This window comes from Thunnus thynnus, chromosome 3, assembly GCF_963924715.1.
Source record: "Thunnus thynnus chromosome 3, fThuThy2.1, whole genome shotgun sequence".
Lineage (NCBI taxonomy): Eukaryota > Metazoa > Chordata > Actinopteri > Scombriformes > Scombridae > Thunnus > Thunnus thynnus.
Window position 1 is genome coordinate 35,438,987 of NC_089519.1, and position 117,055 is coordinate 35,556,041.

The 117,055-nt window shown below is 38.6% G+C and overlaps 1 protein-coding gene and 5 long non-coding RNA genes across 8 annotated transcripts; 1 reads left to right on the plus strand and 5 right to left on the minus strand.

Moving 5' to 3' along the window:
- Positions 1 to 16,054: 16,054 nt before the first annotated feature.
- On the minus strand, positions 16,055 to 53,176 carry LOC137180277 (uncharacterized). Its single transcript, XM_067585583.1, has 3 exons — positions 53,112 to 53,176; positions 19,282 to 19,397; positions 16,055 to 18,064 (listed from the first exon to the last, which is right to left on the minus strand). Exons 2-3 carry the CDS (start codon positions 19,395 to 19,397, stop codon positions 17,314 to 17,316), a joined length of 867 nt encoding a protein of 288 aa, XP_067441684.1. The 5' UTR covers positions 53,112 to 53,176; the 3' UTR covers positions 16,055 to 17,313.
- On the minus strand, positions 31,718 to 36,820 carry LOC137180281 (uncharacterized). 2 transcript variants are annotated; one of them, XR_010927944.1, is made up of 4 exons: positions 36,663 to 36,820; positions 34,654 to 34,735; positions 32,597 to 32,712; positions 31,718 to 31,750 (listed from the first exon to the last, which is right to left on the minus strand). It is a non-coding gene; the product is annotated as an uncharacterized lncRNA (long non-coding RNA). The 2 variants fall into 2 exon arrangements; XR_010927943.1 differs by lacking the exon at positions 36,663 to 36,820 and having other exon boundaries at positions 34,654 to 34,871.
- A 16,000-nt stretch (positions 53,177 to 69,176) lies between the features above and the next one.
- LOC137180280 (uncharacterized) lies at positions 69,177 to 73,459 on the plus strand. The gene is made up of 2 exons (XR_010927942.1): positions 69,177 to 69,677; positions 73,311 to 73,459. It is a non-coding gene; the product is annotated as an uncharacterized lncRNA (long non-coding RNA).
- Positions 73,460 to 75,066: 1,607 nt separating this feature from the next.
- On the minus strand, positions 75,067 to 101,182 carry LOC137180279 (uncharacterized). Of its 2 annotated transcripts, XR_010927941.1 has the most exons (4): positions 101,166 to 101,182; positions 98,900 to 98,981; positions 78,615 to 78,730; positions 75,067 to 76,580 (listed from the first exon to the last, which is right to left on the minus strand). It is a non-coding gene; the product is annotated as an uncharacterized lncRNA (long non-coding RNA). The 2 variants fall into 2 exon arrangements; XR_010927940.1 differs by lacking the exon at positions 101,166 to 101,182 and having other exon boundaries at positions 98,900 to 99,005.
- LOC137180613 (uncharacterized) lies at positions 93,726 to 97,051 on the minus strand. Its single transcript, XR_010928025.1, has 3 exons — positions 96,825 to 97,051; positions 95,986 to 96,012; positions 93,726 to 95,623 (listed from the first exon to the last, which is right to left on the minus strand). It is a non-coding gene; the product is annotated as an uncharacterized lncRNA (long non-coding RNA).
- Positions 101,183 to 112,782: 11,600 nt separating the features above from the next.
- On the minus strand, positions 112,783 to 116,198 carry LOC137180614 (uncharacterized). The gene is made up of 5 exons (XR_010928026.1): positions 115,757 to 116,198; positions 114,702 to 114,740; positions 114,065 to 114,171; positions 113,152 to 113,254; positions 112,783 to 112,932 (listed from the first exon to the last, which is right to left on the minus strand). It is a non-coding gene; the product is annotated as an uncharacterized lncRNA (long non-coding RNA).
- Between the last annotated feature and the right edge of the window lie 857 nt (positions 116,199 to 117,055).

Genomic DNA, 117,055 nt, shown 5'->3' on the forward strand with positions numbered 1-117,055 from the left:
ATGATGAAACATTTCTATCCTGATGGGAGTGGTCTCTTCCAGGATGACAATGCCCCAATTCACAGGTCACAAAGGGTCACTGAATGGTTTGATGAGTATGAAAATGATGTGAATCATATGCTATGGCCTTCACAGTCACCAGTTCTCAACCCAGTTGAACACCTATGGGACATTTTGGACTGACATGTTAGACAGCACTCTCCACCAACATCATCAAAACACCACATGAGGGAATATCTTTTTGAAGAACTGTGTTCATCAGTCTTGGCATTGATTCTACAGTCTCTGGAACTCTTCTGGAGGGATGAACACCATATATGTACATAAACATATGTGAAATAACAATTATTTAGCTTTTTGTTTTTAATAACTGGATGATTTGTTTTACCTTGTGACAATTCATTTTCCATACCACAGTACAATCAAATCACAACACAGAAAATAAAGCACTGGAGGCAACATTGTGAGCTTTGGAAGAAAGTCAAAGAGGGGGCAGACCTTTCCCTGACTGCAATAGTAAACTCATCCAGCAGTTCCTAAGAGGGCTTAATGACGAGGAGGTATATGCAAAGATTGCACCAATGAAGTCCAGGCTTTTAAGCTTCCGAGAGCTGCAAGCGGAGCTCAGAAATCTAGCAAAAGAAACTAAGGAGTTCCAGTCACAACACAAGCCAAAGAAAACATATGCCAGGGTGCATGTCACATCAGAGTGTGATACAAATGTGAAGACAGAAAGGACAAAACATACCTCAGAGTGGTCAAAGTTGACAGAGATGGTCAAGAAATTGGCTCTTAGCTAAGAGGAAATCATGGCCAAGTTGTCTCACCTGAATCGAAAATTGCTGCTCCACCCCCTGTTCCCCCACCAAGAGTCCTGCCATCTCCTGGAACTACAAACCAGAGCTCAAGTGTTACATGCTACCAGTGTGGGAAGTAAGGACGTATAGCCCAGGTCTGCAGAGCAATGTTCCCAGATCCCAATCTGGCCTGGGCTCACCAACCCCAGACCCCACACATCACTCAGCTCAGCCTTTAAACGTCTAGAGCTCATGGTAACTGGGGCAACCATAGGCAAGGAGCAAGACCCACTGCAGGTGAACAAAACTGGTGACGGAAGAGGGGACACCCCTTTAGTGGGTCCTAGGAATGAGAGGGAGGTGGAAGTCAACGGAATAAAGTGCAGAGCTCTCATTGACTCTGGCTCTCAGATAACCAGTATTACTCACTGATACTGGCACAACTACCATGTCCTTCAGAAACAAAAGCTACAGTCCTCTAAAATACCCATAGAGGCAGGTCAGAGTGTGCCCTACTATGGTATCCTGGACATTAACTTGAAAGTGCTGGGGAAAGAGTACTGACTGACTGATGTAACATCTGCCTCTAGCATGTTACATTAAATACATCATTTGAGCTTTAAATGGTCACTATGTCTAATAGCAAAATCTTGTAATATAGAATATAATTTTGTCAGTAATTTTACCCTTATTTAATAGTTGTAAGGTGTACATATTGTGTTATTTTCATATTTTTATGCTGTTATCTTATATCTTCTTATCTTATCTTATATTTCATATTTAATATTAGGCTACACAGTATCCAAGGTAACGAGGCAGCTATAAAGCATCACCGGGGGAACAAGTCAGACCGGGCTTATATCCCTCAGGTGAGTGTGTGACTGTTAAATTGAAACCTGTAAATATTAATGTGTAGCTGATCTGAGAGAGACTTTATTACTAATTATAACTATATTGACAATCAGAGTGATTATCTATGTGTACTGGAATCATCTCTATCAATAGTGTCTTTTATATAATTTGTGATACAGTAAGTCTTTGATCCTGGTCAAGGTTCGACCGTTGGCCTTGTAATTTGTTATTTAACGGTTATTAAGCTTCACTACAGAAATCATTCATTAGTATAGTAAGTTTCCTTTGATTATGATTTTATTTATATGAAATAGTTTTACTGAGACCGGGCTTGTATCCCCCAGATCCCGAAGTGCTTGTAAAGCAATAAACAGTCATCATTGAATCGACATCGGAGCGTCTGTGTGTCTTCGTTGGAGTCAACTAACGTTACTGTCAGCCGTTAGTCCATCACCATCATCGTCATCACAACACAACGCAGAGACTGAAGGCTGTCACTATTATCAGCATTATAAAGGAGATTAAACGAGGGCGTTATAAACTGTGAAGTTAATATAATCCCCATATAATCCACACTGACTCATTCATTCATTCATCACATGTTTATTTTAACTGTTCTAATTATCTGTGTTTAATGGGTGGTCTTTGTTTTATTTTGTTTGGTCTGATGGCTGGGACGCTGAATTAAAGAAGGGGTAGATTTAAGGCAGTAGCCTGAATAAGCCACAGGACACCGTAGTTCTAAAATTCATTCTGTGCAGGCAACTACTCTCAGCTAAGAAACAGTCCAGTGTGTAAGAGCCATTTTTGTTGATGTTTTGTTTGGTAAACCTCCCGCCACTTGTGAGAGAAGGGCCGCTGTCAATTAGGCAGAATATAATAAGACAGTAGCCTAAATAAGCCACTGGGTGTCACTGTTGCCCTGTCTATTCCCCTGAGAATTTAGCAATTATCACTGTTTGTCCCTTACAGGACACTGTAGTTCTAAAATTTATTCTGTGTGGGATGCCATGTTTTTTTAGTGTTTACTTTCACTACTTCGTAAGGTAAGCAGTGTTAGTGGCGGCCTACATCATCCTAAAATATCTGAACTAAAAACACTCATCCAGTCAATCTGTTCAACTAATGTGTTAATTAAGATGTTAACTCACATTTTGGTGTGAGATTGAGAAGTGAGCGCTTGTGTCTTGTATGTAAATATTGGCTGTAATGTTGGCTAGCTTGCTGTGTATGAGTAGAGGACCCGTTCAGTGGAAATAGTGCAGGGTGAAAAATTAGCTCTTCAGTTATTGTCTGCTGTCCGTCTTGTTACCCATCCTACCTTGTTTGTCTCAGATTTCTTGACCCACCCTCCCTTTCCCTTCCCTTCATCCCTTCACCCTCCTAACTCATCCCTCCCTCTGCTCATCCCTACCCTCATCCCTTCCTCCCCTTATCCCTTCATCCTCCTACCTCATCCCTCCCTCTGCTCATCCCTACCCTCATCCCTTCATCCTTCTACCTCATCCCTTCCTTCTACCTCATCCCTCCCTCTGATCATCCCTACCCTCATCCCTTCATCCCCTAATCCCTTCATCCTCCTACCTAATCCCTCCCTCTGTTCATCCCTACCCTCATCCCTTCATCCCCTAATCCCTTCATCCTCCTACCTCATCCCTCCATCTGCTCATCCCTACCCTCATCCCTTCATCCTCCTACCTCATCCCTCCCTCTGCTCATCCCTACCCTCATCCCTTCATCCCCTAATCCCTTCATCCTCCTACCTCATCCCTCCCTCTGCTCATCCCTACCCTCATCCCTTCATCCCCTAATCCCTTCATCCTCCTACCTAATCCCTCCCTCTGCTCATCCCTACCCTCATCTCTTCATCCCCTAATCCCTTCATCCTTCTACCTCATCCCTCCCTCTGCTCATCCCTACCCTCATCCCTTCATCCTTCTACCTCATCCCTTCCTTCTACCTCATCCCTCCCTCTGATCATCCCTACCCTCATCCCTTCATCCCCTAATCCCTTCATCCTCCTACCTCATCCCTCCCTCTGCTCATCCCTACCCTCATCCCTTCATCCTCCTACCTCATCCCTCCCTCTGCTCATCCCTACCCTCATCCCTTCATCCCCTAATCCCTTCATCCTCCTACCTCATCCCTCCCTCTGCTCATCCCTACCCTCATCCCTTCATCCCCTAATCCCTTCATCCTCCTACCTAATCCCTCCCTCTGCTCATCCCTACCCTCATCCCTTCATCCCCTAATCCCTTCATCCTCCTACCTAATCCCTCCCTCTGCTCATCCCTACCCTCATCCCTTCATCCCCTAATCCCTTCATCCTCCTACCTAATCCCTCCCTCTGCTCATCCCTACCCTCATCCCTTCATCCCCTAATCCCTTCATCCTTCTACCTCATCCCTCCCTCTGCTCATCCCTACCCTCATCCCTTCATCCTTCTACCTCATCCCTTCCTTCTACCTCATCCCTCCCTCTGATCATCCCTACCCTCATCCCTTCATCCCCTAATCCCTTCATCCTCCTACCTAATCCCTCCCTCTGTTCATCCCTACCCTCATCCCTTCATCCCCTCATCCCTTCATCCTCCTACCTCATCCCTCCCTCTGCTCATCCCTACCCTCATCCCTTCATCCTCCTACCTCATCCCTCCCTCTGATCATCCCTACCCTCATCCCTTCATCCCCTCATCCCTTCATCCCCTCATCCCTCCCCCTGCTCATCCCTAACTCTAACCCTTTTTTTTAATATATGTGTAAATTAATGAGTTAAGCCGGTTGTCCATTAATTATAAGGGTGTTATCAATCTGCTCATCTAACTTTTCTGGCCAAAAGCAAATAAGTCTAAGTCCCAAAATGTCAAATTATTCCCTAAGTAGAAAAGTCTTATGCTCTATTTTTTACCCCAATGCCACGGCTTGGCATAATAAACAAATTTCTTCCATCCTTTGCGCTTTTTGGTCTTTTTCTCATCCCCAGAACCTTCACCCTGGAGGCTGTCACCGTTCTCTTCCCTTAACTCAGATGTGGCTGTGAGCTCTGGGTGAGCCGCTTTCTCATAGCAGGAGATTTTTTCCTTCAACTCCTCCAGTTTCAGGGAAAACACGTTCTCCCTCTCAGAGGCCTTCAGCTTTTCCTGGGTGCGTAAATCCTGCTGTTGTCTAACCTTAATATTAAATGCCTGAATTCTTTTGCAGTGTTCATCCTTAATGGCCTCTTTATGGTCTTTTTCTGCCTTTAACTTCTCAAGCATTTCATCGAATCTCAAGGTTTTTCCTTTGTAACATAATTTTAAGTCTGCTATCTCTTGAGTGTAAGCCTTTCTCTCCTTCTCCCAGGCTTGGAGTTTACTGTCGTCCTCATGCTCCTTTTGGAGCGTCTCTTGCAGGTTATCTATTTCTTGGCAGAGGACTTTCTCCCTCTCAGAGGCTCTCTGCTGCTGTTTACAAAAATCCATTTCACTTTGGAGCTTGATGTTAAGCTCCTGAATATTAATTTGGAGGGCCTCTTTTTCAGTCTTCTCTGCCATGTACTTTTCAGTCATATGTTCAAAACTCATTTTATGCTGCTCTACCTCATTGCTCAAGACCTTGTTATGACTCTCCAAAGCCTTGAGTTTTGACTCAAGCGTACCCACATACTCTGAACCCTCAGACTGGAGCTTATCTTCCAAGTCACATGTATCTTTGTTGGGAACGTTGTCCCCCTCAGAGAGCTCCTCCTGGCTGCAGACATAATGTTCTTTTTCTACCAATGAATCAGGCTCCTGAGCGCCATCCTCATGCTGCGTCACAACAACTTTCTCTTTCTCCTTTTCAGACAAATCTTTTAAAGTCAAATTCATATCTTTGCAGCTCATTTTAAGATGTTCTACCTGACTTATCAAGGCTGCGTTCTCCCTCTCTAAGGCTTTGAGTTTTGGCACAAATGAATCTGCACACCCATTGTGCTCTGTGCGGATCTGCTCTTTGAGTTCACTGATTTGTTTGCGGAGGGCCTTTTCCCTCTCAGAGTCCCTCTGCTGCCTCTCAACATGCAGATCCTTTTCCTCATGAAGCTGCAATTTAAGGTATTCAATTTGTTTTTGCAGATCATCCATTTGCTCTCTGATGGACTCTTTTTCTGCCTTCTCAGCATTGTACTTATCCTTGATATCAATGAAGGCCGAATCTCTCCTTTTAAGGTGCTCTACCTCTGTAAGCAAAATGTCCCTTTCCCTCTCCAGGGCCTTGTACTTAATGGTCTCCTGGTTGGTTATTGTCTCTCTCATCTTCTCCATCTCTGCACGAAGCACCTTCTCCCTCTCAGTGGCCCTCAGCTGCTCCATGGCTCGCAAGTCTTTTTCAGTTTGGAGCAGTTTGGAGAGCTCGCTAATTGTTTCATGCATGTTGCACTCGGTTGCCATCTCTATCCTGAACTTTGGTTCTCTAACTTGCTGTACGTGTCTCACAGAGTAGTGATCTTCTCTCGTCCCTCTTAGCGTTTGGTTAGTTTAATTCTGTGTGTGTGTGGTCGATCCTGACACAAATGTGTTTCTGAGAAGCTGACACGAAGTAACAAGTGAATGTTCCATATGAATGTTTGTGTGATGTCATGTTCTAAGATCCTTTTATCTGACAGTGATGATGTCACATCCTGTCCTTTGTGACATCATCAATAGAATGTTGTATGATTGGTGTTTTTTTTCTTTTTTTCCTTTTTTTTAATAAATCTTTATTAGTGTTATACAACTGTTCATAATAAAATACATACAATACAACAATATAATTAATTAATTAAATAATAAACATTATAATTAATCTGCAGGGGGTATCTGGCACAGTCTATATAAATGGACTGTTCTTTTATAATGCCTTTTTAGTCTTCTGACAACTCAAAGTGCTTTTACAGCACTAGTCATTCACACACATTCATATAATTTGGGGTTCAGTATCTTGCCCAAGGACACTTTGACACACAGACTGGAGGAGCCGTGAATCGAACCACCGATCTTCTGATTAGTGGACGACCCGCTCTACCTCCTGAGCCACAGCCACTGTGGAAGATGTTCACAGCTCTGGGAATAGAGGGAAGGGAGAGGAAGACAGCTGCTTTCAGGTTGGGAAAAGGAACAGGCAGGAAGAGTTGAGCTGGAAGCCAGGAGAAGATGGGCAGTGACTGCCGACTCATCAAGTGGAGGATGTTGTGGTTCAGAGTGGAAACACCTGAGGAAAGTTGGATGCCACCTGACAACATCTCCTGACTGAAAGCTACAGTCATAAGGAAGTGACTGAAGGTGTTAGCAGCTAGATGTATTTAACAGTGTCACCGTTACTAGTGGAGTCAGATCCGAACCTAAACAGAACAAATCCAGTTGGCTTGTTGAGTCCCGTTTTCTGACACAAGGTGCCACACAAACAGGCTTTTGTTTTACATAATTTTATACATATAATAACAATATTTTAATGTCCAACTGGAAATAAATTGAACGTTTGATTTGACAAAAAAAAAAAGTTTTAAAGCTGATGAGTAAAGCTCAGTAATCAGTGCAGTCGTCTGGGAGACTCCAGCTCAAGACCCGATGTGGGGACCTCCTTTGTAAGGTAGTTTATTCATGAACACTTATTGTAACACTTTAATTTTCTAAAATTAAAAGTGTCTCAAAAACAAAAACAGGATTTTTAAGCCTCTTTCCACTTGAAGCACGATAAACCTCTGGAGCTGTTCTGTAAGACTGACCAGACATGTGTCTGCATACTCTGCTCTGTTTTAAACCACAAGACACATGAGTTTGTTCCTCTGAAAGAAGAATATGAAGGAAAGAGGGCAGAGCTGGGGAGGACAGAAGCTGAAATTCAGATACAAATAATTTTGCTGCCTCAACAAATACAGATACAAATACTGGGATCTCTGCACATCCCTAATAACTAATCCTGTAGGATTACTTCAGTATTACTTCTTGCTTATGTCTGATTGTACTGTGAAAAACTACAACCAGTATTGTTGTTTTTTTTAATAAATATTGTAAGGTCCAAAATGATGTGAAAATATAGTTTTCAGTCAAATAACATCAAATGTTCTTGAGGAGGACCCCCAAACCCTCCAACTGTGTTGAGGCATTTCATTCTTTGACATTTATTACAACTACAGCTATCTGGGCCTCCAGAGTCCTTCAGGTGTCAAAAGCTTCTGTAAATGAACATGAACATGACTCGATGAACATGAATAAACCTATCTGGAACAATTCTAAGGTAATTTTAAGTTATTTCACTGCCAGTGTGTGAAAATACAGGTCCCAGCATCGTGGGCTCTGTGCACACACAACATCACTGCTGCTGAAATAAATCCTAGGAGATTTGTTTGATAGGGGGAAACGCTGCGCTATATGTATAAAAACTGTGAACTGTTGACTTTTTAGAGAAAGTGGAACCCTGACCAAACCCTGTTTAATCTTCTGAGCTCCTCATCCTCATCGGTCCACTCCCTGCAGGCCACGTTCAGACCAACATTAGCTCTGCGTGAAAAAACGCAGCCTGCTTATTCATTCTGGTGAGAAGGTCGTTCAGCAAAAGAGTTGAATCATTCTCAACTACCCTGACTGGTAGATTACTTTATTATATTACTTTATTATAAGTATTTCTGCTATTAATCTCACATCTGTTGCCATGAAACATAAAATTGTTCCCGCTGTTATAACTTTCCACAGTTGTAAAATTCTGTCTCTGAGTATTATAAACCCCTGATAAGCCTTCAAGTTCATAGATCTTATACTCAAACTGCACGTCCTGGATTTTATTTCATACCTAAAGCAACATGCTATGGAGGATATTTTTGGTCAAAGACCGAAAATTAAAAGATATAAAAATCAAAAGATGATATTTTACTACACTACTAGGAATAATCAGGCCATAATTAAACTTAAGAAGAAAAAGCTGATTCAAAATGTAAAATTATAATTTGAAAACGTAAAGAAATTTAACATGCAAAAGCTCAAATTTAAATGCTCAAACTGAAAGCTTAAATGGTAAAGATGAAATTGAAAATATTCTGTGTTCTGATGTATAAACAGCTGCAGATCTGTGTGTCAGGTGGTGAAGAGGTCGGGTGGTTAGTGATGTTGGACCCTTATGTGGGAGACTTCAAGATCTGATATGATAAACTTCTGTTGCTACAAACGTTTATTCAGGAAAAACCTATTTTAACATCTTTTTATTCAAATACAAATACAAGTAATTTTGCTGCCTCAGAGAATTAAATGATTCTTCCAAAGACAGAAGAATAAATGACTAACTCTACATAATCATAACTGAATTAATGTGATAATAATTAATAAAAACCTGTGGCTGTAAGTCAGCAGCCTAATGAGCCGTCATATCTTTGTAATTTCAGCAGCAGATCTGCCAAAGAAGAAGCAAATAACATAAAGCACAACAAATGTGTAGCTACTGTTACTGTACAGTCATGTAAAGTCTGTTCATCTTCCAGTATCTGTCTCAGCAGTGAGGCTAGCTCTGGCTTTGCCACTGCTAGCAGCCAATGTGGATGTTAGAGCACAGTGTGATTCCTCTTCTAGTTCTCACTGTGCTCTGCAGCAGTCAGCTCCACCTGCTGTCCATAAAGTGCTTCTGCACCCCGGCCGTTTCAAACCCTGCCCTCCAGCGTTTGGGCCACTCCTCCTCATTGACAGACAGCTTGAAAAGCCAAATGTTGAATGCCAAATGGAAAAGATGAAATTTAAAATGCCAAATGGTAAAGTGAAAATAGGCACCACTGTCACATTTCACTGTAGACAGATGCTGTTAATGAAGGGCAGGCTGTTAAATAATGAAATATAAAACAGAGTGAACTGTTGGCTCACAGATTCAACACTTTTTAACAGATAACAGTACTGTTGTTCAGGAGTTCCCGTATGATATAAATAAAGACAGACCAGAATGATGCTGAGCCAAGCTTTAATCAGAAATGCTTTACAGAATGATGGAGTACAATAACATGAGTACATGAAACCTCCTTTTTCCTTATTTCACTTTACTTAAGTAAATACAGAATGTTACTATAAACTGGTAACTACATGAAAATGATCAATAACCTTCAGTGATAGTTTCCTATCAGCTCAAAGTGACATGAGGGGTTCAATTCAATGACTCTCTCAATGGTAAGAGAAGGCACAAACACTGCCGGGGTCAGAGGTCACATCCTCTGTGAGTGGTTGGGTGAACTGTAATTTAGGATTCAAGACAAACATACCAAGATACAAATCTGTAGATTAAACAACCACATATCAAACCAGCCAAACATTTATTTATTCTTTTCAGTCTGTGGCTTTTTAATTAGAGTTGAGTCAACACATCTACTCACCCAGCACCAAATCTCTAATTTTTTTTTTTTTTTTAATTTAACAGAATATATTATAATTATAAAAATACATTTGTGATCTGTGTAACACTTATAAATAGAAAATTGGAAAACTGAGTTCAATGTTATTTTTCATCCATCAGATCAATGTATAATTAAGATTTAGGAGCTGTTTTTGAATTTATTTTTTAAATTGATGGATTGTTGGATAGAAAAATGTAAATATGAAAATCTGATAATTTCTGAACAATTCAAACCAATGACAGGAATTTACCTCAAAGCTGAGTCAGGTTTACCAGTAAAAGTGAAAGTAATGAAAATGCTGAAGAGCAGCTTTGCATAGTGCAGATAATCTTGAGGGTGAGGGTGTTCAGGTTCTAACGAATCCATTTGATCTGAATCACTTTGGTCCCCAGAACTTTTCTACCCTCTGACACCTCTACCTCAACCCCCGCTGTGGCTGGGACAAGTTTATGCATCGTAATCAACGCATTGCTTTATAACGTCTGGAACCTTTCCACCGCTGGAGCAGCTAACACACTGAAAAGCAGCATTTCGGGGTTTGTAACAGCGAAATACGTTCTCAAGACCCCCAAAAGAACCCCCAATTTTCTTGAGGGCGTATGTTAATTTACTTTCATCAATCTTTGTCCCACCAGGCTTGAATACTTTTTCAAACACAAATGCATAATAATTCCATTTGTTCTTTTCCTTGATGTTTTCAATCTTGTCAAGGATATTATAGTGCTTATCTTTGTTTACACATTGTTCATCACATGGAGAGGCATGAGAGAAGATGACCAACAAATCACCACCATCAAATTGATTTTCGTTAAGTTTTTTTTTAAGTTCTTCCAAAACACGCTGCTCTGCATGTTGTCCACCATTTAGTATTGCAGCAACTAGTCTGTTATTACTGTACACTTGACCACCATTAATGTTGTTTATGTTGTCTGGGCTGGGCAGAAACGTTTCCTCTATTTTATATTCAGCATTTTTCTCCGTAGTAGTGTGGATGCTCACAGCCACACTGTACATTCCATGTATCTGGTTCCTGTCAAAAAAAACAACACAACAGAAAATGTTAAGTAAGATTAAAAATAAGAAAATAAATAAATAATAAAAATACATTTGTGATCTGTGTAATCAATAGAAATTGAAGAATTGAATTCAGTTTTCTAAAATGTTATTTTTCATCCATCAGATCAATGTATAATTAGGATTTAGGAGCTGTTTTTGAATTTATTTTTTAAATTGATGGATTGTTGGATAGAAAAATGTAAATATGAAAATCTGATCATTTCTGAATAATTCAAACCAATTACAGGAAATTATCTCTAAACTGAGTCAGGTTTACCAGTAAAAATGAAAGTAATGAAAATGCTGAAGAGCAGCTTTGCATAGTGCAGATAATCTTGAGGGTGAGGGTGTTCAGGTTCTAATGAATCCATTTGATCTGAATCACTTTGGTCCCCAGAATTTTTCTACCCTCTGACACCTCTACCTCAACCCCTGCTGTGGCTGGGACAAGTTTATGCATCATATTTAACACAATCTTCTATAACCTCTCCACCGCTGGAGCAGCTAAAACACTTAAAACCAGTGTTTGCTTTTGGGTCATAACAGTGAAATATGTTTGCAAGATCACCAATAGAATCCCCAATATTCTTGAGGGCTTTTTCTGTTTTTGTGGGAATTGTTTTATCATATTGTCCACCAGGCAGGAATACTTTTTCAAACACAAATGGATAATTTGTCCATTTGTTCGTTTTAATGATGTTGCCAATCTTGTCAAGGATACTATGATCACCCCCTAGCTTTGCACAATTTCACATGGAGAGGCATAAGAGAAGATGACCAACAAATGACCACCCTCGAGTTGATTTTTTTCAAGTTCCTCCAAAAGAAGCCACTTTTGTTTTACATTTTGTTCATGTTTTATGGCGACCACTAGTCTCTTATTATTGTACATTTTACCATTATTAATATCATTTATTTGGGAAATTTGGGGTTGATACTCCTCTTTTATTTTATATGTGTCCTTGGGCGTGCTTACAGCCACAAAATGTTGAGTAGAGGGGCATCCTGATGGCCTAACAGTTAAAACCTATTCCTCATAACTGCAACATCCCTGGTTCGATTCCAGCCAGGGACCTTTGTTGTTTTAATAGTTGTGTGCAGAGCTAAATATGTTCTGATGCCCAAATAATAGAACAGCATCAAGAAACTTACATTTGCCGTTCATATCATGTTAACAAAGGTTTTAAGTCCAGATCACAGACACTTCAAATAGACACAATATCTATGGTGGAAAGTAAATAAGTACATTTATTCAAGTACTGTCCTTAAGTACAATTTTGAGGTACTTGTACTTTTCTTGAGTATTTCCATTTGATGCTATTTTATACTTTTATTCCACTACATGAAAATGAAGATATTGTACTTTTTACTGCATTACATTTATCTTTACTTTTGAAATTATAATTATACATTAAAAACACATGCTAAACTCTTAAAATACAACACATTGTTAAAGATGAAACCAGTGGTTTCCAACCTTTTTGTCTTTTGACGTCTTACAAAAAGCAGTGTGTAGTCGGGGTCACATTTCACATGTCTATGAGTTGTTAACAGCTCCACCAAATAGTGATTTTTCCCTCTAAACTTCTCACATGCTTTCATTTCAATAAATGTTCAAATGATCCAATATTTCAGCAAAAATCAAAGATTAGAGAAAAAGTCCAAAAACTGAAAACAGATTTGTGTATCAGAACTTTGTTTTTTCTTCTTTCCTCTCCCATTAATCATCTCACCACCCCTCAGATTTATCTGCTGACCCTTTGGAGGGGCCGACCCCTAGGTTGGGAACCACTGGACTAAATTAGCTAACTGTATATAAAGTAGTGTAAACTAGCTCCACCTCCAGCAGCTACAACAGTAACATGCTGCTCTAACACTGATGCTTCACTATTAATAATCTAATGATGTCATATATAATAATATATCAGTCAGAGGGACCAAACCACTACTTTTACTGCAATACTTTAACTACATTTTGTTGCTTATGTAGGATTTCTACGCAGTAAATATATATATATATATATATATATATATATATATATATATTACAGTGCTGCTTACACATTGATGCAACAGTATAATGTTTTCATAATATTTAGTATATATATGTCATGGGGCAGATTTTCTGCTAAATAGTTACTTTTACTTTTAATACTTTAAGTAAACTTAACTGATAATACTTCTGTACTTTTACTAAGTTGTATTTTTTAACGTTGTGTATTAGTACTTGTATTCAAGTAATGGATCTGAGTTCTTCTTCCATGACTGCACAACATAATAATATCAGAAACATTTTTATGAAGCTTAAAAGGATGTTGACTCACCCGAGTGCCCTTATCTGTTGTATAAGAGGAGCCAGCTTGTTCTGGTCCACCTCAGCCAAACATCCAGCAGACAGAAAGAAGGTCAGTGTCACAGTGATCCACCACAGGTTGGCCATCTGCAAACAAACATTAATAATAGAGCACATTATCATTACTAAGATCCCATTTAGCCACTTTATGCATCTCGGGCTCACATGATAACAGCATCTAAAGTCACATTGAAATTCCCTGCAAATTAGCCCTTGTTCTCTGTGTCTCAAGCAACAGCAACATACATAGTGTCATACAGAGTGTGCACCAAGATGTAGTATTTATCTGATGCCTGATTAATTTATGTGCTTGTTAGGTTGTGGATAGTTTTTAGTTTAGCTAGCTGTTATTAGAAACTGCATGGATGCATTAAGAAAGTTAATAGTAAGTTAGATAAGTTAACTGCTGTAAGTAAACTGCTAAAGTGTTCAAGTTAATCTTCTTGTAGCATTTTTGGCATTTCCCAAACAGCTTCAGTTGCATTATCAGGGAGGGCTGACCCTGATTTGCATGTATCCTGAGAAGACGGCTGCTATCAGAGACTGTTATTTTTGGCTCCCTCAAACCCCCCCTCCTTTACACCTAAAGCTTGGTGCACTTATCTTCCGTCATATTTTGTTACTTTATTTGATCAAGGCACACCCATATAAACTCTCTGAAATCACAAAAACCCTTTTATTTATAGTTTGCTCATCTTTCTACTGTCCACCAACAGGTTTTTTTCTATGCACTTAATGCACACAAGACTGAATGAAGATTAATGAGTGATTCTTACCAGCACATGTCATCCACAACAGCTATTATTCTATACTGACAGCCCTTATTTTACTCTGGTGACTCTGTTTAAAGCCATTTGAAGGTGGCATCTATCTGTTCCACCTGCAGTGTTTATGATGATGAATGTTGTCCATTGTTAAGGCACAATTATGCACGCCAGATCCACTGGTAGATTTGTGTGCAACTAGACTGTTGCCAGATATCTACAGAAACCTCCATGTTTATGTGCACATCAAACTTATTGATTATGACTAATCATTCTGTACAGTTTCTGATGCAAATCAACAGCTATTTACAACACAGGCAGATGTGTTGGCTGTGATGAGCAACATGTAATAGAGATTGTTCAGGTTAAGTTTTAGGTTATTATTTTAAAACCTCAATTCATTTGTGGATTATTACCAAGATTACAAGTTTGCTGCAATATGAAGATTAAACATTAATTAAAAAGTATTAAACAACTATTTTGATCACAAAATGTCAGAAATTCTATTATTTTTGTATGTGAAAACAGTCAAATCTAGCACATTTAAACTTATAAACTTAACTTATAAAAAATATAACATGTAACATATTAGACTATATTTATAATTCTATTTTCAATTCAGATATGGCACTGCATGAATTTAACTGCAAGTGATTACTGTATGAATAATTGGGATACTGAGTTAATTCAGGAACTATTATTCACAGAAACGTGATGATTACTGGTTCATCAGTGAGCCCAGAGAAGTTATGCCTGATTAATATCAAGAGGGCCTTTTGACCCCTCGTGAAGTTTTAACAACTCCTGTTGGGAACCAGTGGGTTAAACACCTGTTGTTGCCCTGTGTCACATCCTGCCCTTAAACCAGAACACAAACATTTACATTTTCACCTTGCTTGTTAATGTTTCATGCTATAATACACACACAGTATTTAACAAACTCTCACTGTCATTTTTATACCAAGCGTTTCCAGCGTTTGTCTTTTACCTTTGGAGAACGATGTCTGATGGATGCTCTGAAGTCGTCCACTTCTTCTGTTTTCTTCTCAGTGTTTGAAGGTAAAGTGTTGCTGCAGTGAACACAGACAGAAAGAACAGACACTTTTAAAGAGAAGAGGGGGACTATGGTCAAACCCTTTAGAGTGGTGCTATGACCTTATTTGAACATTCAAATTCTCGCCTTTTAATTTATTCAAAACTGAGAAAAAACGAGAAGATAAGATGCTTTTAGTGAAGGGAGTTTGGAGGTTAGACTGGCACGATTACCCATAACCCCCTCTCTTTGTAGGTTCGTGTGTATCTTCAGTGCTTGAGGTCCTTAGAGGCTGTTTTGAATGAACTGCATGAGATCATACATCACCTTCTGTGCAGAACGACAGCCTCCAATAAAACTTCAATTTTCACCACATCGTCTTATTATCTGCGATGGAGCTCCGTCACAAACACTTCCTGCAGCTCCTGGGGCAGGGGTTCAAAAGTAATTGAACACTTGGCCACTAAATGCTTCAGGTTTTATTTACCTGTGGACCACAATATATCCATGAAGTTTTGACTCTACTGCTTTTCTGATTTCCTTTGGTTTCACACACCAGTGCAGTTTGATATCTTTTGTGGTTTCTAGTATGTATGGTGTACTCTGTGTTATATCATAGTGTTGTATAGTTCACTGTGATGTTATATAGTCTAGCAGAATATTTTCGTGTTGTATGATATGTATACAGAGTGTGTAAAGAGGCGGCTAAGCTCAGTGGGACTACACCTGGTGAAGAAAAGGCTCAGTTTGTTCTGTTTGACCTACAGAATCCAAACTATGTAAAAGATTATAGTATTATTATTCAGGAATTACCAAATGATTGACACACACACTAGAATGGATGCTGAGCTAAGCTTTAATCAGAAAAAAAAACAGAGTATTGATAGATTTGCTAATGCGTTACAGAAATACAGAGAGCAATGATATAAGTACTGTAAATGCTGAGGATAATGAAACCTGTTTTGTTTTTTATTTCAGGTTAAATCAAACACAATATATGAATATATCAAAGGCAGTGGAGGACACACAGTTGGAACAAATCTTGATTTTGTTACAAATTTGTCTCCACCTTCTGAAGCATAATACCATGAATGTTGCTTCTCAATTTTTTCTACTCTCTTTACTAATCTAGATTATCATTAGGTGTTCATTCCTTTATCATCCTTAACATTAAAATATAACATGGGCGTGAGCATGGTTTGTCACATGAACAGAAGCTCTGGGAGTGGTCAGCAGTCCACTACCAGATCAACTCAGAGGGTTCCTAAGTTAAAAAAGTAATAGGGTTAAGGTAATATTATTAAAAAATACTGTTGGATTTGATGAGTTTAGAATATATCAAGTCTTAGTAGAAAGAACTTGTTTAGCCACAGCAAAATAAAGAATATATTTTTATATGTATGTATAGACTTGGTAGCATCATCAACACTGGTGTTAATATTTTGTGAACAATATGTCTTTAGATGGGAGTCATTATATCACTATGAAAAAGTTTGTTTTTAGATTATTATATATTATATTATATATTATTATATATTTTTATCCATGCTAGCAGTGTGGCTTTATTCGTTCGGTCCACCATTTTGGTCCAGCCAGAAATATCTCAACAGCTACTGAATGAATTACCAACAGTCTTTGATTATCTCCTGACTTTTCCTCAACCACAACACTGACAATTGTGTTTTTTGTGTGTGTGTGTGTTTGTTTGTTTTGGGGGTTTTGTTGTTTTTGAAATGTCTCAACAACCACTGGATGAATTGCTATTCATTTTGGTACAGACATTCATGTCCCCCTGAGGATGGATTGAAATATCTTTACTTTTCTTCCAGCGCCATCATCAGGTCAAAATATTAATTTGTCCAACACTTTAGTTTATGACCATGTTCCTGCAAAACTAAATGCTAAGACGCTAAAGTAAGATGGTGAACATGGTAAACATTATAGCTTTGTCATTGTGAGCATGTTAGCATACTGACATTAGCATTAAGCTCAAAGCACCGCTGTGCTTAAAAACACACAGCTGCAAACATGGCAGCAGATTCTTATCTGTCTTATTATTAGGCACAATGAGTCTGTCTCAGGTTCTAACAAATCTTTCTACCCTTTGCCACCCCAGGCCACTACTGTGCCCGTGGCCCCTGCTCCACCCGAGGCCCTTCCTCCTGTGTCACTGCTACTCTGACCAAAATTATCATTTCTATTGCTTTGTTGAGGCTGTGTGTCATCTAAATAACAATAGGGTGTAACATTGTCCAATGACAGTGAATTGTAGCAGCTGGTGCACTGCATAGAGCCGTTTTGTCTGTCACATCGGAATATGTTTTTCAGACCGATTGGACCTTGGTCACCCTTGAAAGTCCCGAGATTCTGAAGAGCTTGTTTTCGCTCATCTGGATCAGTGGTGGGTTTCATAGTAGTGGTGCTAGAATTGGAGCGTGGGCTGAATATTTTAGAAAACACGACAGCGTAACTATGCCATTGCCGAATTTTAAATAATCTTCTGAGGATGCTCATGCCACCATCCTTAGAGTTCGTGCTTGAACATGTTTTACAAGGGGAGGCATAAACATAGAAAAGCAACATATCGTTAACAAAATAATTGTTGTTGAATAAGTTGTGTAAGTTGTCCAAAACACGTGACTCTGCATGAGAATTTCCTCTAGTGTCCCGTTCCAGAACTTTAGCTGCAACCACCCTGCTGCCGATGTACACCTTATGATTGTTGATCGTATTCTTCACGTTGTTACCAGGGTCACTTGTGAAGACTTGCTGAAGGATTTGGCCCGTGGTCTGGTTCTGGTTCTCTGGGATGCTTACAGCCAGACTGAACATCTTATCTATTCCGTACCTGCCAAAGGAAAAAACATACACAACATGACACTATGTATCTTAGATATTTTGGTGCAGAACACAATATGAGTTGTTTGATTTGTAAGGCAGTAACCTAAGTTGACCACTAACTCTGTGGAGAATGCAGCATTTGTCTGTTTGTCCTCTGCAGGACACAGTAGATCTGAAGCTTCTTCCATTTAAAATTCAAATTTTAAAATTTGTAGAAAAACAAAGGATGGCATGGATCATTTGCGCAACATTAATCTCCTTTGGCAATGTATCTGAATTGACTGAACAAGATTCTTAACATATATATATACACACACACACACACACACATATATATACATATATATATATATTATACTATAGAACAGTCATCATAAAGTATGAAGTAAAAGGTCTTTTTCAAGTAGTTAATGATTAACAATACAGATGTTTTAATATCATATCTATTTGTTTTATTATATTACCATTAATATAGAAAGCACAATCAATTTTACAACAAAATCAGAGACAGTGTCCTGCCCTAGTGTGGCGGTATGAATACATCTTTAGGTGGCAAAATTCCGTAATGCTTTATCTTACAGGTCTTTTAATTTTAAACTAACTTCCTGGAAATTTTCAGAGTAATTTGCAGGTATTTAATGATTAATTTTTAGGATATTTTACAGAGGATGGTGCAGTTTGGTACAAATTATTTTAAAAACCTCAGAAGTGTTAAGTTGGTTTAGTTGGTAAGTATTCATTCATTATTTTTGGGTTCATATATGTTCATATATAGTTGTTAATTTGCAAAAATTCTTGATAAATTAGACTCTTAACTCTTTCATTGACAGAAAACACCTTTCAGTGTGTAGTTTGGTGTGTCAAACTACATAGTAGGTTGTTTCTTAAAAACTCTATAATGAGGACATTTCCTGTATAATACCAAGTTACATCCCCTTTCAAAAAATGCCCTAACAATGAACACAGCAGCTACTTTTAGGAAATTATTGAAAAAACCTAATGTGCTAATGTGAAGTTTGACACAAAGAACTGCACACTGAAAACTAAAGACTTGTCAAAAGTCGAATTTATCAAGACATTTTGCAAATTAACAACAAACTCAAATATAAAGTGAAATAAATCATTAAATACCTACAAATTACTCTGAAGATTATCTGAAGGATCTGTAAAATAAAATACCCCAAATTAAAACATTTTCAGCCAATGAATCAAAAGTTAACTCACTCTTCCCGGATGCCATCTACAAATTCTGCAAGCCTGTTCTGGTCCACAGCAGCCAAACTGTTTTCAGCAGACAGGAAGAAGACCAGCATCACCGTCACCCAGCACAGGCCAGCCATCTGCACACAGACCAAGTTAATGAGCACAATGATGATACTTTTAACAAAAAGTATCCTCATAAACATGAGTAAAACAGGGCTAATCATAATAACAAGGAAGTATAGTAGTAAGTATAGTCTTCTCTGTTATTAAACACAGGATACGTCACTAACCTACAGTATATAGTTTCCACATTTATTAAATTGTGTTTTTTCATATTTAAATGTAATATATTAAGATGTGCAAAATAAGACACCTTCAAGTTATAGTTCATTCATTGATGTTCAGTGACGGTACTGCAAATCTGGAAATATCTGCTGAGAAATTAGACAATAGTCATTACAGCCAACATTTAATATTCTACAATCTAACTTTTAAATAAGTAGAAAATATTTTCTATTAATTTTAGTGAATATCAATAAAGCCATGAAACCGTCTTGTTGTAGTCCAGACCTCTGAACAGACACTAGATGTAAATGGATAATTATGCACTCTGAGATGAAAGGGAGGCTTGAATTTTCCACCTATTACTTTTGCAGATTGTGCAGGTTATGCAGCAATGAAAAGAAATTAAATACATTTACTCAAGAGCTAAAAGTACTTAGGTACAACTTTGAGATACTTGTACTTCACTTATGTATTTCCATTTCATCCCACTTTTTACTCCAGCACATTAATTTGACAGTTGTAGTTACTTTTCAGTTTAACATTTAACACGACAAAAACATATGATGAGCTCATAAAACACAACACATTGTCAAAGATTACATCAGTGGTTCACAACCTTTTTGGCTTTCATACAAACAGTTTCTAGTTGTTGCCCCTTTTCACATTTCAGATGTCTATGAGAGGTTAGCAGTTCCACCAAAAAAGATAAACTTGGGTTTAGAGGATAATAATGTCATTTATTTTATTTAAATATCTGTTCATGGCTCAAATAGTTAAAATGATATTTCACAAGCAAAGTAAAGATGACAGAAAAGTCCCCACAAAAAATATATATTTATGTAGCAGTTTTTTCTTCTAACTCCACCTCGACCATCTTCAGCAGTAAAAGACTACACATCAGTATTATCTAATAATGTCATATATAATATCATCAGTCACAGAGGTACTTTAATACTGATACTTTTAAGTAAATTTAGCTGGAAGTACTTATGTACTTTTACTTAAATGGGAGTTGAAAGCAGGACTTGTCTTGTGATGCAGTATTTTGTAATTGTTACACTGGTAGGTTTGTTCTCTACACCCCTGCATGTGTGCACATCTCACTACAATGTCACTTGGAAACCTGACTTTCTCTGAATCTGAACACTAGTGGGGCAAAAATGTAAAGTTTGGCCTGATGGTGGTGCCAGAGGAAAGGCCTTAATCAGCTAATCTAATCGACTGCACTTAAAGGACGGGTTCACAATTTTTGAAGTCTGTCTTAAAACAACAGTCAGGTGTCCATGTGAACAGTGAAAGAGGTTTTCCTTGCTGTAATCATTCCTCCTGTTCATACTGGATATTAAAAGATTCTTCAAATGTGCTTTCAATGGAAGTGATGGAGGCCAAAATCCACAGTGTGTCCACACAGTCATTTAAAAGTCTCTGTGAAGCTTATATTCAGCTTCAGCAGTCTGAGTTAGTCATATCAAGTGGATATCTGACACATTTACAGTCTTTTTAGCATCAAATTCCCTCTTTCTGTTTCCCTGTTGCGGTGGAAGTATAGTAACAAAAAGAGGAACTTTGGCACTAAAAAGACTGTAACGTTGAAAGATATCTACTTGATTTGACTTATTTGGACGCTGAAGCTTCATATTAGCTTCAGATAAACTTTTAAATACATTTTTGCACAGAAGGAGGACTGTGGATTTTGGATAATGGAAAAAGACTGACACCCTCACACTTACTCCAAAGCCACAGTTATTATTAAAAATTAAAAATGTTAACATGATAACGTGCTAAAGTAGATTTATCTGTCTTTGGAGTTTGTAGCTTGCTCCTTTGTGAAGGATGGCAGCTGTTGTCAGTTTGGATCACAACAATTACAATGACTTCAAACCCAGAGTCCAAAAACGTCAGAATGTGCCAATATATCCAAACCATATAAACTTCTCAAACCATTCCCACAGCATAACCCATTTCTCTGCCATTAAATATAGTATGTTACACACACTCATACTCTCATACACTGCTTCCTTGTCATGCTGTCACCTCCTCATAGAGCCCTGTTGGGTACCCACAGTGTTTATGGATAACATCAAGATCTCTAGATGACAGGATTTTTAAAAATAATAGCAACCATGGCCAGTCTGGACTTCCATACCGTTTAATGTGACTTGATAAATTTTTCTTAAAAAATCATTTGAAATTTTTGCAAGGTGTCAGGAGACGTTAGACTCAATTAAAGTTGCATAATTTGAGTTCTAATTTGCACTTGAGCTTGTTGCTACCTTCCTTGTTAGAGTTAAGATAAATACAGTCAAGTGAAAATCTTTTACCTCCTTTGCTGGAGAAAGATGCTTGATGGAAGCTGTTCGCTCTGTTTTCTTCTCAGTGTTAGGAGGGACGATGCTGCAGTGAATACAATAAAGAGGAAGGGGCTTTTTTATAGACGAGAGGTTGACCGTGGCCAAACACTCAGAGTGGCACCATGCCCTTATTTGAACATATTTTTCAAATATTAGAAAGAAGGAAGAAGACAAGAGAGACATTCTGCAGTTTGATTTAGGAAGTTAAATAACAGAAAAACCTCAATACTCACAAACAGTTAACAGCTACCACCATGTCTTTTCCTCACAAAGTTGTAATGGCTAACGTTCTACATGCAAACAGTTACCTACTTACACAACCAGCAGAAATGCAGCAACATTAGCATTCATTTGGAGTCCAATATTCACTCTCATTTTAGCTTTAATTTAGTCTCCATGAAGGCGCGTTGCATTCACCAAAGAAAGAAAAAATTGGAGGCCTCATCTTGTAATTATGAAAAGATCTGATAGTTACGAGAAAATATCCGGATCTTGTAATTATGAGACAAGGTTAAGGTGGTTATCAGTCATTGCTGTTTGAGAAGTCAGAGGCATTACAATAATTAACTCATGACACCAAGACTGACACAATTAACTCAATCCTAAACCCTGCTGCTACTGGCCCTGTGCCTTTTTTCATCAGTAAAATTAATAACCTCCGATCTGTTATTTCACTTCCATCATTTTCTGTCAAAACTGGACACCTCTCCTCCTCGTCTGCTCCCATCACCTGCGGAGTACCTCAAGGCTCCATTTTAGGGCCCATTTTATTCACCTTATACATGCTCCCTTTAGGCTTTATCTTCAATCTAACATTGCTACGCAGATGACACTCAGCTATACCTCCCATTAGAACCTGGACATAACAATAATAACATAGTTAGGTCCCTCCTTGACTGCATCCAGGATGTAAAAAATTAGATGGCACAAAACTGTCTTCAGTTAAATGATAGTAAGACAGAAGTGGTTTTATTTGGTCCCTCCAACTCTACTGGGGGTATAGCCAATCACTTAGGGCCCCTGGTCCCTAACCTTCATACCCATGCCAGAAATCTTGGTGTCATTTTCAATCCAGCTGTAAAATTTGACAAACAAATCAACTCTGTTGTCAAAGGTTGTTTTTTCCGGCTAAGAAACATCGCCAAACTTAAACCGTTCCTCTCATTTCATGACTTGAAGACTGTTACAAATGCTTTGATTTCCTCTTGACTGGATAGCTCCAATGCTCTTTATTTGGGTATTAGCCAGTCATCCTTGTCTCGCTTACAGCTGGTGCAGAGTGCTGCTGCAAGGCTACTAACTGGTACCGGGAAGAGAGACAGCATCACACCTGTACTGGCGTCTCTGCATTGGCTACCAGTCAAGTATAGGACTGAGTTTAAGGTCCTTTTATTTGTTTTTGAAGCTTTACATGGCCTGTTGCCCCAGTACTTCTCTGAGCTCCTCTGCCCCCTCTCCAACCCCAGATCTCTCAGATCCTCAGACCAGCTGCTCCTGGCTGTCCCTCGATCGAGACTAAGGTGTAAGAGCGACCAGTTTACCTTTTGAAATTAAGTGTTCCCCTTCTGTAGATATTTTTAAGGCTAAACTTAAGACCCACATGTTCTCTCGGGCCTTTGAGTGTCCTTAAAGCTTTATGTTTTACTGTTATTTGTTTATTTTTGTATGCATATGGGATAGTAATTTTATGTCATCTCTACTCCTTTTTTGCTGCTACCTTGTTATGTTGTTTTCATTTACTTTTGTTATTTTATTGTACAGCACTTTGGTCAACTCTGCTTGTTTTTAAATGTGCTTTATAAATAAACTTCATTTGATGATTTGATTTGATGACACTATACTTGATTTAATTTACTTTTATTTTCCTCCTTGTTTTGAAACAATGTGAGATATTAATGTCACTGAATAACTGGATGTTAGAATTAGTATATCAACATTGCACATGGCATCTGAAGTCCTTGGGATCATTCAGGTTGTGCAATGTGCTTCTGTAGTTCTCCACCAACTCCTAAGACTTTGTCTGACTGCAGTTTTGATGCTGCAGGCAGGTAGTGAACAGTTGGTTTGTCAGAGCTTGTTTGCTGAAAACAGCTGCTTGCTGCTGCTTGAAAAGGTTTGAACCACACAGTAAATGTGGCTTAAAACTAAGACTATGAGCTATAAGAGGCTAAAAAACTCTGCAGAGTTGGTGAAAATTCTGCAGGTTTACATAAATGCACAAAATAAGGTAATAGGTGGTAATAATGTGAACACATTTTATTGTACTTAAATGTTTGTTTTTTGCCTACTTGTATATATATGGTCAAAGTAACTGTATTTTTGACGCTTCATGTTCTTTACTGCAGCTGACTTCTCAGAAAAGTCTTTCAGAGAACTTGTGCTGTTTGTTGAGGAAATGTTTTGTATCTCAGTAAAACCAAACTGCCTGTTCATCCTGACTTGCATATTGAACTTGATGATATAGAAATACAGAAGGAAGTGCAGGTCAGTTTACTCCCTTCTACACTTCTGCTGTGAAATGGAGGGTAAATGGGGTAGAAAGAGCAGAGAGATGTAGTTCAAAGCACAAACATTTTATAGTTTTACAGAATTTATGTCATTAATGGTGCAGGGAGATTGGATCTTATGAAAGTCAAATCAATCAGAGAATACAATACACTTTGTTTAATGTACAGACAGGTGACAAATTACAGGAAAACGGGTCCAGGTCTGAATACTTGACCCCTACAGTGAGGGGATCTGGTGACTCTGTTATACTGTGGGGGGCATTTTGCTGGCATGGTTTTGGTCCACTTGTCCCCTTAGAGAGAAGGGCCACTGCAGATCAATGCAAAGTTGTTGTGAGTGATCAGCTTTATCCTATGATGAAACATTTCTATCCTGATGGGAGTGGTCTCTTCCAGGATGACAATGCCCCAATTCACAGAACACGAGGGGTCACTGAATGGTTTGATGAGTATGAAAATGATGTGAATCATATGTTATGGCCTTCACAGTCACCAGATCTCAACCCAGTTGAACACCTATGGGAGATTTTGGACTGACGTGTTAGACAGTGCTCTCCACCACCATCATCAAAGCACTGAATGAGGGAATATCTTTTTGAAGAACTGTGTTCCTCAGCCTTGGCATTGATTCTACAGTCTCTGGAACTCTTCTGGAGGGATGAACACCATATATGTACATAAACATATGTGAAATAATAATTATTTAGCTTTTTGTTTTTAATAACCGAATGATTTGTTTTACCTTATGACAATTCATTTTCCATACCACAGTACAATCAAATCACATCACAGAAAATAAAATGAAAAAGCATTTTTTATTTCAGTGCTGTCCAGCGTAAATGTTTCAACATGAAAGGCTGTCCACCATGGCTGCCATCAGCTTGTGTCAGAGATGTTAAGCTCCACACATGTTTCTGCGCCCCAGGTTTTGATTGGACAGTTGATTGTTTTCATTTTGGCTTGTACAAAGGGCCTGTTTCAGATAGCAGGTTCAACAAACTCTGAGTCAAACTCTGAATTCTGAGTTGATGAACCCCGAGATGGGAAACTCAGAGTTTTTGGGCTCACAACAGCTGATCAGAGTCAGTTCAATCAACTCTGAGTATGTTCACTCTGAGTTACGCTCGTGCGTGATGAATAAAACAAGCCATCATCAATGGAGCTCCGATACTATGAGTCACCATGGCAACAGGTAAATAAAAGGCAAAGCCTCCATTTTAATCCAGTGGACGTAGAGATATTAATGCATGTGTATGTGGACACTGCACATGTCTTTAAAAAAAAAAGAGCTTGAGTCAGAGCAGGAAAAGTTAACACAATTAAGTTTTATTGAGTGTTGTCCATAAATCCATCATTTACCAGACTTACATTTCCTTAATGATGATAAAGTGGAATCTGACTGTGTATCAGGCTGCAGCTAAATACAGAATATTTTAAACTGTTAGACGTCTATTTGTATTTCAGCTCAACAGCATTCAGTGACTTTATTTCAGCTACTTCAACAAATGTAGTACATTTAAAAATTTTCACTGAAATGCTGTTAAAACACATTAAGATTATGCTCCCTATTTAAAAATCTCACTTTCAAACTACGTTATGCAGCTGCACCACAATCCCGCTCACTCAGCATATTAAGATATAATCTCCAATATTATAGGAGTGATGGTCCACATCATGAGTGATAGAAATAATTATTCATTGATCCTATGTGTTTAAAGCTTCATACTGATTGTTTAAATTTAAACTGAGATTACACATTATGTGCATTAAATCTTTCAGTGCAGGAGCTGCTCTAACAAACTCAGTCACAGTGTTATAACAGAAGGACATGCAGAGGTTTTATTCTGAGCTGAGGCCGAATTCACGCTGTGTAATATGTGAATGTGAGAGCAAAAACCGCTGTTCAAATGACTGATGTGCACTGAAAACCCAGATTTTCCCTCATTTCAGGGTGAAACAAACTCAGAGTTTTTACCCTCCAGTGGTTCGCCTCCTACCTAGCAGATAGATAATTTTCTGTCAAAACTGGGAACCTCTCCTCCTCCTCTGCTCCCATCACCTGTGGAGTACTTCAAGGCTCCATTTTAGGGCCCATTTTATTCACCTTATACATGCTCCTTTTAGGCTTTATCTTCCAAATATACAATATTTTCTAACATTGCTACGCAGATGACACTCAGCTATACCTCCCATTAGAACCTGGAGATAACAATAATAACACAGTTAGGTCCCTCCTTGACTGCATCCAGGATGTAAAAAATCGGATGGCACAAAACTGTCTTCAGTTAAATGATAGTAAGACAGAAGTGGTTTCACTTTGTCCCTCCAACTCTACTGGGGGTATAGCCAATCACTTAAGGCCCCTGTCATGTCATCTCTACTCCTTTTTTTGCTGCTACCTTGTTATATTGTTTTAATTAACTTTTGTTATTTTATTGTACAGCACTTTGGTTAACTCTGGTTGTCTTTAAATGTGCTTTATAAATATACTTGATGTGATTATTTGATTTGATGACACTATACTTGATTTAATTTATTTTTATTTTCCTCCTTGTTTTGAAACAATGTTAGATATTAATGTCACTGAATAACGTGGATGGTAGAATTAGTATGTCAACATTGCACAGGCATCTGAAGTCCTTGGGATCATTCAGGTTGTGCAATGTGCTTCCGTAGTTCTCCACCAACTCCTGAGACTTTGTCTGTGTGCTGTTTTGATGCTGCAGGCAGGTAGTGAACAGTTGGTTTGTCAGAGCTTGTTTGCTGAAAACAGCTGCCTGCTGCTGCTTGAAAAGGTTTGAACCACACAGTAAATGTGGCTTAAAACTAAGACTATGAGGCTAAAAAAACTCTGCAGAGTTTGCGATAATTCTGCAGGTTTACATAAATGCACAAAATAAGACAGTAGGTGGTAATAATGTGAACACATTTTATTTTACTTAAATGTTTATTTGCCTACTTGCATATATATGGTCAAAGTAACTTTATTTTTTGACGCTTTATGTTGTTTACTGCAGCTGACTTCTCAGAACTGATCTCAGAAAAGTCTTTCAAAGAACTTGTGCTGTTTGTTGAGGAAATGTTTTGTACTTCAGTAAAACCAAACTGCCTGTTCATCCTGACTTGCATATTGAACTTGGTGATATAGAAATACAGAAGGAAGAGCAGGTCAGTTTACTCCCTTCTACACTTCTGCTGTGAAATGGAGGGTAAATGAGGTAGAAAGAGCAGAGAGATGTAGTTCAAAACACAAACATTTTGTAGTTGTACAGAATTTATGTCATTAATGGTGCAGGGGCATTGGATCATATAAAAGTCAAATCAACCAAAGAATACAATACACTTTGAATGTACAGACACATGACAAATTAAAGGAAAACTGGTACAGGTCTGAATACTTGACCCCTACAGTGAGGGGATCTGGTGGCTCTGTTATGCTGTGGGGGGCATTTTGCCGGCATGATTTGGGTCCACTTGTCCCCTTAGAGGGAAGGGTCACTGCAAATCAATGCAAAGTTGTTGGGAATGATCAGCTTTATCCTATGATGAAACATTTCTATCCTGATGGGAGTGATCTCTTCCAGGATGACAATGCCCCAATTCACAGGACACGAGGGGTCACTGAATGGTTTGATGAGTATGAAAATGATGTGAATTATATGCTATGGCCTTCACAGTAATGACTATGAGTTATTATGAATTATTGAGTCTTGCCCAAACTCTACCTGCCTGTGATCATGTATTTTTTTCTCCAGTTTCTTTGTCACCTTAAAAATTACTTGGTCACATATGTGTCCTTGCTTGCTTGTGCTTTGCAATTGTGATTTCACCCAGTTTCGAAAAATTGGGCCCTCTGCACACTTGTCTATTTTCACAGCAGAATTTATGGGAATCTGCCCTGCAGACATCACCATCCTGTAAGCTGCACTGACTGAGAAAAAAATCTTTTAAAACACAAAATTTACATCTGCAGCCCATAACTTGTTTTTTGCTTTTAAAACTGATTTTGTATTTATTTATTTTGACTATTTACTTTTACTGTAAGAACATGATTTTCTTTCAACCTTGAAAAAAACTTTTAGCAATTTCTTGCTGCCTCTGTGAGAAAATGTTTTGTGTTTTAGGCAGAAAAAACAAGTCTGTCTGTTCATCATGACTTGCAGATTAAAGAGATTTTTGGCCCAAATGCAGAAGAAATAGCAGCCTGCTGTCTGTAAGAAGAGGAAGACATTTTTAGAGTGTGGGAACAGAAGTAAATACACAAACTTCATGAAAAAATATTATTGTATTTATTTATTTATGTATTTATTGTAGGAAAGGGTAAAAAGTAAAAATGGTGTTTTGGGAAACACTTTATTTTACAGGTCCCTTAATTTTAAACCAATTTCCCAGAAATTTTCTAGGTAATTTGCAGGCATTTATCTGGAAATTTTACAGGGACGATGGTGCAATTTCATACAAATTATCAGAAATGAAAATGAAAAAGTCTTAAGTTGGTTTAATTAGTAAGTACCCACTCACTGTTTTTGTGTTCATACATTGATATTATTTTGCAAAAAATCTCAAAAAATTAGACTCTTAACAATTCACATATATATATGCATAATATATTAACATATTAGCGTAGATGGAACGCCATAACCAAGTGGCTGGCATAGTGCACAGGAACATCTGCACTGAGTATGGGCTGGAAGTCCCAAGTTCAGAGTGGAAGACACCTCCTAAGGTGGTTGAGAATGACCAAGCTAAGATGCTAAGGGCTGAAAGAGGAGCTAGAAAAGATGTGGGGAGTAAAGGCAACAGTGGTGCCAGTGGTAATGGGAGCACTGGGGGCTGTGGCTCCAGCAGATTCCAGATACAACATCTGAGGTCTGTCCAGAAGAGCACAGTCCTAGGAACAGCTAAGATACTGCACAGAACCCTCAAACTCCCAGCAGGCCTCTGGTAGAGGACCCGAGCTTGAGGAAGACACACCACCACCACCAATATATAGATAGATAGATATTATTCTTTTACTTAAAACTGAACTATCCACAGTTACCGATGTTTTTGTAAAGCATAATATACAGTGTTGTAGGATGTTACATTATCTTGGCCACACAGACACTGTTAATGACACTTCACCTGCTGAAGAAAAATAAAGACTCTGAGTTTAAACTTTGGCTCCCTGCAGTGGTTGCATTCAATAAGATCCTCTGGCAGACAGACAGCAGTGTGAAATGATGATTATCATACTGAGATTTGAAAATGATTGACACACATAAACACCAAAATGGATGCTGAGCCAAGCTTTACTGAGAACAAGACAGAACATAAAAAGCTTTAGTCATAATTGTACAGTAATTGTTGCACTCGTTGTCTCCTCTAACTCCACTATTAGTAATTAGCAGAAACACCCTCATGTACAGTAAATACAAAAAGACATTTATGCACAGTTACAGACTTTTGGCACATTTTCTTAAATAAAAAAAACAGTGTACTGTTGTATTTTTGCTGGTATTGACCATTTTCAAACAATTCAATAAATCAGTAGAAACTGTAGAGATTAGATAATAATCACATGAAATGAATATTTTGAGGGGGGAAATATTAGTATAATATTATTATGTCATAATGATTGAAATACCCAGTAAACTATTCTTTCTGTTTCTGCTTCTGTCACTTGTTTTCAGACTGGATTGTCCCCAGTCTGGTTTACAAAAAAGACCATTTTCTACCTGCTCTATATCAATTTAACATACGGTAACTAATTTCATATCAGAGATATTGGAAATTCCCTTTTGGAAACCAAGTAGATCAAAATAAATTTATGGCTGGACAAGTTTTTCACACTTGAAACATGTTTTTCTTGCTGTAATCATTCCTCCTGTTCATACTGACCATTAGAAGATCCCTTCATAATGCACTTACAATGGAAGTGATGGAGGAAAAAATCCACAGTCCTCCTTCTGTGCAAAAATGTATTTAAAAGTTTATCTGAAGCTAATATGAAGCTTCAGCGTCCAAATGAGTCAAATCAAGTAGATATCTTTCAACATTACAGTCTTTTTAGTGCCAAAGTCCCTCTTTTTGTTACTATACTTCCACCACAGCTCAACAGGGAAACACCCCCTCGCCCCCTCCGCTGCCACTGCCCACATCTGGCCCACTGCCACCTGATCACCAATATTGTTGCTTTGTTTGCCTCAGTCACCCTGACCACTTCCGTCTTGTTAAGGCTGTATGAATGAAGTGGATGGCATGTTGTGGCTGGGGCCAAGTTATGGATCATTTGAAAAACAAAACCGTGCAACTTCATTATTGCTGGAGCAGCTCCTGCACTGTTGTCTGTTACAACGGAATATATTATTCAGACCAACTGACCCTAAGTGACCCCTGTATCTCCCAAGTCGCTCAAGGGATCCACGTAGATCATCCTCAGGTATGAGTCCATCACGGGGTTTGAATACATCAGAAAACACAACAGCATAATTAGTCCAATTCAGAATCTGATTTATGCTTTCGAGGATGTTAAAACGACTTGATTCACTTGTACATCTTTTATCACATGGGGAAGCAAGAACATAGAAAAGCAGCAAATCCTGCTTGTTATCTTTGCGGTTGACCAAGGTGTTAAAGTGCTGTAGAGTACGATACTCTGCATGATCAGCTCTTTTGTCCTTAACTGCCCCAGAGCACCAACTCTCAACATCAGCCCAGGTCTTAACTGTTCTCGGACACTTATTCAGAACATCAGGCCATTGCACACGTCCTCCAGGACACTGCCACAAAACATTGGGCCATCTCAGAACTGTGGCTGCAACCATCCTCTCACTGGTATACACCTCACAATCTACAATTGTCTTCCTCACTTGGTCACCATCGTCAGTGACTTTATTGATATCATACATTTTGGTGTCACTGTTGTATGGGATGCTTACAGCCAGACTAAACATGGGGAAGTTTCTGTGAAAGGAAACAGACACACAAAATGTTAACCAGGTGTCCATTTAAAACTGCACATCAATAAAGTATAGAAAGTTAGATGGATGGACGTATCGGTTTATCAATCAAACCAAACTCAAGCACCATTATGTAATTTTGAACATCAAACAGAAGAAACTGAAATTTTGAAACATTGAATATCACAGTTAATCTTGTAGCTGGCATATGGAGAATCATAGTGGGCATACACTCTGTAATGTCAGTCTCTGTGCTTGTACATGTTATTATCTTCATCTTATCTGTTAGTTTCTTCTTCTGTCTCTTTGCTATAAGGCATGTTGTAACTCATTGTAACTTGTTTTGAAAAGTGACACTTTATTATTTACTGACCTTGACCCTCCATTCTCGTAGCTTGGTCTAAACCTGCCAAAGGAAACAGATAGAAAATGTTACTGAGTATGTTTGATCATTTGATACAGAAAAAAAGTTCAGAAAGTTTGATAGATGGAAGGATGCACTGATCATTGAATTTGTCAGAAACAGGTTGAATATTAGAAAGAGACGATCAACACTTTACAGCCCAGTGCAATATATTAAAATGTGTAATATAAATGTAGAAAAAATCAGTCCAGCTGCATCTACACACAGTTCAACCTCTCTCTCTATATATATATTAGGAGTATAATAATATAATTCTGTCATTTTGAATCAGGAAACCAATTGAATTGATTAGACAAAAACAATTTGTTCTCTGCTGCAGAGATTTTTCTACTTTATATTATTTACTGTTGTTGTTAATAAATATTTAAATGGACAAAAATTTTCTCTTGCTCGTTTTTTTAAATTTAAATTTTTCTTTTCATGTAATCTTCTACACCCCTGCACCATTTTTAATTATATGCAATAAGAAGCTGCTCTTTTTATGTCTTAATCGGTTGCATGTTTTCATACAAAAGGAGCTTTACACAAAACTTAATCAGAGCTGAATATCTGATGACTTTAGTCTCATACATTTTATGTAGTCTTGATTTGGGTGTTTACAGTGGTCATTTACATTTGAAGGGTTGTAAATCTAGTTCTTCAAATAAATTGTAGCACACCACCGTCAACTTTAGTTAAATAAAACATAATTTCCCAACAACAAGCTTTTGGCTGGTGAAAATGCTGAGTGGCTAATAACTTTGTGAAGGGTCATCATATACTCAGGGTCATCTTATGTTCAAGCCTGCAAGGTTGTCCCTCTATATATTCTACAGAAAGTCAACTCACCTGTTCAGGATCTCATCTACAATTCTTCGAAGTTGTTTCTGGCGCACAGCAGCCAAACTGTTTCCAGCAGACAGCAACACGGCCAGTGTTACAGCCATCCAGTGCAGGCCAGCCATCTGAGTGTATTTAACAAACAGCATCAGCACAGAAGATTAAAATCAGAGATAATAATATGATTCACCACCATATGTCACCTGCCAACTTTATAGTTCTTAAGTAGACCTAAAGATATTTGTGACATTTGCGGTCTTAGTTTTCTTTAAGTCTTAATCCTTAGCCTGGAAAACCTGCACTGAATATATTATTATATATGAGCGTTTTGGTTGTTACCTCAGTCCCTCCAGGATTTCAGCCAAAATTGCTTGATTTTGCAGTGGCTTCTCTAAAAAATTGTGAAATAATTTGTAATGATTTATGTGCTTTTTTCAGCAAAATTTGGGGAATTGTTTTTTTAAACGACTACCAATGAAGAGTCATATGTAATCACTTCCTTCGATAAAAAGCATAGTACATATCATACAAACAACTATATGTCAGTGCTTATTTTTCAATTTATTCTCTGAGCACAAGAACCATGGGCTCAAAGTTATTTAAAAATACTACTAAATAAAATACTGTACTTGAGTTGCGTTTATCGTTTATTCTTTGCGCTTTTGCTTCTTTCGACCTTGAAAGAAAAACTTTTAGTGATTTCTTGCTGCCCCTGTGAGAAAATGTTTTGTTTTTTAGGCAATAAAACCAGGTCTGTCTGTTCATCGTGACTTGCAGATTAAAGATGTAGATTTTGGCCAAAATGCAGAAGAAAGACCAGCCTGCTGTCTGTGAGAAGAGGAAGACATTTTTAGAGTGTGGGAACAGATGTAAATACACAAACACCTTTAAAAAAAAACAACAACAACTATTTTTCATATTGCGGGAAAAGGTGAAAAAGAAAAAAATGGCATTTTGAGTAACACTTTATTCTGCAGGTCCCTTAATTTTACATTAATTTCCCTGAAATTTTCTGGGTAATTTGCGGGTATTTAATGGTTATTTTTTGGACATTTTACAAAGGGTGGTACAATTTGGTGTTAAGTTGATTTAGTCATTATCTTTGGGTTCATACATGGATGTTTGATTCTGAACAATTTTTTAACTGACAGACGTTTTGTGTGTTAAACGATATATTAGCATATTAGGCTTTTTTAAATTCTTTTCTGCAATTTTTCTAAAAGCAGCTGCTATTAATTCTTAGGATCATTTCTTTGAAAGGGTTAATCTTCGTTAATCTCTGCTAATCTTAGTTATTTACAAATTAGTTAGTTACAAATTAACTTCTATATATGAACCCAAATATAATTAATGTGCAATCATCAAGTAAAGCACCTCAACACTTTTTTCAATATTATAATTTCTACCAAACTGCACCACCCTCTCTGTAAAATGTACTAAAAATTAACCGTTAAATACCTTAAAATTCCTCAGAAAATGTCCAGGAAATTAGTATAAAATCAAAGGATCTGTATAATAAAGTTTACAGGTTATTAAATGTTTTTAAGATTTTTTTTAAACTTAAAATTGAACCATTCATAGTTTCTGATGTTGGTGTAGATCCAAATATACAGCGTTGTAGGATGTTACATTATCTTGGCCACACAGACACTATTAACAACACTTCACCTGCTGAAGAAAAGGAAAGACTCTGAGTTTAAACTTTTGGCTCCCTCAAGTGGTTGCATTCAAAAAGATCCTCTGGCAGACAGACAGCAGTGTGGTCTGCAATTCACCCAACATCAGGCAAAGTTATGCCTGATTAAAATCAAGAGGGTCTTGCAACCACCTGTGAAGTTTTAACAACCCCTGTTGGGGGGTCAGGACCCCCAAGCTGGGGACCAGTGGGTTAGACACCTGTTGTTGCCCTGTGTCACATCCTGCTCTTAAAACAGAACACAAACATTTACATGTTCACCTTGCTTGCTACTGTTTCATTCTATAATACACATACAGTATTTTACAAACTCTCACTGTCATTTTTATACCAAAATCCAATCTGTTATCCTCCAGCGTTTGTCTTTTACCTTTGGAGAACGATGTCTGATGGATGCTCTGAAGTCGTCCACTTCTTCTGTTTTCTTCTCAGTGTTTGAAGGTAAAGTGTTGCTGCAATGAACACAGTCAGAAAGAACAGACACTTTTAAAGAGAAGAGGAGGACTATGGTCAAACCCTTTAGAGAGGTGCTATACCCTTATTTGAACATTCAAATTCTTGACTTTCAATTTAGAGCAAAGATCAGAGAAAATTCCACATGAAAAATACATATTTCTGTAGCAGTTTTTTCTTCTTCTAACTCCACCTCGACCATCTTCAACAGTAAAAGAGTACACATCAGTATTATCTAATAATGGCATATATAATATCATCAGTCACAGAGGTACTTTTATTGCTGATACTTTTAAGTAAATTAAGCTGTAAGTACTTATGTACTTTTACTTAAATGGGATTTGAAAGCAGGACTTTTACTTATAATTCAGAATTTTGTTTTATTTTATTTAGTTGTTGCACTGATACTTTTACTTAAGTAAAGGATCTAAATACTTCTTCCACCATTGAGGTCCTAGCAGAAAACGTTTTCTCATGTTGATCCATCCATCAGCCACACCCCATCAGTTCTTCTGGTTTGTTCTCTACACCCCTGCATGTGTGCGCATTTCACTACAACGTCACTTGGAAACCTGACTTTCTCTGATTCTGAGCACTAGTGGGGCAAAAATGTAAAGTTTGGCCTGATGGTGGTGCCAGAGGAAAGGCCATAATCAGCTAATCTGATCAACTGCACTTAAAGGACGAGTTCACAATTTTTCAAGTGTGTCTTAAAACAACAGTCAGGTGTCCATGTGAACAGTGAAAGAGGTTTTCCTCGCTGTATTCATTCCTCCTGTTCATACTGGATATTAAAAGATCCTTCAAATGTTCTTTCAATGGAAGTGATGGAGGCCAAAATCCACAGTGTGTCCACACAGTCATTTAAAAGTTGATGTGAAGCTTATATGAGGCTTCAGCAGTCTGAGTTAGTCATATCAAGTGGATATCTGACACATTTACAGTCTTTTTAGCATCAAATTCCCTCTTTGTGTTTCCTCGGACAGTGTTTCCCTGTTGAGCTGCGGTGGAAGTATAGTAACAAAAAGAGGGACTTTGGCACTAAAAAGACCTTAACGTTGAAAGATATCTACTTGATTTGACTCATTTGGACGCTGAAGCTTCATATTAGCTTCAGATAAACTTTTAAATACATTTTTTGCACAGATATATGCTATTGTAACATTTACACACACTTGAAGGGAAATTACAGTTTTTTTTGTTTGTTTTTTACTTATTTTTTTGGCCCCCATCACTTACATTGTAAGTGCATTATGAAGGGATCTTCTAATGGTCAGTATGAACAGGAGGAATGATTACAGCAAGAAAAACAAAATAATAACAATAACAAAAATAAATTAAAAATGCTAAGATGATAAATGCTAAAGTAGGTTTATCTGTATTTGGAGTATCAAATATTCACTGTCTCTTGGCATGAAAAGCACTGAAAAGTTTGTAGCTGTTGTCAGTTTGGATCACAACAGTTACAATGACTTCCAATGTCAACCCAGAGTCCAAAAATGTCAGAATGTGCCAATATATCCAAACCATATAAACTTCTCAAACCATTCCCACAGCATAACCCATTTCTCTGCTATTAAATATAGTATGTTACACACACTCATACTCTCATACACTGCTTCCTTGTCATGCTGTCGCCTCCTCATAGAGCCCTGTTGGGTACCCACGGTGTGTGTGGATAACATCAAGATCTCTAGATGACAGGATTTTTAAAAATAATAGCAACCATGGCCAGTCTGGACTTCCATACAGTTTAATGTGACTTAATGAATTTTTCTTAAAAAACATTTGAAATTTTTGCAAGGTGTCAGGAGACTCCATTAAAGGCCTAAAAGTTGCATAATTTGAGTTCTAATTTGCACTTGAGCTTGTTGCTACCATCCTCTTTAGAGTTAAGATAAATACAGTAAAGTGAAAATCTTTTACCTCCTTTGCTGGAGAAAGATGCCTGATGGAAGCTGTTCACTCTGTTTTCTTCTCAGTGTTAGGAGGGACGGTGCTGCAGTGAACACAATAAAGAGGAAGGGGCTTTTTTATAGAAGAGAGGTTGACCGTGGCCAAACGCTCAGAGAGACACCATGCCCTTATTTGAACATATTTTTCAAATATTAGAAAGAAGGAAGAAGACAAGAGAGACATTCTGCAGTTTGATTTAGGAAGTTAAATGACAGAAAAACCTCAATACTCACTAACAGTAAATAGCTACCACCATGTCTTTTCCTTACAGTTGTAATGGCTAACGTTCTACATGCAAACAGTTACCTACTTACACAACCAGCAGAAATGCAGCAACATTAGCATTCATTTGGAGTCCAATATTCACTCTCATTTTAGCTCTAATTTAGTCTCCATGAAGACGCATTGCATTCACCAAAGAAAGAAAAAACTGGAGGCCTCATCTTGTAATTATGAAAAGATCTGATAGTTATGAGAAAATATCCGGAGCTTGTAATTATGAGACAAAGTTAAGGTGGTTATGAATCATTGCTGTTTGAGAAGTCAGAGGCATTACAATAATTAACTCATGACACCAAGACTGACACAATTAACTCAATCCTAAACCCTGCTGCTACTGGCCCTGTGCCCTTTTTCATCAGTAAAATTAATAACATCTGATCTGTTATTTCACCTCCATCATTTTCTGTCAAAACTGGAAACCTCTCCTCCTCCTCTGCTCCCATCACCTGTGGAGAACCTCAAGGCTCCATTTTAGGGCCCATTTTATTCACCTTATACATGCTCCCTTTAGGCTTTATCTTCAAAATATACAATATTTTCTAACATTTCTACGCAGATGACACTCAGCTATGGCGATAACAATAATAACACAGTTAGGTCCCTCCTTGACTGCGTCCAGGATGTAAAAAATTGTATGGCACAAAACTGTCTTCAGTTAAATGATAGTAAGACAGAAGTGGTTTTATTTTGTCCCTCCAACTCTACTGGGGGTATAGCCAATCACTTAGGGCCCCTGTCATGTCATCTCTACTCCTTTTTTTGCTGCTACCTTGTTATGTTGTTTTAATTTACTTTTGTTATTTTATTGTACAGCACTTTGGTTAACTTTGGTTGTTTTTAAATGTGCTTTATAAATAAACTTGATTTGATGATTTGATTTGATGACACTATACTTGATTTTATTTACTTTTATTTTCCTCCTTGGTTGGAAAGAATGTGAGATATTAATGTTGCTGAATAATGTGGATGGTAGAATTAGTATGTCAACATTGCACAGGCATCTGAAGTCCTTGGGATCATTCAGGTTGTGCAATGTGCTTCAGTAGTTCTCCACCAACTCCTGAGACTTTGTCTGTCTGCTGTTTAGATGCTGCAGGCAGGTAGTGAACAGTTGGTTTGTTTGAGCTTGTTTGCTGAAAACAGCTGCCTGCTGCTGCTTGAAAAGGTTTGAACCACACAGTAAATGTGGCTTAAAACTAAGACTATGAGCTATAAGGGGCTAAAAAACTCTGCAGAGTTGGTGATAATTCTGAAGATTTACATAAATACACAAAATAAGACAATAGGTGGTAATAATGTGAACACATTTTATTGTACTTAAATGTTTTTTTGCCTACTTGAATATATATGGTCAAAGTAACTTTATTTTTTTGACACTGTATGTTGTTTACTGCAGCTGACTTCTCAGAACTGATCTCAGAAAAGTCTTTCAAAGAACTTGTGCTGTTTGTTGAGGAAATGTTTTGTATTTCAGTAAAACCAAACTGCCTGTTCATCCTGACTTGCATATTGAACTTGTTGATATAGAAATACAGAAGGAAGTGCAGGTCAGTTTACTCCCCTCTACACTTCTGCTGTGAAATGGAGGGTCAATGGGGTAGAAAGAGCAGAGAGATGTAGTTCGAAGCAAAAACATTTTGTAGTTGTACAGAATTTCATTAATGGTGCAGGGGCATTGCATACACTTTGTTAAATGTGCAGACAGGTGACAAATTAAAGGAAAACTGGTACAGGTCTGAATACTTGACCCCTACAGTGAGGGGATCTGGTGACTCTGTTATGCTGTGGGGGGCATTTTGCTGGCATCGTTTGGGTCCACTTGTCCCCTTAGAGAGAAGGGTCACTGCAAATCAATACAAAGTTGTTGTGAGTGATCAGCTTTATCCTATGATGAAACATTTCTATCCTGATGGGAGTGGTCTCTACCAGGATGACAATGCCCTCATCCATAGGGCACGAAGGGTCACTGAATGGTTTGATGAGTATGAAAATGATGTGAATCATATGCTACGGCCTTCACAGTCACCAGATCTCAACCCAGTTGAACACCTATGGGACATTTTGGACTGACATGTTAGACAGCGCTCTCCACCAACATCATCAAAACACCAGATGAGGGAATATCTTTTTGAAGAATGGTGTTCATCAACCTTGGCATTGATTCTACAGTCTCTGGAACTCTTCTGGAGGGATGAACACCATATATGTACATAAACATATGTGAAATAACAATTATTTAGCTTTTTGTTTTTAACAACTGGATGATTTGTTTTACCTTGTGACAATTCATTTTCCATACCACAGTACAATCAAATCACAACACAGAAAATAAAGCACTGGAGGCAACATTGTGAGCTTTGGAAGAAATTCAAAGAGGGGGCAGACCTTCCCTGACTGCAATAGTAAACTCATCCAGCAGTTCTTAGGAGGGCTTAATGACGAGGAGGTGTATACAAAGATTTCACCAATGAAGTCCAGGCTTTTAAGCTTCCGAGAGCTGCAAGCGGAGCTCAGAAATCTAGCAAAAGAAACTAAGAAGTTCCAGTCACAACACAAGCCAAAGAAAGTATATGCCAGGGTGCATGTCACATCAGAGTGAGGTACAAATGTGAAGACAGAAAGGACAAAACATACTGCAGAGTGGTCAAAGTTGACAGAGATGGTCAAGAAATTGGCTATTAGCTAAGAGGAAATCACGGACAAGTTGTCTCACCTGAATCAAAAATTGTTGCTCCATCCCCTGTTCCCCCACCAAGAGTCCTGCCATCTCCTGGAACTACAAACCAGAGCTCAAGTGTTAAATGCTACCAGTGTGGGAAGTAAGGACGTATAGCCCAGGTCTGCAGAGCAATGTTCCCAGATCCCAATCTGGCCTGGGCTCACCAACCCCAGACCCCACACATCACTCAGCTCAGCCTTTAAACGTCTAGAGCTCATGGTAACTGGGGCAACCATAGGCAAGCAGCAAGACCCACTGCAGGTGAACACAACTGGTGACAGAGGAGGGGACACCCCTTTAGTGGGACCCAGGAATGAGGGGGAGGTGGAAGTCAACGGAATAAAGTGCAGAGCTCTCATTGACTCTGGCTCTCAGGTATTACTCACAGATACTGGCACAACCACCATGTCCTTCAGAAACAAAAGCTACAGTCCTCTAAAATACCCATAGAGGCAGGTCAGAGTGTGCCCTACTGTGGTATCCTGGACATTAACTTGAAAGTGCTGGGGAAAGAGTACTGACTGACTGATGTAACATCTGCCTCTAGCATGTTACATTAAATACATCATTTGAGCTTTAAATGGTCACTATGTCTAATAGCAAAATCTTGTAATATAGAATATAATTTTGTCAGTAATTTTACCCTTATTTAATAGTTGTAAGGTGTACATATTGTGTTATTTTCATATTTTTATGCTGTTATCTTATATCTTCTTATCTTATCTTATATTTCATATTTAATATTAGGCTACACAGTATCCAAGGTAACGATGCAGCTATAAAGCATCACCGGGGGAACAAGTCAGACCGGGCTTGTATCCCTCAGGTTAGTGTGTGACTGTTTAATTGAAACCTGTAAATATTAATGTATAGCTGATCTGAGAGAGACTTTATTACTAATTATAACTATATTGACAATCAGAGTGATTATCTGTTTGAACTGAATCATCTCTATCAATAGTGTCTTTTATATAATTTGTGATACAGTAAGTCTTTGATCCTGGTCAAGGTTAGACCGTTGGCCTTGTAATTTGTTATTTAACGGTTATTAAGCTTCACCACAGAAATCATTCATTAGTATAGTAAGTTTCCTTTGATTATGATTTTATTTATATGAAATAGTTTTACTGAGACCGGGCTTGTATCCCCCAGATCCCGAAGTGTTTGTAAAGCAATAAACAGTCATCATTGAATTGACATCGGAGCATCTGTGTGTCTTCGTTGGAGTCAACTAACATTACTGTCAGCCGTTAGTCCAACACCATCATCATCATCATCACAACACAACGCAGAGACTGAAGGCTGTCACTATTATCAGCAATATAAAGGAGATTAAACAAGGGCGTTATAAACTGTGAAGTTAATATAATCCCCATATAATCCACACTGACTCATTCATTCATTCATCACATGTTTATTTTAACTGTTCTAATTATCTGTGTTTAATGGGTGGTCTTTGTTTTATTTTGTTTGGTCTGATGGCTGGGATGCCGAATTAAAGAAGGGGTAGATGTAAGGCAGTAGCCTGAATAAGCCACAGGACACCGTAGTTCTGAAATTCATTCTGTGCAGGCAACTACTCTCAGCTAAGAAACAGTCCAGTGTGTAAGAGCCATTTTTGTTAATATTTTGTTTGGTAAACCTCCCGCCACTTGTGAGAGAAGGGCTGCTGTCAATTAGGCAGAATATAATAAGGCAGTAGCCTAAATGAGCCACTGGGTGTCACTGTTGCCCTGTCTATTCCCCTGAGAATTTAGCAATTATCACTGTTTGTCCCTTACAGGACACTGTAGTTCTAAAATTTATTCTGTGTGGGATGCCATGTTTTTTTAGTGTTTACTTTCACTACTTCATAAGGTAAGCAGTGTTAGTGGCGGCCTACATCATCCTAAAATATCTGAACTAAAAACACTCATCCAGTCAATCTGTTCAACTAATGTGTTAATTAAGATGTTAACTCACATTTTGGTGTGAGATTGAGAAGTGAGCGCTTGTGTCTTGTATGTAAATATTGGCTGTAATGTTGGCTAGCTTGCTGTGTATGAGTAGAGGACCCGTTCAGTGGAAATAGTGCAGGGTGAAAAATTAGCTCTTCAGTTATTGTCTGCTGTCCGTCTTGTTACCCATCCTACCTTGTTTGTCTCAGATTTCTCGACCCACCCTCCCTTTCCCTTCCCTTCATCCCTTCATCCTCCTACCTCATCCCTCCCTCCGTTCATCCCTACCCTCATCCCTTCATCCTCCTACCTAATCCCTCCCTCTGTTCATCCCTACCTTCATCCCCTCATCCCCCTACCTAATCCCTCCCTCTGCTCATCCCTACCCTCATCCCTTCATCTCCTAATCCCTTCATCCTCCTACCTAATCCCTCCCTCTGCTCATCCCTACCCTCATCCCTTCATCCCCTAATCCCTTCATCCTCCTACCTAATCCCTCCCTCAACTCATCCCTACCCTCATCCCTTCATCCCCTAATCCCTTCATCCTCCTACCTAATCCCTCCCTCTGATCATCCCTACCCTCATCGCTTCATCCTCCTACCTAATCCCTCCCTCTGCTCATCCCTACCCTCATCCCTTCATCCCCTAATCCCTTCATCCTCCTACCTAATCCCTCCCTCAACTCATCCCTACCCTCATCGCTTCATCCCCCTACCTAATCCCTCCCTCTGCTCATCCCTTCATCCCCTCATCCCTTCATCCCCCTACCTAATCCCTCCCTCTGTTCATCCCTACCCTCATCCCTTCATCCCCTAATCCCTTCATCCTCCTACCTAATTCCTCCCTCTGCTCATCCCTACCCTCATCCCTTCATCCCCTAATCCCTTCATCCTCCTACCTAATCCCTCCCTCTACTCATCCCTACCCTCATCCCTCCATCCCCTAATCCCTTCATCCTCCTACCTAATCCCTCCCTCTGCTCATCCCTACCCTCATCGCTTCATCCCCCTACCTAATCCCTCCCTCTGCTCATCCCTACCCTCATCCCTTCATCCCCTCATCCCTTCATCCCCCTACCTAATCCCTCCCTCTGCTCATCCCTACCCTCATCCCTTCATCCCCTAATCCCTTCATCCTCCTACCTAATCCCTCCCTCTGCTCATCCCTACCCTCATCCCTTCATCCCCTAATCCCTTCATCCTCCTACCTAATCCCTCCCTCTACTCATCCCTACCCTCATCCCTTCATCCCCTAATCCCTTCATCCTCCTACCTAATCCCTCCCTCTACTCATCCCTACCCTCATCCCTTCATCCCCTCATCCCTTCATCCTCCTACCTAATCCCTCCCTCTGCTCATCCCTACCCTCATCCCTTCATCCTCCTACCTCATCCCTCCCTCTGCTCATCCCTAACCCTAACCCTTTTTTTTGATAGGCAAAGTGGTCACTACACGGCACATACAGTTCAGATTAAGCAAATAATGTATGTGTAAATTAATGAGTTAAGCCAGTTGTCCATTAATTATAAGGGTGTTATCAATCTGCTCATCTAACTTTTTCTGGCCGAAAGCAAATAAGTCTAAGTCCCAAAATGTCAAATTATTCCCTAAGTAGAAAAGTCTTATGCTCTATTTTTTACCCCAATGCCACGGCTTGGCATAATAAACAAATTTCTTCCATCCTTTACGCTTTTTGGTCTTTTTCTCGTCCCCAGAACCTTCACCCTGGAGGCTGTCACCGTTCTCTTCCCTTAACTCGGATGTGGCTGTGAGCTCTGGGTGAGTCGCTTTCTCATAGCAGGAGATTTTTTCCTTCAACTCCTCCAGTTTCAGGGAAAACACGTTCTCCCTCTCAGAGGCCTTCAGTTTCTCCTGGGTACATAAATCCTGCTGCTTAATGGCCTCTTTATGGTCTTTTTCTGCCTTTAACTTCTCAAGCATTTCATTGAATCTCAAGGTTTTTCCTTCGTAACATAATTTTAAGTCTGCTATCTCTTGAGTGTAAGCCTTTCTCTCCTTCTCCCAGGCTTGGAGTTTACTGTCGTCCTCATGCTCTTTTTGGAGCGTCTCTCGCAGGTTATCTATTTCTTGGCAGAGGACTTTCTCCCTCTCAGAGGCTCTCTGCTGCTGTTTACAAAAATCCATTTCACTTTGGAGCTTGATGTTAAGCTCCTGAATATTAATTTGGAGGGCCTCTTTTTCAGTCTTCTCTGCCATGTACTTTTCAGTCATATGTTCAAAACTCATTTTATGCTGCTCTACCTCATTGCTCAAGACCTTGTTATGACTCTCCAAAGCCTTGAGTTTTGACTCAAGCGTACCCACACACTCTGAACCCTCAGACTGGAGCTTATCTTCCAAGTCACATGTATCTTTGTTGGGAACGTTGTCCCCCTCAGAGAGCTCCTCCTGGCTGCAGACATAATGTTCTTTTTCTACCAATGAATCAGGCTCCTGAGTGCCGTCCTCATGCTGCGTCACAACAACTTTCTCTTTCTCCTTTTCAGACAAATCTTTTAAAGTCAAATTCATATCTTTGCAGCTCATTTTAAGATGTTCTACCTGACTTATCAAGGCTGCATTCTCCCTCTCTAAGGCTTTGAGTTTTGGCACAAATGAATCTGCACACCCATTGTGCTCTGTGCGGATCTGCTCTTTGAGTTCACAGATTTGTTTGCGGAGGGCCTTTTCCCTCTCAGAGTCCCTCAGCTGCCTCTCAACATGCAGATCCTTTTCCTCATGAAGCTGCAATTTAAGGTGTTCAATTTGTTTTTGCAGATCATCCATTTGCTCTCTGATGGACTCTTTTTCTGCCTTCTCAGCATTGTACTTATCCTTGATATCATTGAAGGCCGAATCTCTCCTTTTAAGGTGCTCTACCTCTGTAAGCAAAATGTCCCTTTCCCTCTCCAGGGCCTTGTACTTAATGGTCTCCTGGTTGGTTATTGTCTCTCTCATCTTCTCCATCTCTGCACGAAGCACCTTCTCCCTCTCAGTGGCCTTCAGCTGCTCCATGGCTCGCAAGTCTTTTTCAGTTTGGAGCAGTTTGGAGAGCTCGCTAATTGTTTCATGCATGTTGCACTCGGTTGCCATCTCTATCCTGAACTTTGGTTCTCTAACTTGCTGTACGTGTCTCACAGAGTAGTGATCTTCTCTCGTCCCTCTTAGCGTTTGGTTAGTTTAATTCTGTGTGTGTGTGGTCGATCCTGACACAAATGTGTTTCTGAGAAGCTGACATGAAGCAACAAGTTAATGTTCCATATGAATGTTTGTGTGATGTCATGTTCTATGATCCTTTTATCTGACAGTGATGATGTCACATCCTGTCCTTTGTTACATCATCAATAGAATGTTGTATGATTGATGTTTTTTTTTCTTTTTTTCCTTTTTTTAAATAAATCTTTATTAGTGTTATACAACTGTTCATAATAAAATACATACAATACAATATAATTAATTAATTAAATAATAAACATTATACTTAATCTGCAGGGGGTATCTGGCACAGTCTATATAAATGGACTGTTCTTTTATAATGCCTTTTTAGTCTTCTGACAACTCAAAGTGCTTTTACAGTACTAGTCATTCACACACATTCATATAATTTGGGGTTCAGTATCTTGCCCAAGGACACTTTGACACACCGACTGGATGAGCCGTGAATCGAACCACCGATCTTCTGATTAGTGGACGACCCGCTCTACCTCCTGAGCCACAGCCACTGTGGAAGATGTTCACAGCTCTGGGAATAGAGGGAAGGGAGAGGAAGACAGCTGCTTTCAGGTTGGGAAAAGAGCCTTTTGTTGGCTCTGGAACAGGCAGGAAGAGTTGAGCTGGAAGCCAGGAGAAGATGGGCAGTGACTGCCGACTCATCAACTGGAGGATGTTGTGGTTCAGAGTCGAAACATCTGAGGAAAGTTGGATGCCACCTGACAACATCTCCTGACTGAAAGCTACAGTCATAAGGAAGTGACTGAAGGTGTTAGCAGCTAGATGTATTTAACAGTGTCACCGTTACTAGTGGAGTCAGATCCGAATCTAAACAGAACAAATCCAGTTGGCTTGTTGAGTCCCGTTTTCAGACACAAGGTGCCACACAAGCAGGCTTTTGTTTCACATAATTTTATACATATAATAACAATATTTTAATGTCCAACTGGAAATAAATTGAACGGTTGATTTGACAAAAAAAAAAGTTTCAAAGCTGAGGAGTAAAGCTCAGTAATCAGTGCAGTCGTCTATGATCTGGGAGACTCCAGCTCAAGACCCGATGTGGGGACCTCCTTTGTAAGGTAGTTTATTCATAAACACTTATTGTAACACTTTAATTTTCTAAAATTAAAAGTGTCTCAAAAACAAAAACAGGATTTTTAAGCCTCTTTCCACTTTATTCGAATACAAATACAGATACAAATAATTTTGCTGCCTCAACAAATACAGATACAAATACTGGGATCTCTGCACATCCCTAATAACTAATCCTGTAGGATTACTTCAGTATTACTTCCTGCTAATGTCTGATTGTACTGTGAAAAACTACAACCAGTATTGTTGTTTTTTTAATAAATATTGTAAGGTCCAAAATGATGTGAAAATATAGTTTTCAGTCAAATAACATCAAATGTTCTTGAGGAGGACCCCCAAACCCCCCGACTGTGTTGCAGCATTTCATTCTTTGACGTTTATTACAACTAGAGCTATCTGGGCCTCCAGAGTCCTTCAGGTGTCAAAAGCTTCTGTAAATGAACATGAACATGACTCGATGAATATGAATAAACCTATCTGGAACAATTCTAAGGTAATTTTAAGTTATTTCACTGCCAGTGTGTGAAAATACGGGTCCCAGCATCGTGGGCTCTTTGCACACACAACATCACTGCTGCTGAAATAAATCCTAGGAGATTTGTTTGATAGGGGAAACGCTGCGCTATATGTATAAAAACTGTGAACTGTTGACTTTTTAGAGAAAGTGGAACCCTGACCAAACCCTGTTTAATCTTCTGAGCTCCTCATCCCCATCGGTCCACTCCCTGCAGGCCACGTTCAGACCAACATTAGCTCTGCGTGAAAAAACGCAGCCTGCTTATTCATTCTGGTGAGACCGTCGTTCAGCAAAAGAGTTGAATCATTCTCAACTACCCTGACTGGTAGACTACTTTATTATATTACTTTATTATAAGTATTTCTGCTATTAATCTCAAATCTGTTGCCATGAAACATAAAATTGTTCCCGCTGTTAACTTTCCACAGTTGTAAAATCCTGTCTCTGAGTATTATAAACCCCTGATAAGCCTTCAGGTTCATAGATCTTATACTCAAACTGCATGTCCTGGATTTTATTTCATACCTGAAGTAACATGCTATGGAGGATATTTTTGGTCATAATTAAAATTAAAAGTCCAAATAGAAAATTAAAAGACATAAAAATCAAAAGATGATATTTTACTACACTACTAGGAATAATCAGACCATAATTAAACTTAAGAAGAAAAAGCTAATTCAAAATGTAAAATTATAATTTGAAAACGTAAAGAAATTTAACATGCAAAAGCTCAAATTTAAATGCTCAGACTGAAAGTTTAAATGGTAAAGATGAAATTGAAAATATTCTGTGTTCTGATGTATAAACAGCTGCAGATCTGTGTGTCAGGTGGTGAAGAGGTCGGGTGGTTAGTGATGTTGGACCCTTATGTGGGAGACTTCAAGATCTGATATGATAAACTTCTGTTGCTACAAACGTTTATTCAGGAAAAACCTATTTTAACATCTTTTTATTCAAATACAAATAAAAGTTATTTTGCTGCCTCAGAGAATTAAATGATTCTTCCAAAGACAGCAGAACAAATGACTAACTCTACATAATCATAACTGAATTAATGTGATAATAATTAATAAAAACCTGTGGCTGTAAGTCAGCAGCCTAATGAGCCGTCATATCTTTGTAATTTCAGCAGCAGATCTGCCAAAGAAGAAGCAAATAACATAAAGCACAACAAACGTGTAGCTACTGTTACTGTACAGTCATGTAAAGTCTGTTCATCTTCCAGCATCTGTCTCAGCAGTGAGGCTAGCTCTGGCTTTGCCACTGCTAGCAGCCAATGTGGATGTTAGAGCACAGTGTGCTTCCTCTTCTAGTTCTCACTGTGCTCTGCAGCAGTCAGCTCCACCTGCTGTCCATAAAGTGCTTCTGCACCCCGGCCGTTTCAAACCCTGCCCTCCAGCCTTTGGGCCACTCCTCCTCATTGACAGACAGCTTGAAAAGCCAAATGTTGAATGCCAAATGGAAAAGATGAAATTTAAAATGCCAAATGGTAAAGTGAAAATAGGCACCACTGTCACATTTCACTGCAGACAGATGCTGTTAATGAAGGGCAGGCTGTTAAATAATGAAATATAAAACAGAGTGAACTGTTGGCTCACAGATTCAACACTTTTTAACAGATAACAGTACTGTTGTTCAGGAGTTCCCGTATGATATAAAAAAAGACAGACCAGAATGATGCTGAGCCAAGCTTTAATCAGAAATGCTTTACAGAATGATGGAGTACAATAACATGAGTACATGAAACCTCCTTTATCCTTATTTAACTTTACTAAAGTAAATACAGAATGTTACTATAAACTGGTAACTGCATGAAAATGATCAATAACCTTCAGTGATAGTTTCCTATCAGCTCAAAGTGACATGAGGGGTTCAATTCAATGACTCTCTCAATGGTAAGAGAAGGTACAAACACTGCCGGGGTCAGAGGTCACATCCTCTGTGAGTGGTTGGGTGAACTGTAATTTAGGATTCAAGACAAACATACCAAGATACAAATCTGTAGATTAAACAACCACATATCAAACCAGCCAAACATTTATTTATTCTTTTCACACTGTGGCTTTTTAATTAGAGTTGAGTCAACACATCTACTCACCCAGCACCAAATCTCTAATTTAATTTTTTTTTTTAATTTAACAGAATAAATTATAATTATAAAAATACATTTGTGATCTGTGTAACACCTATAAATAGAAAATTGGAAAACTGAGTTCAAATTTCCAAATGTTATTTTTCATCCATCAGATCAATGTATAATTAAGATTTAGGAACTGTTTTTGAATTTATTTTTTAAATCGATGGATTGTTGGATAGAAAAATGTAAATATGAAAATCTGATAATTTCTGAACAATTCAAACCAATGACAGGAAATTACCTCAAAACTGAGTCAGGTTTACCAGTAAAAATGAAAGTAATGAAAATGCTGAAGAGCAGCTTTGCATAGTGCAGATAATCTTGAGGGTGAGGGTGTTCAGGTTCTAATGAATCCATTTGATCTGAATCACTTTGGTCCCCAGAACTTTTCTACCCTCTGACACCTCTACCTCAACCCCTGCTGTGGCTGGGACAAGTTTATGCATCGTAATCAACGCATTGCTCTGTAACCTCTCCACCACTGGAGCAGCTAACACACTGAAAACCAGCATTTTGGGGTTTATAACAGCGAAATACGTTCGCAAGACCCCCAATATAGTTCCCGATATTCCTGAGGGCTTCTTTTAATTTACCTTCAGCAATGTTCTTCCCTCCTTTATTGGGCTTGAATACTTTTTCAAACACAAATACATGGTTCCCCCATTTCCCTCCTTTAATCACAGCTTCAGTCCTGTTAAGGATATTATAAGGGCCATTTGGATTTGCACAATGATCATTACACGGGGAGTCACTGGCAAAGATGACCAACATATCACCCTCTTCGTTTACCAGACTTAAGTTTGTTAGAAGACGCGACTCTGCATGAATTCGACTATGATTAAGTTTTAGGGCGAAAACTAGTCTGTCAGTTTTGTACAATCCAGCTTCACGAATCTGCTTTATGTTGTCCTCTGTTAGTTGCGGCACTTTCTGTGGGTTATATGGGTCATCCTTGGGCATGCTTACAGCCACACTGTACACTCCAGTTATCTGGTTCCTGTCAAAAAACAGAACAGAAGTAACCAAGTACATTTATTCAAGTACTGTACTTAAGTACAATTTTGAGGTACTTGTACTTTTCTTGAGTATTTCCATTATTGTTATTGTACTTTTTGCTGGACCACATTTATCTTTACTTTTGAAATTATAATTATACATTAAAAAACACACATGTTAAACTTTTAAAATACAACACATTGTTAAAGATGAAACCAGTGGTTTCCAACCTTTCTAGCTTTTGACGTCTTACAAAAAGCAGTGTGTAGTCGGGGTCACATTTCACATGTCTATGAGTTGTTAACAGCTCCACCAAATAGTGATTTTTCCCTCTAAACTTCTCACATGCTTTCATTTCAATAAATGTTCAAATGATCCAATATTTCAGCAAAAATTAAAGATTAGAGAAAAAGTCCAAAAAACTGAAAACAGATTTGTGTATCAGAACTTTGTTTTTTCTTCTTTCCTCTCCCATTAATCATCTCACCACCCCTCAGATTTATCTGCTGACCCTTTGGAGGGGCCCGACCCCTAGGTTGGGAACCACTGGACTAAACTAGCTAACTGTATATAAAGTAGTGTAAACTAGCTCCACCTCCAGCAGCTACAACAGTAACATGCTGCTCTAACACTGATGCTTCACTATTAATAATCTAATGATGTCATATATAATAATATATCAGTCAGAGGGACCAAACCACTACTTTTACTGCAATACTTTAACTACATCAAGCTCATAATACTTATGTACTTTTACTGCAATACTTTAACTACATCAAGCTCATAATACTTATGTACTTTTACTGTAATACATTTTGTTGCTAATACTTATGTAGGATTTCTACGCAGTAAATATATATATATTACAGTGCTGCTTACACATTGATGCAACAGTATAATGTTTTCATAATATTTAGTATATATATGTCATAGGGCAGATTTTCTGCTAAATAATTACTTTTACTTTTTAATACTTTAAGTAAACTTAACTGATAATACTTCTGCACTTTTACTAAGTTGTATTTTTTAACGTTGTGTATTAGTACTTGTACTCAAGTAATGGATCTGAGTTCTTCTTCCACGACTGCACAACATAATAATATCAAACACATTTTTCTGAAACTTAAAAGGATGTTGACTCACCCTGTGATATTCCTTATCTTTTGTATAAGAGTAGCCAGCTTGTTCTGGTCCACCTCAGCCAAACATCCAGCAGACAGAAAGAAGGTCAGTGTCACAGTGATCCACCACAGGTTGGCCATCTGCAAACAAACATTAATAATAGAGCACATTATCATTACTAAGATCCCATTTAGCCACTTTATGCAGGCTCACATGATAACAGCATCTAAAGTCACATTGAAATTCCACTAAAATTAGCCCTTGTTCTCTCTTCTCTCTTTCAACAGGGAGAAAAACAGCTGCAAGTCGGGAACCAGTGGGGTGGGAAACCTGTTGTTGCCCTGTGTCACATCCTGCCCTTAAAACCAGAACACAAACATTTACATTCTCACCTTGCTTGCTACTGTTTCATGCTATAATACACACAAATTGTCATTTTTTTACTAAAATCCAATCTGTTATCCTCCAGCGTTTGTCTTTTACCTTTGAGATTGATGTCTGATGGATGCTCTGAAGTCGTCCACTTCTTCTGTGTTTGAAGGTAAAGTGTTGCTGCAGTGAACACAGACAGAGAGAACAGACACTTTTAAAGAGAAGAGAAGGACTATGGTCAAACCCTTTAGAGTGGTGCTGTGCCCTTATTTGAACATTCAAATTCTTGCTCTTGAATTTATTCAGAACTGAAGATTAAGAACAAGAGACGATAGGATGCTATCAGTGAAGGGAGCTTTGAAGTTAGACTGACATGATAACCCACAACACCCCTCACTTTGTAGGTTCCTGGAGATGTAATGTGTATCCTCGGAGCCTGAGATCCTTAGAGGCTGTTTTTAATGCGCTGCATGGGAACATACATAACCTTCTGTGCAGGATGACAAGTTTGGCCTGAGGGTGTTGACAGAGGAAAGGCCATAATCAGCTAATCTAATTGACTGCACTTAAAGGACATCTTCATAATTTTTCAAGTCTGTTTTAAAACAACAGTCAGGTGTCCATATGAACAGTGAAAGAGGTTTTCCTCGCTGTAATCATTCCTCCTGTTCATACTGGATATTAAAAGATCCTTCAAATGTGCTTTCAATGTAAGTGATGGAGGCCAAAATCCACAGTGTGTCCACACAGTCATTTAAAAGTTGATGTGAAGCTTATATAAGGCTTCAGCAGTCTGAGTTAGTCATATCAAGTGGATATCTGACACATTTACAGTCTTTTTAACATCAAATTCCCTCTTTGTGTTTCCTCGGACAGTGTTTCCCTGTTGAGCTGCAGGTGGAAGAATAGTAACAAAAAGAGGGACTTTGGCACTAAAAAGACTGTAACGTTGAAAGATATCTACTTGATTTGACTCATTTGGACGCTGAAGCTTCATATTAGCTTCAGATAAATTTTTAAATACATTTTTGCACAGAAGGAGGACTGTGGATTTTGTCCTCCATCACTTACATTGTAAGTGTATTATGAAGGGATCTTCTAATGGTCAGTATGAACACGAGGAATGATTACAGCAAGAAAAACATGTTTCACTGTTCATTTGGGCTCCTGACTGTTGTTTTAAGACACACTTGAAAAACTGTGAACCCGTCCTTTAAAGATCAGCTGCATTTAATGCTCAGCTGAGGTTGTCACGTTATGGTATCAGCACATTAAAACGCTTACAGTTAACCTTTCAGCATGCTGCTTTCAGTGTATAATGTTTGACATGCTAACACGATAGAAGGGCTGTAATTATGCGTACTTCACGTAGTTGTAGGGCTGTTAAAGGTCAACACCAATAGAAAGAGAGTGACGCCCGCACACTTACTCCAAAGCCAGTTATTATTAAAAATTTGAAAAATAAATTAAAAATGTTAACATGATAACGTGCTAAAGTAGATTTATCTGTCTTTGGAGTTTGTAGTTTGCTCCTTTGTGAAGGATGGCAGCTGTTGTCAGTTTGGATCACAACAATTACAATGACTTCAAACCCAGAGTCCAAAAATGTCAGAATGTGCCAATATATCCAAACCATATAAACATCTCAAACCATTCCCACAGCATAACCCATTTCTCCGCCATTGAATATAGTATGTTACCCACACTCATACTCTCATTGACTGCTTCCTTGTCATGCTGTCACCTCCTCATAGAGCCCTGTTGGGTACCCACAGTGTTTATGGATAACATCAAGATCTCTAGATGACAGGATTTTTAAAAATAATAGCAACCACGGCCAGTCTGGACTTCCATACCGTTTAATGTGACTTGATAAATTTTTCTTAAAAAATCATTTGAAATTTTTGCAAGGTGTCAGGAGACGTTAGACTCAATTAAAGTTGCATAATTTGAGTTCTAATTTGCACTTGAGCTTGTTGCTACCATCCTCTTTGGAGTTAAGATAAATACAGTAAAGTGAAAAATTTTTACCTCCTTTGCTGGAGAAAGATGTCTGGTGGAAGCTGTTCGCTCTGTTTTCTTCTCAGTGTTAGGAGGGACGGTGCTGCAGTGAACACAATAAAGAGGAAGGGGCTTTTTTATAGAGGAGAGGTTGACCGTGGCCAAACACTCAGAGTGGCACCATGCCCTTATTTGAACATATTTTTCAAATATTAGAAAGAAGGAAGAAGACAGAGAGACACCATGCCCTTATTTGAACATATTTTTCAAATATTAGAAAGAAGGAAGAAGACAGAGAGACATTCTGCAGTTTGATTTAGGAAGTTAAATGACAGAAAAACCTCAATACTCACTAACAGTTAACAGCTACCACCATGTCCTCTCCTCACAAAGTTATAATGGCTAACGTTCTACATGCAAACAGTTACCTACTTATGCAACCAGCAGAAATGCAGCAACATTAGCATTCATTTGGAGTCCAATATTCACTCTCATTTTAGCTCTAATTTAGTCTCCATGAAGGCGCGTTGCATTCACCAAAGAAAGAAAAAACTGGAGGCCTCATCTTGTAATTATGAAAAGATCTGATAGTTATGAGAAAATGTCCGTATCTTGTAATTATGAGACAAGGTTAAGGTGGTTATCAATCATTGCTGTTTGAGAAGGCAGAGGCATGACAATAACTAACTCATGACACCAAGAGTGACACAATTAACTCAATCTTAAACCCTGCTGCTACTGGCCCTGTGCCCTTTTTCATCAGTAAAATTAATAACATCCGATCTGTTATTTCACCTCCATCATTTTCTGTCAAAACTGGAAACCTCTCCTCCTCGTCTGCTCCCATCACCTGTGGACAACCTCAAGGCTCCATTTTAGGGCCCATTTTATTCACCTTATACATGCTCCCTTTAGGCTTTATCTTCAATCTAACATTGCTACGCAGATGACACTCAGCTATACCTCCCATTAGAACCTGGAGATAACAATAATAACACAGTAAGGTCCCTCCTTGACTGCATCCAGGATGTAAAAAATTGGATGGCACAAAACTGTTGTTAAATGATAGTAAGACAGAAGTGGTTTTATTTGGTCCCTCCAACTCTACTGGGGGTATAGCCAATCACTTAGGGCCACTGGCCCCTAACCTTCATACCCATGCCAGAAATCTTGGTGTCATTTTCAATCCAGCTGTAAAATTTGACAAACAAATGAACTCTGTTGTCGAAGGTTGTTTTTTCCAGCTAAGATACATCGCCAAACTTAAACCGTTCCTCTCATTTCATGACTTGAAGACTGTCACAAATGCTTTGATTTCCTCTTGACTGGATTGCTGCAATGCTCTTTATTTGGGTATTAGCCAGTCATCCTTGTCTCGCTTACAGCTGGTGCAGAATGCTGCTGCAAGGCTACTAACTGGTACCGGGAAGAGAGACAGCATCACACCTGTACTGGCGTCCCTGCATTGGCTACCAGTCAAGTATAGGACTGAGTTTAAGGTCCTTTTATTTGTTTTTGAAGCTTTACATGGCCTGGTGCCCCAGATCTCTCAGATCCTCAGACAAGCTGCTCCTGGCTGTCCCTCAATCGAGACTAAGGGGTAATGGCGACCAGTTTACCTTTTGAAATTAAGTGTTCCCCTTCTGTAGACACTTTTAAGGCTAAACTCAAAACCCACATATTCTCTCGGGCCTTTGAGTGTCCTTAAAGCTTTATGTTTTACTATTATTTGTTTATTTTTGTATGTATATGGGATAGTAATTTTATGTCATCTCTACTCCTTTTTTGCTTCTACCTTGTTATGTTGTTTTCATTTACTTTTGTTATTTTATTGTACAGCACTTTGGTCAACTCTGCTTGTTTTTAAATGTGCTTTATAAATAAACTTCATTTGATGATTTGATTTGATGACACTATACTTGATTTTATTTACTTTTATTTTTCTCCTTGGTTGGAAACAATGTGAGATATAAATGTCACTGAATAACGTGGATGGTAGAATTAGTATGTCAACATTGCACATGGCATCTGAAGTCCTTGGGATCATTCAGGTTGTGCAATGTGCTTCTGTAGTTCTCCACCAACTCCTAAGACTTTGTCTGTCTGCTGTTTAGATGCTGCAGGCAGGTAGTGAACAGTTGGATTGTTTGAGCTTGTTTGCTGAAAACAGCTGCCTGCTGCTGCTTGAAAAGGTTTGAACCACACAGTAAATGTGGCTTAAAACTGAAAATTTTTAAGCCACAAAAAAAATTCTGCAGGTTTACATAAATACACAAAATAAGACAGTAGGTGGTAATAATGTGAACACATTTTATTTTACTTAAATGTTTATTTGCCTACTTGCATATATATGGTCAAAGTAACTTTATTTTTTGACACTTTATGTTGTTTACTGCAGCTGACTTCTCAGAACTGATCTCAGAAAAGTCTTTCGGAGAACTTGTGCTGTTTGTTGAGGAAATGTTTTGTACTTCAGTAAAACCAAACTGCCTGTTCATCCTGACTTGCAGATTGAACTTGGTGATATAGAAATACAGAAGGAAGTGCAGGTCAGTTTACTCCCTTCTACACTTCTGCTGTGAAATGGAGGGTAAATGAGGTAGAAAGAGCAGAGAGATGTAGTTCAAAGCACAAACATTTTGTAGTTTTACAGAATTTATGTCATTAGTGGTGCAGGGGAATTGGATCATATTAAAGTCAAATCAACCAAAGAATACAATACACTTTGAATGTACAGACACGTGACAAATTAAAGGAAAACTGGTACAGGTCTGAATACTTGACCCCTACAGTGAGGGGATCTGGTGGCTCTGTTATACTGTGGGGGGCATTTTGCCGGCATGATTTGGGTCCACTTGTCCTCTTAGAGGGAAGGGTCACTGCAAATCAATGCAAAGTTGTTCTGAGTGATCAGCTTTATCCTATGATGAAACATTTCTATCCTGATGGGAGTGGTCTCTTCCAGGATGACAATGCCCCAATTCACAGGACACGAGGGGTCACTGAATGGTTTGATGGGTATGAAAATGATGTGAATCATATGCTATGGCCTTCACAGTAATGACTATGAGTTATTATGAATTATTGAGTCTTGCCCAAACTCTACCTGCCTGTAATCATGTATTTTTTTCTCCAGTTTCTTTGTCACCTTAAAAATTACTTGGTCACATATGTGTCCTTGCTTGTTTGTGCTTTGCAATTGTGATTTCACCCAGTTTTGAAAAATTGGGCCCTCTGCACACTTGTCTATTTTCACAGCAGAATTTATGGGAATCTGCCCTGCAGACATCACCATCCTGTAAGCTGCACTGACTGAGAAAAAAATCTTTTTAAACACAAAATTTACATCTGCAGCCCATAACTTATTTTTTTCTTTTAAAACTGATTTTGTATTTATTTATTTTGACTATTTACTTTGACTGTAAGTACATGATTTTCTTTCAACCTTGAAAAAAACTTTTAGCAATTTCTTGCTGCCTCTGTGAGAAAATGTTTTGTGTTTTAGGCAGAAAAAACAAGTCTGTCTGTTCATCATGACTTGCAGATTAAAGAGATTTTTGGCCCAAATGCAGAAGAAATAGCAGCATGCTGTCTGTGAGAAGAGGAAAACATTTTTAGAGTGTGGGAACAGAAGTAAATACACAAACAACTCCATGAAAAAAAAACATCTATTGTAGGAAAGGGTAAAAAGTAAAAATGGTGTTTTGGGAAACACTTTATTTTACAGGTCCCTTAATTTTAAACCAATTTCCCAGAAATTTTCTAGGTAATTTGCAGGCATTTATCTGGACATTTTACAGGGATGATGGTGCAATTTCATACAAATTATCAGAAATGAAAATGAAAAAGTCTTAAGTTGGTTTAATTAGTAAGTACCCACTCACTGTTTTTGTGTTCATACATTGATATTATTTTGCAAAAAATCACAAAAAATTAGACTCTTAACAATTCACATATATATATGCATAATATATTAACATATTAGCGTACATGGAACGCCATAACCAAGTGGCTGGCATAGTGCACAGGAACATCTGCACTGAATATGGGCTGGAAGTCCCAAGTTCAGAGTGGAAGACACCTCCTAAGGTGGTTGAGAATGACCAAGCTAAGATGCTAAGGGCTGAAAGAGGAGCTAGAAAAGATGTGGGGAGTAAAGGCAACAGTGGTGCCGGTGGTAATGGGAGCACTGGGGGCTGTGACCCACAAACTGGGAGAGTGGCTCCAGCAGATTCCAGATACAACATCTGAGGTCTGTCCAGAAGAGCACAGTCCTAGGAACAGCTAAGATACTGCACAGAACCCTCAAACTCCCAGCAGGCCTCTGGTAGAGGACCCGAGCTTGAGGAAGACATACCACCACCACCACCATATATATAGATAGATAGATATTAATCTTTTACTTAAAACTGAACTATCCACAGTTACCGATGTTGTTGTAAAGCATAATATACAGTGTTGTAGGATGTTACATTATCTTGGCCACACAGACACTGTTAATGACACTTCACCTGCTGAAGAAAAATAAAGACTCTGAGTTTAAACTTTGGCTCCCTGCAGTGGTTGCATTCAATAAGATCCTCTGGCAGACAGACAGCAGTGTGAAATGATGATTATCATACTGAGATTTGAACATGATTGACATACATACTCACCAAAATGGATGCTGAGCCAAGCTTTACTGAGAACAAGACAGAACATAAAAAGCTTTAGACATAATTGTACAGTAATTGTTGCACTCGTTGTCTCTTCTAACTCCACTATTAGTAATTAGCAGAAACACCTTCATGTACAGTAAATACAAAAAGACATTTATGCACAGTTACAGACTTTTGGCACATTTTCTTAAATAAAAAAAACAGTGTACTGTTGTATTCTTGCTGGTATTGCTTGCTGGTTTTCAAACAATTCAATAAATCAGTAGAAACTGTAGAGATTAGATAATAATCATATGAAAAGAGTATTTTGAGGGGGGAAATATTAGTATAATATTATTATGTCATAATGATTGAAATACCCAGTAAACTATTCTTTCTGTTTCTGCTTCTGTCACTTGTTTTCAGACTGGATTGTCCCCAGTCTGGTTTACAAAAAAGACCATTTTCTACCTGTTCAATATCAGTTTAACATACAGAAGCTAACTTCATATTAGAGAGACTGGAAACTCCCTTTTGGAAACCAAACAGTTCAAAATAATTTTTCACACTTAAAGGACAGGTCCACAATTTTTCAAGTGTGTCTTAAAACAACAGTCAGGAGCCCAAATGAACAGTGAAACATGTTTTTCTTGCTGTAATCATTCTTCCTGTTCATACTGATCATTAGAAGATCCCTTCATAATGCACTTACAATGGAAGTGATGAGGGACAAAATCCACAGTCCTCCTTCTGTGCAAAAATGTATTTAAAAGTTTATCTGAAGCTAATATGAAGCTTCAGCGTCCAAATGAGTCAAATCAAGTAGATATCTTTCAACGTTACAGTCTTTTTCGTGCCAAAGTCCCTCTTTTTGTTACTATACTTCCACCGTAGCTCAACGGGGAAACACTGTCCGAGGAAACACAAAGAGGGAATTTGATGCTAAAAAGACTGTAAATGTGTCAGATATCCACTTGATATGACTAACTCAGACTGCTGAAGCTGAATATAAGCTTCACAGAGACTTTTAAACACATTTTTTAACTAAATGACTGTGTGGACACACAATTATGAACCTATCCTTTACCGCCACTACCAACAAAGTTTTTCCCAACCTAATCAGTCTACAGATGTACTTTTGTTGTAAATGTACCAGTTGTCAAGCGAGTAGGCTAACCTAAATGGCAGGCTAGTATTAACTGACTCTCTGATGGCCATGATCTTTGGAGAATACCTCAATGTTAGTATATTAGGGCACTGCAAGGATGAATTGTGCAACATTTTAAAACCAGAGTCAGACTCATGACAGCTGAGTTATGGCCATTTAAATGTATCATGTTGCACAAGGCCGCTCTGTGAGGAGGAAACACCTGCATCTTTACTATTATTTTCCCTTTTTTAGCCTCTGCCATGCCCTCATCTGCCCTCGCCCCCTCGGCTGCCACTGTTTGCTTCAGTCACCCTGACCACTTCCGCCTTGTTGAGGCTGTATGAATGAAGTGGATGGCAAGTTGTGGCTGGGGCCAAGTTATGGATGATTTGAAAAACAAACCGTGCAACTTCATTATTGCTGGAGCAGCTCCTGCACTGTTGTCTGTTACAACGGAATATATTATTCAGACCGACTGACCCTAAGTGACCCCTGTATCTCCCAAGTCGCTCAAGGGATCCACGTAGATCATCCTCAGGTATGAGTCCATCACGGGGTTTGAATACATCAGAAAACACAACAGCATAATTATTCCAATTCAGAATCTGATTTATGCTTTCAAGGATGTTAAAACGACTTGATTCACTTGTACATCTTTTATCACATGGGGAAGCAAGAACATAGAAAAGCAGCAAATCCTGCTTGTTATCTTTGCGGTTGACCAAGGTGTTAAAGCGCTGTAGAGTACGATACTCTGCATGATCAGCTCTTTTGTCCTTAACTGCCCCAGAGCACCAACTCTCAACATCAGCCCAGGTCTTAACTGTTCTCGGACACTTATCCAGAACATCAGGCCATTGCACACGTCCTCCAGGACACTGCCTCAAAACATTGGGCCATCTAAGAACTGTGGCTGCAACCATCCTCTCGCTGGTATACACCTCACAATCTACAATTGTCTTCCTCACTCCTCCACCATCGTCAGTGACTTTATTGATATCATACATTTTGGTGTCACTGTTGTATGGGATGCTTACAGCCAGGCTAAACATGGGGAAGTTTCTGTGAAAGGAAACAGACACACAAAATATTAACCAGGTGTCCATTTAAAACTGCACATCAATAAAGTATAGAAAGTTAGATGGATGGAGGTATCGGTTGATGAATCAAACCAAACTCAAGTGTCATTATGTCATTTTGAACATCAAATGTAAGAAACTGAAATTTTGAAACATTGAATATCACAGTTAATCTTGTAGCTGGCATATGGAGAATCATAGTGGGCATATACTCTGTAATGTCAGTCTCTGTGCTTGTACATGTTATTATCTTCTTAGTCTTAGTCTTATCTGTTAGTTTCTTCTTCTGTCTCTTTGCTATAAGGCATGTTGTAACTCTTGTTTTCAGAAAGTGCTATTTCATTATTTACTGACCTTCCATTCCCGTAGCTTGGTGTAAACCTGCCAAAGGAAACAGATAGAAAATGTTACTGAGTATGTTTGATCATTTGATACAGAGCAAAAGTTCAGAAACTTTGATAGATGGAAGGATGCACTGATCATTAAATTTGTCAGAAACAGATTGAATATTAGAAAGAGACGATCAACACTTTACAGCCCAGTGCAATATAAAAATGTATACTACTAGCCCAATTCAGTTTTCTCAGCATAAAACATGTTATATCTGCCAATTCGTTTTATTCAAAGTTTCTTATTTTTAAAAATTCTTTATCCAAAGGTGTTGCAAAAAAGTACGGTCATCATATTCTCAGGATCATCCTGTGTTCAAGCCTACAAGGTTTTCCCTCTATATATTCTACAGAAAGTCGATTCACCTGTTCAGGATCTCATTTACAATTCTTCGAAGTTGGTTCTGGTCCACAGCAGCCAAACTGTTTCCAGCAGACAGCAAGACAGCCAGTGTTACAGTCATCCAGTGCAGGCCAGCCATCTGAGTGTATTTAACAAACAGCATCAGCACAGAAGATTAAAATAATAATAATGACAAGACTAAGTACATTACAATCTCAAAATGTGTTTAATGTTCATCAGGTTGTCTGTACTGATCTTTTATGTCATTAAACACAGGATTCACCACCATATGTCGCCTGCCAACTGTAGTTCTTAAGTAGGCCTAAAGATATTTGTGACATTTGCGGTCTTAGTTTTCTTTAAGTCTTAATCCTGCCATCAAGCCTGGAAAAGCTGCACTGAATATATTATATCAAACATGGAACATTTTCACTGTTACCTCAGTCCCCCAGTTTTTTTGTGATTACTGTGGCCAAATTTGCTTGATTTTGCAGCAGCTTATTGAAAAATTGCAATACAATTTGTAATGATTTTTCTGCTTTTTTAGCGGTAAAATGGTGAAAATTGGAAAAAATTGCAAGCAAATGACAATAAATTTTTACTATTACTACCAATGAAGAGTCATATGTAATCACTGACTTCCATAAAGGCATGGTGTATATCACAGAAACAACTATATTTCAGTGCTTATTATTAAATTTATTCTCCGAACATGAGAACCATGGGCTCAGAGTTATATAAAAGAAAATACTGTATTTGAGTTGCCTTCATTGTGCATTCATCACACTGTGATGACATAAGTTACCACGACACAATTGGTCTAAATCAAGCAGTCTGTTGATTTGGCCATTTCATGTGGAAAAGTTGCAATAATTTAGCAAAATGGCAAGCTTTCTTGACTTTGCATTAATTGTTGCGAACACAAAATCACAATTTCCTGGAGGGACTGATTACCACTCAGACATAACTTGATTCAGATGTTTTTCATTGTTGCCCAGTCGTCTGACTCTGTGACCATAATGTCTTAGACAGTTGGATGAAGAGAAAGTCCCGTTGGGGACATAAACAATTGTTTGAAAAAGGAAAATTAAGTCTTCAAAGCATTTCCACGTACTCAGATCCTTTACTTAAGTAAAAGTACCGATACAGCGATGTAAAAATATTCCATTACAATTAAAATTACTGCATGAAAAATCCTACTTAAGTAAAGTGCATAAGTATTATGAGCTTGATGTAGTTAAAGTATTGCAGTAAAAGTACATAAGTATCATGAGCTTGATGTCGTTAAAGTATTGCAGTAAAAGTAGTGGTTTGGTCCCTCTGACTGATATATTATTATATATGACATCATTAGATTATTAATAGTGAAGCATCAGTGTTAGAGCAGCATGTTACTGTTGTAGCTGCTGGAGGTGGAGCTAGTTTCAACTACTTTATATAAGTTACCACTTTAGTCCAGTGGTTCCCAACCTAGGGGTCGGGGCCCCTCCAAAGGGTCAGCAGATAAATCTGAGGGGTGGTGAGATGATTAATGGGAGAGGAAAGAAGAAATCTTTGATTTTTGCTGAAATATTGGATCATTTGAACATTTATTGAAATGAAAGCATGTGAAGAGTTTAGAGGGAAAAATCACTATTTGGTGGAGCTGTTAACAACTCATAGACATGTGAAATGTGACCCCGACTACACACTGCTTTTTGTAAGACGTCAAAAGCCAAAAAGGTTGGAAACCACTGGTTTCATCTTTAACAATGTGTTGTATTTTAAAAGCTTGTTGTATTATCGATTGTGTCAAATCTTCATCTGAAAAGTAACTAAAGCTGTCAAATAAATGTAGTGGAGTATTTAGGATTTAGTGGCATCTAGTGGTGAGGTTGCAGATTGCAACAACTGAATACCCCCTAATGGTGGCTGCAAAACTGGGGAAAAACACGAAGGTCCCTATTTGGAGCCAATGTTCGGTTTGTCTGTAGAAACATGGCAGTGCAACATGGCGGCCTCCGTGGAAGAGGATCCGCTCCCTATGTAGATATAAAGGGCTCATTCTAAGGTGACAAAAACACAACGGGTCTTATTTTCAGGTGATTATACACTAATTACAAAGTACTTATGAATATTATATACCATTTCTACCAATATTTGGATCCCTCTAAATCTTACCGACTGGTCCTTTAGGGCCTATGAAAAGAATGTGGATATCCTCCCTGGTAAACAGTAGAAAATACATTAGAGTTATCTGAAGACTGTACCATAGATTGTTTGTCTCCACCCAGTGGTTAAAATACACTGGTACTGACCCTGACCACCAGCAGCACTTGACAGTACCTGATAGTATCTGACAGTAAATGATAAGAAAAGCCTTAACAACAGAAACTAAAGCGCAAATATTTTTGTTGAAAATTTTGTGGGAGGAAACTGGAGAACCCCAGAGAAAACCACGCAAGTACGGGGAGAACATTTAGGGGCGAATTCACAAAGAGTGGATTGAGGCAGCTGATAGCACTGTGAATTGTGCATCTTTGCAGGCGCTATCTACCCCGCCTCAAGGTTCGATTCACAAAGATATTGCACTACTGATATGATGACACAAACATGCCCATAAAGATTATTTAGTTTATTATTTCTTTTGTTTAGTGGCCGCAAAAGCTGCGCAATCCTTTTATGAATTCGCCCCTTAGTGTCCACTCAGAAAGAAACTGCAATCTTCTTGCTGTGAGTCCACAGTGCTAACCTGTGCCTTTCGTTCGACATGATGGGAAATACACTTATTTGCTGCTGGACTATTTCTTGGCTGGGAGCAGTCACTTAGGTCTCCTCTGGCAACTACTCTTAGATCATTCCAGCATGTAAGAGCCATTTTTGTTCATGTTTTGTTTGATAAACATCCAGCCACTTGTGAGAGAAGGGCCGCTGTCAAATAGGCAGAGTATAATAAGGCAGTAGCCTAAATGAGCCACTGGGTGTCACTGTTGCGCTGTCTATTCCCCTGAGAATTTAGCAATTATCACTGTTTGTCCCTTACAGGACACTGTAGTTCTAAAATTCATTTCGTTTGGGATGCCATGTTTTCTTAAAGTTTACTTTCACTACTTCGGAAGGTAAACAGTGTTAATGGCGGCCTACAGCGTCCTAAAATATCTGAACTGTTCAACTAATGTGTTAATTAATATGTTAACTTACACTTTGGCGTGAGTTTGAGAAGTGAGCGCTTGTGTTTTGTATGTAAATATTGGCTGTAATGTTGGTTAGCTTGCTGTGTATGAGTAGAGGACCCATTTAGTGGAAATAGTGCAGGGTGAAAAATTAGTTTTTCAGTTAATGTCTGCTAATTGTCTTATGTCATTTAATTTATTTTCACACTAAATCATATGTTAAGAGTGCTTTATTTAATTTAAATATGCAGTAATTTGTTATTTTCAGAGTTAGATTATTCCTTTTGCACTGTTTATTTTGGCATTAGGACATATTTTCTAAAAAAAGTTAACTTTCACTACTCCGTAATGTTACGGAACCAGCAGCCAGCGTTGTGAACCAGCAACAGAGATGAAAGCTGTCGTTGTGAGTTAATAAAGTGCTGCCAGGTCTCAACCACAATCCAGAACTCCTGTGTCGCGTGCTTCCTTCTCTCCACTCATCATCCCATCACACACTAAGATACACAACACAGAGTCCCAGGGTGTATAGAGAGGCTACAGCACGCTTGGGTTACATCTTTGGTGCTGTGACACGGATTGTGGTACTCTGAGACCGAAGAGATAAGAGAGACTGACGGCAGCATCCCCAACTATACTGCTATATTGACCTGTATCTGATCTGTGAGTGGACGGTGTGTTGGACTGAGCTATTATCAGCTGCAAAGCTGTGTTGGCAGGATACTCACCTTCTCCAACATATCCTTTGAAGACTGTTGTGAAACTTGTGTTTTCATTTGAGGACTTTTCATGGTATCCTATAAACCGAACTGCTACTCGAATGGTAAATGAGTATAATCTGTGTGAGACCCTTCTATGTGAAAACTCTGAGACCAATATTAAGCTAGTCTTGCTCATTTATTTCATTCCTATTCTCAGTTAGACATAGAGCTGTGTACTGACAGTCTGGATTTAATTAATGTTTAATGTAAATTTTAGTTTTGAGTTGATAGTTGTTTTACACATTTCATTACAATAGATACTAGAAATAACAGTTCTACATGCTCACAACCAAATATATAATATCAAGACACACAATCATCTATTTTGCTGCTTTAGTCTTTACCATCAGTTACCATAAATTTAAAAGTCAAATCAAAATGTTGAGTGACTATGCATATTCTCCATTAAGGCGGGAGGGTCCCTCTGCGGTGGCACCAGGCATCCAACCCTCCCCCAGGCCTGCAGCAATCCACAACTATGACTCTCTAAAAAGGACACAAATCCACCTTTTGAGTGAGGGGGCCATGGCTGACATCCACACAGTGAACCAGCAGCAACCAGTGAGGCTGAAGCTTACCAACCAGTTCACTATGTTCATGACCCTCAACTGCAGCACCACACTCAAGACCACCAAACCTGCTGTCAGCCCACAGACACAAGACTAAGCTCACAGCTTACCCCACAATCCTCAATGCTGTCACTTTATACTGATCACCATATCATTCCAGCTCATGCATGTACATTACCAGGCTCTGGAGTGCAGGCATCCTTGCTCTGTTTTGATAGCAGCCCAACTATGAGACCAAGCCACTGAACAAACAGATCAGATAACAGCCTGCCAAGTGCAACCTTTCTAGTGCCACAGCTGGCTGTGCAGACAACAATGGCCTCTGCCCTCCCACCCCACGCCAGCGTGCACGGGCCCACAGCAACCCTGTCATTTCAAAGCATCCCAGAAATGCAAACTGTAGTGTAGCCCACCATGAACCATCCAGCCACCTCCCATTATCAAACTCCGGCTGTCAAGCCTAGCCCCTAGGTCTACACCAGTTATTCATGTATCTCTCCTGTGCCCCAGGTTCCCATGCCAAGTTTCCAAACACTACAGACAATGAACATTACGAATAACCCCCTTCTGCTGGGCAGACCCTCCAAGCTTCAGAGTATGGACCAACCCCCCAGTTGCACACGTTGTAAGCTGCTGCCCACTACTCTCAGGACCTGGCCCGTGGTGAAGTAGCCCCCAAGGTCCCATCTGTTACCGGTGCATGGGGCCCCAACACAACTGCGCCCACCCCTCTGAATGTGACCTATGCAGCTTTTATCACACAGTGCCCGCACATGCCCCTGCCCCACTACATCTACCGACACCTGTTTCCAACCCTCAAGTCAGCATGTACCCCAATGCACTCCCACAACCTACACTTCTACCTCCATCCTCCACCCCACACCTGTCCGAGTCACCAATAAAGACTCCTGTCAGAGCCATAGCCAACCCAGTCCTTCCATTGGCTGCCGATGGTGGTTTCATGCAGACTCATCAGATGTAGAATGTCCAAGTCTTCACTGGTAATTCTGATAGCAAGATACCTGTAGAGGACATGCAGTATCTTTTGGAGGCAATAGAGCTCCCAACGCACCTTCACTTTTCCACTGTTGTGCGACACCTTGGTGGTGAGGCCAGGAAGCTGCTTCTGAATCTACCTCCCCATGACCAAACCCATGAGAGGGCATTTGAGGAACTGAGGGCAGAGAACAGTGACAGTAGCCAGAGGTCTGGGAACTCATCCAGCAGATCCTAAGAGGGCTTAATGACGAGTAGGTGTATGCAAAGATTTCACCAATGAAGTCCAGGCTTTTGAGCTTCCGAGAGCTGCAAACGGAGCTCAGAAATCTAGCAAAAGAAACTAAGAAGTTCCAGTCACAACACAAGCCAAAGAAAACATATGCCAGGGTGCAAGTCACATCAGAGTGTGATACAAATGTGAAGACAGAAAGGACAAAACATACCTCAGAGTGGTCAAAGTTGACAGAGATGGTTAAGAAATTGGCTCTTAGCTAAGAGGAAATGACGGCCAAGTTGTCTCACCTGAATCGAAAATTGCTGCTCCACCCCCTGTTCCCCCACCAAGAGTCCTGCCATCTCCTGGAACTACAAACCAGAGCTCAAGTGTTACATGCTACCAGTGTGGGAAGTAAGGACGTATAGCCCAGGTCTGCAGAGCAATGTTCCCAGATCCCAATCTGGCCTGGGCTCACCAACCCCAGACCCCACACATCACTCAGCTCAGCCTTTAAACGTCCAGAGCTCATGGTAACTGGGGCAACCATAGGCAAGCAGCAAGACCCACTGCAGGTGAACACAACTGGTGACAGAGGAGGGGACACCCCTTTAGTGGGTCCCAGGAATGAGGGGGAGGTGGAAGTCAACGGAATAAAGTGCAGAGCTCTCATTGATTCTGGCTCTCAGGTAACCAGTATTACTCACTGATACTGGCACAACCACCATGTCCTTCAGAAACAAAAGCTACAGTCCTCTAAAATACCCATAGAGGCAGGTCAGAGTGTGCCCTACTGTGGTATCCTGGACATTAACTTGAAAGTGCTGGGGAAAGAGTACTGACTGACTGATGTAACATCTGCCTCTAGCATGTTACATTAAATACATCATTTGAGCTTTAAATGGTCACTATGTCTAATAGCAAAATCTTGTAATATAGAATATAATTTTGTCAGTAATTTTACCCTTATTTAATAGTTGTAAGGTGTACATATTGTGTTATTTTCATATTTTTATGCTGTTATCTTATATCTTCTTATCTTATCTTATATTTCATATTTAATATTAGGCTACACAGTATCCAAGGTAACGATGCAGCTATAAAGCATCACCGGGGGAACAAGTCAGACCGGGCTTGTATCCCTCAGGTGAGTGTGTGACTGTTTAATTGAAACCTGTAAATATTAATGTATAGCTGATCTGAGAGAGACTTTATTACTAATTATAACTATATTGACAATCAGAGTGATTATCTGTTTGAACTGAATCATCTCCATCAATAGTGTCTTTTATATAATTTGTGATACAGTAAGTCTTTGATCCTGGTCAAGGTTAGACCGTTGGCCTTGTAATTTGTTATTTAACGGTTATTAAGCTTCACCACAGAAATCATTCATTAGTATAGTAAGTTTCCTTTGATTATGATTTTATTTATATGAAATAGTTTTACTGAGACCGGGCTTGTATCCCCCAGATCCCGAAGTGTTTGTAAAGCAATAAACAGTCATCATTGAATCGACATCGGAGCATCTGTGTGTCTTCGTTGGAGTCAACTAACATTACTGTCAGCCGTTAGTCCAACACCATCATCATCATCATCATCACAACACAACGCAGAGACTGAAGGCTGTCACTATTATCAGCAATATAAAGGAGATTAAACAAGGGCGTTATAAACTGTGAAGTTAATATAATCCCCATATAATCCACACTGACTCATTCATTCATTCATCACATGTTTATTTTAACTGTTCTAATTATCTGTGTTTAATGGGTGGTCTTTGTTTTATTTTGTTTGGTCTGATGGCTGGGATGCCGAATTAAAGAAGGGGTAGATGTAAGGCAGTAGCCTGAATAAGCCACAGGACACCGTAGTTCTAAAATTCATTCTGTGCAGGCAACTACTCTCAGCTAAGAAACAGTCCAGTGTGTAAGAGCCATTTTTGTTAATATTTTGTTTGGTAAACCTCCCGCCACTTGTGAGAGAAGGGCTGCTGTCAATTAGGCAGAATATAATAAGGCAGTAGCCTAAATAAGCCACTGGGTGTCACTGTTGCCCTGTCTATTCCCCTGAGAATTTAGCAATTATCACTGTTTGTCCCTTACAGGACACTGTAGTTCTAAAATTTATTCTGTGTGGGATGCCATGTTTTTTTAGTGTTTACTTTCACTACTTCATAAGGTAAGCAGTGTTAGTGGCGGCCTACATCATCCTAAAATATCTGAACTAAAAACACTCATCCAGTCAATCTGTTCAACTAATGTGTTAATTAAGATGTTAACTCACATTTTGGTGTGAGATTGAGAAGTGAGCGCTTGTGTCTTGTATGTAAATATTGGCTGTAATGTTGGCTAGCTTGCTGTGTATGAGTAGAGGACCCATTCAGTGGAAATAGTGCAGGGTGAAAAATTAGCTCTTCAGTTATTGTCTGCTGTCCGTCTTGTTACCCATCCTACCTTGTTTGTCTCAGATTTCTCGACCCACCCTCCCTTTCCCTTCCCTTCATCCCTTCATCCTCCTACCTCATCCCTCCCTCCGTTCATCCCTACCCTCATCCCTTCATCCTCCTACCTAATCCCTCCCTCTGTTCATCCCTACCTTCATCCCCTCATCCCCCTACCTAATCCCTCCCTCTGCTCATCCCTACCCTCATCCCTTCATCTCCTAATCCCTTCATCCTCCTACCTAATCCCTCCCTCTGCTCATCCCTACCCTCATCCCTTCATCCCCTAATCCCTTCATCCTCCTACCTAATCCCTCCCTCAACTCATCCCTACCCTCATCCCTTCATCCCCTCATCCCTTCATCCTCCTACCTAATCCCTCCCTCTGCTCATCCCTAACCCTAACCCTTTTTTTTGATAGGCAAAGTGGTCACTACACGGCACATACAGTTCAGATTAAGCAAATAATGTATGTGTAAATTAATGAGTTAAGCCAGTTGTCCATTAATTATAAGGGTGTTATCAATCTGCTCATCTAACTTTTCTGGCCGAAAGCAAATAAGTCTAAGTCCCAAAATGTCAAATTATTCCCTAAGTAAAAAAGTCTTATGCTCTATTTTTTACCCCAATGCCACGGCTTGGCATAATAAACAAATTTCTTCCATCCTTTACGCTTTTTGGTCTTTTTCTCGTCCCCAGAACCTTCACCCTGGAGGCTGTCACCGTTCTCTTCCCTTAACTCGGATGTGGCTGTGAGCTCTGGGTGAGCCGCTTTCTCATAGCAGGAGATTTTTTCCTTCAACTCCTCCAGTTTCAGGGAAAACACGTTCTCCCTCTCAGAGGCCTTCAGCTTCTCCTGGGTACATAAATCCTGCTGCTTAATGGCCTGTTTATGGTCTTTTTCTGCCTTTAACTTCTCAAGCATTTCATTGAATCTCAAGGTTTTTCCTTTGTAACATAATTTTAAGTCTGCTATCTCTTGAATGTAAGCCTTTCTCTCCTTCTCCCAGGCTTGGAGTTTACTGTCGTCCTCATGCTCTTTTTGGAGCCTCTCTCGCAGGTTATCTATTTCTTGGCAGAGGACTTTCTCCCTCTCAGAGGCTCTCTGCTGCTGTTTACAAAAATCCATTTCACTTTGGAGCTTGATGTTAAGCTCCTGAATATTAATTTGGAGGGCCTCTTTTTCAGTCTTCTCTGCCATGTACTTTTCAGTCATATGTTCAAAACTCATTTTATGCTGCTCTACCTCATTGCTCAAGACCTTGTTATGACTCTCCAAAGCCTTGAGTTTTGACTCAAGCGTACCCACACACTCTGAACCCTCGGACTGGAGCTTATCTTCCATGTCACATGTATCTTTGTTGGGAACGTTGTCCCCCTCAGAGAGCTCCTCCTGGCTGCAGACATAATGTTCTTTTTCTACCAATGAATCAGGCTCCTGAGCGCCGTCCTCATGCTGCGTCACAACAACTTTCTCTTTCTCCTTTTCAGACAAATCTTTTAAAGTCAAATTCATATCTTTGCAGCTCATTTTAAGATGTTCTACCTGACTTATCAAGGCTGCATTCTCCCTCTCTAAGGCTTTGAGTTTTGGCACAAATGAATCTGCACACCCATTGTGCTTTGTGCGGATCTGCTCTTTGAGTTCACAGATTTGTTTGCGGAGGGCCTTTTCCCTCTCAGAGTCCCTCTGCTGCCTCTCAACATGCAGATCCTTTTCCTCATGAAGCTGCAATTTAAGGTGTTCAATTTGTTTTTGCAGATCATCCATTTGCTCTCTGATGGACTCTTTTTCTGCCTTCTCAGCATTGTACTTATCCTTGATATGAATGAAGGCTGAATCTCTCCTTTTAAGGTGCTCTACCTCTGTAAGCAAAATGTCCCTTTCCCTCTCCAGGGCCTTGTACTTAATGGTCTCCTGGTTGGTTATTGTCTCTCTCATCTTCTCCATCTCTGCACGAAGCACCTTCTCCCTCTCAGTGGCCCTCAGCTGCTCCATGGCTCGCAAGTCTTTTTCAGTTTGGAGCAGTTTGGAGAGCTCGCTAATTGTTTCATGCATGTTGCACTCGGTTGCCATCTCTATCCTGAACTTTGGTTCTCTAACTTGCTGTACGTGTCTCACAGAGTAGTGATCTTCTCTCGTCCCTCTTCGCGTTTGGTTAGTTTAATTCTGTGTGTGTGTGGTCGATCCTGACACAAATGTGTTTCTGAGAAGCTGACATGAAGCCACAAGTTAATGTTCCATATGAATGTTTGTGTGCTGTCATGTTCTATGATCCTTTTATCTGACAGTGATGATGTCACATCCTGTCCTTTGTGACATCATCAATAGAATGTTGTATGATTGATGTTTTTTTTCTTTTTTTCCTTTTTTTTTTTTTATAAATCTTTATTAGTGTTATACAACTGTTCATAATAAAATACATACAATACAACAATATAATTAATTAATTAAATAATAAACATTATAATTAATCTGCAGGGGGTATCTGGCACAGTCTATAAATGGATTGAAATAACAGGATTTTAGATTTGGAAATGCATTACAGAAGTATAGAGTAATGACTGTACAGAGCTGTAAATACTGAGGGTAATTTACATTATATAAAGTTACATTTTAGTGAATTTCAGAACTCGTTTTCACATCATTGATCAATTGCAAACCATTTTGACAGTATTGACCTTTCAGGGAACAGAGAACTGTAGAGTTCAAAAGGGAGAAAGATACTTATTGACCTTGTCACACTGAAATTGCAATTCAATTTATAAAAACCTGTTCTGATGGAGAACAAACTGCTTTGTTAAATGGTTTGTAGTCAGTCATGAGCAATCAATGGATGGTACTAATATGTTGGATTTAATTACCTGTGTTGATTTACCCTCTACTGTAGTTTGCATCTCATAACACAAGTAAGTCACTATATCACCAAGCTTCCACCACCACCTGTTTTGCAAGGACATGCAAATAGCTTTAACTCTGGTGTGACCTATCACTGAGGTGGAGGTCATTAAATCAAACCAAATGCTTTAGATACTATATTGTAGTATGAAGAGAAACAAGTGCATTTTAAGAATGATATATATATATATTTTTATCTCAGTTGGTTTGTGGGACTGCTGTGGGTTTGAGCTCAGGTTCTAACAAATCTACAGGGACATTTGTCCAGATAGTCGTGAGAAACTCAGTCTGAAGCGTCAGAGCGACCCAGACCTGGAATTCCAGTATTGAGGAAATCTGACTACGAGACCCCACCCCGAAACTTCACCAGCGTTAAATCCACAAGAAGGCGAACTAGATCCCCAACACTTCACGGGGAATAGTCCACGAAGAACACGGATTTCTTATCTTCACCAGACTGAAAACTAAGTATTTTACTATAGATCAGTGGTAGGCAAATAGGGGCCTGTGGGTCAAACCTGGACCTCCAGTAATATATATTTGGTCCCTTTATGAAAGCAGAAGTTTTAACTTTCATACAGAAGTTTATGTCACAACTTTTCATCACAACCACTGTGCTATTGTTGTGGCAGACAGCCTTAACATACAGTCAGTATAACATTATGTAGTACTGCAGATTATTGGTTACGATCGGGATCAACGTACTTTACTGTACATTGAACTGTAAATAAAATAATGTGTGCTATGGACAAAGAAACAAAGTGTATGAAATGTAGGAAAGGTGATGAGAGAATAAATTAAACATAAATAATTAATAAATAATTACATTATGTAACAGTGGAGGTTGAATAAAATGCACAATCTAAAGTCCAGTTTGATGAAAATTATGAAAGTGAAAGTGTAGAGCTTAAATGAGTGATGTGAAATGTAAAGTTCAGTTTTATAACCCCGTCTTCATCCCATTTACACCATGGTTTTCACACACGCACGGCTGTCGCTGGCGTCTTCACCATAGCAACGGTCATTGAGGATCATGGGTAGGCTAATGTAGCCGCTTCCGCTACCGTTCAAAACTGATGTGACTGACGTGATGTCGTTTTTTCGTTTTTGGTTTAAAATGAAAAAAGGAAAAAACCCATGTGACTTCCATTTTTGGTTTCAAACGCAAAAACGAATTGGCTGAATGTCCGCAGACCTGCTGGATATTCAATCCAAAAAGGAATAACGATAAAACGAATCGGCAAAAACCAAAAACGGGCCGGGTTTGATTGTTTTTTTGTTATTTGATTCTGACACCAAAAACGTTTTTTTGTTTTGAAACAAATAACAGATTTAATGTTTTTTGGTTTTTGAATTACAAATGAATTACGAATTATCCGATGACACCTGGACCGATTCTTTCAAAAACTTTATGATTCCTTTTTAGCTTAACAGTCTGTATGTGTAGGTGCAGGAACATACATATGCACCCAATGACCTCTGACCTGAAGGCATAATGATGTCAAGGAGACATGAACAAAAACCTGTGCCTTCCTCCTCCTGCCCCAGGAGGAAAATGGACAGTTATGAAAATTAACTTTGTTTTTCTTTTCAGATCCACACTGCACCAACCTGGATGAACTATCTTCCTGCTCTTGAATCATACATTTTGGGCAGACAATGTGCACATTACTCTCTGAGTGTCTAAAATAGTTAGAAAATGCCTGCTAAAGTGTGTAAAAATACATATCTTGACTTGTATAACCAATGTTAATCTGTGTTGTGTTCAGAACGATTTATCCTGGAGGTATAGGAAGGTCAAAATCAGTGACCGTTTCAGTAACAACTTTCTATATTATGGCATTTAATTTATTTAATATTAACCAGTGTAAATGTATTATTTAGTTGCGGTTCTATTCCTAGGATAATGATTTCTTAATACATTTAATTACAGATTAGGGAATTAAGATTTATTGATTTTATTCTGTATTTTATTTGGTTAATCAATATTACAATTTCTAAGTCCTCAGTATTCTTCAAATATTCTATGGGAATAGAATTATTTTCTCTTTTTCTCTCCACACAAAGGAATTAATCAGTAATCAATGTGGTTGGTCCACCTCCTAGACAATAAAACTTTTACAACTCTTTATCAGGCGACTGGTGCTCTTCTCCTGCTTTTTGCCTTGCTGACCGTTGCTGCTTCTTCTATGTTCCTCTCGGATGGTATTTTGGCCGTTGTACTTTTTTATGGCTCCAGAAAGAGACTCAACTAAGAAGCAAAATACTGCAAAGATGCATAAACCGCATCGCACGCTGTTTGCTGTGAATATATAGGCCTATTATGTTTTTAATCTCATGTTGTATTGTGTAGTTAAACTTTTTAAAGACTTTTCCGAGGACTTTTTTGGTTAGTTAGAAGTCCAGTATTCAAACTCTGCAGCCTTTCACTAAATACACCAAGACTGGAACACACACCCCTGCTGTGTGTGTGTGTCCACTACGCGGCCTCAGCTGGTCTGAGACTGGATTCACTCTCCTGAAGAAGTGCTGAACCAGAGACTGCAGCACTTCTCATCTGGCTGTTAACATTTACTTCTGTTGCTACAAACGTTTATTCAGGAAAAACCTATTTTAACATCTTTTTATTCAAATACAAATACAAGTAATTTTGCTGCCTCAGAGAATTAAATGAAGAATCCAAAGACAGAATAATAAATGACTAACTCTACATAATCATAACTGAATTAATGTGATAATAATTAATAAAAACCTGTGGCTGTAAGTCAGCAGCCTAATGAGCCGTCATATCTTTGTAATTTCAGCAGCAGATCTGCCAAAGAAGAAGCAAATAACATAAAGCACAACAAACGTGTAGCTACTGTTACTGTACAGTCATGTAAAGTCTGTTCATCTTCCAGCATCTGTCTCAGCAGTGAGGTTAGCTCTGGCTTTGCCACTGCTAGCAGCCAATGTGGATGTTAGAGCACAGTGTGCTTCTTCTTCTAGTTCTCACTGTGCTCTGCAGCAGTCAGCTCCACCTGCTGTCCATAAAGTGCTTCTGCACCCCGGCCGTTTCAAACCCTGCCCTCCAGCCTTTGGGCCACTCCTCCTCATTGACAGACAGCTTGAAAAGCCAAATGTTGAATGCCAAATGGAAAAGATGAAATTTAAAATGCCAAATGGTAAAGTGAAAATAGGCACCACTGTCACATTTCACTGCAGACAGATGCTGTTAATGAAGGGCAGGCTGTTAAATAATGAAATATAAAACAGAGTGAACTGTTGGCTCACAGATTCAACACTTTTTAACAGATAACAGTACTGTTGTTCAGGAGTTCCCAGATGATATAAATAAAGACAGACCAGAATGATGCTGAGCCAAGCTTTAATCAGAAATGCTTTACAGAATGATGGAGTACAATGACATGAGTACATGAAACCTCCTTTTTCCTTATTTCACTTTACTAAAGTAAATACAGAATGTTACTATAAACTGGTAACTGCATGAAAATGATCAATAACCTTCAGTGATAGTTTCCTATCAGCTCAAAGTGACATGAGGGGTTCAATTCAATGACTCTCTCAATGGTAAGAGAAGGTACAAACACTGCCGGGGTCAGAGGTCACATCCTCTGTGAGTGGTTGGGTGAACTGTAATTTAGGATTCAAGACAAACATACCAAGATACAAATCTGTAGATTAAACAACCACATATCAAACCAGCCAAACATTTATTTATTCTTTTCAGTCTGTGGCTTTTTAATTAGAGTTGAGTCAACACATCTACTCACCCAGCACCAAATCTCTAATTTAATATCATTTATTTTTTAATTTAATGGAATAAATTATAATTGTAAAAATACATTTGTGATCTGTGTAACACCTATAAATAGAAAATTGGAAAACTGAGTTCAAATTTCCAAATGTTATTTTTCATCCATCAGATCAATGTATAATTAAGATTTAGGAACTGTTTTTGAATTTATTTTTTAAATTGATGGATTGTTGGATAGAAAAATGTAAATATGAAAATCTGATAATTTCTGAATAATTCAAACCAATGACAGGAAATTATCTCTAAACTGAGTCAGGTTTACCAGTAAAAATGAAAGTAATGAAAATGCTGAAGAGCAGCTTTGCATAGTGCAGATAATCTTGAGGGTGAGGGTGTTCAGGTTCTAATGAATCCATTTGATCTGAATCACTTTGGTCCCCAGAACTTTTCTACCCTCTGACACCTCTACCTCAACCCCTGCTGTGGCTGGGACAAGTTTATGCATTGTAATCAACGCATTGCTTTTCAACCTCTCCACGGCTGGAGCAGCTAACACACTGAAAACCAGTGTTCGCTTTTGGGTCATAACAGCGAAATACGTTCACAAGACCCCCGATATATTTCCCAATATTCTTGAGGGCTTCTTTTAATTTATCTTCAGCAATGTTCTGCCCTCCTTCGGGCTTGAATACTTTTTCAAACACAAATGCATAATTTGTCCATTTCTTTTGAGTGTCTTCAGTTGGATGAATCTTTTGCTTCTCTATTAGAGTGAGGGTGCTAATCTTGCCAAGGATACTATAATCGCCCCCTTCCTTTGCACAATGTTCATCACATGGAGAGGCAGAAGAGAAGATGACCAACAAATTACCACCCTCAAATTGATTTTGGGCAAGTTTTTTTTTAAGTTCTTCCAAAACACGCCACTCTGCATGTCGTCCACCATATGGTATTGCGGCAACTAGTCTCTTATTACTGTACACTTGACCACCATTAATGTTTTTTATGTCGGCTTCCTTGGGCAGAAACCTTTCCTTTATTTTATATTCAGCATTTTCCTCCTTGTAGATGCTTACAGCCACACTGTAGATTCTGCCTTCGTGTATCCTGTCAAAAAAAACCAACACAACAACAGAAAATGTTGAGTAGAGGGGCATCCTGATGGCCTAACAGCTAAAATCTATACCACATAACTGCAACGTCCCTGGTTCAATTCCAGCCAGGGACCTTCGTTGTCTTTTTCTATCCCCCCACTGCTGCTAAAAGACTTTAACAGTGAGACCATCAGACATTGAGGGTGGTAGAAAAGTTAAACATTCACCTAATGATCCAGTGTGAGGCCATGTAAAGCCTTACTGTAAGTAATTAATACAATTTTAAAGTGGATTCTAAAAGAAACTGGAAACCACTGCAAAGAAGCTAAAGAAACAGTTTCATTAACCTGCAGCAGAACTTTATAGCTGAGCTGTTTGAGTGAAGTCTGACACAAACCCTGATCAAATGTAAAACAGAAGAATATGATGTTGAGACTCTGGTTTCAACCTAGTCTGTTTAATATTAGCAATGTAGCAATGTGTCCTATTTTTGAGGAAAAAATAATCTTCTGAGTAGACCAGCAAATCTTTCTCAACTATGAGAGATAAAATATGAGTGAACAAACAAAAAGATTGTTCAGCCTTCAGAACACATCACATGACCAGACTGGTGAACTGACTGACAGTCTGTCTGAGTAACACTGTTGTTTTAATAGTTGTGTGCAGAGTTAAATATGTTCTGATGCCCAAATAATAGAACAGCATCAAGAAACTTACATTTGCCGTTCATATCATGTTAACAAAGGTTTTAAGTCCAGATCACAGACACTTCAAATAGACACAATATCTATGGTGGAAAGTAACTAAGTACATTTATTCAAGTACTATCCTTAAGTACAATTTTGAGGTACTTGTACTTTACTTGAGTATTTCCATTATTGTTATTGTACTTTTTACTGGACCACATTTATCTTTACTTTTGAAATTATAATTATACATTAAAAAACACACATGTTAAACTTTTAAAATACAACACATTGTTAAAGATGAAACCAGTGGTTTCCAACCTTTTTGTCTTTTGACATCTTACAAAAAGCAGTGTGTAGTCGGGGTCACATTTCACATGTCTATGAGTTGTTAACAGCTCCACCAAATACTGATTTTTCCCTCTAAACTTCTCACATGCTTTCATTTCAATAAATGTTCAAATGATCCAATATTTCAGCAAAAATCAAAGATTAGAGAAAAAGTCCAAAAACTGAAAACAGATTTGTGTATCAGAACTTTGTTTTTTCTTCTTTCCTCTCCCATTAATCATCTCACGACCCCTCAGATTTATCTGCTGACCCTTTGGAGGGCCCCGACCCCTAGGTTGGGAACCACTGGACTAAACTAGCTAACTGTATATAAAGTAGTGTAAACTAGCTCCACCTCCAGCAGCTACAACAGTAACATGCTGCTCTAACACTGATGCTTCACTATTAATAATCTAATGATGTCATATATAATAATATATCAGTCAGAGGGACCAAACCACTACTTTTACTGCAATACTTTAACTACATTTTGTTGCTTATGTAGGATTTCTACGCAGTAAATATATATATATATATATATATATATATATATATATATATATATATATATATATATATATATATATATATATATACATATATATATATATATATACATATATATATATATATATACATATACATATATATATATATATATATATATATATATATATATATATATATATACATATACATATATATATATATATATATATATATATATATACATATATATATATATATATATATTACAGTGCTGCTTACACATTGATGCAACAGTATAATGTTTTCATAATATTTAGTATATATATGTCATGGGGCAGATTTTCTGCTAAATAATTACTTTTACTTTTAATACTTTAAGTAAACTTAACTGATAATACTTCTGTACTTTTACTAAGTTGTATTTTTTAACGTTGTGTATTAGTACTTGTACTCAAGTAATGGATCTGAGTTCTTCTTCCATGACTGCACAACGTAATAATATCAGAAACATTTTTCTGAAACTTAAAAGGATGTTGACTCACTTGAGATTCCTTATCTGTTGTATAAGAGGAGCCAGCTTGTTCTGGTCCACTGCAGCCAAACATCCAGCAGACAGAATGAAGGTCAGTGTCACAGTGATCCACCACAGGTTGGCCATCTGCAAACAAACATTAATAATAGAGCACATTATCATTACTAAGATCCCATTTAGCCACTTTATGCATCTCGGGCTCACATGATAACAGCATCTAAAGTCACATTGAAATTCCCTGCAAATTAGCCCTTGTTCTCTGTGTCTCAAGCAACAGCAACATACATACTGTCATACAGAGTGTGCACCAAGATGTAGTATTTATCTGATGCCTGATTAATTCAACCACTGAATGGTTCATGTGGGTTAGGACGCGACATGACTAAGAGCCTGTGAAGATAATAAAACGTGTCTCACTCATAGTCCGTAAATAGGATTAATTTATGTGCTTGTTAGGTTGTGGATAGTTTTTAGTTTAGCTAGCTGTTATTAGAAACTGCATGGATGCATTAAGAAAGTTAATAGTAAGTTAGATAAGTTAACTGCTGTAAGTAAACTGCTAAAGTGTTCAAGTTAATCTTCTTGTAGCATTTTTGGCATTTACCAAACAGCTTCAGTTGCATTATCAGGGAGAGCTGACCCTGATTTGCATGTATCCTGAGAAGACGGCTGCTATCAGAGACTGTTATTTTTGGCTCCCTCAAACCCCCCCTCCTTTACACCTAAAGCTTGGTGCACTTATCTTCCGTCATATTTTGTTACTTTATTTGATCAAGGCACACCCATATAAACTCTCTGAAATCACAAAAACCCTTTCATTTATAGTTTGCTCATCTTTCTACTGTCCACCAACAGGTTTTTTTCTATGCACTTAATGCACACAAGACTGAATGAAGATTAATGAGTGATTCTTACCAGCACCTGTCATCCACAACAGCTATTATTCTATACTGACAGCCCTTATTTTACTCTGGTGACTCTGTTTAAAGCCATCTGAAGGTGGCATCTATCTGTTCCACCTGCAGTGTTTATGATGATGAATGTTGTCCATTGTTAAGGCACAATTATGCACGCCAGATCCACTGGTAGATTTGTGTGCAACTAGACTGTTGCCAGATATCTACAGAAACCTCCATGTTTATGTGCACATCAAACTTATTGATTATGACTAATCATTCTGTACAGTTTCTGATGCAAATCAACAACTATTTACAACACAGGCAGATGTGTTGGCTGTGATGAGCAACATGTAATAGAGATTGTTCAGGTTAAGTTTTAGGTTATTATTTTAAAACCTCAATTCATTTGTGGATTATTACCAAGATTACAAGTTTGCTGCAATATGAAGATTAAACATTAATTAAAAAGTATTAAACAACTATTTTGATCACAAAATGTCAGAAATTCTATTATTTTTGTATGTGAAAACAGTCAAATCTAGCACATTTAAACTTATAAACTTAACTTATAAAAATATAACATGTAACATATTAGACTATGTTTATAATTCTATTTTCAATTCAGATATGGCACTGCATGAATTTAACTGCAAGTGAGTACTGTATGAATAATTGGGATACTGAGTTAATTCAGGAACTATTATACACAGAAACGTGATGATTACTGGTTCATCAGTGAGCCCAGAGAAGTTATGCCTGATTAATATCAAGAGGGCCTTTTGACCCCTCGTGAAGTTTTAACAACTCCTGTTGGGAACCAGTGGGTTAAACACCTGTTGTTGCCCTGTGTCACATCCTGCCCTTAAACCAGAACACAAACATTTACATTTTCACCTTGCTTGTTAATGTTTCATGCTATAATACACACACAGTATTTAACAAACTCTCACTGTTATTTTTATACCAAGCGTTTCCAGCGTTTGTCTTTTACCTTTGGAAAACGATGTCTGATGGATGCTCTGATGCTCTGTTCGAATTACTAAACTACACTAAACTACAGCAAGCTGAGCAGGGACAACAACTGGTGAGTGAAACATTCATAATTAGTCTTTAGCAACTTAAATTATGGTTATTATAGTACGTTTAAGATTCAGATCTATAATGTGCACTTTACATTTCCAAGAAATTGAGAAGCACCTTCTGTAGCTAAATGGTCACGCCTTTATCTGAAATGTAAAATCATTCAAATTCTTTCATGCAAACATGAAACAGTGAAACTGACAATGAAGAAGGCTTTTGTTTGACCCATTTTACCTAAGAGAGAATAAGAAAAGATAACTCAATGTGTTCATAGAAGCCACATATAGAGACACATCACCAAGAACTCCACCAAGGACTCCCTTCTCAGGGTCTGGGGGTCCTCTCACCCTCTGCCACACACTTAAATAGGCTGAGTCCTACAGTTGGCAGACCCCTCCTCAGGGTCTGGGGGTCCTCTCACCCTCTGCCACACACTTAAATAGGCTGAGTCCTACAGTTGGCAGACCCCTCCTCAGGGTCTGGGGGTCCTCTCACCCTCTGGCACACATTTAAATAGGCTGAATCCTACAGTTGGCAGACCCCTCCTCAGGGTCTGGGGGCTGCCACAGTTAGGCCCGGCCAGAAACCTCTGACCAAGCAATTCAGCCCCTCCCTCCTCTACTCCCCCCACTACACCCTCTCATTATCTACAGTAGAGCTCCGTCACAAACACTTCCTGCAGCTCCTACCCCCTCACCCCCACCCAACTCCCTCTCGAGACACCTTCCTCACTACCACACAGACATACACACCAACACACTCATATGCAAATATTTAGGAACATGAACTTTTCTCATTTGAACCTTCACTTCCTCAGAAACCATCAAGTTGCCCTTTTTTTCTTTCTGGTTGTTTGTTGGTTAATTTCTCTCTTTTTTGTTCTGTTTTGATTATATCTATTATTTTGTGACTCTGTTACCTCCTCTGTCCTGTCTTCCAACACCATGTTTTATATTGTTTTACACTTGTACTGTTATCACTTTATTGAACAAATGAAGAAATTAAACAGGTAAAAAAGAAGTACGTTTACAATTCAGCCTATAATGTGCACTTTACATTTTATATTCAAGGAAACAACAGTGTTTCTTACTTTCTGGATGTAGAAGAAATTAAAATTTCAAAGAAGAAGCACTTTCTGTAGCTAAATGGTCACACCATCGTAAATGTAAAATCATTCAAATTCTTTCATGTAAACATGAAACAGTGAAACTGACAATGAAGAAGGCTTTTGTTTGATCCATTTTATCTAAGAGAGAATGAGAAAAGATAACTCAATGAAGCCACATATAGAGACACATCACCAAGAACTCATCCATATACCTGTAATCCTTCTTAGAGGGTCACTGGGGGCTGCAGCCCCTGTACTGTCTAAACTTTTGACTGCTACTGTATTCAATTTGAAATAAAGTAATGGATACTACAATAAAGTTAAAGTCTTAGTAATATTTTCATTAATACTATTGATTACTATTGTTACTATTGTAGCTGTTGTTATTATTGTTACCATTATTATTATTATTATTGTTATTAAGAGGTGTGGAGGAGATGACGATAATAATTATTATAAATATTATAGGCACGCACATCTGCCAGACACTCTCTCTCCTTCTCACACACTCATTCAACATCTTCCTCCCTCTCCCCCCTCCCCCCTCCCCCTCCACAATACAGCCCACTCTGCACTTCACACCCCCACCCCACACCCCACCACCACCGGCTAGATTACATCTCTACCACAGACCAGTAGCGTCACTGCTTCAGGTTTTATTTACCTGTGGACCACAATATATCCATGAAGTTTTGACTCTACTGCTTTTCTGATTTCCTTTGGTTTCACACACCAGTGCAGTTTGATATCTTTTGTGGTTTCTAGTATGCATGGTGTACTCTGTGTTATATCATAGTGTTGTATAGTTCACTGTGATGTTATATAGTCTAGCAGAATATTTTCTTGTTGTATGATATGTATACAGAGTGTGTAAAGAGGCGGCTAAGCTCAGTGGGACTACACCTGGTAAAGAAAAGGTTCACTTTGTTCTGTTTGACCTACAGAATCCAAACTATGTAAAAGATTATAGTATTATTATTCAGGGATTACCAAATGATTGACATACAGACCAGAATGGATGCTGAGCTAAGCTTTAATCAGAAAAAAAAACAGAGTATTGATAGATTTGCTAATGCGTTACAGAAATACAGAGTACAATGATATAAGTACTGTAAATACTGAGGATAATGAAACCTGTTTTGTTCTTTATTTCAGGTTAAAGTAAACACAATATATGAATATATCAAAGGCAGTGGAGGACACACAGTAGTCAGAGTTGGAACAAATCTTGATTTTGTTACAAATTTGTCTCCACCTTCTGAAGCATAATACCATGAATGTTGCTTCTCAATTTTTTCTACCCTCTTTACTAATCTAGATTATCATTAGGTGTTCATTCCCTTATGATCTTTAACATTAAAATATAACATGGGCGTGAGCATGGTTTATCACATGAACAGAAGCTCTGGGAGTGGTCAGCAGTCCACTACCAGATCAACTCAGAGGGTTCCTAAGTTAAAAAAGTAATAGGGTTAAGGTAATATTATTAAAAATACTGATGGATTTGACGAGTTTATAATATATCAAGTTTTAGTAGAAAGAACTTGTTTAGCCACAGTAAAATAAAGAATATATTTTTTTTAAGTATAGACTTGGTAGCATCATCAACACTGGTGTTAATATTTTGTGAACAATATGTCTTTAGATGGGAGTCATTATATCACTATGAAAAAGTTTGTTTTTAGATTATTATATATTATATTATATATTATTGTATATTTTTATCCATGCTAGCAGTGTGGCTTTATTCGTTCGGTCCACCATTTTGGTCCAGCCAGAAATATCTCAACAGCTATTCAATGAATTACCAACAGACGTGGTGTCTTTCATTATCCCCTGACTTTTCCTCAACCACAACACTGACAATTGTGTTTTTTGTGTGTGTGTGTTTGTTTGTTTTGGGGGTTTTGTTGTTTTTGAAATGTCTCAACAACTACTGGATGAATTGCTATTAATTTTGGTACAGACATTCATGTCCCCCTGAGGATGGATTTAAATATCTTTACTTTTCTTCCAGCGCCATCATCGGGTCAAAATATTAATTTGTCCAACACTTTAGTTTATGACCATGTTCCTGCAAAACTAAATGCTAAGACGCTAAAGTAAGATGGTGAACATGGTAAACATTATAGCTTTGTCATTGTGAGCATGTTAGCATACTGACATTAGCATTAAGCTCAAAGCAGCGCTGTGCTTAAATACACACAGCTGCAAACATGGCAGCAGATTCTTAGTCTTATTATCAGGCACAATGAGTCTGTCTCAGGTTCTAACAAATCTGTTTCTGCTGAATCACAGCTTTATGCCCCCTCCTCTGCCCCGGCCCCCTCCTCTACCTATGCCCCCTCCTCCTCTGCCTTGGCCCCCTCCTCTACCTATGCCCCCTCCTCCTCTGCCTTGGCCCCCTCCTCTACCTATGCCCCCTCCTCCTCTGCCTTGGCCCCCTCCTCTACCTATGCCCCCTCCTCCTCTGCCCCGGCCCCCTCCTCTACCTATGCCCCCTCCTCCTCTGCCTTGGTCCCCTCCTCTACCTATGCCCCCTCCTCCTCTGCCTTGGCCCCCTCCTCTACCTATGCCCCCTCCTCCTCTGCCTTGGCCCCCTCCTCTACCTATGCCCCCTCCTCCTCTGCCTTGGCCCCCTCCTCTACCTATGCCCCCTCCTCCTCTGCCTTGGCCCCCTCCTCTACCTATGCCCCCTCCTCCTCTGCCTTGGCCCCCTCCTCTACCTATGCCCCCTCCTCCTCTGCCTTGGCCCCCTCCTCTACCTATGCCCCCTCCTCCTCTGCCTTGGCCCCCTCCTCCACCTATGCCCCCTCCTCTACCCCAGGCCCTTCCTCCTGTGCCACTGCTACCCTGACCAAAATTACCATTTCTATTGCTTTGTTGAGGCTGTGTGTCATCTGAATAACAATAGGGTCTAACATCCTTGAATGACAGTGGATCATAGCAGCTGGTGCACTGATGTCTGTCACATCGGAATATGTTTTCCAGACCGATTGGACCTTGGTCACCCTTGAAAGTCCCGAGATTCACAAGAGCTCGTCTTCTCTCATATGGATCAGCGGTGGGTTGCTTAGTATCGGTGCTAGAAGTGGAGCGTGGCCTGAATATTTTAGAAAACACGACAGCGTAACTATGCCATTGCTGAATTTGAACTAATCTTTTGAGGATGCTCTTGCCAGCATCCTTAGAGTTCGTGCTTGAACATGTTTTACAAGGGGAGGCATAAACATAGAAAAGCAACATATCGTTATCTTTTTTGGGTAAGTTGATTAAGTTGTCCAAAACACTTGACTCTGCATGAGAATTTCCTCCATTGTCCTGTTTCAGAACTTTAGCTGCAACCACCCTGATGCCGACGTACACATCACCACCGTTGATTGTTTTCCTCACGTCGTCACCCCGGTCACTTGTGAAGACTTTGTCAAGGATTTGGCCCGTGTTCTGGTTCTGGTTCTCTGGGATGCTTACAGCCAGACTGAACATGCCATTTGTTCCGTACCTGCCAAAGGAAAAAACATACACAACATGCCACCATGTATCTTAGATATTTTGGTGCAGAACACAATATGAGTTGTTTGATTTGTAAGGCAGTAACCTAAGTTGACCACTAACTCTGTGGAGACAGGACACAGTAGATCTGAAGCTTCTTCCATTTAAAATTCAAATTTTAAAATTTGTAGAAAAACAAAGGATGGCATGGATCATTTGCTCAACATTAATCTCCTTTGGCAATGTATCTGAATTGACTGAACAAGATTCTTAACATATATATATATATATATATATATACACACACACACACACACACATATATATATATATATATATATTATATATATATTCTATTATACTATAGAACAGTCATCATAAAGTATGAAGTAAAAGGTCTTTTTCAAGTAGTTAATGATTAACAATACAGAGGTTTAAGTGTCATATCTATTTGTTTTATTATATTACCATTAATATAGAAAGCACAATCAATTTTACAACAAAATCAGAGACAGTGTCCCGCCCTAGTGTGGCGGTATGAATACATCCTTAGGTGGCAAAATTCGGTAATGCTTTATCTTACAGGTCTTTTAATTTTAAACTAACTTCCTGGAAATTTTCGGAGTAATTTGCAGGTATTTAATGATTAATTTTTAGGATATTTTACAGAGGATGGTGCAGTTTGGTACAAATTATTTTAAAAACCTCAGAAGTGTTAAGTTGGTTTAGTTGGTAAGTATTCATTCATTATTTTTGGGTTCATATATAGTTGTTAATTTGCAAAAATTCTCGATAAATTAGACTCTTAACTCTTTAACTGACAGAAAACACCTTTCAGTGTGTAGTTTGGTGTGTCAAACTACATATTAGGTTGTTTCTTAAAAACTCTATAATGAGCACATTTCCTGTATAATACCAAGTTACATCCCCTTTCAAAAAATGTCCTAACAATGAACACAGCAGCTACTTTTAGGAAATTATTGAAAAAACCTAATGTGCTAATATGAAGTTTGACACAAAGAACTGCACACTGAAAACTAAAGACTTGTCAAAAGTCGAATTTATCAAGACATTTTGCAAATTAACAACAAACCCAAATATAAAGTGAAATAAATCATTAAATACCTTCAAATTACTCTGAAGATTATCTGAAGGATCTGTAAAATAAAATACCCCAAATTAAAACATTTTCAGCCAATGAATCAAAGGTTAACTCACTTTTTCAAGATGCCATTTACAAATTGTGAAAGCCTGTTCTGGTCCACAGCAGCCAAACTGTTTTCAGCAGACAGGAAGAAGGCCAGCATCACCGTCACCCAGCACAGGCCAGCCATCTGCACACAGAACAAGTTAATGAGCACAATGATGATACTTTTAACAAAAAGTATCCTCATAAACATGAGTAAAACAGGGCTAATTATAATAACAAAAGGAAGTAGTTTAGTAAGTATAGTCTTCTCTGTTATTAAACACAGGATACGTTGCTAACCTACAGTATATAGTTTCAACATTTATTAAATTTTGGCTTTTCATATTTAAATGTAATATATTAAAATGTGCAAAATAAGACACCTTTAAGTTAGAGTTCATTCATTCATGTTCAGTGAGGGTACTGCAAATCTGGAAATATCTGCTGAGAAATTAGGCAATAGTCATTAAAGCCTTAATTTTAGTGAATATCAATAAAGCCATGAAACCGTCTTGTTGTAGTCCAGACCTCTGAACAGACACTAGAGGCAAATGGATAATTATGCACTCTGAGATGAAAGGGGGGCTTGAATTTTCCACCTATTACTTTTGCAGATTGTGCAGCTTATGCAGCAATGAAAAGAAATTAAATACATTTATTCAAGAACTAAAAGTACTTAGGTACAATTTTGAGATACTTGTACTTCACTTATGTATTTCCATTTCATCCCACTTTTTACTCCAGCACATTAATTTGACAGTTGTAGTTACTTTTCAGTTTAACATTTAACACGACAAAAACATATGATGAGCTCATAAAACACAACACATTGTCAAAGATTACATCAGTGGTTCACAACCTTTCTGGCTTTCATACAAACAGTGTCTAGTTGTTGCCCCTTTTCACGTTTCAGATGTCTATGAGTGGTCAGAAGTTCCACCAAAAAAGATATTTCATCTCTAAACTTGGGTTTAGAGGATAATAATATCATTTATTTTATTTAAATATCTGTTCATGGCTCAAATAGTTAAAATGATATTTCACAAGCAAAGTAAAGATGACAGAAAAGTCCCCACAAAAAATATATATTTATGTAGCAATTTTTTCTTCTAACTCCACCTCGACCATCTTCAGCAGTAAAAGAGTACACATCAGTATTATCTAATAATGTCATATATAATATCATCAGTCACAGAGGTACTTTTACTACTGATACTTTTAAGTAAATTTAGCTGGAAGTACTTATGTACTTTTACTTAAATGGGAGTTGAAAGCAGGACTTTTCTTGTAATGCAGTATTTTGTAATTGTTATACTGGTAGGTTTGTTCTCTACACCCCTGCATGTGTGCACATCTCACTACATCTCTTGGAAACCTGCCTTTCTCTGATTCTGAACACTAGTGGGGCAAAAATGTAAAGTTTGGCCTGATGGTGGTGCCAGAGGAAAGGTCTTAATCAGCTAATCTAATTGACTGCACTTAAAGGACGGGTTCACAATTTTTCAAGTCTGTCTTAAAACAACAGTCAGGTGTCCATATGAACAGTGAAAGATGTTTTCCTCGCTGTAATCATTCCTCCTGTTCATACTGGATATTAAAAGATCCTTCAAATGTGCTTTCATTGTAAGTGATGGAGGCCAAAATCCACAGTGTGTCCACACAGTCATTTAAAAGTCTCTGTGAAGCTTCTATTCAGCTTCAGCAGTCTGAGTTAGTCATATCAAGTGGATATCTGACACATTTACAGTCTTTTTAGCATCAAATTCCCTCTTTGTGTTTCCTCGGACAGTGTTTCCCTGTTGAGCTGCAGGTGGAAGTATAGTAACAAAAAGAGGGACTTTGTCACTAAAAAGACTGTAACGTTGAAAGATATCTACTTGATTTGACTCATTTGGACGCTGAAGCTTCATATTAGCTTCAGATAAACTTTTAAATACATTTTTGCACAGAAGGAGGACTGTGGATTTTGTCCTCCATCACTTCCATTGTAAGTGTATTATGAAGGGATCTTCTAATGGTCAGTATGAACAGGAGGAATGATTACAGCAAGAAAAACATGTTTCTCTGTTCATTTGGGCTCCTGACTGTTGTTCTAAGACACACTTGAAAAACTGTGAACCCGTCCTTTAAAGATCGGCTGCACTTAATGCTCAGCTGAGGTTGTCATGTTATGGTATCAACACATCAAAATGCTTACAGTTAGCCCTTCAACATGCTAAAAGGCTGTAATTACACACACTTCACATAGGTGTAGGACTATTAAAAGTCAGCACCAATAGAAAAAGAATGACGCCCGCACACTTACTCCAAAGCCAGTTTTTATTTTAATTCAAATGAACAGCATTTTGATCTGAGTCAGATCGAAATACTGTCCATTTGAATTAAAATGAAAAAATGCTATAATGCTAAGAAGCTAAAGTAGGTTTATCTGTCTTTGGAGTGTCAAATATTCACTGTCTCTTGGCATGAAAAGCACTGAAAAGTTTGTAGCTGTTGTCAGTTTGGATCACAACAGTTACAATGACTTCCAATGTCAACCCAGAGTCCAAAAATGTCAGAATGTGCCAATATATCCAAACCATATAAACTTCTCAAACCATTCCCACAGTATAACCCATTTCTCTGCCATTAAATATAGTATGTTACACACACTCATACTCTCATATACTGCTTCCTTGTCATGCTGTCACCTCCTCATAGAGCCCTGTTGGGTACCCACGGTGTTTATGGATAACATCAAGATCTCTAGATGACAGAATTTCTAAAAATAATGGCAACCACGACCAGTCTGGACTTCCATATGGTTTAATGTGACTTGATAAGTTTTTCTTAAAAAACATTTGATATTTTTGCAAGGTGTCAGGAGATTCCATTAAAGGCCTAAAATTTGCATAATTTGAGTTCTAATTTGCACTTGAGCTTGTTGCTACCATCCTTGTTAGAGTTAAAGTGAAGAGTGAAAATCTTTTACCTCCTTTGCTGGAGAAAGATGCTTGATGGAAGCTGTTCGCTCTGTTTTCTTCTCAGTGTTAGGAGGGACGGTGCTGCAGTGAACACAATAAAGAGGAAGAGGCTTTTTTATAGACGAGAGGTTGACCGTGGCCAAACGCTCAGAGTGGCACCATGCCCTTATTTGAACATATTTTTCAAATATTAGAAAGAAGGAAGAAGACAAGAGAGACATTCTGCAGTTTGATTTAGGAAGTTAAATGACAGAAAATCCTCAATACTCACTAACAGTAAACAGCTACCACCATGTCTTTTCCTTACAAAGTTATAATGGCTAACGTTCTTCAAACAGTTACCTACTTACACAACCAGCAGAAATGCAGCAACATTAGCATTCATTTGGAGTCCAATATTCACTCTCATTTTAGCTCTAATTTAGTCTCCATGAAGGCGCGTTGCATTCACCAAAGAAAGAAAAAATTGGAGGCCTCATCTTGTAATTATGACAAGATCTGATAGTTACGAGAAAATATCTGGATCTTGTAATTATGAGACAAGGTTAAGGTGGTTATCAATCATTGCTGTTTGAGAAGTCAGAGGCATGACAATAATCAACTCATGACACCAAGACTGACACAATTAACTCAATCCTAAACCCTGCTGCTACTGGCCATGTGCCCTTTTTCATCAGTAAAATTAATAACATCTGATCTGTTATTTCACTTCCATCATTTTCTGTCAAAACTGGAAACCTCTCCTCCTCCTCTGCTCCCGTCACCTGTGGAGAACCTCAAGGCTCCATTTTAGGGCCCATTTTATTCACCTTATACATGCTCCCTTTAGGCTTTATCTTCAATCTAACATTGCTATGCAGATGACACTCAGCTATACCCCCCATTAGAACCTGGACATAACAATAATAACACAGTTAGGTCCCTCCTTGACTGCATCCGGGATGTAAAAAATTGGATGGCACAAAACTGTCTTCAGTTAAATGATAGTAAGACAGAAGTGGTTTTATTTGGTCCCTCCAACTCTACTGTGGGGTATAGCCAATCACTTAGGGCCCCTGGTCCCTAACCTTCAAACTCAAGCCAGAAATCTTGGTGTCATTTTCGATCCAGCTGTAAAATTTGACAAACAAATCAACTCTGTTGTCAAAGGTTGTTTTTTCCAGCTAAGATACATCGCCAAACTTAAACAGTTCCTCTCATTTCATGACTTGAAGACTGTCACAAATGCTTTGATTTCCTCTTGACTGGATTGCTGCAATGCTCTTTATTTGGGTATTAGCCAGTCATCCTTGTCTCGCTTACAGCTGGTGCAGAGTGCTGCTGCAAGGCTACTAACTGATACTGTGAAGAGAGACAGCATCACAACTGTACTGGTGTCCCTGCATTGGCTACCAGTCAAGTATAGGACTGAGTTTAAGGTCCTTTTATTTGTTTTTGAAGCTTTACATGGCCTGGTGCCACAGTACTTCTCTGAGCTCCTCTTCCCCCTCTCCAACCCCAGATCTCTCAGATCCTCAGACCAGCTGCTCCTGGCTGTCCCTCGATCGAGACTAAGGGGTAATGGCGACCAGTTTACCTTTTGAAATTAAGTGTTCCCCTTCTGTAGACACTTTTAAGGCTAAACTTAAAACCCACATATTCTCTTGGGCCTTTGAGTGTCCTTAAAGCTTTATGTTTTAATATGATTTGTTTATTTTTGTATGTATATGGGATAGTAATTTTATCTCATCTCTACTCCTTTTTGTTGCTGCTACCTTGTTATGTTGTTTACATTTACTTTTGTTATTTTATTGTACAGCACTTTGGTCAACTCTGCTTGTTTTTAAATGTGCTTTATAAATAAACTTCATTTGATGATTTGATTTGATGACACTATAGTTGATTTTATTTACTTTTATTTTCCTCCTTGGTTGGAAACAATGTGAGATATTAATGTCGCTGAATAATGTGGATGGTAGAATTAGTATGTCAACATTGCACAGGCATCTGAAGTCCTTGGGATCATTCAGGTTGTGCAATGTGCTTCAGTAGTTCTCCACCAACTCCTGAGACTTTGTCTGTCTGCTGTTTAGACGCTGCAGGCAGGTAGTGAACAGTTGGATTGTCAGAGCTTGTTTGCTGAAAACAGCTGCCTGCTGCTGTTTGAAAAGGTTTGAACCACACAGTAAATGTGGCTTAAAACTAAGACTATGAGGCTAAAAAACTCTGCAGAGTTTGCGATAATTCTGCAGTTTTACATAAATGCACAAAATAAGGTAATAGGTGGTAATAATGTGAACACATTTTATTGTACTTAAATGTTTGTTTTTTGCCTACTTGCATATATATGGTCAAAGTAACTTTATTTTTTGACACTTTATGTTGTTTACTGCAGCTGACTTCTCAGAAAAGTCTTTCAGAGAACTTGTGCTGTTTGTTGAGGAAATGTTTTGTGTTTCAGTAAAACCAAACTACCTGTTCATCCTGACTTGCATATAGAACTTGTTGATATAGATATACAGAAGGAAGAGCAGGTCAGTTTACTCCCTTCTACACTTCTGCTGTGAAATGGAGGGTAAATGAGGTAGAAAGAGCAGAGAGATGTAGTTCAAAACACAAACATTTTATAGTTTTATAGAATTTATGTCATTAATGGTGCAGGGAGATTGGATCTTATGAAAGTCAAATCAATCAGAGAATACAATACACTTTGTTAAATGTACAGACAGGTGACATATTAAAGGAAAATTGGTACAGGTCTGAATACTTGACCCCTACAGTGAGGGGATCTGGTGGCTCTGTTATACTGTGGGGGGCATTTTGCCGGCATGATTTGGGTCCACTTGTCCCCTTAGAGTGAAGGGTCACTGCAAATCAATGCAAAGTTGTTGTGAGTGATCAGCTTTATCCTATGATGAAACATTTCTATCCTGATGGGAGTGGTCTCTTCCAGGATGACAATGCCCCAATTCACAGAACACAAGGGGTCACTGAATGGTTTGATGAGTATGAAAATGATGTGAATCATATGCTATGGCCTTCACAGTAATGACTATGAGTTACTATGAGTTATTGAGTCTTGCCCAAACTCTACCTGCCTGTAATCATGTATTTTTTTCTCCAGTTTCTTTGTCACCTTAAAAATTACTTGGTCACATATGTGTCCTTGCTTTTTTGTGCTTTGCAATTGTGATTTCACCCAGTTTCGAAAACTTGGGCCCTCTGCACACTTGTATATTTTCACAGCAGAATTTATGGGAATCTGCCCTGCAGACATCACCATCCTGTAAGCTGCACTGACTGAGAAAAAAATCTTTTTAAACACAAAATTTACATCTGCAGCCCATAACTTGTTTTTTGCTTTTAAAACTGATTTTGTATTTATTTATTTTGACTATTTACTTTGACTGTAAGAAAATGATTTTCTTTCAACCTTGAAAAAAACTTTTTTCAGCAATTTCTTGCTGCCTCTGTGAGAAAATGTTTTGTGTTTTAGGCAGAAAAAACAGTCTGTCTGTTCATCATGACTTGCAGATTAAAGAGATATTTGGCCCAAATGCAGAAGAAAGAGCAGCCTGCTGTCTGTGAGAAGAGGAAGACATTTTTAGAGTGTGGGAACAGAAGTAAATACACAAACACCTCCATGAAAAAAAAACATCTATTGTAGGAAAGGGTAAAAAGTAAAAATGGTGTTTTGGGAAACACTTTATTTTACAGGTCCCTTAATTTTAAACCAATTTCCCAGAAATTTTCTGGGTAATTTGCAGGCATTTATCTGGAAATTTTACAGGGACGATGGTGCAATTTCATACAAATTATCAGAAATGAAAACCAAAAGTTGGTTTAATTAGTAAGTACCCACTCACTGTTTTTGTGTTCATACATTGATATTATTTTGCAAAAAATCTCAAAAAATTAGACTCTTAACAATTCACATATATATATGCATAATATATTAACATATTAGCGTACATGGAACGCCATAACCATGTGGCTGGCATAGTGCACAAGAACATCTGCACTGAGTATGGGCTGGAAGTCCCAAGTTCAGAGTGGAAGACACCTCCTAAGGTGGTTGAGAATGACCAAGCTAAGATGCTAAGGGCTGAAAGAGGAGAAAAGATGTGGGGAGTAAAGGCAACAGTGGTGCCAGTGGTAATGGGAGCACTGGGGGCTGTGACCCACAAACTGGGAGAGTGGCTCCAGCAGATTCAAAATACAACATCTGAGGTCTGTCCAGAAGAGCACAGTCCTAGGAACAGCTAAGATACAGCACAGAACCCTCAAACTCCCAGCAGGCCTCTGGTAGAGGACCCGAGCTTGAGGAAGACATACCACCACCACCACCATATATATAGATAGATAGATATTAATCTTTTACTTAAAACTGAACTATCCACAGTTACCGATGTTGTTGTAAAGCATAATATACAGTGTTGTAGGATGTTACATTATCTTGGCCACACAGACACTGTTAATGACACTTCACCTGCTGAAGAAAAATAAAGACTCTGAGTTTAAACTTTGGCTCCCTACAGTGGTTGCATTCAATAAGATCCTCTGGCAGACAGACAGCAGTGTGAAATGATGATTATCATACTGAGATTTGAACATGATTGACATACATACACACCAAAATGGATGCTGAGCCAAGCCTTACTGAGAACAAGACAGAACATAAAAAGCTTTAGTCATAATTGTACAGTAATTGTTGCACTCGTTGTCTCCTCTAACTCCACTATTAGTAATTAGCAGAAACACCCTCATGTACAGTAAATACAAAAAGACATTTATGCACAGTTACAGACTTTTGGCACATTTTCTTAAATAAAAAAAACAGTGTACTGTTGTATTTTTGCTGGTATTGACCATTTTCAAACAATTCAATAAATCAGTAGAAACTGTAGAGATTAGATAATAATCACATGAAATGAATATTTTGAGGGGGGAAATATTAGTATAATATTATTATGTCATAATGATTGAAATACCCAGTAAACTATTCTTTCTGTTTCTGCTTCTGTCACTTGTTTTCAGACTGGATTGTCCCCAGTCTGGTTTACAAAAAAGACCATTTTCTACCTGCTCTATATCAATTTAACATACGGTGACTAATTTCATATCAGAGATATTGGAAATTCCCTTTTGGAAACCAAGTAGATCAAATAAATGTATGGCTGGACAAGTTTTTCACACTTGAAACATGTTTTTCTTGCTGTAATCATTCCTCCTGTTCATACTGACCATTAGAAGATCCCTTCATAATGCACTTACAATGGAAGTGATGGAGGACAAAATCCACAGTCCTCCTTCTGTGCAAAAATGTATTTAAAAGTTTATCTGAAGCTAATATGAAGCTTCAGCATCCAAATGAGTCAAATCAAGTAGATATCTTTCAACGTTACAGTCTTTTTAGTGCCAAAATCCCTCTTTTTGTTACTATACTTCCACCACAGCTCAACAGGGAAACACCCCCTCGGCCCCTCCGCTGCCACTGCCCACATCTGGCCCACTGCCACCTGATCACCAATATTGTTGCTTTGTTTGCCTCAGTCACCCTGACCACTTCCGTCTTGATGAGGCTGTATGAATGAGCTGGATGGCAAGTTGTGGCTGGGGCCAAGTTATGGATCATTTGAAAAACAAAACTGTGCAACTTCATTGTTGCTGGAGCAGCTCCTGCACTGTTGTCTGTTACAACGGAATATATTATTCAGACCGATCGACCCTAAGTGACCCCTGTATCTCCCAAGTCGCTCAAGGGATCCACGTAGATCATCCTCAGGTATGAGTCCATCACGGGGTTTGAATACATCAGAAAACACAACAGCATAATTAGTCCAATTCAGAATCTGATTTATGCTTTCAAGGATGTTAAAACGACTTGATTCACTCGTACATCTTTTATCACATGGGGAAGCAAGAACATAGAAAAGCAGCAAATCCTGCTTGTTATCTTTGCGGTTGACCAAGGTGTTAAAGCGCTGTAGAGTACGATACTCTGCATGATCAGCTCTTTTGTCCTTAACTGCCCCAGAGCACCAACTCTCAACATCAGCCCAGGTCTTAACTGTTCTCGGACACTTATTCAGAACATCAGGCCATTGCACACGTCCTCTAGGACACTGCCTCAAAACATTGCGCCATCTAAGAACTGTGGCTGCAACCATCCTCTCGCTGGTATACACCTCACAATCTACAATTGTCTTCCTCACTTGGTCACCATCGTCAGTGACTTTACTGATATCATACATTTTCTTGTCACTGTTGTATGGGATGCTTACAGCCAGACTAAACATGGGGTAGTTTCTGTGAAAGGAAACAGACACACAAAATGTTAACCAGGTGTCCATTTAAAACTGCACATCTATAAAGTATAGAAAGTTAGATGGATGGACGTATCGGTTGATCAATCAAACCAAACTAAAGTGTCAATATGTCATTTTGAACATCAAACAGAAGAAACTGAAATTTTGAAACATTGAATATCACAGTTAATCTTGTAGCTGGCATATGGAGAATCATAGTGGGCATACACTCTGTAATGTCAGTCTCTGTGCTTGTACATGTTATTATCTTCGTCTTATCTGTTAGTTTCTTCTTCTGTCTCTTTGCTATAAGGCATGTTGTAACTCTTGTTTTCCATAAGTGCTATTTCATTATTTACTGACCTTCCATTCTCGTAGCTTGGTGTAAACCTGCCAAAGGAAACAGATAGAAAATGTTACTGAGTATGTTTGATCATTTGATACAGAACAAAAGTTCAGAAAGTTCCTTGGATTGAAGGATGCACTGATCATTAAATTTGTCAGAAACAGGTTGAATATTACACGACAGCCCAGTGAAATATATTAAAATGTGTAATATAAATGTAGAAAAAATCAGCCCAGCTGCATCTACACACAGTTCAACCTCTCTCTCTATATATTAGGAATATAGAATTCTGTCATTTTGAATCAGGAAACCAATTGAAGACAAAAACAATTTGTTCTCTGCTGCAGAGATTTTTCTACTTTATATTATTTACTGTTGTTGTTAATAAATATTTAAATGGACAAAATTTTTCTCTTGCTCGGTTTTTTAAATTTAAATTTTTCTTTTCATGTAATCTTCTACACCCCTGCACCATTTTTAATTATATGCAATAAGAAGCTGCTCTTTTTATGTCTTAATCGGTTGCATGTTTTCATACAAAAGGAGCTTTACACAAAACTTTATCAGAGCTGAATATTTGATGACTTTAGTCTCATACATTTTATGTAGTCTTGATTTGGGTGTTTATAGTGGTCATTTACATTTGAAGGGTTGTAAATCTAGTTCTTCAAATAAATTGTAGCACACCACCGTCAACTTTAGTTAAATAAAACATAATTTCCCAACAACAAACTTTTGGCTGGTGAAAATGCTGAGTGGCTAATAACTTTGTGAAGGGTCATCATATACTCAGGGTCATATTATGTTCAAGCCTGCAAGGTTGTCCCTCTATATATTCTACAGAAAGTCAACTCACCTGTTCAGGATCTCATCTACAATTCTTCGAAGTTGTTTCTGGCGCACAGCAGCCAAACTGTTTCCAGCAGACAGCAACACGGCCAGTGTTACAGCCATCCAGTGCAGGCCAGCCATCTGAGTGTATTTAACAAACAGCATCAGCACAGAAGATTAAAATCAGAGATAATAATATGATTCACCACCATATGTCACCTGCCAACTTTATAGTTCTTAAGTAGACCTAAAGATATTTGTGACATTTGCGGTCTTAGTTTTCTTTAAGTCTTAATCCTTAGCCTGGAAAACCTGCACTGAATATATTATTATATATGAGCGTTTTGGTTGTTACCTCAGTCCCTCCAGGATTTCAGCCAAAATTGCTTGATTTTGCAGTGGCTTTTCCAAAAAAAGAAAAGCCACTAAAAAGTTGTGAAATAATTTGTAATGATTTATGTGCTTTTTTCAGTAAAATTTGGGGAATTGTTTTTTTAAACGACTACCAATGAAGAGTCATATGTAATCACTTCCTTCGATAAAAAGCATAGTACATATCATACAAACAACTATATGTCAGTGCTTATTTTTCAATTTATTCTCTGAGCACAAGAACCATGGTCTCAAAGTTATTTAAAAATACTACTAAATAAAATACTGTACTTGAGTTGCCTTTATCGTTTATTCTTTGCGCTTTTGCTTCTTTCGACCTTGAAAGAAAAACTTTTAGTGATTTCTTGCTGCCTCTGTGAGAAAATGTTTTGTTTTTTAGGCAATAAAACCAGGTCTGTCTGTTCATCGTGACTTTCAGATTAAAGATGTAGATTTTGGCCAAAATGCAGAAGAAAGAGCAGCCTGCTGTCTGTGAGAAGAGGAAGACATTTTTAGAGTGTGGGAACAGATGTAAATACACAAACACCTTTAAAAAAAAACAACAACAACTATTTTTCATATTGCGGGAAAAGGTGAAAAAGAAAAAAATGGCATTTTGAGTAACACTTTATTCTGCAGGTCCCTTAATTTTACACTAATTTCCCTGAAATTTTCTGGGTAATTTGCGGGTATTTAATGGTTATTTTTTGGACATTTTACAAAGGGTTGTACAATTTGGTGTTAAGTTGATTTAGTCATTATCTTTGGGTTCATACATGGATGTTTGATTCTGAACAATTTTTTAACTGACAGACGTTTTGTGTGTTAAACGATATATTAGCATATTAGGCTTTTTTAAATTCTTTTCTGCAATTTTTCTAAAAGCAGCTGCTATTAATTCTTAGGATCATTTCTTTGAAAGGGTTAATCTTCGTTAATCTCTGCTAATCTTAGTTATTTACAAATTAGTTAGTTACAAATTAACTTCTATATATGAACCCAAATATAATTAATGTGCAATCATCAAGTAAAGCACCTTAACACTTTTTTCAATATTATAATTTCTACCAAACTGCACCACCCTCTCTGTAAAATGTACTAAAAATTAACCGTTAAATACCTTAAAATTCCTCAGAAAATGTCCAGGAAATTAGTATAAAATCAAAGGATCTGTATAATAAAGTTTACAGGTTATTAAATGTTTTTAAGATTTTTTTTAAACTTAAAATTGAACCATTCATAGTTTCTGATGTTGGTGTAGATCCAAATATACAGCGTTGTAGGATGTTACATTATCTTGGCCACACAGACACTGTTAACAACACTTCACCTGCTGAAGAAAAATAAAGACTCTGAGTTTAAACTTTTGGCTCCCTCAAGTGGTTGCATTCAAAAAGATCCTCTGGCAGACAGACAGCAGTGTGGTCTGCAATTCACCCAACATCAGGCAAAGTTATGCCTGATTAAAATCAAGAGGGTCTTGCAACCACCTGTGAAGTTTTAACAACCCCTGTTGGGGGGTCAGGACCCCCAAGCTGGGGACCAGTGGGTTAGACACCTGTTGTTGCCCTGTGTCACATCCTGCTCTTAAAACAGAACACAAACATTTACATTTTCACCTTGCTTGCTACTGTTTCATTCTATAATACACATACAGTATTTTACAAACTCTCACTGTCATTTTCATACCAAAATCCAATCTGTTATCCTCCAGCGTTTGTCTTTTACCTTTGGAGAACGATGTCTGATGGATGCTCTGAAGTCGTCCACTTCTTCTGTTTTCTTCTCAGTGTTTGAAGGTAAAGTGTTGCTGCAATGAACACAGTCAGAAAGAACAGACACTTTTAAAGAGAAGAGGAGGACTATGGTCAAACCCTTTAGAGTGGTGCTATGCCCTTATTTGAACATTCAAATTCTTGACTTTCAATTTAGAGCAAAGATCAGAGAAAATTCCACATGAAAAATACATATTTCTGTAGCAGTTTTTTCTTTTTCTAACTCCACCTCGACCATCTTCAACAGTAAAAGAGTACACATCAATATTATCTAATAATGGCATATGTAATATCATCAGTCACAGAGGTACTTTTATTGCTGATACTTTTAAGTAAATAAAGCTGTAAGTACTTATGTACTTTTACTTAAATGGGATTTGAAAGCAGGACTTTTACTTATAATTCAGAATTTTGTTTTATTTTATTTAGTTGTTGCACTGATACTTTTACTTAAGTAAAGGATCTAAATACTTCTTCCACCATTGAGGTCCTAGCAGAAAACGTTTTCTCATGTTGATCCATCCATCAGCCACACCCCATCAGTTCTTCTGGTTTGTTCTCTACACCCCTGCATGTGTGCGCATTTCACTACAACGTCACTTGGAAACCTGACTTTCTCTGATTCTGAACACTAGTGGGGCAAAAATGTAAAGTTTGGCCTGATGGTGGTGCCAGAGGAAAGGCCATAATCAGCTAATCTGATCAACTGCACTTAAAGGACGAGTTCACAATTTTTCAAGTGTGTCTTGAAACAACAGTCAGGTGTCCATGTGAACAGTGAAAGATGTTTTCCTCGCTGTAATCATTCCTCCTGTTCATACTGGATATTAAAAGATCCTTCAAATGTTCTTTCAATGGAAGTGATGGAGGCCAAAATCCACAGTGTGTCCACACAGTCATTTAAAAGTTGATGTGAAGCTTATATGAGGCCTCAGCAGTCTGAGTTAGTCATATCAAGTGGATATCTGACACATTTACAGTCTTTTTAGCATCAAATTCCCTCTTTGTGTTTCCTCGGACAGTGTTTCCCTGTTGAGCTGCGGTGGAAGTATAGTAACAAAAAGAGGGACTTTGGCACTAAAAAGACCGTAACGTTGAAAGATATCTACTTGATTTGACTCATTTGGACGCTGAAGCTTCATATTAGCTTCAGATAAACTTTTAAATACGTTTTTTGCACAGATATATGCTATTGTAACATGTACACACACTTGAAGGGAAATTACAGTTTTTTTTGTTTGTTTTTTACTTATTTTTTTGGCCCCCATCACTTACATTGTAAGTGCATTATGAAGGGATCTTCTAATGGTCAGTATGAACAGGAGGAATGATTACAGCAAGAAAAACATGTTTCTCTGTTCATTTGGGCTCCTGACTGTTGTTTTAAGACACACTTGAAAAACTGTGAACCCATCCTTTAAAGATTGGCTGCACTTAATGCTCAGCTGAGGTTGTCATGTTATGGTATCAGCACATCAAAATGCTTACAGTTAGCCCTTCAACATGCTAAAAGGCTCTAATTATACGCACTTCACGTAGGTGTAGGACTGTTAAAGGACAGCACCAATAGAAAAAGAATGACGCCCTCACACTTACTCCAAAGCCAGTTTTTATTTTAATTAAAATGAACAGCGTTTTGATCTGAGTCAGATCGAAATACTGTCCATTTGAATTAAAATGAAAAAATGCTAAGATGATAAATGCTAAAGTAGGTTTATCTGTCTTTGGAGTGTCAAATATTCACTGTCTCTTGGCATGAAAAGCACTGAAAATGTCAACCCAGAGTCCAAAAATGTCAGAATGTGCCAATATATCCAAACCATATAAACTTCTCAAACCATTCCCACAGCATAACCCATTTCTCTGCCATTAAATATAGTATGTTACACACACTCATACTCTCATATACTGCTTCCTTGTCATGCTGTCACCTCCTCATAGAGCCCTGTTGGGTACCCACGGTGTGTGTGGATAACATCAAGATCTCTAGATGACAGGATTTTTAAAAATAATAGCAACCATGGCCAGTCTGGACTTCCATACAGTTTAATGTGACTTAATGAATTTTTCTTAAAAAACATTTGAAATTTTTGCAAGGTGTCAGGAGACTCCATTAAAGGCCTAAAAGTTGCATAATTTGAGCTCTAATTTGCACTTGAGCTTGTTGCTACCATCCTCTTTAGAGTTAAGATAAATACAGTAAAGTGAAAATCTTTTACCTCCTTTGCTGGAGAAAGATGTCTGATGGAAGCTGTTCACTGTTCACAGTGTTAGGAGGGACGGTGCTGCAGTGAACACAATAAAGAGGAAGGGGCTTTTTTATAGAGAAGAGGTTGACCGTGGCCAAACGCTCAGAGAGACACCATGCCCTTATTTGAACATATTTTTCAAATATTAGAAAGAAGGAAGAAGACAGAGAGACATTCTGCAGTTTGATTTAGGAAGTTAAATGACAGAAAAACCTCAATACTCACTAACAGTAAATAGCTACCACCATGTCTTTTCCTTACAGTTGTAATGGCTAACGTTCTACATGCAAACAGTTAGCTACTCACACAACCAGCAGAAATGCAGCAACATTAGCATTCATTTGGAGTCCAATATTCACTCTCATTTTAGCTCTAATTTTGTCTTCATGAAGACGCATTGCATTCACCAAAGAAAGAAAAAACTGGAGGCCTCATCTTGTAATTATGAAAAGATCTGATAGTTATGAGAAAATATCCGGAGCTTGTAATTATGAGACAAAGTTAAGGTGGTTATGAATCATTGCTGTTTGAGAAGTCAGAGGCATTACAATAATTAACTCATGACACCAAGACTGACACAATTAACTCAATCCTAAACCCTGCTGCTACTGGCCCTGTGCCCTTTTTCATCAGTAAAATTAATAACATCTGATCTGTTATTTCACCTCCATCATTTTCTGTCAAAACTGGAAACCTCTCCTCCTCCTCTGCTCCCATCACCTGTGGAGAACCTCAAGGCTCCATTTTAGGGCCCATTTTATTCACCTTATACATGCTCCCTTTAGGCTTTATCTTCAAAATATACAATATTTTCTAACATTGCTATGCAGATGACACTCAGCTATACCCCCCATTAGATTCTGGCGATAACAATAATAACACAGTTAGGTCCCTCCTTGACTGCGTCCAGGATGTAAAAAATTGGATGGCACAAAACTGTCTTCAGTTAAATGATAGTAAGACAGAAGTGGTTTTATTTTGTCCCTCCAACTCTACTGGGGGTATAGCCAATCACTTAGGGCCCCTGTCATGTCATCTCTACTCCTTTTTTTGCTGCTACCTTGTTATGTTGTTTTAATTTACTTTTGTTATTTTATTGTACAGCACTTTGGTCAACTCTGCTTGTTTTTAAATGTGCTTTATAAATAAACTTGATTTGATGATTTGATTTGATGACACTATACTTGATTTTATTTACTTTTATTTTCCTCCTTGGTTGGAAAGAATGTGAGATATTAATGTTGCTGAATAATGTGGATGGTAGAATTAGTATGTCAACATTGCACAGGCATCTGAAGTCCTTGGGATCATTCAGGTTGTGCAATGTGCTTCAGTAGTTCTCCACCAACTCCTGAGACTTTGTCTGTCTGCTGTTTTGATGCTGCAGGCAGGTAGTGAACAGTTGGTTTGTCAGAGCTTGTTTGCTGAAAACAGCTGCCTGCTGCTGCTTGAAAAGGTTTGAACCACACAGTAAATGTGGCTTAAAACTAAGACTATGAGCTATAAGGGGCTAAAAAACTCTGCAGAGTTGGTGATCATTCTGAAGATTTACATAAATACACAAAATAAGACAATAGGTGGTAATAATGTGAACACATTTTATTGTACTTAAATGTTTTTTTGCCTACTTGAATATATATGGTCAAAGTAACTTTATTTTTTTGACACTGTATGTTGTTTACTGCAGCTGACTTCTCAGAACTGATCTCAGAAAAGTCTTTCAAAGAACTTGTGCTGTTTGTTGAGGAAATGTTTTGTATTTCAGTAAAACCAAACTGCCTGTTCATCCTGACTTGCATATTGAACTTGGTGATATAGAAATACAGAAGGAAGTGCAGGTCAGTTTACTCCCTTCTACACTTCTGCTGTGAAATGGAGGGTCAATGGGGTAGAAAGAGCAGAGAGATGTAGTTCGAAGCAAAAACATTTTGTAGTTGTACAGAATTTCATTAATGGTGCAGGGGCATTGCATACACTTTGTTAAATGTGCAGACAGGTGACAAATTAAAGGAAAACTGGTACAGGTCTGAATACTTGACCCCTACAGTGAGGGGATCTGGTGACTCTGTTATGCTGTGGGGGGCATTTTGCTGGCATGGTTTTGGTCCACTTGTCCCCTTAGAGAGAAGGGTCACTGCAAATCAATACAAAGTTGTTGGGAGTGATCAGCTTTATCCTATGATGAAACATTTCTATCCTGATGGGAGTGGTCTCTACCAGGATGACAATGCCCTCATCCATAGGGCACGAAGGGTCACTGAATGGTTTGATGAGTATGAAAATGATGTGAATCATATGCTACGGCCTTCACAGTCACCAGATCTCAACCCAGTTGAACACCTATGGGACATTTTGGACTGACATGTTAGACAGCGTTCTCCACCACCATCATCAAAACACCAGATGAGAGAATATCTTTTTGAAGAATGGTGTTCATCAACCTTGGCATTGATTCTACAGTCTCTTGAACTCTTCTGGAGGGATGAACACCATATATGTACATAAACATATGTGAAATAACAATTATTTAGCTTTTTGCTTTTAATAACTGGATGATTTGTTTTACCTTGTGACAATTCATTTTCCATACCACAGTACAATCAAATCACAACACAGAAAATAAAGCACTGGAGGCAACATTGTGAGCTTTGGAAGAAAGTCAAAGAGGGGGCAGACCTTTCCCTGACTGCAATAGTAAACTCATCCAGCAGTTCCTAGGAGGGCTTAATGACGAGGAGGTGTATGCAAAGATTTCACCAATGAAGTCCAGGCTTTTAAGCTTCCGAGAGCTGCAAGCGGAGCTCAGAAATCTAGCAAAAGAAACTAAGAAGTTCCAGTCACAACACAAGCCAAAGAAAGTATATGCCAGGGTGCATGTCACATCAGAGTGAGGTACAAATGTGAAGACAGAAAGGACAAAACATACTGCAGAGTGGTCAAAGTTGACAGAGATGGTCAAGAAATTGGCTATTAGCTAAGAGGAAATCACGGACAAGTTGTCTCACCTGAATCAAAAATTGTTGCTCCATCCCCTGTTCCCCCACCAAGAGTCCTGCCATCTCCTGGAACTACAAACCAGAGCTCAAGTGTTAAATGCTACCAGTGTGGGAAGTAAGGACGTATAGCCCAGGTCTGCAGAGCAATGTTCCCAGATCCCAATCTGGCCTGGGCTCACCAACCCCAGACCCCACACATCACTCAGCTCAGCCTTTAAACGTCTAGAGCTCATGGTAACTGGGGCAACCATAGGCAAGCAGCAAGACCCACTGCAGGTGAACACAACTGGTGACAGAGGAGGGGACACCCCTTTAGTGGGACCCAGGAATGAGGGGGAGGTGGAAGTCAACGGAATAAAGTGCAGAGCTCTCATTGACTCTGGCTCTCAGGTATTACTCACAGATACTGGCACAACCACCATGTCCTTCAGAAACAAAAGCTACAGTCCTCTAAAATACCCATAGAGGCAGGTCAGAGTGTGCCCTACTGTGGTATCCTGGACATTAACTTGAAAGTGCTGGGGAAAGAGTACTGACTGACTGATGTAACATCTGCCTCTAGCATGTTACATTAAATACATCATTTGAGCTTTAAATGGTCACTATGTCTAATAGCAAAATCTTGTAATATAGAATATAATTTTGTCAGTAATTTTACCCTTATTTAATAGTTGTAAGGTGTACATATTGTGTTATTTTCATATTTTTATGCTGTTATCTTATATCTTCTTATCTTATCTTATATTTCATATTTAATATTAGGCTACACAGTATCCAAGGTAACGATGCAGCTATAAAGCATCACCGGGGGAACAAGTCAGACCGGGCTTGTATCCCTCAGGTTAGTGTGTGACTGTTTAATTGAAACCTGTAAATATTAATGTATAGCTGATCTGAGAGAGACTTTATTACTAATTATAACTATATTGACAATCAGAGTGATTATCTGTTTGAACTGAATCATCTCTATCAATAGTGTCTTTTATATAATTTGTGATACAGTAAGTCTTTGATCCTGGTCAAGGTTAGACCGTTGGCCTTGTAATTTGTTATTTAACGGTTATTAAGCTTCACCACAGAAATCATTCATTAGTATAGTAAGTTTCCTTTGATTATGATTTTATTTATATGAAATAGTTTTACTGAGACCGGGCTTGTATCCCCCAGATCCCGAAGTGTTTGTAAAGCAATAAACAGTCATCATTGAATCGACATCGGAGCATCTGTGTGTCTTCGTTGGAGTCAACTAACGTTACTGTCAGCCGTTAGTCCATCACCATCATCATCATCACAACACAACACAACGCAGAGACTGAAGGCTGTCACTATTATCAGCAATATAAAGGAGATTAAACAAGGGCGTTATAAACTGTGAAGTTAATATAATCCCCATATAATCCACACTGACTCATTCATTCATTCATCACATGTTTATTTTAACTGTTCTAATTATCTGTGTTTAATGGGTGGTCTTTGTTTTATTTTGTTTGGTCTGATGGCTGGGATGCCGAATTAAAGAAGGGGTAGATGTAAGGCAGTAGCCTGAATAAGCCACAGGACACTGTAGTTCTAAAATTCATTCTGTGCAGGCAACTACTCTCAGCTAAGAAACAGTCCAGTGTGTAAGAGCCATTTTTGTTAATATTTTGTTTGGTAAACCTCCCGCCACTTGTGAGAGAAGGGCTGCTGTCAATTAGGCAGAATATAATAAGGCAGTAGCCTAAATAAGCCACTGGGTGTCACTGTTGCCCTGTCTATTCCCCTGAGAATTTATCAATTATCACTGTTTGTCCCTTACAGGACACTGTAGTTCTAAAATTTATTCTGTGTGGGATGCCATGTTTTTTTAGTGTTTACTTTCACTACTTCATAAGGTAAGCAGTGTTAGTGGCGGCCTACATCATCCTAAAATATCTGAACTAAAAACACTCATCCAGTCAATCTGTTCAACTAATGTGTTAATTAAGATGTTAACTCACATTTTGGTGTGAGATTGAGAAGTGAGCGCTTGTGTCTTGTATGTAAATATTGGCTGTAATGTTGGCTAGCTTGCTGTGTATGAGTAGAGGACCCGTTCAGTGGAAATAGTGCAGGGTGAAAAATTAGCTCTTCAGTTATTGTCTGCTGTCCGTCTTGTTACCCATCCTACCTTGTTTGTCTCAGATTTCTCGACCCACCCTCCCTTTCCCTTCCCTTCATCCCTTCATCCTCCTACCTCATCCCTCCCTCCGTTCATCCCTACCCTCATCCCTTCATTCCCTCATCCCTTCATCCTCCTACCTAATCCCTCCCTCTGTTCATCCCTACCTTCATCCCCTCATCCCCCTACCTAATCCCTCCCTCTGCTCATCCCTACCCTCATCCCTTCATCTCCTAATCCCTTCATCCTCCTACCTAATCCCTCCCTCTGCTCATCCCTACCCTCATCCCTTCATCCCCTAATCCCTTCATCCTCCTACCTAATCCCTCCCTCAACTCATCCCTACCCTCATCCCTTCATCCCCTAATCCCTTCATCCTCCTACCTAATCCCTCCCTCTGATCATCCCTACCCTCATCGCTTCATCCTCCTACCTAATCCCTCCCTCTGCTCATCCCTACCCTCATCCCTTCATCCCCTAATCCCTTCATCCTCCTACCTAATCCCTCCCTCAACTCATCCCTACCCTCATCGCTTCATCCCCCTACCTAATCCCTCCCTCTGCTCATCCCTTCATCCCCCTACCTAATCCCTCCCTCTGCTCATCCCTACCCTCATCCCTTCATCCCCTAATCCCTTCATCCTCCTACCTAATTCCTCCCTCTGCTCATCCCTACCCTCATCCCTTCATCCCCTAATCCCTTCATCCTCCTACCTAATCCCTCCCTCTACTCATCCCTACCCTCATCCCTCCATCCCCTAATCCCTTCATCCTCCTACCTAATCCCTCCCTCTGCTCATCCCTACCCTCATCGCTTCATCCCCCTACCTAATCCCTCCCTCTGCTCATCCCTACCCTCATCCCTTCATCCCCTCATCCCTTCATCCCCCTACCTAATCCCTCCCTCTGCTCATCCCTACCCTCATCCCTTCATCCCCTAATCCCTTCATCCTCCTACCTAATCCCTCCCTCTGCTCATCCCTACCCTCATCCCTTCATCCCCTAATCCCTTCATCCTCCTACCTAATCCCTCCCTCTACTCATCCCTACCCTCATCCCTTCATCCCCTCATCCCTTCATCCCTTCATCCCTCCCTCTGCTCATCCCTAACTCTAACCCTGTTTTTTAATATATGTGTAAATTAATGAGTTAAGCTGGTTGTCCATTAATTATAAGGGTGTTATCAATCTGCTCATCTAACTTTTCTGGCCGAAAGCAAATAAGTCTAAGTCCCAAAATGTCAAATTATTCCCTAAGTAGAAAAGTCTTATGCTCTATTTTTTACCCCAATGCCACGGCTTGGCATAATAAACAAATTTCTTCCATCCTTTGTGCTTTTTGGTCTTTTTCTCGTCCCCAGAACCTTCACCCTGGAGGCTGTCACCATTCTCTTCCCTTAACTCGGATGTGGCTGTGAGCTCTGGGTGAGCCGCTTTCTCATAGCAGGAGATTTTTTCCTTCAACTCCTCCAGTTTCAGGGAAAACACGTTCTCCCTCTCAGAGGCCTTCAGTTTCTCCTGGGTACATAAATCCTGCTGCTTAATGGCCTCTTTATGGGCTTTTTCTGCCTTTAACTTCTCAAACATTTCATCGAATCTCAAGGTTTTTCCTTCGTAACATAATTTTAAGTCTGCTATCTCTTGAGTGTAAGCCTTTCTCTCCTTCTCCCAGGCTTGGAGTTTACTGTCGTCCTCATGCTCTTTTTGGAGCGTCTCTCGCAGGTTATCTATTTCTTGGCAGAGGACTTTCTCCCTCTCAGAGGCTCTCTGCTGCTGTTTACAAAAATCCATTTCACTTTGGAGCTTGATGTTAAGCTCCTGAATATTAATTTGGAGGGCCTCTTTTTCAGTCTTCTCTGCCATGTACTTTTCAGTCATATGTTCAAAACTCATTTTATGCTGCTCTACCTCATTGCTCAAGACCTTGTTATGACTCTCCAAAGCCTTGAGTTTTGACTCAAGCGTACCCACATACTCTGAACCCTCGGACTGGAGCTTATCTTCCAAGTCACATGTATCTTTGTTGGGAACATTGTCCCCCTCAGAGAGCTCCTCCTGGCTGCAGACATAATGTTCTTTTTCTACCAATGAATCAGGCTCCTGAGCGCCATCCTCATGCTGCGTCACAACAACTTTCTCTTTCTCCTTTTCAGACAAATCTTTTAAAGTCAAATTCATATCTTTGCAGCTCATTTTAAGTTGTTCTACCTGACTTATCAAGGCTGCGTTCTCCCTCTCTAAGGCTTTGAGTTTTGGCACAAATGAATCTGCACACCCATTGTGCTCTGTGCGGATCTGCTCTTTGAGTTCACAGATTTGTTTGCGGAGGGCCTTTTCCCTCTCAGAGTCCCTCTGCTGCCTCTCAACATGCAGATCCTTTTCCTCATGAAGCTGCAATTTAAGGTGTTCAATTTGTTTTTGCAGATCATCCATTTGCTCTCTGATGGACTCTTTTTCTGCCTTCTCAGCATTGTACTTATCCTTGATATGAATGAAGGCCGAATCTCTCCTTTTAAGGTGCTCTACCTCTGTAAGCAAAATGTCCCTTTCCCTCTCCAGGGCCTTGTACTTAATGGTCTCCTGGTTGGTTATTGTTTCTCTCATCTTCTCCATCTCTGCACGAAGCACCTTCTCCCTCTCAGTGGCCTTCAGCTGCTCCATGGCTCGCAAGTCTTTTTCAGTTTGGAGCAGTTTGGAGAGCTCGCTAATTGTTTTATGCATGTTGCACTCGGCTGCCATCTCTATCCTGAACTTGGGTTCTCTAACTTGCTGTACGTGTCTCACAGAGTAGTGATCTTCTCTCGTCCCTCTTCGCGTTTGGTTAGTTTAATTCTGTGTGTGTGTGGTCGATCCTGACACAAATGTGTTTCTGAGAAGCTGACATGAAGCAAGCCATATGAATGTTTGTGTGATGTCATGTTCTAAGATCCTTTTATCTCACAGTGATGATGTCACATCCTGTCCTTTGTTACATCATCAATAGAATGTTGTATGATTGGTGGTTTTTTCTTTTTTTTCTTTTTTTTAAATAAATCTTTATTAGTGTTATACAATTGTTCATAATAAAATACATACAATACAACAATATAATTAATTAATAAACATTACAATTAATCTGCAGGGGGTATCTGGCACAGTCTATAAATGGATTGAAATAACAGGATTTTAGATTTGGAAATGCATTACAGAAGTATAGAGTAATGACTGTACAGAGCTGTAAATACTGAGGGTAATTTACATTATATAAAGTTACATTTTAGTGAATTTCAGAACTCGTTTTCACATCATTGATCAATTGCAAACCATTTTGACAGTATTGACCTTTCAGGGAACAGAGAACTATAGAGTTCAAAAGGGAGAAAGATACTTATTGACCTTGTCACACTGAAATTGCAGTTCAATTTATAAAAACCTGTTCTGATGGAGAACAAACTGCTTTGTTAAATGGTTTGTTGTCAGTCATGAGCAATGAATGGAAGGTACTAATATGTTGGATTTAATTACCTGTGTTGATTTACCCTCTACTGTAGTTTGCAACTCATAACACAAGTAAGTCACTATATCACCAAGCTTCCACCACCACCTGTTTTGCAAGGACATGCAAATAGCTTTAACTCTGGTGTGACCTATCACTGAGGTGGAGGTCATTAAATCAAACCAAATGCTTTAGATACTATATTGTAGTATGAAGAGAAACAAGTGCATTTTAAGCATGATATATATATATTTTTTTATCTCAGTTGGTTTATGGGACTGCTGTGGGTTTGAGCTCAGGTTCTAACAAATCTACAGGGACATTTGTCCAGATAGTCGTGAGAAACTCAGTCTGAAGCGTGAGAGCGACCCAGATCTGGAATTCCAGTATTGAGGAAATCTGACTACGAGACCCCACCCCGAAACTTCACCAGCGTTAAATCCACAAGAAGGCGAACTAGATCCCCAACACTTCACGGGGAATAGTCCACGAAGAACACGGATTTCTTATCTTCACCAGACTGAAAACTAAGTATTTTACTATAGATCAGTGGTAGGCAAATAGGGGCCTGTGGGTCAAACCTGGACCTCCAGTAATATATTTTTGGTACCTTTATGAAAGCAGAAGTTTTAACTTTCATACAGTAGTTTATGTCACAACTTTTCATCACAACCACTGTGCTATTGTTGTGGTAGACAGCCTTAACATACAGTCAGTATAGCGTCATGTAGTACTGCAGATTATTGGTTACGATCGGGATCAACGTACTTTACTGTACATTGAACTGTAAATAAAATAATGTGTGCTATGGACAAAGAAACAAAGTGTATGAAATATAGGAAAGGTGATGAGAGAATAAATTAAACATAAATAATTAATAAATAATGACATTATGTAACAGTGGAGGTTAAATAAAATGTACAATCTATAGTCCAGTTTGATGAAAATTATGAAAGTGAAAGTGTAGGGCTTAAATGAGTGATGTGAAATGTAAAGTTCAGTTTCATAACCCCGTCTTCATCCCATTTACACCATGGTTTACACCATGGTTGGCGTCTTCACCATAGCAACGGTCGTTGAGGATCATGGGTAGGCTAATGTAGCCGCTTCCGCTACCGTTCAAAACTGATGTGACTGACGTGATTTCGTTTTTTCGTTTTTGGTTTAAAATGAAAAAAGGAAAAAACCCATGTGACTTCCATTTTTGGTTTCAAACGCAAAAAATGAATTGGCTGAATGTCCGCAGACCTGCTGGATATTCAATCCAAAAAGGAATAACGATAAAACGAATCGGCAAAAACCAAATTGGTTTTTCGTTATTTGATTCTGACACCAAATCTGTTTTTTGTTTTGAAACAAATAACAGATTTATTGATTTTATTCTGTATTTTATTTGGTTAATCAATATTACAATTTCTAAGTCCTCAGTATTCTTCAAATCTTCTATGGGAATAGAATTATTTTTTCTTTTTCTCTCCATACAAAGGAATTAATCAGTAATCAATGTGGTTGGTCCACCTCCTAGACAATAAAACTTTTACAACTCTTTATCAGGCGACTGGTGCTCTTCGCCTGCTTTTTGCCTTGCTGACCGTTGCTGCTTCTTCTATGTTCGTCTCGGATGGCATTTTGGCCTTTGTACTTTTTTATGGCTCCAGAAAGAGACTCAACTAAGAAGCAAAATACTGCAAAGATGCATAAACCGCATCGCACGCTGTTTGCTGTGAATATATAGGCCTATTATGTTTGTAATCTCATGTTGTATTGTGTAGTTAAACTTTTTAAAGACTTTTCCGAGGACTTTTTTGGTTAGTTAGAAGTCCAGTATTCAAACTCTGCAGCCTTTCACTAAACACACCAAGACTGGAACACACACCCCTGCTGTGTGTGTGTGTCCACTACGCGGCCTCAGCTGAGACTGGATTCACTCTCCTGAAGAAGTGCTGAACCAGAGACTGCAGCACTTCTCATCTGGCTGTTAACATCTGGCGAACTTCATCTTCATGGAAACAGTTGGAAAACCATTTACCATGCTCCATTCATCCATTCATTCTTTCCATAGGCAATAACTTAATTTAACACATTCATCATCCATTGATTCATTCATTTTAGTTGTATATATGTACATATGTTTAGTTTCCCCTATTCATCCCTATTCCTTAGTAGTTCAATAAATATCTTGATATATCACCAAATCGTTGTATTTGTATACCTTTACGTCAGAAGATGGAGGTCACTGCATTCAGAGTTCATGACTATCGGGTATAGAACTGACCTAATTCATTAATTATTCATTAATTCATCAATGGGAGAGGTGCCCCTATAATTTTACAAGTGCATAGTCCTTCATTGTTTTCATTAATGCCCTTCATCCCTGTTTGTTCCTTCTTTACCTCTTCATTTCATCCCTCTCTTTCTCCCTTTCTCTTTTAGTCTCATCTGTGATCTTACTTCTAAACTAATTCTTTTAAAAAGTGTGTGGGACTCGTCCTGTGCAATCCAATACAACAGCTCTGCCATAAATTCTACTTTTATGAAGCTTGTGCATTTTCAGTTTTTGTTGACATTGTCAGAAAGGTGATAATTCTACTCAATGTTTATTATTGAGGCGATGGTGGGTGCTGGTGTACTGGAGTGCATTATATTGAAAAGTTTTCCCAATATTTTGTGCATTAACATACATGAGGGGGACAAAATATAGGAACACTTTTTGTTTTAACTTTGTACATTTTTTTCACACTTGCTTTGGCAATGTAAACATATGTTTCCTGTGCCAATAAGGCCTCTTTGAATTGAATTAAGTTGAATTAAATTGATATTGACTAGCTGTTGAAGAAAGTGGAACATCTAGCAGCCAAAGAGACACATATTTCATACAACTGCAGAACATTTTTACCTCAGACTTGGTTTGTGGCTGAGTGTTATGGCCCTAAAAAGGTTTGTTCTTACCAGGAGGTCAACAATAGCGTAGTCCAACATCAGTCAAGAGATCGAAAACTTTTATTTTGTTTTTAATTTTCAGTAAATGTGACATAAGACATCACAGTACAGAGAAATACGGACAAACATGCTTCATGCGTCTGTTGTTATCTGGAGCCACAGTGTAATTAGCCTGGACCAGGTACACCTGAAGAGAAAATACAACTAGGTTAGAAGAAAAGCCACATTTCCAGTTGTGAAGCACTTGTAGTAACAGAAATAATGAAATATTGTTTTTAAACTGATGTGTGAACTGTGTGTCAACGTGCCTTCCGTTATAGTAAGAGTAGGTGACAACACACCACTCCTCCTATTCAGTGTCTGTTGTTTGTAGTTACAACTAGTTTTGTGATTTTGCACACTTCACCTTTTGAAATGTTGTCCATGTCATGATTCATGTTTTCTGCTGGTGTCCGGTGTCCTTGTCTGCAATCTTTCCAACCTGATTGGCAATACCAGCTACCTTATTTCTGTTAAAACAACAATAAATAAATGACCATTTTGATTGATTTGATAGAGTGTATGTGACAATAGATCAAAAGCTTGCTAAACGGAAGATTGGATAGGAATATGTAAGATGATTATTCCAAACAGCTTTTATTATTGTTGTTGTTCTTATTAGCCTTATTGGCTTTGTTATCATTCTGTACCAGCAGCAAGCGAGTGCTCTCGCACTCACAGAGAAAATAAATTGCAATAAAATCACAGTAGGACTTTATAAGAACACTAGCATGATGTGAGTAAAAGAACAACCTGTGACAGAAACATAAAATATGGCATTTACATGACAGAACACTGTTGTAATGTAAACAGATATAGAACAATCCAGCAATGCAACTCTTATTCAGTCTGGAAGGCAGGTCAGTAACATATATTTGAAGATTTCAGGACAAACTTTGTCTGACAACAGACTGTTTGTTTTCAATTAAATTTGATATCGAAGCTGTTTTATATCGGTGTTACTTTACAGTAGCAATGTCGGAAAATACGCTTTCTGAATACACCTGCAAGCCTTTCTCAACTATGCCAGGTAAGCTATGTGTAAACAAACAGGAGAGTGTCTCTATGTGCCCACAATGGGAACAGCTGACATGTTAGACTCTTCAGCCCCTATGTGATCACACTGGTGAATAGACAGACAGCTGTGTGTCATCACTGGCAGAGAAATATAAAAGAGAAATATCCTAAAATTACACTTACCATTCATGTCATTTTGTCTACTCGTCTACTAGGTAACTACTGCTGCTGACTGTATATAAAGTAAAAGGATGTTGACTCACTTAAGAAAGTCTTGTAAACCTTGTGCAACTTTGCCTATTTTGCTATCAGCCAAACTTCCAGCAGACAGGAGCAACAGCATCACAGTCATCCACCACAATCCAGCCATCTGTACAGAAATTAAAGTTAATGATGTAGTGCATCATCATGATAAAGTAGATAAAAACAGGGAGAAGAATTTAACCAAGAAAATTAAAAAGCCAAAATACAAATTATAAACAAGCTTGTAGTAAGTTATCAGGCAGATGAGTCTGATGCAGATGTTAAAGGTGTTTTGCCTGTTTTATTAACATCTCCCTTCTCCATATTTGAAGATAATGGACTTTGTGACTTTGCACATTTGTTGTATATAGAGTTTGTGATAACATCCAAACTGCAGTGTAACATGCTAATGTGCTCTGTGGAAAAGTAACCCTGCTGTCATCTTCCAACATAAAACCATTGTATAAAATGAATAGATTAATATAGATTAGTGTGAAATATCTGACAGTTAATATAAGCTACTGCCCCTGTCATTTACAAAGTGCACTTACAGGAAAACAGTGATGTGTTACAGAACCAACAGATAAAAAATTCAGTATTGACAAAAAAAATTATTACATTTGTGTCAAGTTTCAGCAGGATTATGGGATAAATTACCTTCATTGTTGTCGCCCACAGTCAGTTTGTCCCACAATACTATGACAGAAAATACACAATAACAAGAAGTATTATTACATCATTATTCACATCAACTTGTTCAAATATTTTCTCTTTTTTGGACACCCTGGTAGGTGAACAGCTGAGGCACATACACAACGTTCCTGGTTTGAATTCAGCCGGAGACGGTTGTTATGTGTCAGATTCGCCTGTTTCCCCTGTTTCCTGTTTGTCTCTTTACTGTTTACTATGTAGTAGGAAAAAATGTCAAGATATGAACGCCTTACATCAGTGTGTTAACAAAGGTTTTTCTGTTTAAATCTCAAACACCCCACTCCCTTTTTAAAATCATTACAAATAATATAATCACTTTTTTACAAAACAAAAAATCCACAAAAAAGACAAAAGAAAAAAGGTCGTCAGATGGAGGCTTTGAAGCCTTTTCTTCAGATTTCTTCTCATGCTGATGCAGTAAACACAGTCAGAAGGAGAAGGTATTTTTATAGAGGCACCATGTGCTTACTTGAACATTCAAATATCGTCCTTTCAATATGTTTAAAAATGAAGTGCAACAACAAGAGAAAATAGAGGTTTTATCAATGATGAAATGACGGATGAGGAAATAGTGAAGTGACACCAGTCCTTTATCTAAAAATTCAAATTCATTCATTCAAAACAAGAAAAAAGAGGGATAAAGGGAATAGAAAGTTAAACTGGCAGTGAAGCATGCCTACATTAATGCCTACATGCCTACACATATTAAATGACATTGAGAGACATGTTTTCCCTTCTAAAACCCACATAGATGCACATAAATAACAGAAACATAAACAACTTCTACTATAAAAGGCAGCATTAGAGAGAACAACCAGTGTGTTAGACACCTGTTGTTGCTTTGTGTCACATCCTGCTCTTAAACCCAGAAAACAAACATTTACATTTTCACCTTGCTTGCTAGTGTTTCATGCTATAATACACACACAGTATTTAACAAACTCTCACTGTCATTTTTATACCAAAATCCAATCTGTTATCCTTCAGCGTTTGTCTTTTACCTTTGGAAAACGATGTCTGATGGATGCTCTGAAGTCGTCCACTTCTTCTGTTTCCTTCTCAGTGTTTGAAGGTAAAGTGTTGCTGCAGTGAACACAGACAGAAAGAACAGACACTTTTAAAGAGAAGAGGGGGACTATGGTCAAACCCTTTAGAGTGGTGCTGTACCCTTACATGAACATTCAAATTCTCGCTTTTAATTTATTCACAACTGAGAACAAAAGAGAAGATAAGATGCTATCAGTGAAGCGAGTAACACCCTTCTCTTTGTAGGTTCATGTGTATCTTCAGCACTTGAGGTCCTTAGAGGCTGTTTTGAATGAACTGCATGGGATCATACATCACCTTCTGTGCGGGATGACAAGAAAATTTTAGTTTTCACAAACAAACCATGGCTAACAAAAGATTTTAAAAAACATCCTAAATAAAAAAAAAATTATACTTTCTGTGGGATACTGGAAGAGCAGAAAGAGGTAAATAAAGTGGTCAAACGAGTAGTGAGACAGGCAAGATTAGCAGCAGGAGGTTTGAATAGAAGAACTAAATACACACACTGAAAAAAAAGACTCAGCACACTATTATGAGATAGTTTATTAATAATATATTATTCTGGTCATGAGATGTGAAACTCAACTGAACAGTTTGTGGTTTCTGCTTTGTTACAGTGCAAAAGAATCAGTGAGCAGACTTTCAGTTTCTGCTGTCTGTGCTCACACTGATTATTAATGTGAAAGTGCTGAACATAACTGAAGCAGCTGCTATTGACAGTCCATGCATAGCTGTATATGATAGCAACAGTAATAACAGGCTTGCAAGTGGTGGCAGCTTTTGCAGTTGTCCCAGAAAAAAAATCCTTAGTCCATAGTTTTATAACCAAGTTTATAATGTGCACTTTATATTTCTTAGAAATTGAGAAGCACTATCTGTAGCTAAATGGTCACGCCTTTATCTGAAATGTAAAATCATTCAAATTCTTTCATGCAAACATGAAACAGTGAAACTGACAATGAAGAAGGCTTTTGTTTGACCCATTTTATCTAAGAGACAATAAGAAAAGATAACTCAATGTGTTCATAGAAGCCACACATAGAGACACATCACCAAGAACTCCACCTAGGACTCCCTTCTCAGGGTCTGGGGGTCCTCTCACCCTCTGCCACACACTTAAATAGACTGAGTCCTACAGTTGGCAGACCCCTCCTCAGGGTCTGGGGGTCCTCTCACCCTCTGCCACACACTTAAATAGGCTGAGTCCTACAGTTGGCAGACCCCTCCTCAGGGTCTGGGGGTCCTCTCACCCT

Coding starts and splice junctions, on each gene's coding strand:
- LOC137180277 (XM_067585583.1), bottom strand. CDS start 19,397: ATGGCTGGCCTGTGCTGGGTGACGGTGATGCTGGTCTTCTTCCTGTCT. Junction 18,065..19,281: donor GTAGATGGCATCCGGGAAGA/GTGAGTTAACTT, acceptor TTCCTTTGGCAG/GTACGGAATAGATAAGATGT.